The sequence below is a fragment of the Sphaerodactylus townsendi genome, linkage group LG01, assembly GCF_021028975.2.
Source record: "Sphaerodactylus townsendi isolate TG3544 linkage group LG01, MPM_Stown_v2.3, whole genome shotgun sequence".
In the NCBI taxonomy this organism is placed as follows: Eukaryota; Metazoa; Chordata; class Lepidosauria; order Squamata; family Sphaerodactylidae; genus Sphaerodactylus; species Sphaerodactylus townsendi.
In genome coordinates, this window is record NC_059425.1 from 97,790,646 (window position 1) to 97,892,689 (window position 102,044).

At 50.8% G+C, this 102,044-nt stretch overlaps 1 protein-coding gene across 1 annotated transcript; it reads left to right on the top strand.

Moving 5' to 3' along the window:
* Positions 1-8,973: 8,973 nt before the first annotated feature.
* Positions 8,974-88,586, top strand: CNKSR3 (CNKSR family member 3). The gene is made up of 13 exons (XM_048488464.1): positions 8,974-9,176; positions 50,561-50,724; positions 63,891-64,093; positions 66,186-66,273; positions 69,661-69,702; positions 72,193-72,312; positions 74,139-74,198; positions 78,431-78,499; positions 80,782-80,928; positions 82,460-82,584; positions 83,468-83,676; positions 84,378-84,467; positions 86,801-88,586. Exons 1-13 carry the CDS (start codon positions 9,125-9,127, stop codon positions 87,097-87,099), a joined length of 1,668 nt encoding a protein of 555 aa, XP_048344421.1. The 5' UTR covers positions 8,974-9,124; the 3' UTR covers positions 87,100-88,586.
* Positions 88,587-102,044: the final 13,458 nt, after the last annotated feature.

Below are 102,044 nucleotides of genomic sequence, written 5' to 3' on the forward strand. Positions count from 1 at the left end.
CAATACAGAAATTGTTTCCTTAAAACCCTCCACCCTCCCCAATTTATGGAATTCATCAGAAGCAGAATTACTTGGCATGGAGATAAGCATTATTATAAGGGTTAGGTGCAGTTGAAGATTTCTGCATGTGCAACAGCCCTTGCACAAGTAACAGTGCTAACATTATTTGCTGTCTGCTTGCACTAAGTGAAAGTGGCTGCATCTCGACTATTCTTTTCCACATGCGGAAGACAGCACAAGGATTTCTTCTGAATCTATTTCCAAACGAAACTAAATGAAACAATGCAAACTATCTGCTGAAAATTCAGTCATTCCATAAGCATGTTGTTCGGTTAAAAATTACATGAAAGCAGTTTGTCACTATAGCTGTTGTGGTACTGCTTGTGCAAACAGACCTACAGTGACTGCATTTTGCTTTCCATTCACATGACCTTGGATTCAAACCCTTTGTTCTCCAATTACAGAATGGATCCTTTCTAAATTTGTGTGCATTCTATCGTGCGACAGTAGAAGATAAGAAATGTTGATCTGGTAACCTATCTGGTTATTGTCTTTCCATTTTGTTCCAAAATGTACCACTTTTGCTTCGCATAATAGGGGACTGTCTTGGGTAACTTGAGATGTAAGGGCCAAACTAGACATTAGAGAATCCATGGGTTTGATCTGTGGACATTTTGGAGCTGAACTTGGCTATTTAAAAATGCCACAAGGCCTCATAAGATCTATTTTGGGAACAAACACAAGCCTGGGTGAAGGTCCCAGTAAACACACCATAGTCTTGATCTTTCTCTCTTCACAAGGTTAATGACCAAAGAAAAGATGGCTGTTGCGGATTTTCTGAGCTGTGTGGCCATGGTCTGGTAGATTTTGTTCATAACATTTCCCCTGCATCTGTGGCTGACATCTTCAGAGGTGTATCACAGAGGGAAGTCTGTTATACACTGTGCCCAGTGAGAAGGGGATGTTTTTAGTGGGGTATATATTGTGTAGTCTTGCCCACGAGGCCCCAAGGAAGAGACGAGACGCGGAGATTTCATCTGGTGGAGAGAGCCAGTAGCAGGAAGCGCGGGATCCCGTGATCCTGGCAACTCTGCCGTGTGCTCGCCCCTCGCACCTTTTATTAGGGTTTCACTGGGGGCTTGTAAAGGGGTCGGGGAGAGCGGGAGGTCGGGAGAACGGGAGACCATCATGTGATGCATGATCTCATCGGGCTGCTATGTGCGGGAGGAAGCATCTGCATCTGGGTCTAATCCTCACCTGAGGGCAAGAGCCCTTTTGTCCCTTTGTATGGGACACTTGGTGACCGCGAGTCAGGCAGTTCATGACCCGTGACTCACGGGGGGCCGGGTTGGGGAGCGTGTGCGCGCCAGAAGGTCAGAGCCCGGGCACCGGGCATTCCAAGCGCCTCTCACGGGTTCTGCTGGATTCGCTGGCTCACCCTACATCTCCCCGCTTCTAACGTTTTAGGAAGGAAGCGAATCAGTTGGGGTAATTTAGGGGGATGCTTGTTGCCTCCCCAGGAACTCGCCCAAGCTGGCTGAGCTGTTTAGCAACATGAGGACCTGATTTCGCTATGTAGGGGAAAGTCAAAGCGGTCTCTTTACAAACGTTAGTTGCAGGCAAAGCAGATAACACATTGAACAAGGCAAGATCCGGCCAACGAGGCATACGATTAAACCAATGAAGAATTGTACAACAGCGGCTTAATCATCCCCTGGCAGCCAACTCCAAAGGGCTGACTCACCAGTGGGAGACAACACATCATATTTCTCAGGATTAGATACAACATCTTGCAATCCTCACGCACTTTCATATGAATCAAATGGGAGTTATCAGAGAGATTAAAACAACACATATTATGTACATTTTCACAACCTTGGTGATGCAGTAACAGCAAGTAATCAATAGCAGCTTACGATTATCTAAAGTCGCTGACGAGTTCCTCGTTGCTTTCGGAGGCCAGGGCATCCAGAGAGCAGTGGAGGTGGAATTAATGGACTCTCCGCTTAAGGGCACAGGCCAGCCAGACCAATAGTCTTAGCGTGCCAGTAGGTGGCGAGTCCTGGGACTCCCACCAGGGAGGCTTTGCTGAGGGAAACATACCTCGGCTTTGAGAGAGAGCAAGCAACCGTGTGGCTCCGGCCAGGAAGGGTCGAGGAAGAGCCGGAGGCCTGGCGACGGCGCTTGGGCTCCCGGGCGGAGCCTGGAGGTGCAGGATCGATAGTAAGACGGCTAAGGCAACAAAGAGTTCCGGGCGGAGAGGGCGAGCGGGGGATGTAGTTGAAGGTTCTCCTTCCCGCAAGTCCAGAACCAACCTTTAGGGAGAAGGATGTTCCCTATATATGGGGGAATCGTCCTCTACATGTGTGCAGTTCCAAGTTGGCCGAGCCGGTGACTGGAGCTCGGGCCGGCTTTGTCCCGCCACATCAGCAATGCGGGCGCAAGTGTTTGGACTCCATGGTTGGCTAAGCTACAGTTTGGGTGATGAGAGAGAGGGCGCCAAAGCGGGAGGGTTTGTATGGAGCCCGGATCCCCAGTCGGCGCTCATGGAGTACCTGATAGACAGCAGGCATTCCTTGAAGGGGCTCAGGCCAGACTCCTCCAGTGTGAAGTCTCCAGGGGCTGCAGACGGGAAGCAGGCACAGGAGCCAGCAAACTTCCCACCCCCAGATACTGGCCCAGGCAGAAGGGGATGTGAGACGCTGGCAGCGGCAGCGAACAGCTCCCAGATATTGTTGGCTTGGTTGAGCTCCAAGAGGGGCGACCGAAAGTGTCACCGGCAGGAGAGCAGCAAAGCAGGCAGATGATGGTGACTCGCGGAATTCGCGAGTGATAATTGGCAAAGATGGCAGCACAGAGATCCCTCGGGTGTCTCCGGGGGCAGTCCCTCGGGCTGTTGCAGCAGCTCCCGAGCTTGGCTGAGTGCGTTGCCTTTGATGTTCTCCCCAGGTCATCTGGCCTAACTGGCGGACCCGTTCTGGCGCCTGGCGGCCAGCGTTCCGTCGAGGCCGCGGGGCAGGGGTCTTCCAGGGAGATCCGCCCATCTCCGGGATCGGGTTGGTTTCCTTCTGGTGCCATTCCATGGAGTTGGCCAGACATGGCGTAGACTGGAATCCACTCGAGGACCTGTAGGGAGAAGGATTGAAGCATACTCCCTTCCCAGGTTATGAGGGTGGACCGGGCCCCGGCCAAGCTTCGGATCTTGGCTTGGTGGGAGTGGATCTGGACGTGGTGGGAGGAGGGTCTGGATTATCCGGCAAGTCGCGCTCTCCATGGGGAGCAGGTTTGAATTTCAGCAAGGGGGCAGGCCAAGGGGGCCACCTATTCCCCTTTCTTTAATTTGTTTGGACATGGATGGGAGGCACGAAGGGCAGGTGACTCCTATGGAGAGTTGGCTTCAATAACGTCATCAAGATGCGTCAAAGCGAGGGTCCGAGCCCCCAGGGGGGGGCGAGTGGACGGTCAAGGAATTGTGGGTACGCGTACTTAATTTGCAGGATAAAGGGGCTTTGGGAGCGTGCTCAGAGAAGGGAATGTGTCAGAAAAACATGACGATCACACACTTGGGGGTTGGTCTTTGGGACAAAGGGCTGGGGAAGTTCCATCTTAGAGTGGGTGTACTTACCGTGACCACAAGGAGTTAAAGCAAAACATGGCTTCTAGAAATTGGGATCACTCCTGGAGTATCTTGGGAAATACCAAACAACCACTCCTTAAGGGGCGGTTTCGGTTAAGCGTCTGGCCTAGCATGTGGTACTAAGAAAGTTGGCAGTGCGCTGGACAAGCTGCCATGCACTGGGCAACCACAATCCACACAGGTTGTGAGTAAGTGCAGATGGCGGCGGCCCCCTTTTAAACTGGGGCCTGTCCTGGCAGTGCTGCGGTACCAGGACGGGCCCAGATTTTAATCCAGGGAGGGCCAGTCAGCCAATTGGCCCTCCCGCCTTTGCTGGTTGAAAAGTTAGAAAGGGAGAAGGAAGAGAGAAGGGAGCCTCTGAGCAGGGGCTGAGATGGGGAACACAGTCGGGGTTGGGAGGTGGAGATCTCAATGTGACTGGCTGCTATCTGTTCTTCTTCTGGGCAGCGGCCATCACTTTGTTCCAACGGCGGTCTTGGTGATCCATGTGTGTGGGGGGGAAAGCGGTGGGAATGGGCCTATCCATCCCAGACTAAGGTCGTCCTGACCTGGCTCATCAAATCCCTTCCCCACAAGTTAACGTGGATGTCCAAGATGATGGGACGGACTGTGAGCTGGCGCTCAAGTCCCGGGCTGCAGACCGTGAGCTGTAAAGGCCCGGATGCTTCGATCCTCGCTGGGTCTGCTTTCCCCCACCCCAGATGCTGGCAAGCCTCTGTTGGCCACTGATCAGGCTTCACCGGCGTTGCTCTGATGACGGTTACGCCAGCCGGTCAATCCCATTGAAGCTTCTCTTGAACGGACACCCTTCTATGGTGAGCTCCAGGTACGGGCGGGAGCTACCGATGGGCGTCTCCACTGCCGCCACGGTGGCGCTGGCTGCGCCTCGATGGCTACTCGGGCTCGTGGCCTTTATTGAATCGGCGGCAGGCAGCCCGTGGGGCAGGAGGATCAGCTGTGTGCAGCTGGTCCCGCTGGGCAACTCCTGCGGGATGTTTGTCCACACCTGAATGTGAATGGCTCCCTGGTGTGTGGAGTCAATGACCCCCGGAACGACATTAAAACAAACCTCTGCCCAGCTGCCGGAGGCCTTTGGGCAAGACTAACCCGACGGCCTCCGGGGAATGGGATCGCTGTACTGGGTCGGGAGCAACGAGGATCGCATGTGGGAACTTGGGGAGAGGGGTTGGGTGCAGGTGGGAGAGGAGTAATACCACGGAAGGGAGGGAGGAGTGTGGTTTGGGCGCCGGGCCTTGGTTCTTGGGACCGGTTCAGTATTCTCCTCCTTGTGGTCCTGGGCTGGGGAGAGGCCCGGTAAGAGTTTCCCGACGGGCACTGCAGCCTCCAGTGAAAGCCCTCCCAACACTGGGGCATCTGGTCCTGGGTTTCTGGGGCCTTTCGCCTCCCTGGGAGGAGGACCCTCCTCCATCAGGGTTGTAAGCCCCCCACCCAGGCAGCCTACAATCCCTCCGGAAGTGTCCCCGCTGGCCGCTTGAAGAGTTGAAGCACCTCGCCTTGGGGCTGTCCCCGGGTGGTGGAAGAGATGCCGGCTGCTAGGAGTCTGGCCTGATGGGCGGAAGATCCGATATCCTGGAAGCTCCTATCCAAGCATATCGGCCAGTCTGGGTTCTTCCCTAAACCTCGTGATCGCCTCTAAGCGACACTTGGCGGAGGCGTTCTCCTTGGCAAGGCGCATGAGGAGCTCGTGCTGGAGCTACGTCGTTGTCGACCTGCCTTCTGCAGGCCTCCTGGAGCCTGTTCAGGAATTCAGCGTATAGGCTCCTGAGGCTTCTGCCGGACGCTGGAGAAGCTTTTGGGGTTGGCTGTCCGGCAGCTGGCACTCCCTCAAAAACGCCTTTGGTAGGCGCATGTCGGAGGCGACAGCTTTAGGGTGGTCCTCCGGCAGGGACGCATCTGCAGCCGTTGGGAAGGCGCGAAAGCCTTCGCGAGCTGCTAGAGCTGCGCAGCAGTATAGAGCACCGCCAGAGGCTGTTCCTCTGCTTATGCATTGTTGGCGGTACTCGCCTCCCCAGACAACATATTGCGCAGGGTTCAAGAGCATGTGGGAAAGTGGTCTCCAGTCCTCCGAGGAACCATTACGTGGATTCCGCATAACTGCCTGCAACATGCCTCTCACAGAGGGGCGGGTGATTCCCCCGTCCCGTATTGTGCCTTGCGGAGCTCCAGTGAGAACGTTATAACCTATGGGGCGATACTTTGACAACTCGCTGGATGACGCCATCCTCCCCATGTGGTCGGTGAAGTGGGCGGGGCACACAGCAAGGAGGTCGGCATCGTCTTCCATCAGGGTTTCCTTCCTCCGCAGATCGTGGTCAAGATGCTCTGCTAGAGTTTTGAAACTCGCGCCATTACGTGGCATTGACTTCGGAGGCCCCGAATATATGGTGGCTTCGAAACGGAGGGGGAAGCGGAGCAGAAGAGCGGAGCGAAGGAGTGAAGGAGGGCCGCGAGAGTATGAGCGGGAGAGTTTGAATGAGGAGAGGAAGCGAGTGAAACGGGAGGAGGACAGGCGTCCTGTTTAGTGGATAGAGAAAATTCCGGGCTTGAAATTGTAGGTGAAAGATCAAAAGGAGGGAGATCCATGGCAAAGACACCATGGACCTGCAGGCTGATGGCGACATAACATTGTCGCCACGTCAGTAGCAGCGACACCGCTGGGGGCGTGTAAAGGGGTCAGGCAGGCGGGAGAGCGGGAGGTCGGGAGAGCGGGAGAACGGGAGACCATCATGTGATGTATGATCTCATCGGGCTGCTACGTGCGGGAGGAAGCATCCGCGTCTGGGTCTAATCCTCACCTGAGGGCAAGAGCCCTTTTGTCCCTTTGTATGGGACACCTGGTGACCGCGAGTCAGGCAGTTCATGACCCGTGACTCACGGGGGAGCGGGGGTTGGGGGAGCGTGTGCGCCCAGAAGGCCGTAGCCGGCACCGGCATTCCAAGCACTCTCTCTACGGTTCTGCTGGGTTCGCGGGCTCACCCCTACATATTGTCCACGTCCCAGGGTGGGGAACCAATCAGTAAGTGTTTGGGTGGAACTTAGTATGCAAAGGTGTGGTTGACTGCATTGTAATGTAGGTGGGGTTTTTCAGTCCAGGGAGGGATTCACATTTGCATTCCCTGCAGCAGTAACAGTCTTAGTGAATGCAAACTGAATTTCAAGGTCAAGCAACAATCACAATAGGGCCACTAACAGAAAACATAGGAGTTTTTGCATATTTGGAGAAACAGTCTGAGTATACAGGAAATGACTTTATATGTTAAACGCTCCCTTCCAAGACTTATTAGATCTGAATATGCTCCAGGACATATGGAATGCTGAGAGTGAGGAAAAGGAGGTGCAGAGGAAAACCAGCCTGTTCAAACTCCTGACAAGTAGGTGAGATTGTGTGATTTCCAAATTGTTTTCCTGTGATTCCTCACAGCCCTTCCTTCAGTTCGTTGAACTAGTAGTTGAGTACTCAAGGATTTGCAGTTCCAGTCAGGTTCTATGCCAATAAAGGCTTGCTGGTGCTGAGTTCCAGTCAGGTTGCAGACTAGGCCTAATTCTCAATGTACCTGAATACACTTCAGTTCAAAAACTATAGACTAGCTTGTCCTGGGCAGATTTTAGAGGCTAAGCAGGGTCGTCCCTGGTTGTCCTTGGATGGGAGACTTCCAAGGAATACCAGGGTCATTAAGAAGGGGGAGTCAGTGGCAAACCACCTCTGATGGATTCTGTACAGGGCAAATATAATGGGTGTACAGCGCAATACAAATCATTTGGGTGGGGGACTTTGCACAGGTCCCTCCCCAACATGAGTCTGCCCCATTTTATTTCACTCAACCCAGGATTTTTTAAAATCCCAAACCAGAGATTCTTTTGCAAAATCTCAGGTTGGAGCTGCTTCCACATGAACCACCAGGCAGAGGGTTTATTTACCTCCCTTCCACTGCACCATCCAGTCAGGGAGAATCCGTCCACCTGCCATTCCGTGCAGGTTGCGGGCAGATTCATTGAGGGCCCCACAGGGTACATAGCCCCCAAGCACGTTTTCTCCCCGTGGCAGTGAGTATGATCAATCCACAGTAATACATTCATTTTTGCCCTGCCGTTGCAGGGAGGTCCCTTTTTATTTCATTTTGCATGTTGCCGGTGTACAGCTACCCAGGTGCAGTCGATTGTACTGTGGGATGATCAACATGGCTGGGGGGGGGGGGGGGGGCTCATTTCTGTATGCCTGTGCATGTGTTGCAGGAAATAAAAAAAGAGAAGCATCTCCTTGCAAAAGCAACCTGGATTGTTTTCATGGGCTCCAATCACTGCCTGCACGGCACACATGTGAACGGAAAAAAGGAAAATGGTTTCCTTTATATTATAATGACTATAATCTGTTATATGTTTGCTGTGTGAAATCCACCCCAGTTAGTCTTGTGCTTTGAAAACCCTTGGTTCCTGTAAGTTGACTGTGACGTGAGGGAACTTTATGCACACACCTACACACACACACACAGAGAGAACTTCTGGTAGATATAAAATAATTTGGGTGATGAAACTTGTATAATTTAAACTCCTACACACAGTCTGGAGTTGTACAGGCTTGCTCACCCTGAAAGTTCCCCCCCCCCCACCCCAGTTTTTGGAAATCCCAGTTGCTTATTCACAAAAGCATTTTAAATTTTCCACAATTGTTATGTTCCCTCATGTCTCCCTCTCAGCCATCCTCTGCCAGTGACAAAAATTCTTTTTGAAGGCAGCAGTCAATTCCATTCCTAACTGGAGCATAATCGATCCTGTGCGTGCTTCTGTTTGGGAGGCGGAGGGTGGGCGGGACTGGAACAATTCATTATTAACTTTAAAAACAAACAAACACTGGCTTTTTCCTGTCCCCGCCAAACATTTCAAGAATTTTCGTGACTGCTAAAGAGAAAACAACCACCAACTCTGATCCCTGGAAAGAGCTGCAATGCATACGATTCCCTTGAACCCGCTTTCCAAAGTCAGCAGATGTGAGCCTCTGGCAACCACCAGCCCACCCCAAATCAGAAAAGAGCATAGGGGCGACGGCCGCCTGTTTTGGGCCGGGCTCTTCGCCTTTCGGAAGTTTCGCTCCAGGCCCCACAGAGCTGAAACCGAAGTAACCCGATCCAAATTCCCGGCGCTTCTTTCCCCTGCAGGGGGCACCGCGGCTGCAAAATCTCGAGCAACGGAAAGACAGCAGAGAGGCGCGCCAAGAGCAACCCAAAGGCAGCTTTCCCAGCAGGAGCTTCAAGCACGTGGAGGAGGAGCCGCGGGCGGGCTCGGGCAGAGGAGGCGGAGCGGGGCTGCCCGGGAGGGCGGGAGCTTCGGCGCTTGCCCGCCGCGATGGGAGTCTGAAAGGGGCAAAGTTGGGCTTGGGGCAGAGGGGAAAGAGCACGCTGGCGCGGGGCTGGGTTGCCTTCTGGACTGGGCAAGTCCGGGGCGCAGTGTTCAGAGCCCTGGGCCGAGGATATGGAGCCCGTGACCAAGTGGAGCCCTAAGCAAGTAGTGGAGTGGACGAAGGGTAAGAAACACAACTCCGACTTGCTCCTCTTTACTGGATCTGGGAGAGTCTTCCTGCTGCCCCCCCCCCCCCCGCAGTGCCCGCTCTTGATGTCTTCTCTTCTTTCCGTACTTTCTCTGATAACTTCAGGGTTTAGTTGGTCTTTTCTCTGCCCTCCCCCCGCTCTCCTCGTGTCCCGTTCTCTACTGAGGGCACGTTCAGCTGCCTCATCAGAAAGGATCATGCCTTCAATTAGTGATCACTCTTAATCCGAAAAGTGCCTCGCGAGATCCAGTTCCTGGGCTATTAGCTACACGCACATCTTGGGCTGGAAAATCCAGCCACTCGTGTGTAAACACACAAGCCAGCCAGCAGCGGCCCTGCGCTTGTTTTTGCAGCTTGGCGTGAAAGCCTGGGCTGTGGAGTTTGTTAGTGTCTGTGGGTTTCACATAAAGGCAAACTTTGCTCAGTATTCCTGGGCTGTTTGGGGTTCTTTGAGTGGTTAACAATTTGAATTCTTTGTATGAACCAAGGTAGGTGAGTTAGATTAAGCAAGCTACTTGGAATCTCTCTTGTGAAGAAGTGGCAGTTCTCTGTATTATCTGAATGAATTTTCATGTGGTTTTACTGGCTAGTCCTTCCTGAAACATTTGAAATCAGTACAGTTAAAACATTATCTATTCAGAGCAAGGTATCTTTTGACTTGTGTAGCTCTTTATCTGAAGTGTTTTAAACTGGAACCCATCCTCCCCCCCTCCCCCTGTCCCCTGCATTTTGTGTGTTGTGCTTATCCTTTGTTACTAACCACTGGAGTTCCTAAATAGTCTGTTCCAATTCAAGCTGCTCTTCAGACAGTAATTAAGAAATGAAGTTGGCCCAATTCTTCCCCTCTGAATGGATAAGGTTGGTTATCAAAGATGATACAATCTTTTAAGACCCATTTTTAAAATAAGCATAGGAAGATTGTACAGTATTTCAAAGTAATCCTAGGATTACTTTGACCATGAAAACTTCCTTGCATATTTTGAGAATTGCCAAAGTTTTATCTCTCTCCCCACCCCACACCATCATACAGTCTTCCATTTCACCACCCAAAGCCCACGCAAGAATTCATTCTGCTTTGAAGGTGCTTTTTTGCAAACAGAATGAAACAGCTATAAAAAGGAATCTCCACGGCTACTGAATTCTATTTTTGTAATTTAAAAAAGAGTTCAAAATCTCACACATCATCCAGAATTTTGCTGCAAATGTGTGGGCAATAGTCCATCAGCCTGGCATACCAAAGAACTGTAATAATGCATGTCCTGTTAGCTGCACACCAGCCACTGAAAGAATAGGTTGGAACAGCTTCAGTTTGTGGTATATTTTGCAATATATGGACTAGAACAGTGGTCTTCCACCTATGGACTGGTACCCTCAGATGTTTTGTGGAACCTCATGTATTGGGTTGTAAAGAGCTGTTTTTCCACTATTGTATTTTGGAAGGATCTGCTGTATGTTTGTAAAGAGAGGGGGGGAGGACACCATTCTGCCTGCTAGGAATGTGCACCTTGAAAATGTGTTTTTTTAAATCAGGGAAACAGGGAGATTAAAAATATAGGGATTCCCAGTTATTTGAATTCCAAATACTGGTTTGTTAGTTGGATCTGGGTTTTGGGGGGCAAATTCTGATATTATTTGGTGCCATTATTCCCTAGATGGGATTTTTTTGGAGGCGTGAAGGGGCTGATCAAATGGCACCAAAATGGTAGTAGAGCTGCTGATGCTTGGCCATTAAATAACCCCCAAGTTTCAAGTTAATTTTGGATTAAGAGGTTCAATATTATGAGCCCCTGAACAAGGTACCCCTTGGCCATCCATCATTGTTTGCTGTGGCGCAAAAATTCAATACTTTCTTCAGGGCAAAGAATAGCCAAAGACACAAGAGCAAGCAAAGCAACCACTGGCCCAGAGTCTCTCAGCAGGTAGTCCCACAAGCCCAAAGAACCAATATAGAACAGGGAATCCCAGCAGAAGTTCAGGACAAGGTGGCAAGTCCAACACAAACAAATGTTCAACCTGAGAGTCTAACCCAACAGCAAGGGTGAAAATCCTCCAAACCCAACAAATGTAAAATGTGAGAATCCAAGCCAATGCACAGCCCAAGAATCAACGGCAATGTCAAACTTCTTCAAACCATGCACCTGACACAAATTGACTTGAGCAAAGAACACAATATTGCAGGATGACCAAAACTAGTTTCTGAGGACAACATCGGAGCCAAACCAAAATGGCAGGCTGTTACCAAGCCTTAGGAAGATACAGGCCCAGCATAAAATTAAAGAAAAAGTAGTCCTGCAAACTTTAAAATGTTGCATCTCTACATTGGCAGTTACTCCCAAATATTTCTGAGATTTTTCTGGACCCATTTCCCAGTTTCCCAGAAAATCCTAGATATCATTCACTTATATATAGTCATCTGATAAGGGTCCCCCCCCCCCAAATATATATTCAAACTGGTTACAAACTTGCATCCCTAATGCCTGCCTCTGTTTGTATCCATGCTGAGAGGACAAGCAGGATGGTGAAGAGGATTCATTTTCAATATACAGTATTTTAGTTTTCTTCCTACCTGCAAAAATTCTTCTTATCTTTTCTTGCATCTTCTTCCCAGCAGAGGCTGGCTCAGTTCCTTCCTCACCACTCACTTCTCCAGAGTGCAGACCCTTTGGAGACCTCCAGCAGTACATCATAACTTTAGTTCTTCTTTTCTTTTCGTATTACTTTGGCATGTGTTTGCAGCTTCTGTGCTGATGCTTGAATCCCAGGTCAATCCAGTTAAAGACCATTCTTCTAAGGTGTGGAGATTCCATATATGTATGAGATTGCCAAGCCTGGGTTGGAATTCAGAGCATAAAGTAAGTGGAGTGTGCCCTAGGCCTAACCATGTTTGTTCATTACAAAAAACTTTAGGTAGAATGGTAGATAAACCATATATAACAACTTTGGAGTAGCAAAGTGTATGTTCTTGTTGAATAGATGTTAAGATAATTTTTCAAAAAGACTTTTAAAATGGAATTAAGTCAGCCTGAAGTTGTTAATCGTGAATCCTTTCAAGTGATTTTTCATTGATTGGAAAAATCCTTGCATGTAGAGTTTGTAGCTCTCTACCAGTGTGAACATCTAGCAGCTCACATGCTTTTAAATGACATCTGTGTCATTCACAAGCAATGAGATTAGCATGTACCTGTAAAGAGGCAGGATTTCCCCCCAGCTAGCTACCTTATTGTAAACCCATTAAACAGGGTGTAGCATTGGGATACTTTTGGATGTTCAGCTGTGAGGTCAGATTCACTGTTTTTTAAAAAATAAAATAAATATGATCTAGACTCCCAGAAAGACCCCCTGTCATACAAAGTGACTGCATCCAATGGAAGGGTTAAACTGCTGACTGTGACAAAGCCAAGCCTTGATTGATTATCAGAGGCCAGGCTAGAATAAATAGTACAAGAAAACAGATCAAGTATGTCTCAGAACACACTAAAACAATATGACTTCCAAATGAAAAAGGCAGGTTTGCTCTTAATTAAACATTTGGACACATGATAAAGAAAGAAACTTGCAGAAAAAGAGTAAGCAACCTGTTAAGGAAACACTTAATTTATCAAAGCCAAACCTGTTACTTGAGAACTTTCCCAAGTGAGTTTAAACCAACTGTGGCCTGCACAGCACAAATAAAATGTTTTCAGGACGAGAAAAGAGGTGTTTTGGGTGGAGTTCTGCACAGTCTCCCCCCCCCCCCCCAATGTTTGGAAAACGTTTTATTTGTGCTCAAAACAGGTTATTCTGAAAATGCTAAAACTAGTGACTTTTTTCCTGAAACCGTTTTCAAAAGTTTCCTGCTTGCCATGCGGAGAGCAGGAAATGTTTGATTTTTCCTGCTCAAATGTAAAGCTCTCATTTTCGTTTTCTCAGCTGCTCATGCTCCCCATTTTTTTGCCACTTCATTTTATTCTCCATGCCACCTGCCATTTTCTGATTCTTTCCCATGGACATTTCCTCTTCTGGATTTGTGGCTAGGCACCATTTCAGTGATTGAAGTTCACGAACAAATTCCTTTGTGCCTGCCTATTATAGCAATGAGTTGTTTTCCCCTTTTAAAAATTTTCAGTGAGATATGCTCAAAGTTATGAAGATTCAATATGAGCATCCATGCTGATTCTCAAATTGAAGCCTTGTAGGTACCTCACTAAAGCAAAAAAGTAGTGGGGGGGGGGGCACACACAACACAATGCCATAATCAGTAGGCACAACTGAGTTCGTTCGTACACGTCAATCACTGAAATGTCGCCCAGCCACAATGCCAGTGGAAGAAATGTCTGTGGGAAAGAATCAGAAAATGGTGGGTGGCAGAGAGAATCAAATTGAAGTGGCAGGAAATGGTGGACAAAAGAACCGCTTTCCTCTGAAACGTTTTGTTTTCTGCACTATGCAAAAAAACAAAGGCATGATGCTATTTTATTTGTTTTGTGCCAAATAAAGGCTAAAGAAAGAAAAGAAAAAAAGAAGGCCAAAATGGTTCTTTTTAAAATGTTTCCCAAACATTTTAAATGGTCTGTGCAGAAAGGGCCTGTGTTTCCATCTATGTGATTAAGAACTTCATTCATTCTATTTGTACATGATGGCTGTTAATCTAGTGCATGTTTACATGGAAGTGTGCATAGCATTGCATCTTATGGATGAACACAAAAAGGGTCCCATGTATCCACCAGCCCCTTATATGTGCTTAAAGTTTTTTCTGAAGCTGCAGAAGCTGCTGATTCTCCCTCATAGTGGTTAATCTGGAACATGTGTTGCTTGGACATCCATTTTTTTTGAAGGCTTGAAAAATCTCTGTGAATTCAATCACCTGGTCTGCACTGTGTGAACTAGCTCCAGTTCTGGGTATGCGATTCTTCACATTTAAAAAAACACACAATTGCCTGACTTTCTTTTGAAGGTCTTGGCAGTTAATATGAGCTGATAGTTGACAAGCAATTTATCCATGAGGTGAATGTAAACTTTAAAAGGTCTGGTTGAAACATGCCCTGGTGTTGTATGATCTGGATGTCACGTTGTCTTCTGTTTTTAATCTATCTCCATTTCTGATGGTTCATTTAATGTTATTTTGTGTGTGTGTGTGTGTGTGTGTGTGTGTGTGCTTGGTAACATTATCAGCATGGTGTAGTAGTTAAGAGCAGGTGAGTTGTAATCTGGAGAACCATGTTTGATTCCTCACTCCTCCACATGAGCAGCTTCACGTGGAACTGGATTTGGTGAATTGGATTTGTTTCCCCACTCCTACATTCTTACTGGGTGGCCATGGGTTAGTCACAGTTCTCTTCGAACTCTCTCAACCCCACCTACCTCACAAGGTGTCTGTTGTGGGGAGAGGAAGGAAAAGGAGTTTGTAAGCCCCTTTGAGTCTCCTTACAGGAGAGAAAGGTGTACATCCAAACTCTTCTTAATTCGCTACAGACAACTGCTCCAAGCTTGCAAGTGGTTTACATAAGGGTTAATAATGGTTTGAATCCCTGCCTGTGGATCTACTGTGCTAAAGAGCTGTGGATAAACTTTTTACCATAGATGGCTTAAAATGTGGGGCCTTTAGTGAACAGATGAAATTGTCTTTGGACTGGATGTAGCTTGGAGCTGCTGTTGGGTATCTCTGTTCTATAAGTATTACATTCCTTCCTTTCAGACTAAAAGCTCTGCTGTCCAGCTGAAGTGGCCTAGCAAACTGCTGGTACTTAAAGCAAAACCATACCTAGTAACAATATATATTAAAAATAAACAGCAGCTAATCATTATATCTGTTAATTTCTCTGGTGACAAGTATCAACAGTATTTCATTTTATAAAAATTAACTGTAATTCTGAAACTTAATGTAAATTTAATCCCCCTTTAAACATTTTCTTTCATTGTTCCATAATATTGTCTCCAAATATAAAGGCCCATTTTGTCATACAATCTTTCACTCCTTCTGTTTCAAATCTCAGCAAGAGCTTATGCATTTTGTCAACAACATGACTGTAATTCTAAACATAGTTCCACTTCAAATTCAGTCTTCAAAATCTTAAGATCTTTTATCTGTTTTAAATCTTTTTAATAATTGTGCATTAAAAATCAATTATACGTATGTCCTGCTGCTACTAAATCTTCTCTTGATTTCATTTTGCATTCCCGTTGAAAAAAGTTAAGTATATCACAATGTATTAACCACCTGTTTTTTCAAGAGTGATGTCTCAAGACTATTTTCTGGTAGTATCCATGTTAAATTAAGCTCCAAATTAAAACAAAAAAAGAGGGAAATCTCCAAAGCAACCAGTTCTCTGAACTGAGATTTAAAAAAGAAAAAAATCTCATACATCCAGCTCAAATCTTTCCCATAGCAGACTTCTTTCAAATGTACTTTTATCACCACATAGATGCAGAAATAGGAAAGTAGGAAAGAAGAATATACCTTCTTGCGTTTTTCCTTTAATTCACTTTTGCCAATTTATTTTAAGTCCTGTTTTTTAAAGTTCCATTCTAATTTATAGTTTCCAGAGAAAAGAATATCTCACTACAAGACTGGAAAACTTTGGCACAGACAAAATTTCTCTTTATCTGTGACATCAATTGTTCTTCAGCAGTGGAGAAATGGGGCTGGTCATGCTTGAAGTCCAGTTTATATTCAGTGTAACCATGTGCTGTCATTTTCCATCCTACTTCCCCACTCTGTACTTCAGAGCAAGCTGCAAAATCCTCCACTTTTTTGGGTTTACTTGAGAAGAGAGCTTCTTGAAGCAATGTGGATTATCTCCTGATCATTCTTTGCTCCAAAGCGATTTTCTAAGCTGGTCAGAAATCAGGCCACAAAGATTGTCTACACTTGCAGAGGCATCAGCACTCCACATCCCCTCCCCCTGGAAAACCCACCTTCTGTGTTATTTATGCAACCACTACTTTTCATCCTAAGTGAGGGCTCAAAGGAGCTTACATCATTCTCGTATTTTATCCTCACAGCAACCCCTGTGAGGTCAATTATGCTGGCAGTGTATTCGTACTTCCATGACAGAATGGAGATTCATCAGATCCTAGTCTGACATTCTATCAACTACAAATCTGTCAAGGTATATAGATAAATAATGATTTTAAAAGCAATAAAGTGAATTTTAAGTAAGTTTTGTAACATGTCAATCACATTGCACTAAAAAAAATTGTGTTAAATTGCTCCTTAGAAGTAAAATGATCCATTATGAAATTTTCATTGAATACAAGCGGACCATACTAAGGTCTGTTCAATAGCAATCTGTTAAAACTGAACCCATAACGAAGATAAATCAGTGCATTGAAGCCTGCGTCTCTGTATAAAAGAATGAAACAATTTCTGACTCTGAAGTTTATGAATTATAAATATGACATAATCAGTCATGCACATATTAATTCAAAAATTGGATATTAAGATAGCTAGCCAAAACTTTCCATCTCAGTGGATAGCATTGTTCTGAGCATGCATTTAAGTGTTCTTGATCAATGTATTTTCATGTGTACAATATAACCCAAAAGTAGATGTGTACTTTGCTATTTTCTTACCTGCCTCAAAATACTTAACAAGTGGGAATCTGCAAGGATTTGTGGGTTGAATCCCCCCCTTGTTTCCATTTCTTGAAAGCTTCCATGGGCTCTCCCCATTTGGTACCTCCTTTTCTTCCCTTCCACCAACCAATTGATCCATATTTTCTTCCTATTTTCTGTTTTTAGTTCTACTCTTACCCTGGATCCCTCTACCCAGGAAATCTGTGGCCAGTTGCATGGTGCCATTTGCCATGGCAGGCCCAGTTGCCCAGTAGGGAACCTGCAAGGATGTGGGAATTGCCCCCACTTTATCCAGCTCAACTTCATCACACTATTTTGTCTTTCTTGCGACCCTCATATCCTTAACTTTCTATGAGTTCTTCTCTCCTTCCTACTTACCCACCAACCTTTTATCTGTCCCTCCATCTTTAGCTACATGAATTATTTATTTACTTTATTAATAGCCCACCTTTCTTCACAATGGGGACCCAAAGCAGATTACATAAATCTCCTCTCCTCCATTTTATTCTCAGAAGAGTCTGGCTATCCCAGAATGGCAATAGCTATTCCAGAAGAGCCTCTCCCCCAACCCACCCTGGCCCCACCCCCAAAGGGGGAAGAGGAGAGGAAGAGTACCTGAACCTGCATTTCCCTCCCAAAGCAGGGTTGGAAGGAAGGAGAAGGATGCACCTTGCCTAACCACTTGGCCATGTGCTACTTTTTTCACCTTGGGAGGGCTAGGTGCTGCTTCCTTTGTCTCACATGGGCTGGGCAGTGCATCCTTCATCTTGGCTAGGTTGACAGGGTGGCTCCCTTACTAGACATGGGGCTCAACTGGGCAGAGCTGGCCACCACTGTCTGCCTCACCTCACAAAGAACTTGGCTGGTACAACTCTGCCTTGCCTAGTGTGGGACTCGGTTGTGCACCACTGTCTGCCCTGCCTTTCCTTAACTTGCACAGGGCTCAAGGGGCACTACCTACTGCTTTGCCTTGTGCAGGGGCAGGCACCACTACTGGCTTTCCCCATGGGCCAAACGAGGTGCACAATTCTCATATGTTGCCTCTTATGAGGGGCTCTGGTGGGTCAGGCTCTGGTGGCTCTGGCTGGCTGAATGCCATCTCTCCTGTCTTGTGTGAGGCTTCGGTGGGTCAGACCCAGCTCTTCTATCAGTGGGCTGGCTGGCTCTGGCATAGGTGGGAGCCAGTTGATCGACTGGGAGTCATCCAGGGGCTCTTAATGGTCAATCTTGATCTTGCTTGTGAGGTAAATCAGGCTGAGTAAATGAGACATTTAACTGGTCAAACTTCATCCAGTGAGTTTCCAAAACAGAATAGGCATTTGAAGTTCTTGTCTGAAACTCTGACCTTACCCCACTGTAGCTTTCATGAGGTATTATGCTGTCCTGATGCGGTATTAAGCTGTCTTGATCTTTGGCCCCCAAAAGGCCAAAACAGTCGTGAGAAGGCCCCTTTCTGCTCCCCTCACCCTTAGTGACACAAACCAAGTCTGTTGTGGTTGTCTAGCCAGGGACGCCAGGAGCTGGCCTGCACAGAGGCCGGGGAGCAGGGCTTGATGGTGGCGGACAGCCCAGGCAGGCACCATGGCTGCCTGCCACCGAGCCCTGCCCCCACCTCCCTGTAGGCTGGCTTCCATGTGACTGAAAGCATGCACCTGGGGACATGGGTGACCCCATGTCCCTACAGGGCATATGCCTCTGCTGCCCATGGAGGTATGGGGTATCCCATGTCACCAGGTGCCCGCCATTTGGTCATGTGGAGAGCGCCGGCTGGGTCATTGTGCTCGGCCTCTCCTGTGGCATGGCGACCCAGCCGGCACCCGGTGGCTCCCTGCATGCCAGGGATGAGTTGTTTGCCTCAGCCACGTGTTGCCAAGCCCTGCCCTCCCCGGCCTCCCTGCTTGCTGCCGTAAATGGAGCGCAGGGAGCTGGGGGAGGGGGGCAGGAAACCAGGCTGGGGGGGGGAGTGGGGAGCTGGTCATGCCCCGGGTGCCATTTGGATTACAATCCAAATTCAGGCAGCTACAGAGTCATGGATCCTAAGACCTTTGATTCCCAGATTTGCAACCAAGCCTATGTAGATGAAAGAAGTATTCTATGTGCTTCAGAACAAGATGTTTCCACAAAAGATGGCAGACATAACACTGAAGAAGTCACATTTATAGTGTGGAAACATCATTTTCTGCCTATACTGCATTCCAACAAGGGACTTCCCAATCGGAAGGGGAATGAGATGGAGCCAAACCAACAGAAAGAGAGACTGTAGTAACTGTAAGGAGGTCAGTAACGCAAAGGGGATGACATCAAAGAGTTACACCTACTACATGAATGTGCAAAGCCATAATGAAACCAGAAGCTGGGATGAAATGATGAGTTGCCTCCATGTGAAAAAGAAAAATGGATGATGGCAGTGAAAGAAGAGTTAGGCTGTTTACACAAGAAAATGATAGCAGACATACTGACAAAACTGCTTACCAAGATAAAATTTGAGAATCTCCATAAGAAACTATGTCTGGTTGACTTCAGAAGCTGATACTTGAAAAGGAGTTCGTTAGGATTTTACAAGTGCCTGCTTCATTCAGTTAAGCAAGAGTTAACTGTTGAAGCCACATGCCTAGAATCACATGAACCTCTGGAAGATCTCTTCCTTCTTCTTCCAACAAAAGAGGAGAGACTGACACACAGGCACAGATAGACTGCACAGATATCCAGACTGATCAATTGCATAGATAGAGTTTGATGTTCCTACATTTATTGTAAATTTATTTGTTATCTAGCAAAGTTCTATATGGCAACTCACTCTCATTTCTGCCCTATTATTTGCTCTGGTAATTCATTGCAATACATAACTGGATATTTTTGAATTATACGCCTACATACTATAAATTTATTATTGGAGTTATTCGTTGCCCTTATTTATTATTTGGCTTATTCACCACCCTATTTAATTGCATACGGATATGTTTTAATTATTATAGCAGCTTTTAGGTTTGGAAACTTGTTCAGGAAATATGTGAATCTGAACACTGGAAACTTGGCTTCATTCAGGGATTTAAATTGGACGGTAATACGTTATGATTTTGATTATGATCAATCCACTCAACTACACATGTAAAAAATTATTGTACTGAACTAGCATTGCAATCTAAAGCAGAGTTAAACCTTTCTGAGCTCACTGACTTCAACAAGAAGGGTGTAACTTGGTTTAGGATTATACTGTCAATGACCTACAAAACCTGTCAGCCTTTACTAGACATTGGGAAGCAAGGAAGGAAAAGAGTGTCCCAAAGTCTGGCTTCTACAACTGCTTCAGACCTGGTCTATACATGTGGCAGAATAAAGTGGTACAATGCTAAGGTGCCAAATGGGCTGTACCACTTTGTGTGTTTCTATGTGTGCATGAGGGGAGATTCCTTTGCATGCTTTGCTGGTTTAAAGCTTACAGGAAATTATTAATGCAGGGGAACTTTGAAAAATGTCATTCCTTTACCTGTAGCTGGAAAATGCACAACCTGTTCCCCACTCTGTTGCATGTATATGTGAGGCCTCAGTACATATGCCTCATAGAGAAGAGCCTGTGTAGGAGGCCTTGGGTCATGGATGGATGAATAGGTGTGGAGGACGTCCTACGCTATATAGTTGCTCTGTTAAATTACATAATTCACCTTTTAAATATCTTCCAACAACCTCAAAGAAACAAATCTGAATTTTCCAGGTATGTTCCTGCCCAGTCCATGTCTAGCACAGTATAGTTTCCAAGACTGAACAATGTGAGGCTAATTCTTGTGTTACCTTTGCAGCATAAGAGCTGCTGCAACATGAGGGTGTGAATAAACAATGCATTAAATGGGAATTGGGTTGAGCGAAATCCAGCCCAACTCATGTTTAGCTCGTGACCCAGCACTGACCTTAAAAATAGTGGGTGTGGACAAATGGGTTCCTGAGTATCTGCTCAGTGGCACAAGTGGCTTAATAATTCCATTCTTGTAACTTGCACACTTTTGAAAGCAAAAAAGGGCCATGGGCCTTGGCCTCCCAAGAGAAATGTGGCATCAACCATGACTCAAATATCTAAACCCCTACAGTCCTTATAGTTATTTTCTGCTTGTGAATGGGTTTGGGGTAGGAAATAATGAAGCCTTTCATACAACTATGCGTGTGTTCAGAAGTCAGTTCCCTACCTGACCCATGGCTATTTTTAAAGTGAGTGCTGGTTCACATGTTGAAGAAGAGTTAGGTAACATCAAAGGGTATGGGTCACTTGGGAGGAGCTTATGCCATAGTCCCTTCCCATTTACACACAATCTGTGGGAGAGGTAATGCTGGCAGGTTCCATAAGAAACGGGTTGGTTTCCTAATACATGCTTGTTAAGAATCCAGGTTAGTGGGAAAGAAACAAAACTGAGCTTGTTACGGCACCCACTTGATGCCATAACGGATTGAGGACAAAAGTCCTCAGTCAATCTCTATCTCATTATATCATAATGATCAGTTCAGATGATACACACAAACCAGAGTGAGTTCATGACAGACATAATCCTGGTCACCCACTTTCTCATTATGAGAATGAACTCACTCTGGTTTGTGTGTATCATCTGAACTGAGCCTATGAAAAGGACAGAAGTTCAGTCGTTCAGGACTGACATGCATGTGTGACTTACACATGAGATGTATTTGTTGTTGCTTCTTGTATGGGAAAGTTACGCTTCCCTTCGCTTGATACCTCTAGTGAATGAATTGTGAGAGCACTATAGTGAAGATGGCCTTATATTTGTTCTAAAACATTCTAGTGTTTTATTGCAACATATTTTGTGTTGTCCAAAATGGTATTCTATGCACATCACAGACACCTCCTGTCTTTCCTGTACTACAGCATAGAGAGCTCATCTTTAAAAAAACATTTCCCAAATAAAAACCCTTTGCTTTCCCCTCATGACCATTGTTAATAGTAACTGTGACAACCCTTTCATCTTAGTACGTATGACCATTTAGTATTACTGGTCTCCCATGATACAATTGCGCTTCAGCATTTTACTTAGCAAAACTGCAGAACAAAGATGGGGCACAGAAATAGTCAGTAGTGCCACATGGGGTACCAGACTGTGTTTTCCTAAGGCTTCCTTGAGAGCACTTAAATGGTGTTGCTTGGTACTAAGTAACATTAGTCTAATAATGTGGTGTTACATTCCTACTTGGGAGAGCTTTGTTCCTCTCCTCTAGTTCTGAGAGTGAGGCCTGTTAATTCTGCTGCAGAAGAATTTGCTTTGTTTCCTAGAGGTTAAAAATATATTGAAAGAGCTTTTGCGTAATAAGGCAGGAAATGCCTTTGAATGGATACTCTTTCAAGCTATCTGTTGCAGTTCTCAACAGGGCCAACCAACCCTGTCGTCAAAGGCTGAATTTTTTTTTTTGAAATTGAACTCATGGTTAGGGAAAGTCACATTTTCAATTTCTAATGTCACTTACTGGCACCATGGCTACTGAGATTTAGGGCAGTTGGGGATAAGACTGAAACAGGGATGGGTGTCTGTTTTACCACTAGTTCATGGTTTGCTTTTCGTCACAGAGTTCAGAGTTGAATGATGCATGTAGTCAACTCTGTGGGTTTGGCCTTCAAAGTTAAGATGTGTATTTTTAAAAGGTACAAATTAAATGTGTAATCCAAAGAAGGTAAGTCCAAATGAACAAAAATGTGCAGGTCTGAAGGTGGATTCCATGTCAAACGAAAAGGGGTGGCCAAGGAGGCCAGTGCCTGCCTTGAGTGAGCTACAGAAGGAGCAGCAGCCCGGCTGTGAAGGCAGGCCCAAGACTTGTATAACTCCCCATTGAGTAATAAGCGAAAGTCTACTTGGAAATGAAGTCTTACTCACAATTAGGGAAGAGACAGGCAAGGGGGTGGGTTGGAGAACTGTGTGTCTGATAAGTAACATATGAAGGGAGGGGCCCCGGAGGGAGAAGCTACTCAGCTGCTCTTAATACAGGCCTGGACAGGAAGTGGTGAATATTTGGCAACCCCTTTTATTTATTGGGAGATCTGAAGGGAGCCTGAAGAAGGCTTCTGCTGGGTTTTGGGTATGCGTGGTGGGCCCACAGGAAGATTGTTTACTTGTAGTGACTTTTTAAGGAAGATATAAACCCCTTTTTGAATCATACAGGGTTTGTTGTGCACTCCTTTGCCCACAATCCTCATTCTTTTTCCCTTAGTCCCAAAGGCTGTGGTTGGGGAATGGTTGAGTGTACAGACGCAGAAGCCCAGTCCATTGTTTCATATTTCCCCCCCTAAGGTAATGTGTATGTGAGAAAATCTATTTGCATGGTTTCTTAGGTTATACCTAGAGCCTTCTGTTCCTTTGGATATTTCATTGCGCCTACTCAGTGTTGATGTGAACTTTAGCCTTGATGATTTTCTGCTTATTCTCTAATTGGAAAACAATGGGTAGGGACTACTGCAACATCTTTAGAAAACCATATTTTGTAGGTGGGTAATACAGTAGTTCTCCCCTCCCCCCCAATCTTGTAGTATTTGACTTCTCATGACTCTAGGAACAAATGGGAGGGTATTCTACAGCACTTTGCCCCCTTCAAACAATTTCATTACTGTAGACTGATTATACTGCAAAGTACAGAGCAGCAGAGGCGTACCTAGGCAAATCTGAGCCCCCGGGCAAAACCTGAGTTTGGTGCCTCTGCCATGGGCTGACCCACCCCTCCGCCACCACGACCAAACAATGATTTTTTACACCAGGTCATTTCTAAATCATCATCATATTATAGAAGATGCCCCAACTCACAAATCGGAACACAGCAATAGTCTGCTTTTAAAATGTTTATTTACTACTGTGAAAACTGCTTTAGAAAATAACTTAGTAAATTAGGAAAACTTAGTCTTAGAACAACTTCTTAAATAATTTACTTCCTGCTTAGAAAATAACTTAACTTCTTGCAATTACTCAGAATAAAACCCACAAAGATTTTGGGAGAGAGATAAGAAGTTTGAGGAGTGAGGTCTTCCATGGTGCAAGTGGATTTGTTAAAGTGCGACAAACCTTAGTCTTAGAACAATCTCTTAAAAAATAATTTCTACTCTTTTAGAAAAATAACTTAATCTTGCAATACATCTAGAGATAAAACACAAAGATTTTGGGAGAGATAAGTTTGAGGTATGCCTCCACAACTACTAAGCATAGCTGGAAAGCATGAAGCACATGCTATTACACCAACGTGCCCCCAAAGCAGATTTGTTGGATAGTTTGCAGTCCTCACCTCCCTAAAATCAAGCCACACACAGTTCAGGGAAGAAGTGAATGCCCATTCTATAATGAGCTAGATGTCCCCACCAAGAAAATAGTTTAAGTATGACTTCCAAAAAAAAACAAGCTAGGTAAGATGACATTTATCTCTCCACTCTCCTCCTTGCTGCAAGGTTTATGGGTACAGGTACAGATCTCTCAAGTTCATGAAGAAAGTGTCCCACAGAGCACACAAAACATCTAAGCCAGTCACAAAGATCACTTTGAAGCTAATACAACAAATGCTGCTGCCATTTTCACTGGGGTCACTCTAAACTGGAGCAAGAATTAGAATCACTGTTCACTTCACATGACAAGCCAGGAAAGCATTACCTCTCAACAGAAAAGGCATGAAGTTCCTCTAATAGGCAAAGTACCTTTACTGAAGCACACGCAAAGAAAAAAGCTGGACTGGAATAATGCTCTCAGCTATCCGCCATTCTTAGCTACCACTACTATCAATTCATCCGAAGAGTTGCTGACTGCGTGAACACTGGAGGTTTCTTCTGTAGGATCAAATCATCCAGCATGGCCTGGAAGCCACAAAGCGAACCTCCCCTTCCATGAGGACTGACTTCCAATCCCCTTTGGAAACTATCTTAAGCTGAGTGATCCCCTGACATCCCCTGTGGCAGGGAGTTACACAAGCCACTCACTTCTTTACCCAGAAATGCTACGTTTGTTTGGAACATGGAGTCTTCCCAGCCCTAATCTGCCACTCTGACTGCTTCAACGATTCTAGCTTGCCCTGGTTCCAGGTTCTCAAAAAAGTGCTTACAGAACAGCCAATCCTTGTGCACTCCATCCACTCTGTCCTGAAGCATATGAGTATGCCAACCCCCATGAGTAGGCCTGAAACCTCCCAGAATTAAGTGACTCCTCTTTAGACTACAGATATCGGGGCCAGTTTTCCCTTGGGGTGGGAATTTCTGCTTAGGGGGGACTTAATTCCAGGGAATTACATCCCTATTTCATTCCCTCTCCTCTTCCTGCAAACTCCCCAAATCTCCAGGAATCCCTCTAACCTAAGGCAGACAAGGGTCATTCCATCCTATCTCTCTTTTGCATCCTTTTTGAATTGCTTCAGGTCCTCGTGCGGAAGCCCTTTCTCTCCCCACTCCCCGCCCCAAATGCAAGCAGGTCACTGATGCAAGGGGAGTGCAGGAAAGAAGCGCTTCACAGTCCAGGGGGGAATCTCAGCCCCTCTGGAACAGGTGTGAAAGCAGGCGCGCAAAGAGAAGGGGGGTGCTGCTGAGCCTTACCTGCTGATTGTTTAATAGCTTAGGTGCTGGGCGGACTGCCCCCCCCCCCGTTGCGTGACTCAAGTCGCGCCGCTCGTGCGTGACCCTCAGGCCGCTGCCGTCCCAGCGCCCAGCCTCCCTCCTCTTCTGACTGACTCCTGGCTGGCACTGGCAGGCGGCAGCTCCACAGGCCACAGCGCCAAGTCCATGCCACCGGGCAGGAGGCGGTGGAACTTGGAAGAGAGCGAATGCCTCACGGGTTTTGAGAGTGCCGCCAGCCAGCTGGTCCAACTTAGGGCCGCGCAGCAGGAGGGCAAACGGCCACTCACGGCCCCTGCCCTGGAGCAGCTGCCGCTGCCACCCCCTGGAGTCCCCCAGATCATGCCGCCGCCGCGGCTCCGGCCGGCCGGCCGGCCCGCTTCCACAAGGCCCGGCCCAGTCGCTTTGGGTGGGGGGGGGGGGGGGTGGGGGGGGGGGGGGGTGGGGGGGGGGGGGGGTGGGGGGGGGGGGGGGTGGGGGGGGGGGGGGGTGGGGGGGGGGGGGGGTGGGGGGGGGGGGGGGTGGGGGGGGGGGGGGGTGGGGGGGGGGGGGGGTGGGGGGGGGGGGGGGTGGGGGGGGGGGGGGGTGGGGGGGGGGGGGGGTGGGGGGGGGGGGGGGTGGGGGGGGGGGGGGGTGGGGGGGGGGGGGGGTGGGGGGGGGGGGGGGTGGGGGGGGGGGGGGGTGGGGGGGGGGGGGGGTGGGGGGGGGGGGGGGTGGGGGGGGGGGGGGGTGGGGGGGGGGGGGGGTGGGGGGGGGGGGGGGTGGGGGGGGGGGGGGGTGGGGGGGGGGGGGGGTGGGGGGGGGGGGGGGTGGGGGGGGGGGGGGGTGGGGGGGGGGGGGGGTGGGGGGGGGGGGGGGTGGGGGGGGGGGGGGGTGGGGGGGGGGGGGGGTGGGGGGGGGGGGGGGTGGGGGGGGGGGGGGGTGGGGGGGGGGGGGGGTGGGGGGGGGGGGGGGTGGGGGGGGGGGGGGGTGGGGGGGGGGGGGGGTGGGGGGGGGGGGGGGTGGGGGGGGGGGGGGGTGGGGGGGGGGGGGGGTGGGGGGGGGGGGGGGTGGGGGGGGGGGGGGGTGGGGGGGGGGGGGGGTGGGGGGGGGGGGGGGTGGGGGGGGGGGGGGGTGGGGGGGGGGGGGGGTGGGGGGGGGGGGGGGTGGGGGGGGGGGGGGGTGGGGGGGGGGGGGGGTGGGGGGGGGGGGGGGTGGGGGGGGGGGGGGGTGGGGGGGGGGGGGGGTGGGGGGGGGGGGGGGTGGGGGGGGGGGGGGGTGGGGGGGGGGGGGGGTGGGGGGGGGGGGGGGTGGGGGGGGGGGGGGGTGGGGGGGGGGGGGGGTGGGGGGGGGGGGGGGTGGGGGGGGGGGGGGGTGGGGGGGGGGGGGGGTGGGGGGGGGGGGGGGTGGGGGGGGGGGGGGGTGGGGGGGGGGGGGGGTGGGGGGGGGGGGGGGTGGGGGGGGGGGGGGGTGGGGGGGGGGGGGGGTGGGGGGGGGGGGGGGTGGGGGGGGGGGGGGGTGGGGGGGGGGGGGGGTGGGGGGGGGGGGGGGTGGGGGGGGGGGGGGGTGGGGGGGGGGGGGGGTGGGGGGGGGGGGGGGTGGGGGGGGGGGGGGGTGGGGGGGGGGGGGGGTGGGGGGGGGGGGGGGTGGGGGGGGGGGGGGGTGGGGGGGGGGGGGGGTGGGGGGGGGGGGGGGTGGGGGGGGGGGGGGGTGGGGGGGGGGGGGGGTGGGGGGGGGGGGGGGTGGGGGGGGGGGGGGGTGGGGGGGGGGGGGGGTGGGGGGGGGGGGGGGTGGGGGGGGGGGGGGGTGGGGGGGGGGGGGGGTGGGGGGGGGGGGGGGTGGGGGGGGGGGGGGGTGGGGGGGGGGGGGGGTGGGGGGGGGGGGGGGTGGGGGGGGGGGGGGGTGGGGGGGGGGGGGGGTGGGGGGGGGGGGGGGTGGGGGGGGGGGGGGGTGGGGGGGGGGGGGGGTGGGGGGGGGGGGGGGTGGGGGGGGGGGGGGGTGGGGGGGGGGGGGGGTGGGGGGGGGGGGGGGTGGGGGGGGGGGGGGGTGGGGGGGGGGGGGGGTGGGGGGGGGGGGGGGTGGGGGGGGGGGGGGGTGGGGGGGGGGGGGGGTGGGGGGGGGGGGGGGTGGGGGGGGGGGGGGGTGGGGGGGGGGGGGGGTGGGGGGGGGGGGGGGTGGGGGGGGGGGGGGGTGGGGGGGGGGGGGGGTGGGGGGGGGGGGGGGTGGGGGGGGGGGGGGGTGGGGGGGGGGGGGGGTGGGGGGGGGGGGGGGTGGGGGGGGGGGGGGGTGGGGGGGGGGGGGGGTGGGGGGGGGGGGGGGTGGGGGGGGGGGGGGGTGGGGGGGGGGGGGGGTGGGGGGGGGGGGGGGTGGGGGGGGGGGGGGGTGGGGGGGGGGGGGGGTGGGGGGGGGGGGGGGTGGGGGGGGGGGGGGGTGGGGGGGGGGGGGGGTGGGGGGGGGGGGGGGTGGGGGGGGGGGGGGGTGGGGGGGGGGGGGGGTGGGGGGGGGGGGGGGTGGGGGGGGGGGGGGGTGGGGGGGGGGGGGGGTGGGGGGGGGGGGGGGTGGGGGGGGGGGGGGGTGGGGGGGGGGGGGGGTGGGGGGGGGGGGGGGTGGGGGGGGGGGGGGGTGGGGGGGGGGGGGGGTGGGGGGGGGGGGGGGTGGGGGGGGGGGGGGGTGGGGGGGGGGGGGGGTGGGGGGGGGGGGGGGTGGGGGGGGGGGGGGGTGGGGGGGGGGGGGGGTGGGGGGGGGGGGGGGTGGGGGGGGGGGGGGGTGGGGGGGGGGGGGGGTGGGGGGGGGGGGGGGTGGGGGGGGGGGGGGGTGGGGGGGGGGGGGGGTGGGGGGGGGGGGGGGTGGGGGGGGGGGGGGGTGGGGGGGGGGGGGGGTGGGGGGGGGGGGGGGTGGGGGGGGGGGGGGGTGGGGGGGGGGGGGGGTGGGGGGGGGGGGGGGTGGGGGGGGGGGGGGGTGGGGGGGGGGGGGGGTGGGGGGGGGGGGGGGTGGGGGGGGGGGGGGGTGGGGGGGGGGGGGGGTGGGGGGGGGGGGGGGTGGGGGGGGGGGGGGGTGGGGGGGGGGGGGGGTGGGGGGGGGGGGGGGTGGGGGGGGGGGGGGGTGGGGGGGGGGGGGGGTGGGGGGGGGGGGGGGTGGGGGGGGGGGGGGGTGGGGGGGGGGGGGGGTGGGGGGGGGGGGGGGTGGGGGGGGGGGGGGGTGGGGGGGGGGGGGGGTGGGGGGGGGGGGGGGTGGGGGGGGGGGGGGGTGGGGGGGGGGGGGGGTGGGGGGGGGGGGGGGTGGGGGGGGGGGGGGGTGGGGGGGGGGGGGGGTGGGGGGGGGGGGGGGTGGGGGGGGGGGGGGGTGGGGGGGGGGGGGGGTGGGGGGGGGGGGGGGTGGGGGGGGGGGGGGGTGGGGGGGGGGGGGGGTGGGGGGGGGGGGGGGTGGGGGGGGGGGGGGGTGGGGGGGGGGGGGGGTGGGGGGGGGGGGGGGTGGGGGGGGGGGGGGGTGGGGGGGGGGGGGGGTGGGGGGGGGGGGGGGTGGGGGGGGGGGGGGGTGGGGGGGGGGGGGGGTGGGGGGGGGGGGGGGTGGGGGGGGGGGGGGGTGGGGGGGGGGGGGGGTGGGGGGGGGGGGGGGTGGGGGGGGGGGGGGGTGGGGGGGGGGGGGGGTGGGGGGGGGGGGGGGTGGGGGGGGGGGGGGGTGGGGGGGGGGGGGGGTGGGGGGGGGGGGGGGTGGGGGGGGGGGGGGGTGGGGGGGGGGGGGGGTGGGGGGGGGGGGGGGTGGGGGGGGGGGGGGGTGGGGGGGGGGGGGGGTGGGGGGGGGGGGGGGTGGGGGGGGGGGGGGGTGGGGGGGGGGGGGGGTGGGGGGGGGGGGGGGTGGGGGGGGGGGGGGGTGGGGGGGGGGGGGGGTGGGGGGGGGGGGGGGTGGGGGGGGGGGGGGGTGGGGGGGGGGGGGGGTGGGGGGGGGGGGGGGTGGGGGGGGGGGGGGGTGGGGGGGGGGGGGGGTGGGGGGGGGGGGGGGTGGGGGGGGGGGGGGGTGGGGGGGGGGGGGGGTGGGGGGGGGGGGGGGTGGGGGGGGGGGGGGGTGGGGGGGGGGGGGGGTGGGGGGGGGGGGGGGTGGGGGGGGGGGGGGGTGGGGGGGGGGGGGGGTGGGGGGGGGGGGGGGTGGGGGGGGGGGGGGGTGGGGGGGGGGGGGGGTGGGGGGGGGGGGGGGTGGGGGGGGGGGGGGGTGGGGGGGGGGGGGGGTGGGGGGGGGGGGGGGTGGGGGGGGGGGGGGGTGGGGGGGGGGGGGGGTGGGGGGGGGGGGGGGTGGGGGGGGGGGGGGGTGGGGGGGGGGGGGGGTGGGGGGGGGGGGGGGTGGGGGGGGGGGGGGGTGGGGGGGGGGGGGGGTGGGGGGGGGGGGGGGTGGGGGGGGGGGGGGGTGGGGGGGGGGGGGGGTGGGGGGGGGGGGGGGTGGGGGGGGGGGGGGGTGGGGGGGGGGGGGGGTGGGGGGGGGGGGGGGTGGGGGGGGGGGGGGGTGGGGGGGGGGGGGGGTGGGGGGGGGGGGGGGTGGGGGGGGGGGGGGGTGGGGGGGGGGGGGGGTGGGGGGGGGGGGGGGTGGGGGGGGGGGGGGGTGGGGGGGGGGGGGGGTGGGGGGGGGGGGGGGTGGGGGGGGGGGGGGGTGGGGGGGGGGGGGGGTGGGGGGGGGGGGGGGTGGGGGGGGGGGGGGGTGGGGGGGGGGGGGGGTGGGGGGGGGGGGGGGTGGGGGGGGGGGGGGGTGGGGGGGGGGGGGGGTGGGGGGGGGGGGGGGTGGGGGGGGGGGGGGGTGGGGGGGGGGGGGGGTGGGGGGGGGGGGGGGTGGGGGGGGGGGGGGGTGGGGGGGGGGGGGGGTGGGGGGGGGGGGGGGTGGGGGGGGGGGGGGGTGGGGGGGGGGGGGGGTGGGGGGGGGGGGGGGTGGGGGGGGGGGGGGGTGGGGGGGGGGGGGGGTGGGGGGGGGGGGGGGTGGGGGGGGGGGGGGGTGGGGGGGGGGGGGGGTGGGGGGGGGGGGGGGTGGGGGGGGGGGGGGGTGGGGGGGGGGGGGGGTGGGGGGGGGGGGGGGTGGGGGGGGGGGGGGGTGGGGGGGGGGGGGGGTGGGGGGGGGGGGGGGTGGGGGGGGGGGGGGGTGGGGGGGGGGGGGGGTGGGGGGGGGGGGGGGTGGGGGGGGGGGGGGGTGGGGGGGGGGGGGGGTGGGGGGGGGGGGGGGTGGGGGGGGGGGGGGGTGGGGGGGGGGGGGGGTGGGGGGGGGGGGGGGTGGGGGGGGGGGGGGGTGGGGGGGGGGGGGGGTGGGGGGGGGGGGGGGTGGGGGGGGGGGGGGGTGGGGGGGGGGGGGGGTGGGGGGGGGGGGGGGTGGGGGGGGGGGGGGGTGGGGGGGGGGGGGGGTGGGGGGGGGGGGGGGTGGGGGGGGGGGGGGGTGGGGGGGGGGGGGGGTGGGGGGGGGGGGGGGTGGGGGGGGGGGGGGGTGGGGGGGGGGGGGGGTGGGGGGGGGGGGGGGTGGGGGGGGGGGGGGGTGGGGGGGGGGGGGGGTGGGGGGGGGGGGGGGTGGGGGGGGGGGGGGGTGGGGGGGGGGGGGGGTGGGGGGGGGGGGGGGTGGGGGGGGGGGGGGGTGGGGGGGGGGGGGGGTGGGGGGGGGGGGGGGTGGGGGGGGGGGGGGGTGGGGGGGGGGGGGGGTGGGGGGGGGGGGGGGTGGGGGGGGGGGGGGGTGGGGGGGGGGGGGGGTGGGGGGGGGGGGGGGTGGGGGGGGGGGGGGGTGGGGGGGGGGGGGGGTGGGGGGGGGGGGGGGTGGGGGGGGGGGGGGGTGGGGGGGGGGGGGGGTGGGGGGGGGGGGGGGTGGGGGGGGGGGGGGGTGGGGGGGGGGGGGGGTGGGGGGGGGGGGGGGTGGGGGGGGGGGGGGGTGGGGGGGGGGGGGGGTGGGGGGGGGGGGGGGTGGGGGGGGGGGGGGGTGGGGGGGGGGGGGGGTGGGGGGGGGGGGGGGTGGGGGGGGGGGGGGGTGGGGGGGGGGGGGGGTGGGGGGGGGGGGGGGTGGGGGGGGGGGGGGGTGGGGGGGGGGGGGGGTGGGGGGGGGGGGGGGTGGGGGGGGGGGGGGGTGGGGGGGGGGGGGGGTGGGGGGGGGGGGGGGTGGGGGGGGGGGGGGGTGGGGGGGGGGGGGGGTGGGGGGGGGGGGGGGTGGGGGGGGGGGGGGGTGGGGGGGGGGGGGGGTGGGGGGGGGGGGGGGTGGGGGGGGGGGGGGGTGGGGGGGGGGGGGGGTGGGGGGGGGGGGGGGTGGGGGGGGGGGGGGGTGGGGGGGGGGGGGGGTGGGGGGGGGGGGGGGTGGGGGGGGGGGGGGGTGGGGGGGGGGGGGGGTGGGGGGGGGGGGGGGTGGGGGGGGGGGGGGGTGGGGGGGGGGGGGGGTGGGGGGGGGGGGGGGTGGGGGGGGGGGGGGGTGGGGGGGGGGGGGGGTGGGGGGGGGGGGGGGTGGGGGGGGGGGGGGGTGGGGGGGGGGGGGGGTGGGGGGGGGGGGGGGTGGGGGGGGGGGGGGGTGGGGGGGGGGGGGGGTGGGGGGGGGGGGGGGTGGGGGGGGGGGGGGGTGGGGGGGGGGGGGGGTGGGGGGGGGGGGGGGTGGGGGGGGGGGGGGGTGGGGGGGGGGGGGGGTGGGGGGGGGGGGGGGTGGGGGGGGGGGGGGGTGGGGGGGGGGGGGGGTGGGGGGGGGGGGGGGTGGGGGGGGGGGGGGGTGGGGGGGGGGGGGGGTGGGGGGGGGGGGGGGTGGGGGGGGGGGGGGGTGGGGGGGGGGGGGGGTGGGGGGGGGGGGGGGTGGGGGGGGGGGGGGGTGGGGGGGGGGGGGGGTGGGGGGGGGGGGGGGTGGGGGGGGGGGGGGGTGGGGGGGGGGGGGGGTGGGGGGGGGGGGGGGTGGGGGGGGGGGGGGGTGGGGGGGGGGGGGGGTGGGGGGGGGGGGGGGTGGGGGGGGGGGGGGGTGGGGGGGGGGGGGGGTGGGGGGGGGGGGGGGTGGGGGGGGGGGGGGGTGGGGGGGGGGGGGGGTGGGGGGGGGGGGGGGTGGGGGGGGGGGGGGGTGGGGGGGGGGGGGGGTGGGGGGGGGGGGGGGTGGGGGGGGGGGGGGGTGGGGGGGGGGGGGGGTGGGGGGGGGGGGGGGTGGGGGGGGGGGGGGGTGGGGGGGGGGGGGGGTGGGGGGGGGGGGGGGTGGGGGGGGGGGGGGGTGGGGGGGGGGGGGGGTGGGGGGGGGGGGGGGTGGGGGGGGGGGGGGGTGGGGGGGGGGGGGGGTGGGGGGGGGGGGGGGTGGGGGGGGGGGGGGGTGGGGGGGGGGGGGGGTGGGGGGGGGGGGGGGTGGGGGGGGGGGGGGGTGGGGGGGGGGGGGGGTGGGGGGGGGGGGGGGTGGGGGGGGGGGGGGGTGGGGGGGGGGGGGGGTGGGGGGGGGGGGGGGTGGGGGGGGGGGGGGGTGGGGGGGGGGGGGGGTGGGGGGGGGGGGGGGTGGGGGGGGGGGGGGGTGGGGGGGGGGGGGGGTGGGGGGGGGGGGGGGTGGGGGGGGGGGGGGGTGGGGGGGGGGGGGGGTGGGGGGGGGGGGGGGTGGGGGGGGGGGGGGGTGGGGGGGGGGGGGGGTGGGGGGGGGGGGGGGTGGGGGGGGGGGGGGGTGGGGGGGGGGGGGGGTGGGGGGGGGGGGGGGTGGGGGGGGGGGGGGGTGGGGGGGGGGGGGGGTGGGGGGGGGGGGGGGTGGGGGGGGGGGGGGGTGGGGGGGGGGGGGGGTGGGGGGGGGGGGGGGTGGGGGGGGGGGGGGGTGGGGGGGGGGGGGGGTGGGGGGGGGGGGGGGTGGGGGGGGGGGGGGGTGGGGGGGGGGGGGGGTGGGGGGGGGGGGGGGTGGGGGGGGGGGGGGGTGGGGGGGGGGGGGGGTGGGGGGGGGGGGGGGTGGGGGGGGGGGGGGGTGGGGGGGGGGGGGGGTGGGGGGGGGGGGGGGTGGGGGGGGGGGGGGGTGGGGGGGGGGGGGGGTGGGGGGGGGGGGGGGTGGGGGGGGGGGGGGGTGGGGGGGGGGGGGGGTGGGGGGGGGGGGGGGTGGGGGGGGGGGGGGGTGGGGGGGGGGGGGGGTGGGGGGGGGGGGGGGTGGGGGGGGGGGGGGGTGGGGGGGGGGGGGGGTGGGGGGGGGGGGGGGTGGGGGGGGGGGGGGGTGGGGGGGGGGGGGGGTGGGGGGGGGGGGGGGTGGGGGGGGGGGGGGGTGGGGGGGGGGGGGGGTGGGGGGGGGGGGGGGTGGGGGGGGGGGGGGGTGGGGGGGGGGGGGGGTGGGGGGGGGGGGGGGTGGGGGGGGGGGGGGGTGGGGGGGGGGGGGGGTGGGGGGGGGGGGGGGTGGGGGGGGGGGGGGGTGGGGGGGGGGGGGGGTGGGGGGGGGGGGGGGTGGGGGGGGGGGGGGGTGGGGGGGGGGGGGGGTGGGGGGGGGGGGGGGTGGGGGGGGGGGGGGGTGGGGGGGGGGGGGGGTGGGGGGGGGGGGGGGTGGGGGGGGGGGGGGGTGGGGGGGGGGGGGGGTGGGGGGGGGGGGGGGTGGGGGGGGGGGGGGGTGGGGGGGGGGGGGGGTGGGGGGGGGGGGGGGTGGGGGGGGGGGGGGGTGGGGGGGGGGGGGGGTGGGGGGGGGGGGGGGTGGGGGGGGGGGGGGGTGGGGGGGGGGGGGGGTGGGGGGGGGGGGGGGTGGGGGGGGGGGGGGGTGGGGGGGGGGGGGGGTGGGGGGGGGGGGGGGTGGGGGGGGGGGGGGGTGGGGGGGGGGGGGGGTGGGGGGGGGGGGGGGTGGGGGGGGGGGGGGGTGGGGGGGGGGGGGGGTGGGGGGGGGGGGGGGTGGGGGGGGGGGGGGGTGGGGGGGGGGGGGGGTGGGGGGGGGGGGGGGTGGGGGGGGGGGGGGGTGGGGGGGGGGGGGGGTGGGGGGGGGGGGGGGTGGGGGGGGGGGGGGGTGGGGGGGGGGGGGGGTGGGGGGGGGGGGGGGTGGGGGGGGGGGGGGGTGGGGGGGGGGGGGGGTGGGGGGGGGGGGGGGTGGGGGGGGGGGGGGGTGGGGGGGGGGGGGGGTGGGGGGGGGGGGGGGTGGGGGGGGGGGGGGGTGGGGGGGGGGGGGGGTGGGGGGGGGGGGGGGTGGGGGGGGGGGGGGGTGGGGGGGGGGGGGGGTGGGGGGGGGGGGGGGTGGGGGGGGGGGGGGGTGGGGGGGGGGGGGGGTGGGGGGGGGGGGGGGTGGGGGGGGGGGGGGGTGGGGGGGGGGGGGGGTGGGGGGGGGGGGGGGTGGGGGGGGGGGGGGGTGGGGGGGGGGGGGGGTGGGGGGGGGGGGGGGTGGGGGGGGGGGGGGGTGGGGGGGGGGGGGGGTGGGGGGGGGGGGGGGTGGGGGGGGGGGGGGGTGGGGGGGGGGGGGGGTGGGGGGGGGGGGGGGTGGGGGGGGGGGGGGGTGGGGGGGGGGGGGGGTGGGGGGGGGGGGGGGTGGGGGGGGGGGGGGGTGGGGGGGGGGGGGGGTGGGGGGGGGGGGGGGTGGGGGGGGGGGGGGGTGGGGGGGGGGGGGGGTGGGGGGGGGGGGGGGTGGGGGGGGGGGGGGGTGGGGGGGGGGGGGGGTGGGGGGGGGGGGGGGTGGGGGGGGGGGGGGGTGGGGGGGGGGGGGGGTGGGGGGGGGGGGGGGTGGGGGGGGGGGGGGGTGGGGGGGGGGGGGGGTGGGGGGGGGGGGGGGTGGGGGGGGGGGGGGGTGGGGGGGGGGGGGGGTGGGGGGGGGGGGGGGTGGGGGGGGGGGGGGGTGGGGGGGGGGGGGGGTGGGGGGGGGGGGGGGTGGGGGGGGGGGGGGGTGGGGGGGGGGGGGGGTGGGGGGGGGGGGGGGTGGGGGGGGGGGGGGGTGGGGGGGGGGGGGGGTGGGGGGGGGGGGGGGTGGGGGGGGGGGGGGGTGGGGGGGGGGGGGGGTGGGGGGGGGGGGGGGTGGGGGGGGGGGGGGGTGGGGGGGGGGGGGGGTGGGGGGGGGGGGGGGTGGGGGGGGGGGGGGGTGGGGGGGGGGGGGGGTGGGGGGGGGGGGGGGTGGGGGGGGGGGGGGGTGGGGGGGGGGGGGGGTGGGGGGGGGGGGGGGTGGGGGGGGGGGGGGGTGGGGGGGGGGGGGGGTGGGGGGGGGGGGGGGTGGGGGGGGGGGGGGGTGGGGGGGGGGGGGGGTGGGGGGGGGGGGGGGTGGGGGGGGGGGGGGGTGGGGGGGGGGGGGGGTGGGGGGGGGGGGGGGTGGGGGGGGGGGGGGGTGGGGGGGGGGGGGGGTGGGGGGGGGGGGGGGTGGGGGGGGGGGGGGGTGGGGGGGGGGGGGGGTGGGGGGGGGGGGGGGTGGGGGGGGGGGGGGGTGGGGGGGGGGGGGGGTGGGGGGGGGGGGGGGTGGGGGGGGGGGGGGGTGGGGGGGGGGGGGGGTGGGGGGGGGGGGGGGTGGGGGGGGGGGGGGGTGGGGGGGGGGGGGGGTGGGGGGGGGGGGGGGTGGGGGGGGGGGGGGGTGGGGGGGGGGGGGGGTGGGGGGGGGGGGGGGTGGGGGGGGGGGGGGGTGGGGGGGGGGGGGGGTGGGGGGGGGGGGGGGTGGGGGGGGGGGGGGGTGGGGGGGGGGGGGGGTGGGGGGGGGGGGGGGTGGGGGGGGGGGGGGGTGGGGGGGGGGGGGGGTGGGGGGGGGGGGGGGTGGGGGGGGGGGGGGGTGGGGGGGGGGGGGGGTGGGGGGGGGGGGGGGTGGGGGGGGGGGGGGGTGGGGGGGGGGGGGGGTGGGGGGGGGGGGGGGTGGGGGGGGGGGGGGGTGGGGGGGGGGGGGGGTGGGGGGGGGGGGGGGTGGGGGGGGGGGGGGGTGGGGGGGGGGGGGGGTGGGGGGGGGGGGGGGTGGGGGGGGGGGGGGGTGGGGGGGGGGGGGGGTGGGGGGGGGGGGGGGTGGGGGGGGGGGGGGGTGGGGGGGGGGGGGGGTGGGGGGGGGGGGGGGTGGGGGGGGGGGGGGGTGGGGGGGGGGGGGGGTGGGGGGGGGGGGGGGTGGGGGGGGGGGGGGGTGGGGGGGGGGGGGGGTGGGGGGGGGGGGGGGTGGGGGGGGGGGGGGGTGGGGGGGGGGGGGGGTGGGGGGGGGGGGGGGTGGGGGGGGGGGGGGGTGGGGGGGGGGGGGGGTGGGGGGGGGGGGGGGTGGGGGGGGGGGGGGGTGGGGGGGGGGGGGGGTGGGGGGGGGGGGGGGTGGGGGGGGGGGGGGGTGGGGGGGGGGGGGGGTGGGGGGGGGGGGGGGTGGGGGGGGGGGGGGGTGGGGGGGGGGGGGGGTGGGGGGGGGGGGGGGTGGGGGGGGGGGGGGGTGGGGGGGGGGGGGGGTGGGGGGGGGGGGGGGTGGGGGGGGGGGGGGGTGGGGGGGGGGGGGGGTGGGGGGGGGGGGGGGTGGGGGGGGGGGGGGGTGGGGGGGGGGGGGGGTGGGGGGGGGGGGGGGTGGGGGGGGGGGGGGGTGGGGGGGGGGGGGGGTGGGGGGGGGGGGGGGTGGGGGGGGGGGGGGGTGGGGGGGGGGGGGGGTGGGGGGGGGGGGGGGTGGGGGGGGGGGGGGGTGGGGGGGGGGGGGGGTGGGGGGGGGGGGGGGTGGGGGGGGGGGGGGGTGGGGGGGGGGGGGGGTGGGGGGGGGGGGGGGTGGGGGGGGGGGGGGGTGGGGGGGGGGGGGGGTGGGGGGGGGGGGGGGTGGGGGGGGGGGGGGGTGGGGGGGGGGGGGGGTGGGGGGGGGGGGGGGTGGGGGGGGGGGGGGGTGGGGGGGGGGGGGGGTGGGGGGGGGGGGGGGTGGGGGGGGGGGGGGGTGGGGGGGGGGGGGGGTGGGGGGGGGGGGGGGTGGGGGGGGGGGGGGGTGGGGGGGGGGGGGGGTGGGGGGGGGGGGGGGTGGGGGGGGGGGGGGGTGGGGGGGGGGGGGGGTGGGGGGGGGGGGGGGTGGGGGGGGGGGGGGGTGGGGGGGGGGGGGGGTGGGGGGGGGGGGGGGTGGGGGGGGGGGGGGGTGGGGGGGGGGGGGGGTGGGGGGGGGGGGGGGTGGGGGGGGGGGGGGGTGGGGGGGGGGGGGGGTGGGGGGGGGGGGGGGTGGGGGGGGGGGGGGGTGGGGGGGGGGGGGGGTGGGGGGGGGGGGGGGTGGGGGGGGGGGGGGGTGGGGGGGGGGGGGGGTGGGGGGGGGGGGGGGTGGGGGGGGGGGGGGGTGGGGGGGGGGGGGGGTGGGGGGGGGGGGGGGTGGGGGGGGGGGGGGGTGGGGGGGGGGGGGGGTGGGGGGGGGGGGGGGTGGGGGGGGGGGGGGGTGGGGGGGGGGGGGGGTGGGGGGGGGGGGGGGTGGGGGGGGGGGGGGGTGGGGGGGGGGGGGGGTGGGGGGGGGGGGGGGTGGGGGGGGGGGGGGGTGGGGGGGGGGGGGGGTGGGGGGGGGGGGGGGTGGGGGGGGGGGGGGGTGGGGGGGGGGGGGGGTGGGGGGGGGGGGGGGTGGGGGGGGGGGGGGGTGGGGGGGGGGGGGGGTGGGGGGGGGGGGGGGTGGGGGGGGGGGGGGGTGGGGGGGGGGGGGGGTGGGGGGGGGGGGGGGTGGGGGGGGGGGGGGGTGGGGGGGGGGGGGGGTGGGGGGGGGGGGGGGTGGGGGGGGGGGGGGGTGGGGGGGGGGGGGGGTGGGGGGGGGGGGGGGTGGGGGGGGGGGGGGGTGGGGGGGGGGGGGGGTGGGGGGGGGGGGGGGTGGGGGGGGGGGGGGGTGGGGGGGGGGGGGGGTGGGGGGGGGGGGGGGTGGGGGGGGGGGGGGGTGGGGGGGGGGGGGGGTGGGGGGGGGGGGGGGTGGGGGGGGGGGGGGGTGGGGGGGGGGGGGGGTGGGGGGGGGGGGGGGTGGGGGGGGGGGGGGGTGGGGGGGGGGGGGGGTGGGGGGGGGGGGGGGTGGGGGGGGGGGGGGGTGGGGGGGGGGGGGGGTGGGGGGGGGGGGGGGTGGGGGGGGGGGGGGGTGGGGGGGGGGGGGGGTGGGGGGGGGGGGGGGTGGGGGGGGGGGGGGGTGGGGGGGGGGGGGGGTGGGGGGGGGGGGGGGTGGGGGGGGGGGGGGGTGGGGGGGGGGGGGGGTGGGGGGGGGGGGGGGTGGGGGGGGGGGGGGGTGGGGGGGGGGGGGGGTGGGGGGGGGGGGGGGTGGGGGGGGGGGGGGGTGGGGGGGGGGGGGGGTGGGGGGGGGGGGGGGTGGGGGGGGGGGGGGGTGGGGGGGGGGGGGGGTGGGGGGGGGGGGGGGTGGGGGGGGGGGGGGGTGGGGGGGGGGGGGGGTGGGGGGGGGGGGGGGTGGGGGGGGGGGGGGGTGGGGGGGGGGGGGGGTGGGGGGGGGGGGGGGTGGGGGGGGGGGGGGGTGGGGGGGGGGGGGGGTGGGGGGGGGGGGGGGTGGGGGGGGGGGGGGGTGGGGGGGGGGGGGGGTGGGGGGGGGGGGGGGTGGGGGGGGGGGGGGGTGGGGGGGGGGGGGGGTGGGGGGGGGGGGGGGTGGGGGGGGGGGGGGGTGGGGGGGGGGGGGGGTGGGGGGGGGGGGGGGTGGGGGGGGGGGGGGGTGGGGGGGGGGGGGGGTGGGGGGGGGGGGGGGTGGGGGGGGGGGGGGGTGGGGGGGGGGGGGGGTGGGGGGGGGGGGGGGTGGGGGGGGGGGGGGGTGGGGGGGGGGGGGGGTGGGGGGGGGGGGGGGTGGGGGGGGGGGGGGGTGGGGGGGGGGGGGGGTGGGGGGGGGGGGGGGTGGGGGGGGGGGGGGGTGGGGGGGGGGGGGGGTGGGGGGGGGGGGGGGTGGGGGGGGGGGGGGGTGGGGGGGGGGGGGGGTGGGGGGGGGGGGGGGTGGGGGGGGGGGGGGGTGGGGGGGGGGGGGGGTGGGGGGGGGGGGGGGTGGGGGGGGGGGGGGGTGGGGGGGGGGGGGGGTGGGGGGGGGGGGGGGTGGGGGGGGGGGGGGGTGGGGGGGGGGGGGGGTGGGGGGGGGGGGGGGTGGGGGGGGGGGGGGGTGGGGGGGGGGGGGGGTGGGGGGGGGGGGGGGTGGGGGGGGGGGGGGGTGGGGGGGGGGGGGGGTGGGGGGGGGGGGGGGTGGGGGGGGGGGGGGGTGGGGGGGGGGGGGGGTGGGGGGGGGGGGGGGTGGGGGGGGGGGGGGGTGGGGGGGGGGGGGGGTGGGGGGGGGGGGGGGTGGGGGGGGGGGGGGGTGGGGGGGGGGGGGGGTGGGGGGGGGGGGGGGTGGGGGGGGGGGGGGGTGGGGGGGGGGGGGGGTGGGGGGGGGGGGGGGTGGGGGGGGGGGGGGGTGGGGGGGGGGGGGGGTGGGGGGGGGGGGGGGTGGGGGGGGGGGGGGGTGGGGGGGGGGGGGGGTGGGGGGGGGGGGGGGTGGGGGGGGGGGGGGGTGGGGGGGGGGGGGGGTGGGGGGGGGGGGGGGTGGGGGGGGGGGGGGGTGGGGGGGGGGGGGGGTGGGGGGGGGGGGGGGTGGGGGGGGGGGGGGGTGGGGGGGGGGGGGGGTGGGGGGGGGGGGGGGTGGGGGGGGGGGGGGGTGGGGGGGGGGGGGGGTGGGGGGGGGGGGGGGTGGGGGGGGGGGGGGGTGGGGGGGGGGGGGGGTGGGGGGGGGGGGGGGTGGGGGGGGGGGGGGGTGGGGGGGGGGGGGGGTGGGGGGGGGGGGGGGTGGGGGGGGGGGGGGGTGGGGGGGGGGGGGGGTGGGGGGGGGGGGGGGTGGGGGGGGGGGGGGGTGGGGGGGGGGGGGGGTGGGGGGGGGGGGGGGTGGGGGGGGGGGGGGGTGGGGGGGGGGGGGGGTGGGGGGGGGGGGGGGTGGGGGGGGGGGGGGGTGGGGGGGGGGGGGGGTGGGGGGGGGGGGGGGTGGGGGGGGGGGGGGGTGGGGGGGGGGGGGGGTGGGGGGGGGGGGGGGTGGGGGGGGGGGGGGGTGGGGGGGGGGGGGGGTGGGGGGGGGGGGGGGTGGGGGGGGGGGGGGGTGGGGGGGGGGGGGGGTGGGGGGGGGGGGGGGTGGGGGGGGGGGGGGGTGGGGGGGGGGGGGGGTGGGGGGGGGGGGGGGTGGGGGGGGGGGGGGGTGGGGGGGGGGGGGGGTGGGGGGGGGGGGGGGTGGGGGGGGGGGGGGGTGGGGGGGGGGGGGGGTGGGGGGGGGGGGGGGTGGGGGGGGGGGGGGGTGGGGGGGGGGGGGGGTGGGGGGGGGGGGGGGTGGGGGGGGGGGGGGGTGGGGGGGGGGGGGGGTGGGGGGGGGGGGGGGTGGGGGGGGGGGGGGGTGGGGGGGGGGGGGGGTGGGGGGGGGGGGGGGTGGGGGGGGGGGGGGGTGGGGGGGGGGGGGGGTGGGGGGGGGGGGGGGTGGGGGGGGGGGGGGGTGGGGGGGGGGGGGGGTGGGGGGGGGGGGGGGTGGGGGGGGGGGGGGGTGGGGGGGGGGGGGGGTGGGGGGGGGGGGGGGTGGGGGGGGGGGGGGGAGAGGGGGGGGGGGGGAAGAAGGCGGGGGGGGGGGGGTGGGGGGGGGGGGGGGTGTGGGGGGGCTGGCGTGGGGGGGGGGGGGGGTGGGCCAGCATGGCCAATTGGCCATGCTGGCAGGGGCTGATGGGATTTGTAGTCTGTGAACATCTGGAGAGCCGCAGGTTGCAGACCCCTGCTTTAGCTTGTTTTTGATGCTTACCAAGGTTCCCACACTGCAATGATTTCAAGTAGCTTGCTAAATAATATAGGAAAGCTACCATTATAATAATGGCTGTAAAGATCAATTTGAACATGGTGTTCACTTCTACATGTGGATATCCAGTAAGTACTACTGGTGAGAATTAATTGAGAGTCAATGATCCATACTATATTTTATACAGATGGTGTTTCATGGAGGAAGGGCAGGTTTAAAATGTGCTGCTGGGTTAGCCTGATCTCTTCACATCTCAGAAGCTAAGCAGGGTCGCTCCTAGCAAGTATTTGAATGGGAGACCTCCAAGGAATGGCAAATATCTTTCCTTGAAAACCCCACAACAGTTGCCATGAGTCAAATGTGGCTTGACAGCGGGAGAGAGGGGGGGGAGGGAGGGAGGGAGCGAGGGGGAGAGGGGGGGAGAGAGGGGGGGCGCTAAGTCGGATCACACAGCACATAAATTCAGGGCATGAATTCAGGCCCATTTCCCTATTAATGCATACAAAATGCATTAAGAAGAAGCAGAAGGAAGTTGAATGTTAGGGCACTGTAATCCACATTAAGAATAACATCAAAGATTTAAAAGCCTTAGATAAACTTGTGTTATTTTGCTTCTCTTTGATAGTAATTGCTTCAATTACTGTACAGCACTGGTTATGCAACCCCAACCAAACTGATGCCTACTGAACCTGTGCATTTAGAAGGGTGTAACTCTGTTTAGGATTGGACAGTACTCTTGTATCCAATTTTGCCATAATTCAGGAAATGGTCTGAAGCAAGTATTTTAACATTCAATATGACAATGAATCTAATTTTTCTTTGAATACCTGAGTAAAAATGTTGGACTCTGCTAGGAGATCTTTGCCATTTTTGACACTGATGTCCACTTTAGCATATTATAAATGCTGGAGTAGAAACTCAAATAAGCAACCAGAGTTGCTACAGAGCCTTGATGGTACAGATGGTGACAGCACAAGGTTTCCTAATGTTGGTCCACGTGGCTGAGAAAATATTGGTCCTAGCCAAAGCAAATATGTTACCTCCCTGCAAAGAAAACTGGAGATAGCAAAGTAAAGAAGATGTGAGGAGAGTAGCCAAGCGAGTGGTAAGAAGTACTGAGTAAATTTCAGTGCCATCCAAAGCAGTCACACCCTCCTAAGCCTGTTGGATTTAGATGGGTGTATCTTGATTGTCCTGTTGGAGTTCAGTTCTATATGCTCCTGACTGGAGAGATCTTTGCTGAGCCTTGAAAGTGAAGATTCAGAATTTTACATGCCACATTCCCAAGGCCTAGATTAACCCTTAATATGAACCACAGTTTAGATCATTTTGTGAAACTGACCATGGCTGATTTAAATAGTTTTATTTATGTATTGTTATTGTTGTTATTCAGAAAGCACTTTTTCTGAGCATATGCAGAGAATTTCTTTCCCCACTGAATTCTCTCCACTTGTCCTTGCCCATCTCAGAATAAAGAGAAAAGTTTACAGAACTGTTGAGTTTAGAATAGATTTTCAGTGCATTTTTACACATGTGTATATAGTTTTAAAGAGTTTAGCTTGCTTTATTAAGGCCTAATGATGTAATAAATAGGTGCTGTTACATCAGACCTTCCAATATTTTTTTAAAAAATATTGTGGAGGAAAGATAGGATATTTGGGTTACAGATATGCACAGAACGGAAAAGGATTTATCTGTTGTCCCCTCTCCCCCCCAAGCCATATCCACCTACCTAAGCAACTGCAATTAATGCATTGATTCAGTTACAATAGAAGTAATTTGAATAGAAAGCTAATGGTACATTCCAGACTCTTGAGACTTGCAAAAGATTTTCATTCCTGGTTAAATGATCTATTCTCTCTTGGCAACACAGAATTAGAAATTTGAACTACTGAAGAAGCAAGGAATCTGCACTACCAGTTTGGGTTTAACTATCACGCAAAATTCTAGCAAGTAAAAACCCTTCCATTTTAAATGGATATTGTTCTTCAAGGCAGCTTTGTGGTGGCACTAGAACTGTCTGGGCTTGCCCCAATAGGGCAGGTGTTTCTTTAGTTCCACTGATAGTGCGCCCAATTGTTGAAAGAAGCCAATCTTTGTAACAGGTTCTGTTGAAACATGAAATGCCTAGTGTCTGCAGCAAATCTCTGAAAACACTTTGTTTTTGTTTGATTTATTTAAGTCTGCATAATGGAGACCTGGCATGTGTGTAGAAATACTGTATTTCAGATGAATGTACTGGGTTATTCACATGCTCTTAGAAAGCAGCACTGCATATTGAACTTCTTCAGCCTCTCTTATCAAGTGAAACATGGATAAACTTACTGCTAAATGTTGGGAAACTCTTCCTTTTAAAGAGGGGTGGGGGATGCTTCTTTCCTCATATAACCCTCACATTTGGCAGATTTTTGAACCTAATGCATAGATAAGACTAACTATGAAATGGTATTGGCAGCATGTCAGTTCTGCAACCACAGTCCCCCTAAATGTACCAGTACTTGGCAGGCCATACACAGTAAAACACTTCTGCATGCCAGTGGATTAATACAGAATCAACATGTTTTCAGTACCATTTCATACTAGGGTTGCCAGCTCTGGGGATTCCTGGAGATTTGGGGCATGGAGCCAGGGAGAGTGGGGTTTGGGGAGAAAGGAACCTAAGTGGGCCTCCAAGTCCACCTTCTAAAATAGTCACCCCCCCTCCTCCCGAGAACTGATCTCTGAAGCCTTGTGACCAGTTGTAATTCTAGGAGATCTCCAGCCACCACCTGGAGACTGACAACCCTACTTGGTGCTGGGGTTACTAGGTTGGGTGCAGTGGTTTGTCAGTATGGAAATACTGGTACTGTTAATAACCTGGGTCTTGATGTCATGGCTTTTCATCCAGCTGCAAACAATAGTGTGTACGTTCCTGTCTACTAATTCAGTCCATTTATATGTATGTTAACTAGCGGTTCTTTTACATGAAACTCACTTCTGTTATTCACGGGAAGATTACGAGCCTGCACTATGGCCCTAGAGTCTTTGACTTTAGTTCTTGGCTTTCTTGCACTAAATCCTGATGCCGACTACCCTTCAGTGTCATTACCCTTGCAGTGTCATAGTGTCTGACTCCCTAGCCATTGTCTTATGACTCCTTTTTAATTCTTTGATTTATTTTTATTTTCTGCTCTTTCTATCTTTTACTGAAAATGCCTTGCTGATGTCAATTTTATTTATTTATTCAATTCAATTTACTATCCTGCCCTTTCCCGTCACAGGCCGGGTTCAGAGCGGCTGACAACCTTTACATGGCAATATCATATAAAATTCCATAAAATATTTAATCACAGACTTTAAAACATAACTAATAACGTTCTATAATACCCCCTAAAATATTTTAAATTCTATGGCGCCGATAGTATATTTTAAATAGATGTTTATAACCCAAGGAGTTCAGTTCTCCCCTCTTAATAACAATCTAACTTATAAGAAGAAGAAAGCGGGGTGGATTTGGGAGGCCAGCTTGTTGGAAACCGTGGCTTCCTTCATCATAGGCCTGGTGGAACATCTCTGTCTTGCAGGCCCTGTGGAAAAGTGCTATGTCCTGCAGGGCCCAGGTTGAGGCTAACTGGATATTTCAGCTGAAATGACAAACTGTCTTTCTTCCTAAACCTCTGGTTATTGTGACCCTGGGAAATGCACAAAGATTCATTCTATGGCAATGAGAAAGAGAAGTGAAGACAACGAGAAACAACTGAACTATGGGAACAATATTAGAGCAGTTTGAGAGCGTTAGTACATATTATGTGTTTTCTGGAGACATCTCTGCGTTGGGTGGAGAGGTGAGCATTTCAGTTCATATTCCTCAGGCGTGCTTAGACCCAGTTCAGACTACAGTGTTTCAAGATATAGAGGCCTTAGACCTCCACCATATTTAGGGTTGACAGCTTCAAGGTGGAAAATACAGGAGATATAGAGCTGGAGTCTCGAGAGTGCAGGGATTGGAGAGGGGAGGGGAGGGATCTCAGCAGGCTATGATGACATAGAGTTCACCCTCTAAAGGAGCCATTTTCTCAATTATCTCTGTAGCTTGGAGATCAATTGTAATAGCAGGAGATCTACAGGTGCTACCTGAGGCTGGCAACCCTAACCATTTTTACAATCTAAAACGGTCTGTGAGTAGCTGCATGTATACTGATATGTTGCATTTCCAGTGTAACATATCAATACCCCTCTAAACAAATAGCACCCCACTCCCTACCAGCCATTTTTGGTTGTGAAAAGATGTAGGGGAGAGATCTGTGATCACTTACTTGTGCTCTCTGGTCCTAATCCAAACCTGACCTGTATGCAGCTGGGAAGTACAGAATGTTAACACATGCCCTTTTCATCTGGGGAGAAGTAATATGTGGTTAGGCCCACAGTCATCTTATACATATAAAAAGCAAACCGTGACTTTGTTAGTCACTCCCTAAAGCCGAAACGGCTGGATGGATCGCCCCCAAATTTTCACATGACGTTCCTCCCTGTTGTGGGCAGGTAATCAGACCTTCAAAGAGCCAAAAGTCCATACCTGAGCCAGGTAAAACGTCTTTTTCCTGGCGCATCAGGCCATGAAGCTGACTGTGCTTAACTGTCACCTGCCTAGAATGTTAGGTGCAGCCACACTGTCTGTCTTCTGTGGCCTTGAGGGCTTGGGCCCTATGGGAACTTAGAATGTTAGTGCAGATGAGCGGAGATAAGCAATGAAAACAGTAAGTAGATAATACTGTTAGGTAATACGAGTGGAAGTGAAACACATACACACGTGTGAGACATCAGGTGGGGTCCCCCCCCCCACACACATGCAGATAACTTTCACTCTCTGTGCCTCACCCACTACTACCACACAACACACATACTCTCATCCACATCCAGCTCATCCCTCACACACCTCACTCTGCCCCTCCTCTCACATCCAACCACCACTTGCTTACCCACTTCCTCACCCATATATCCATCACCACAGCTCTCTTTTACTAAAAGTGAGCTGGAGTTTGCCTTTTCTCTTCTAAGGCTAAGAAAATCCAGCGAGGGTGGGGGCGAACCAACACTACCGGCTCCGCTTCTTTTGCACATGGCCCTTTAAGAACCCAGGGAGCTGGCCTCGATCTGAGCGCCTCACCACCCTGCCTCTGCTGCCTGACTGGGATAGCCTGCTTGCCCCAGTTCTGCCTTACCTAAGCCAGGACTGTGCGTGTCAACCAGCCTCATGGACAGCAGGATTCGCACTCTGGACAGTTCCGTTGTGGATTGGAAAGGGTAACATTATACTAAAAAACAAGACACCACCATATAACAATGTGAATTGAAAAGGGAAAGAGGGATTTCATTTGACCTCCCCAAAAGGCTATGCTGTGGATCATTGGACCTGCATGGACATCTGTGTGGGTTGCGGACTGTGATGAGAAAGACAATTGCCACAGCAACGCGTGGCTGGGCCCTGCTAGTTTTAAATATGTGTCTTGCTATGAGAAACACAGTTGAAATCCTCACTGTCCATGAGAGACATCACTCATTTGAACAAATGAAATTTGGATAAAAGAATCTGGAAAAATACTTTTTGGACACCGGTCAATCTAGGTTGAAACTGCATCTGTTACATGTATACATTGATTCAGTAGGTGATATGTAGTTGGATATGTAGATGATATGTACTTTGTGCTTTGTCCAGCATAAAGTTCAACATTTTCAAGTTCCATGGAAATCAATAAGATGTTGCTACAGCCTGTATCACATTCTTTGGTTTCCTTCCCTCATCCCCAGATATCTTGGTTCTGCCCTTCAGTGAAAGCTAAAATGAATTATGTGATAGTAATGATCAAATAGACATGTGTAGTTTTCATCAGTTGATATAAACCTATCCAAGTTAACAGTTGCTCAAAAATTGCCATATGGTAAATCAATTTTCACTTACCTTGTGAGGCACAGTAGGAAAAGAGACAGTTTCATATAATTTAAAACTTTCAGAACTAGTAAAAAAGGCAACAGAAGACAACAAATGTGTAATTTTTTACCACATGTAGTAGTGAATACTCTTAAGATAACTCTGTATACTACTTCACCTTCCTTTGTTTCAGCAGTTGTTTCTTGAAAGCTGCATTTTCTGGATTATATTTAGGAAGAAGTTATTTTATTGCTTATGCTAAGCATTTTCATACGAGGAAATTAATTCAGAATTGGCTGTCATCCTACATAATCACACCAGATAATTCCTGGTTGATAATGTGTACTGTGCAGTAGCTTCTGTGTGCTGAGTTACTTTGGATTTACATTTCTTCAACAGCAGTGCTTTCCCCCCTCCCTTCACTGGTCCCTGAACAACTAATCTTTGAAGCTCAGTGATGTTTGAAGAGCAAATTGGGGCGGGCGGGGGGGTACTTTTTCAAGAAAACTTGGTTGGGAGCAGGCTACTCTTAATACAATATGGCAGTCTGTGGAATAGAGTGAGCTCAGAAGGGGTGGAGCCCACAATCTCAGCAATTATTGATGAGCTGTAGATGAGAACTTTCTCTCACCTCATCATTTGTGGGATGTTAATTAACTAGTTTCGGGGTTTTTTAAAATCTGTTTGTATCCTACTGGAAGGTCTTCTGTGGCCTTGAGACCAGTTATCCTTGTAAGTGGAATCCAGGCTCAGACTGTTAGTTGAGGAAGATTATCTGGGGGCTGCTAGTGTTTGTTTTCGCAGTCTCTCTCCTTGCCTACTAACATACATGTTTTCCTCTTTTTGATGGCAGGCCTACTGAGCTCTTTCTCCTTCCCTGTGTCACATATCACTTCTGGCCTGGGTGGACATGTTGTGGCAGCAGTGTGGTCCCTTACCTGAACTTTATTTATTTATTTGCTTTATTAGGCTCAATTAGCCTAACTGCCCAATTAGGCTCAAGGCAGTGTACAACATTAATTATAACATCAATAAGACAATAAAATTCCATAATATATCCCTGAATCATTAATTCTGGTAAGGGATTGAACTCTATCCCTTAAATCCACATTTATGCAAATAGAAGGAAGGAAGAAAAAGAAGGAATCCAGGAGAAGGAATAGGAAAGGGAGAGAAGGGGAGTGAAGGCTGGTTAGATACCACTGCTGTTCTTAACAATAAGCCTGGCAGAACAGCGCCATCTTATAGGCCCTCCGAAATTGCACCAAGTGAACATGTCTCCTGTGATGTGATTTACATAGCCTTATTTTAGCTCATTTTAAAAAACAGGTTATAAATTTGCTTTTTGAGTTACCATGTTTCAATCAGATATAGGCATATTGGTGCCCCCCCCCCCCCCCGGTATGAGAACATCCTTAGTAAATGGTGGTGAGATGTGCTGGTGTGCGTGGAGCATGGATTTACCACATGCTTTTAGATAGAGGCAAATGAAGTTGGCATTAGCATGACTAAATGCACTTAAAATTTTGGAACTGGGATTGCTTCATGCAGGTTGGATCCATGGGTTCCTTTTCTGCTGAAGTGAAGGGAGAAATCTCTTTCAACGTTGTCTGTATGTGCAGTGTTACTCCTGGTGCCTGAAACTTATTATTAGCCTAACTCAGTTTGCAACTTGAGTTCAGTTACTCCTTTAATTTCAGTGCATATGCAAAGCTAAGCAGCATGGTTATGAATGGTTAAAGTGCCTGCTTGATTAAATTGTCTGAGAGTATAAGTGTAAAGAATGTAAGATTTATTGCAGCCCTTCTTTCTGCTTAGTTGTTAGTCAAGCTGCCTTAGTTCCTTTGTTCACAGTGAAGGAACGAAGAACTGAGGAAGGATGGATGCTTGTTTCTGTGCCTTCTGTTTTTGTTGTGTGCCCTAGTTTGATTATCTGATTGCTGTCCTGCGGAGGAATTTAGCCGAACAAAGAGGCTTTTGCAAGTTGAACTGGTGGTTTAATAACACTTGCATTGTTTTCATTAGCATCCCAGTGATTCAATGTATTCCTCCTTCTGTGGTATCTGTTTACTGGTGTACGATCCTTTTTTTAAAAAAAGCAAGAAACTGATGCATATTCTAACTTAGAAATGATAGCTACGGCTTTCACCCTAATTGATGCTGTCCTTTAAACAGGGCCCTGGATTTGTTGTTAAGAATTTCCTCCTTAATGCTTGAGAGACTGGAAGCTAGCCATCATGACCTGTCTGTTGCCAGAGTGAATGAATAAGCTTAACCATGTACACATTTTGATGCAGGAGTTACAGTAGCAATGCCACCTACCTTCATCAGTCTTTTTATTTATATGAAAATAAAATAAAAGGTTCTTTTTGTTTAACTAGAAGCTTTGTGGAACCGAAGGCAAAGTTCAGAGGCATGAGAGATCCAGGCATTGACCTCATGAAGAGTTCTGTATCATGTACTTGCATATCATACTGTGGGACCTTTTATGGGAAGAGTAGCTACAATCTTGTAACTTTACCTTATAAATTTTAGTTTTTAGTGACTAACACAAATAGAGGCTCGTGCGTCTAGAGCTGGTTTGCTCCCCTCCCCTCCCTTGCATGCCACCCCTCCCTCCTGCCCCCTTGCATACTACCCCTCCCTCTCCTTCCCTTGCATGCCACCCTTCCCCCTCCCTCCCCTCCCCTAAATTCCAGATGCCGGCCCCCTCCCCTCCCTCCCCTCCTTTGCATGCCATACAAACAAAAGTGTCCCAATCATCACCAAGTGAAGACAACAAAACATCTATGAAACTCAGGAGAAACTGAGGCTGTAGAACAGCGGTCTTCAGCCTGTGACTCACAGGTTGCAAGTTCATATGGAGCAGCCATTTTTTCATTTGCTGCCAGTTGGAAGTGCAGTTCCAGTTGTATGGAGAACCAAGGTGCCATGCATGCTGCCACTTTGCTCTCCACATGCAACAAAATAGTCAGGTCACATAGCTGTAAAGAGAATCCCTCCATGGCCCTGGGGTTTTTTTTTCTTGCTACACTATACCGGCTAGTGCTTGGATTGTGTTCCCAGTCATCAGTTCTTTTGGTCTTCATTAATCTTGACACCAGAGAGGTTGTTGCTGTTTTTCCGTCTTTCTGTCACATGACCACCTGTCATGAGCTTGCAGCTCTGTGGGATCTGAACTGAAGAACACTGTACTAGAAAGACTGCAATCATTTATACACAGCCAACTTTTCTTTCGATGATATCTGCTGATTTATTAAACATCAAGTATGAAGTCTCCTGAGATATTATTTATTTATTTGCTATTTATTACATTACATTTATACCTCACCTTTTTCTGGAAGACTCATATTGGAGATGGGTGACAAAAATATAGATGATTAGCAGATAACATAATTCATTGTCTTCATGGCAGAACTTCAAAACATATGTATATCAACAAAATATCCTCTAGACAGCCCATGCCATCATGATAGCAGTTTTTAAAGAATAATGTTATTCAGCCCTTCCTCCAAGGAGTTCAGGAGGGCATACATTGTTAGTTCTTCCTCCGTTTTATCTTTACAATTGCCCAGTTGTGATAGGTTAGGCTGAAAAGAGTTATCAGCCCAATGTCATCTGGCAAGCTTCATGACAGAGTAGAGATGTGTTGTTCTAATTTACCTGCCTTTAAAGATGATAGGGTGGGTACTGATTTGGAGTTATGTTTTCAGCCTGTTTTTAAAGCAGTAACTTACATTAACAATAGTTGTGTTGGATGCATTTTTAAATTGACAAAAATGGAAATATAATATAACTCTTTTCTTTCTTCTTTAGGATTAGATGATTGCCTTCAACAGTATATCCAAAAATTTGAGCAAGAGAAGATAAATGGGGCTCATCTGCTGCAAATTTCACACCAGGATCTTGAAGAACTGGGTATTACTCGGATTGGACATCAGGAGTTGGTGTTGGAGGCCGTGGATCTCCTCTGTGCATTGGTCAGTTAACAGAGTTAATGTAAAGATATGATGTTGAAATCTTCTCCCTTTTCTGTGTCTGCTGGGATAATTTGTCAAAAGAAGAGATAGTGTGCCCCCTGGGCTTATTCTGCAGAATGTTTCAAGGGTGAACTAAGAAGAAGTTGTGGAAACTCATGTCCTGTCTAGAAAAAGGAAGAAAAGTTGATATAGAAACAGTTTGCTGTGAAACAGGTGTTCCATGAAGTCATGCTGTTTTGTTGTTGTTACTGCTGCCGAGCATTCCCTGAGTGAGTGACTGAACGCATTTCTCTGTTGGATGATAGTGAACAATGGAAGGGGTGAGAATTGTGATACTATAGTAACCCTGGCCAGAGCTAGTGGGCTGTGGTTTTGCCCAAGATGGAGTTACCAGCCCTGAACGACAAGGTTTGCAGCTTCGAGTTGCTCTTAGAACTGTATTGCAGCTTGTGTGCCAGTGGCTTTTGCTGCTGAGCAGCCTGATTCCTGTTCTTTCATCAGGCTTTGCTATAGTCTGGGAACCTCCTAAGCCAGGGGTAGGGAACCAGCGGCTCTCCAGATGTTCAGGAACTACAATTCCCATCAGCCCCTACCAGCATGGCCAATTGGCCATGCTGACGAAACTTGATAGGGTCGCCAGTTCCCTAATTTTATCTGGAGAGCCGCAAAACTTTCCTGGAGACCCTGTCCTAAGCCTACCAAAAAGGGCACAGTGATAGTTGCCTGTGGAGTTGATTTGGAAGAGCAGTTTGTACAGAATTCTGTGGAACATTTTTCACAAGAGCAAGTCATGGACATGGCTCCATGATGATTGCTGTTCTCCCAGTTGCTCTGGAGTTCTGCCATCAGGTCTTCGTATCCATGTGACTATGAGTCAGGATCTCATGGTCAGTGCCATCCATCAGTCAGATGGTCTCAAGTCCTTTAAATTTGGGAATTAACTCTGACTGTTCTAAAATAATTTTGCTTATACTGTGCATCTCCTAGAAGCCTCTTGACCTCTCATTTGGCTTCTGGGATCAGTATTTCCAATGTGTGGGCAGTCATTTGTACTGGTGATATACTTGGTTTCTTTTTTAAAAGGAATGTAATTCTTTGTATTCAGTATTTTACAATTTTGTAATATCTACCACAATTGGGGAGTATGCCATGAGTCTTGCTGCCGTAAGTGACACATTATTCCCATCTCTGAAATGATTCCTTCGCTATGGCTTCTTCTGTAACTCTTTTTCAGCACCCTACATCTTCAGCTTAGGAGTGGGCCATTGTGAACATCTTTAAATACAGAATGTTCAGTTTCTGGATCTTCAGGAAAAAGCAGAGGTGTAGCTGGGCCGAACTGCACCTGGTGCACATTTTATATTTTCCGCCCCCCCCCCCCCCTAAAGCCCCCTGCGGCGCCCCCCTTCTCCCCTTCCCCCACTTACCTTAGTTCCTTGCCTTTTTCAGAACTTTTCTGGGCTGCAAAAGACCTCAGTAAAAACGGCCTGATGGGAACTATACTTCCCAGGAAACCTTGTGAGTCCCAAGGTCTCACAAATGTGAATTCCTCAGGCATTTTACTGAGAACCTTGCAGCCTGAAAAGTTCTCAAAAGGAAAGGAACTAAAGTAAGTGAGGAAGAAACTTATCAGGGAGCCCCATAAAGAAGGGCATGGGGAGGCGATTTCCACCTTGGGCATGCACCCGGTGCACGGCGCGCACCCCGTCCCGTTGGAGCTTCACCACTGGGTAAAAGGCTCAGATAGTAGGCTATGTGAAAAATCTGAAAATTTGGAGAGCCTCTGCCAGTCATATAGTTAATATTGACTCTGTATAAGTGTGCAGCTAGCCAGATTGATTCAACGTACCAAATTTTTCCCCTCTCAGTCTTACCAGTAGGTGGGTGGGAGTATGAATGGATGGCAGTTGTATAATTTTAGATTAGTTTGTGCCTCCCTGGTGCCAATTACTGTTGTAATTTGGCTAAAGTGTGGACTTTGGTTTTTTCTGATGTTGCTGGGCTTCTTTCACTGATGGATGTCTATGTTATGTACACTTTTTGGGCCCTCTTAAAAAGTACTTCCGGTTGGTCCCCGTTCTTCCCCCACCCACACAAAATGGGGTGCATTTATTGTGAACAAGTTTATATTCTATTTTTTAGTATTTTTAAAAAATATAGTATTATTGAGTAACAGGCTGTATTCTGTGGACATTTTACATATTACACAGTCAGACCACATTTTCCCACAGAGGCTCTTCTCTGTGCTTCTTCCTCCCTCCTGGCCTCACATCTCACCTGAAAGACAATCAAAACCCATTTTTGAGTCCCAACCAAATTGTTTGAGAACCACTGTTGAATTGCATTCTTGGTCTAGCATTAACTACAGTCGGGTAGTTCAAAGAAGATTGATGAGCCCTTTACAAACTTGCTCAATAATATTTCTTGAGACAACATGAGTTGAGCAAGTGAAGAAGTGAGGTACAAGTCCCTTCTCAGCCTTTTCTAGTGCTTTGTGTGACCTGCTTCTTGCCAGTCAGTGTAAAAATAGGTCACTTATCTGGATCTGAACTTACCCTGATCACTTAATTGCTCCCCTGCCTTAGTAGTGTGATAACTTGGGCTAGGACTTTGGTTGCTGAAGTTTGAGATGGTAATGTTTAGGAAGATTCTTTACTCCCCATTGTATTGAAGAAGCTCAATATAGCAAGGTTAATGAATTCTTGGCTTTAAAAGTTGATTTCATCTGCTGGTAGCCAGACTGTGACAAAGATCACTGTCAGGGATGGCACCTAGTTGGTTGAGATGCATTCCTAACTCCATGCCATGGCTTCATAAAATGTAGACAGTGATGGTATCTAGGTGCTTGAGGTGTATTCCTGTCTATGTAACTGCTTTGAGATATATGTACTTTGCCTACTAAATGTAACCACCTCAGTAATGGAACATTCTTTCCTTGGAACTTCTCATTTTGTATGGTTTCCTGCGCTTGGTAGATAATCAGACGTCTATACCCTTGACATCCTTTTCTGCTACTCCCATGAGGATACAGATGGTTCCAGCTGTTCCATGGAGGAAGGGAGTGCCTTTTATCTCTAACTGTTGGCTGACCTTGGGGCACCTGTAGGCTCTGTTGTAACTCCTTTCCTCACATTCTCACCATGGCCATGCAGGGGGATCTATTTTCTGGGTAAAGGGTCACAAAAGTGAGGTTCTGGCAAGTGAACTGACTTCTTTTGCAATCTAGGTGCTTTGGTTACATTTTTCTGTTTCAATAAAACACTTTCACTGATCTACAATCCAGAGCCTGTAGTGTTTTAAGGATTCCAGACCTCCAGCATTAAGCTAGGTTTGCTCCTCAGAGGAACAAGTCAGATGGTGTTTCCTCTATCTGGAGGATTCCTTCTTGCTGTCTGGGGTGTGTGAGGGCTCCCTCACCCAAGCCCTCCCTGGCAATCCTGGCAGAGTGGCCGTCCACAGCTTTGGTCCCACTGTTGCCATCCAAACCATTGCCAGTAGCTGTCCCACCTGTAGCTCCATCCATAGCTGTAAGGAGTGGTAGTTGGCTTTGAGGAATCTGTGGAGAACTCTGTTACAGAATCCAAGACCTAACAGCTCACCAATGGGCAATGGTTGGATGAGCTTCTTTTGGTACATCATGGTTGGAACTTGAAGATCCATCAGCATGGAATTAAATCCATGTGCCTGTTGTCAAGTAGATGTTCATAAATGCTATCCAATTCCAGCATCAGCCTCAAGCAGCCAGCATGGCCACCTCACAAGCCACTGGGCTTACAAGCAGGGCTGATGGGAATTGGCATGGAAATTAGTCTCATGTTCAAGGAACATCTTGGAGTCTATAGAACTCGCCACCACTGGACTAGAGGCAGTGGTAAAATGCAAGAAGGTGCCAATGTAAGTGCAATCTTTAGGGATATACACCTAATCCAGGTGGGACATAGAGAGAGATTCCTTGGAGTTATATCTTCTGTCCAGACTACAGAGATCAGTTCCCCTGGAGGAAATGCATGCTTTAGAGGGTTGAATCTATGGCAGTGTACCCCACTGAGGTAGCCCTAAGGACTCTTGCTGCTATGTTTTGTACCAATTGCAGTTTCTGGAGCAATCTCAAAGATAGGCCAGTGCAGAGTAAAGAAATCTAGACTAGAGTTGATCTCATTGTCATTGGATCCACTGCTTGCCAGATCAATCAGAGATGAGTAAGGGGCCAGCTGGGCCTGGCTCCTGCTTGAGAGGAGTGAAAAAAGGTCACTCTATTTGTATGGCCAACCTGGGCCTCCGTGGATAAGGAAGACTCCAGGAGTACCCTTAGACTATTAGAGAAGGAAACAGGAGTTAAAGCCAGTTGGTCTAACATTGATAGCTGGGAACCTCATCTAGACCCTTGATTCATCTGAACTGAACTGTCCACACCTAAAACAAGTTGGCCTGGCCTGTGTCTCCCCAGCATGCCCCCCCCCCTTTTCAATGGCAACAGCCCCCACTTGCCAATCCCAGGAAAGTGCACATAGACCCCTAGAGAGGGAAGGTTCATTACTCTGAAATCTCTGCCCCAATTAAGGATTGGTTGCCATTTCACTCCAAAATGGCAAGGGCTGATTCTGCATTCTGCTCCAATAAAGCCCTGGACATGAAGAGGAAGGCTAGTTCCTCCTCCCTCACAAGAAAAAAGATCTCTGTTAAGCTAAGTAAAAACCCTACCCTGAGGCCTAGTAGGTTTACAGAAGCAGAAACACAACAAAATGGGGAAAATGACAATGAGGCCCACAATTCATTTACAAACTAACAGACCTTCCTGTTCAGATAGAATGGATAGTTTTTAAAATAAGCAAGTGTGTCCTTAAGACTGGTGCTTTTAAGTGAAGCATTACACATAAATGGAGAATGCTAACTGAACATTTGAAAGAGAAACTTCTTCCCCCTCTCCCTATCTTGTCTGACCAGCCGTAACAATTGTGAGATCTTGATAACATTACAGAATTGAAAAGTGGAGGTTTCATGAGACTCTAGCTGATACCGAATGGCCTGTGCAGCTCATTCATAAGCTTGTTAGGATATTCATTCTCTCCTTTGCAGTAGAGATATTGTGTTGGATACAGTTTACTTTATGATAGGGACTCACTCTGTGGACTTGTTCACATTCTATGAATCGCTGCCAACAGTATATACAGTTTCATCAGTGAGAATGGTGGGAAAGAATGCTCTGTCATGCTTTTGCCTTACAGGGCTACATTCCATTCATTATGTAGCTCTTCTTGTATTTGAGTGTATTCTTCTTAAAATGGGCAGAGCTTTTGACTCCTGGTATAAAATGTGCTCTTGTTTCAAAAGGATGGAACAGAAATGGTTTATGTTTGATAAACTGGAGTTGGGGAGCGAGTGCAGCCCATAATAAACCTTGTATTTGAAACAGCTGTCCTAAATATTCCCCATATCCCAGTTTCACAATTGCAAAATAATAACACTTTTTAAAAAGTGGTGCCAACAAAGTAAGTTTTAATTTAGGGAACTTGAAATGTAATCCACCATTCTGTCATTAGCATGGTTATATCATACAAGCAAGAAGCATCTGGTAAAATGGTATGATTTACTATATGCATTGCTGTCTGGAATAATGGACATAGTAGACACCCAAGAGCATTTTCCCTTTCTGTCTCATTTAACAACAAAATTGAGAGAGCTGAATATTTGCCAAAACCTTTGTCCTATCTTCTACAATTTCCTTCTAATTTCCTTCATAGATGCACATTTTGGCCTGTTTCCTAGATCTTTCATCTGTGTGGTGCCGCTCAAGTTAATGCGTCAGAATGTTCCTATGACTTAGCTAAAATGTCTTCCCTTTTTGTTGGCGGTAGAGAACAGGAAAGGGTATGGGTGTGTTGTATCCTTTGTCACTTCTTAACATCCTTTGTGGGTGTTCAAATATGATATGGTGTATTTTAGAGGTGTTTTTGTATGACAATCCATCTTCATACTTAATTTGAAGTTAGTTGATAAAATGAACAAAATGTTGGTTCAAGAACACTGTAAGATTTTAACTTTTAAACCAGCAGCCATTTGTGTGGAGCACTTCTAATTTATCCTTTTTCCGCAGGAGACTCAGCTACGACCTTCACCTACCGGTATTTAATATCCCCTGTATCATTTTGATAAACTTGGATTTAAAAACCCTGGTGCACTTTAAGGACACTTTTTAAAAAACTTTACATTACATTCAGCAGTGCTGTTTTACATTTGGATAATTTATTACTTATACATTATGGGGGAAAATATCTCTCTACATAAAAATCTAAATGTGTGTTTGTCCCTGATGGTCTCCCTCAGAAGCTGCTGGACGGATCGCCCCAAATTTTCACAGGACATTCCTCCCTGTTGAGGGTAGGTAGTGGACCTCAAATCGCCAGTCCATACCTGAGGAGCCAGGTGAAACATCTTTTTCCCTGGCTCACCAGGCTCCCATGAAGCTGGCTGTGCTTTAACTGTCACCCATAGAATGTTAAGTGCAGCATGTCTGTGGCCTGAGGGGTTGGTATGCCCTTAGAATGTTTGCGCAGATGGCCAAAGATGAGCAGTTAAAATAGTAAATAGGTAATACTGTTAGGTAATATGAGTGGATGTCAGGTTCCCCCTCCTCACACTTAGGTAACTTTCACTCTCTGTGCCTCACCCACTGCTACCACACAACACACATACTCTCATACACATCCAGCTCATCCTCCCACACCTCACTCTACCCTCCCTCATATCCAACCACCACTTACCCACTTCCTCACCCATATTCGCCACAGCTCTCTTTTTACTAAAAGTGAGCTGGAGTTTATGCCCTCTTCTAAGAAAATCCGTAATTGGGGTGGGGAACCAACACTACCGGCTCCACTTCTTTTGCACATGGCCCTTTAAGAACCCAGGGAGCTGGCCTCGATCTGAGCGCCTCTGCTGCCTGACTGGGATAGCCTGCTTGCCCCAGTTCTGCCTTACCAAGCCAGGACTGTGTGTGTCCAGCCAGCCTCATGGACAGGTGGGATTCACCTGGACAGTTCCGCTTGAAATGGAATGGGAAGGGTTACCTTATACTAAAAAAACAAGACACCACCATATAACAATGTGCATTGAAAAGGGAAAGAGGGATTTCATTTGACCACCCCAAAAGGCTATGCTGGGGATCATTGGACCTGCATAGACATCTGTGTGGGTTGTGGACTGTGATGAGAAGGACAACTGCCACAGCAACGCGTGGCCGGGTCTGCTAGTTTTAAATAAAATAAGCATGTGAATTCTGTTGGAAAGCAGTCTATTATTAAGGTGATGGAAAGAAGGCAAATGTGGTTCAGTAACTGGAGGAGGAGGTAGCTATTATGGATCATTTTGCTAAATCTCTCTCTCCCCCCCCACCTCAGGTTTTCAAATTTGAGTAAAAAACAGGGTTCAGCACAAGTACTGTATCAGTGGTTTGAACAGGACATGCAGGAGGGCAGTGGGGCTGTGGGTAAGTTAGAAAGCTGTGATGCTTCACCTTTGAAACCTTTGCCCTTACTGGTAACTTTGTCACTGACCATGTGACTAAAGAGCCTTAGCATTATGCCTGGGAGACTTCAGGTCAGATCTGTGCCATGAACTTGCTGGATGTCTCTAGAGGCAAGTCAAGCTCCACTTCCTCCTGTAATATGAAGACCTGAAGGACTGTTGTAAAGGTGCCAAAGATAGATTGTTAAAAACAGCTGTTGTTTAAAGTGCTAAGTACATGATAAATCATATTTGGAGTGTCGATACACTGGTTTGTTGTTCGTTGTTGATCAACCATGATGCTGTATTGTGAGGCACATGCACATTATTCATGTTTCTGATATGTAGACAGTTTACAGTGTTGTGTCTGTATAAACTGGAACAAGCTCTAGGAATTTTGTGGAAAGCAATTTGATCCACAGCTAGTCAAGTTAATGATTAACAAGAAAGGAATGTTTGACCTTGGTATGTTCCTAATGCTGTGTTTCTTTCTTTTGTTGAGATGGTAGGAAAACATAGCCATTGTGGGGTGTGAGATGAAAGTCAAAATGTGCTGAATGCTTCTGAGCAGGGGCTTCTGAGATGCTGTATACAAAACTGTCCTTGCATCTAGGAAAAAAATTCTTGACTTAGTGTGGAAGTTTCACCTTACAGAATAGAATGCAGAACAGTATAAAATAGTTTTGATATTAAGCAAAAGACTTATTGGCTATAGTTGCTTAAAATGTCAGATGTTTACATGTGTGGAGTGACTGGCACATCCTCTTAACTTCTTTCTTTCCTCTGTCCTTGTTTCCTTATTTGTGAATTTGAACAAATACTTATAAAGTTGATTCAAGATATTTGATTACAGAAATATAGAAAGATTGCAGAAATATCTAAAGATGACTGGTACTCTCCATATCTTTAAATTAAAAGCAGCTCTTGATATTTTGTGTGTGTGTTTATATGCATTTGTATTTGCTGGAGCTCTGCTCACTCTGTGGAGTTCTTCCATTTTTTAATTCTCTGAAGTCATTTTTCGTGGTTGGGAAATCCTCTTGAATGGCATAGGGCAGTGGTGGCGAACCTTTGGCACTCCAGATGTTATGGACTACAATTCCCATCAGCCCCTGCCAGCCTGGCCAATTGGCCATGCTGGCAGGGGCTGATGGGAATTGTAGTCCATAACATCTGGAGTGCCAAAGGTTCGCCACCACGGGCATAGGGTGTGGTGCAGAAAGGAATAATTGGAAATTGGAGTCCCCCTTGCACAAGTGGAGGTGCTTTCTGTTTATGCGTAACATCATTTGGATTCTGTCTACGGTTGATTTTATATACAGCTGTTGCATCTTGACTGAAGCATGTTTATCAGTTTGCAGTAGAACAGATAGATTCAAGTCTTTTCGTGCTTTAGAGACCAGCAACGATTTTTGGGGTATGAACTTTCTAGAGTCAAAGTTCTCTTCAGATTCAAGTTCTAATGAAGTCCTTATATCTCAGTCTGAAGGTGGGAGGGGTGTTTCAGAGAAATGAGTCAGGATGCACAGGCACAATGTAAAAAAGCCACAGCTTGATTAGGGCAGGGGAGAAATGCGTGGGAACAGAAAAGTGTCTGTAGAGACATAGGAATCCTGCTTCTGTATTCAGCCTTGGGGTGGTGTGTGTGTGTGTGTGTTCATTGTTCTGAGTTTGTTAACGAACTCAAATTAAGCAGTCTCACATTCCTGTTCCTGAAGCTTTTCTGTTGGAGAATTGTCACTCTTAAGTCAGCTGTAGGATGAGCTGGGTGATGAGTGTTTTTCCACTCATTTTTGAATGTTGTGATTTTAATGTCAGATTTATGTTCATGTATGCTTTTGTCCATTGTAGAGAGTAGAATGGCATTGTTAATACTGTCTGGCATATATAACATTGGAAGATGAACAAGAGAATGAACCTGGCTGGTGTCGTTAGGTCTGGTGGTGGAGAGAGAATTGACATCTTGATTTTTTGCAGGCCTAGTCTCAGAGTCCCTATTAGGAAGTACATTTTTGTGAATAAGTTGTTTAAGGTTAGGAGATGGTCTGTGGGCAAGAAAGGTTTTGCCTTCCAACGTCTGGCAGATTCTGCAGGGTGAAAACAGCTGTGTGAAAACAGTGTGAACACGGTGTAAAATGGTTTAAAACAATGGCCCCTTCTGCACATGCAGAATAATGCACTTTCAAGCCACTTTCACAATTGTTTGCAAGTGGATTTTGCTATTCTGCACAGTAAAATCCAGCTGCAAAGTAGATTGAAAATGGATTGAAAGTGTATTATTCTGCATGTGCAGAAGGGGTCCTTGTAAAAGGGTTTACACCATTTTCAAAACGTTTTCACACTGCTGTTTTTCACCCATGTGCTATCCGCCTTTGTGAGAGAGCGGTATCATGGTCCAGCATAAATTGCAAGTCACTGATTCGATGAACCAGTTTGAACTGAGAGATGAATGTGACTGGTAGTATCCTGTTATTTGTTTGGACTTATCTTGAAACAGGTTATCCCTCGGTATCATTCTGGCTTTCTTGATCAGTTTCCTTACATCAGGTAGGTATTGCAGTTTCAGGTAGGTATTGCAGTTTCAGAAATATTTGTTATAGATATAGGTAAGAATCTCTTTCAAAAGGATTCAAACAGATGCAGATGTAGCACAGCGCTTGACTATAAGCAATATATTTGGTGCATTTAAGGTGGTGACTGGAGGCGTGTAGATATGTTTGGTGATCAGTGGGTTTCTGTTATAAGATAATGTTTATGTTTGCATTATATATTTCTACAGGAATGTCTAGAAAATGTAATTCTTGTGCATGGGCTGATTCATGGTCATTTTGTTGATTTGGTGGAAGTTGCTGAAGGCCTTGTGACATTTCTCCAGTGCTTCTTTCCCATGTGTCCAGAAGTTTAAAATGTCATCAATAAATTTCACCTACATTAACAAATGGAAACTGGGGAAGCATTACTCTAGATCAGCCATAAAATGATGGTATGTTGCGGTGCCATGCGGGTGCCTATAGCTGTGCTCCTGGTCTGAAGGAATACATCATCACCAAATCTGACATAGTTGTGGGTGAGGATGAAGTGGATTGATGCCTTATCATACACAGCATGCCTAGGTCTGTCCATGCAAATGTGTCACTATCAATAGCAGAATGAATTTCATCCTCTGTGGGTGAATTGTAGTATCTGCAGTGTAAATCATCATACCTTTCTATCCTCTTGAGGGCAGGGGATGGCATTGCTGGGGTGGCTACCAGCCATATGGGAGGGGAAGTGAGGAAGGAGATTTCTAAAACAGTCCCTTGTTTACCTGTCAGCGTGCAACCACTCCTTTGGGTCCTGGCTGAGGAGATGGGAATGGGGACTGGGAGAAGTCAGCCACAGAGTGGGGAAGTGCCTATCTAATAGTGCTAAGTGCCCTCTCTATGCTTTTCATGCCACCAAGGTGCCTTTCTGCTCGCATATCAGGGACCCCAAGTGCCATGCAATTGTTGTAGCTTGCTTGACCAAACTGTAGCTTATTTAAAAGTTGAGCTGTATATTGAACCCTTTGTTGGAGAACACTTTGTAAACTCCCTGACATTAGCAAGGGAATTATATTTTAAAATCGCATTTATATTTTAAAAAAACACATGTTGTTGAACTCTGTCAGCATCTTGGAGGGTGTAATGGGGAAATGGTTCCATAGTTTCTATGGAATGGAAAAACTCAAATGCAAAATCATCATTGGAATTATTTCTTGTGCTTGTGTGTGTTTGAAAGGTGGTAGGTTTATGATACTGCTACTTTAAAATGCATGATATTGTTTATTGAATAACTCAGGAAAGATGCATTAATGCTCGATGTTTAGGAAGCTACTTCTCCAGTTATGTACAGAGAAAAGTTTTAAAAACTTTTAGGCAGAATTGTAGCCTGATGTACTGCATTCATTTCTGTATGGGTGTATGACTGGGGAGGCTTTGTTATCCTGTGCTCAAATTGCACTTGCAAGTTTTCTTTGACCTTGACATAAACCCTTGGAAAAGCCTGAAGTAGCCTTAAGGAGTATGACCAGTATCACAACTCTCTGCGTGTGGTGCTCTGTGAATGCCTGTTTTGTATGTTAGATCACTAGTATTTTTAGAATAATTGTCCTTTCTTATAATTGTTCTTTAAATAGAAAGATTGTCCAGTTAATGTTCTTGAATTGAGGTTTAGCAGTGCAGGAATTTATACAGCTGGGGTTATCCCTATTATATTTGTTCCCTGGCTTCCTCTGTAAGATATATTGTAATAACTTGAATCTTTTAGAATCATAGAGTTGGAAGAAACCCCAAGTGCCATCAAATCCAACCCCTGTAATGCAGGATCCAACCCTCTGCAATGCAGGATGCATTGGTGGCCTAGCTCATTTTAATTTTCAGCTGAATTATAAAGATTACAATGAATGTTTTAATTCAAAATCCAGTGTTAATCTTACTTGTTTGATTCTCTAAAAATCATAAGTGTCACAAAAAATACCTTGTCATTTAGAATTAAGCATTGGATCCTACCAACCTTTGAATGATACAAAAGGGTAAGAGGCCAATCTTGCCCAGTTCTCCTGCTTACATCGCATAAATTTTTGTCCATGTGGGTCCCACAATTCCTGATTCAGGTTTTTGCAGAGTAAAAGATGGCCCCTTTTCCCTCTTGTACCACTAGAAATGTTAGTGGGGTTGAATACTAAATCTGAATGTAATACAAACCAGCTAAGCCCTAGATGTCTAAGAGTTTGGACTCAGCACAGCTCAAGCCGTTTTATTTGAAGGAAGCATTAAAAATATGATTGGTCATGTGTTGATTGTTGTGGGAAATCTGACTGTTTGTCAGCCTGTCAGTTTGATCATTGGGGAGGGGGTAATCTCATAGAGAACAATGTTTTGCCCAGAAATTACCAGTTTTGCTTCTGATTTTTTTCAATTTAAATGTCTCTTCCCTGATTATAAATGAAATTGAACAGGAATTTTTATATACTTGTCTTGAGTTTTTAGTTCCAATACTAGAGTTTGATTCTGGGCCTTTGCCATTCAGAAAAGTGAAAGTCCGTGTCTGAGAACTAACTGGGGATATCCTGGATGAATTTGCTTCCTTGGGGGATCATTTTTGATAAGGAGCATGCTGTGGGCTTTCACAATGCCATCAGGTCAAAACCAAAGTAATTTTTAGTTAAGCTGATCAAAAGATGAGGAAAGAAGAGATCAGAGTAATGACTCTCATTTCTGGTGCAATGCAAAAAATTGCAACTTTACCCTCTGAGTTTCAAGCATGCATTGAAGCAGTGGTGAAACTGTAACAGGGTGGTGGTGGTGGTGTCGTGCTGCGGGCGTGGACTATTAGCGTCCTGCGGGGGCAGAAAAATCACCCCATGGACCCCCCTTGCAGTGGGAGGAACATGGATAGATCAGGGTGGGGTGTGGGCAGGGTGTGGGCACTCGGGCAGGTTGTGCCCTGGGCACAGTTCCCTCTCGCTCCGTCACTGCATTGAATACATGTGGAGAAGTTGAGCTAAGCTATGAGGAACTAATGTGGCCAATGAAAGCTGTGATCACATTCATGTGGTGGCCTGGCTGATTCTTTGAGGAACCACTTTGAAAAGTTGTCATGCTTACCCCCCCCCCCTTTCTTTCTCCAAATATTTTCAATAGAATTATGGCCTCGAAACAGACAACATGAAGAACCTGGTTCTTAAGTTACGAGCTTCTTCCAACAATCTGCAAAACTATATCAGCACCCGGAGGAAAAGTTCCAATTATGATGGAAATACCTTGCGCAAGCCCCCTAATGAATTCCTTACCTCAGTGGTGGAGCTTATTGGTGCTGCTAAGGCTTTGTTGGCATGGCTGGACAGGTAATGATCCTTCTGCATGTTTTTAAAAACCAACAACATCAAGCCCTGGAAAGATTATCCCTGTATTTTAGGATGCCTAGGATGAACTCTTTTGTTCCTTCACCCTGCCAAGGCAGACTCCAGAGAGAAGCCAGTGGCTCCTTACTTCCCTCCCTTGTTTTAACATTATCTTCTGCTTTTCAGTGTATTTCCATATGCTACCCTGAGGATAGATTACATGGAAGTATTCCAGTTCACTGTCATTCTTCACCAAAATTATTTAAACAATGTAAATGTAATCAATCACGATTTACACTAAATTTTCAGTTTCCTATCTGTATGACAAAAAAGGAATTGGAAGAAGGAGTAGGAAATGAGAAATGTGCCTTCATTGTCTGACTAAAGTTTGCAGCATACTCTGTTGACAGCTCTAGTGAATGCTGACACGTATCAGAGCAGATACCACAGTTGGGGCCTTGTTTGGGGTTAAAAGATAAAACCAAATCTCCTGCATCCTGCCATCCATCCATTAGAACCAAGTGTGTAAGAAAGGAAGTGCATAGACAGTGAGAGTATAAACCAAAGAATGCATTTGCCTGCCCTAAATAAGCATTGTTTCTAGCAAGGAACTGGACCTGTTTTGTGCCTGTTTGCTACTTCCTGTTCTGTTTATATCACAAAGAATCTTTCCTACTTTTTTGCAGTTACTGATTTTCAGTGCTAATATGTGTTGTGGCCCAGCCTGGTTGCTCCCCTTGGTTGACCCTCTAAAATTAGTGGGTGAAGGAGCTCCTCAAAAAAGCTGTGTTTAGGGAAGGCAGTAATTATCCTTTTCAGTACTGAGGTAAGCTTGCAAACAGTGTTGAAAAGGTAGCTTCTAATCACCTGGCTTCCCTGTGTTAGTCAAGAATACACCATTATAGAGCGTTATTAGAGGATTTCATATGGAAATAAAAAGCACACTGAAATTTTTATTTCTGAGATACAGTTGGCTGATCTAACTCTTTAATTTGAAGGAATTTTATGATGAGAGCCTGTGGGGCACAGTGATTAAAATGACAAAGTGGGAAACCCTGGTTCAAACCTCTACTTTGCCATGGGAGCTTGTTGGGTGACCTTGGTCTGGTTGCATACACTCAGCCTTAAGCTACCTCATAGAACCATGGTGGTGAACCTATGGCACTCCAGACGTTCATGAACTATAATTCCCATCAGCCCCTGCCAGCATGGCCACTACTTGTCATAGGATTGCTGCGAGGATACAGTAGAATTGAGGAGAACAATCCAAGCTGCTTTGGGTCTCCATTGCAGTGAAACACAGGATATAAATAAATATACTAAGATTTTACTAGTGTATCTCCGCACTGATCAGTACTTTGGTGGATTTTTTGTTACTTGGGAAGAAATAACCATTAAAGGTCACTTTTCCAGTAGGCAAACAGTGCAGCATTTTGAATTCCTTTAAGCTGTATCCCTTGGTTGTGGCATGAAAATGAAAGTGTTAAATGTATCTGTAGTCTAGCAAAGTTCTCCTCAGTGTTTACTTTTCTCCCACAACTCAGTGAAGGATATTTGCTTCTTTGTGAGAATGCAAAGGGAATTGTAGTCAATGAAACCGACAAAACTTTCTCCCTACCCACCCACAATATTGGGGTCAATAATGTTTGAGACAGGTTTGTTTTCTTCCTTCCCTCTTTTCTTCTCCAGAGCCTAGCACAAACTGAGGCCTTGCTTCTCCCAAGCATTTTCTGAGATTCTTGAAATTACCATGGCTGAGTCTTGTTTTGTTCACCCAAGCCTATTGCAGAAGATTTTGCCTCTAGGCAGAGCGCAATAAGAAGTGAAGGGAATTTTATGATGTATTAAAATCTTGCTTGTATATCTATCCCCTGTTCTCTGGCAAGGAAGAAGTTGTTGCTGGTATCCACAAATAACGGTTGGCTGATAAACCATGTTAGGTATTCCAGGTTAGCATGGTTATTTTTGGAACCTTGGTGAGGTGTTGGGGCTCATCTGCCAGGGTACATACAGAAGGTCTGTGGGTTTTTACTAAGCAGGTGGATCACAGCAACTTTTGAATGGCCTCTTCTTTTGTATTTGTGTTGGACCACAGGACTCCATTTACTGGGATAGCTGATTTTTCAACAACAAAGAACAAAATCATCCAACTCTGCTTAGATCTCACCACCACTGTCCAGAAGGTAAGTTGAAGTTTGGCATATCATCCTTCCTCCTTATTCAAAGGCAGGTAGAAGTACATGTGGAGAATTAAATGTTTATTAATCTCTGTGCAGTTTGGTAACAAATATATTGGTGTTTGGGGGATTTTTAAGTCATGAGGGAAAGCTAGTACATGAAGATTGTTGCCAGGTTTTGCTGTTCTACTCCCCCATAATTGAAACGTTTTTGATACGTTTTTGTTTTATTTCTACGAAGTAGTTTGTAGAATTATTTGACCACTGTGTTAATTTTTAAACTATTAATCTTCTTTGCATTGTAGAACTTCATATTTGTCCGTCACAATTGTTCTCCCCTGAGTAGGAGGATATCTACTACAGATGGATTGTTCCCACCAGCTTGCTGGAGAGACAGGAAGTCAAAACCCGCCTCCTACTCCATCTGGGAGAACCCTCCTCCTTCTATGTTCTTTTCCTGCCTCTGAAGAAGAAGCAGTACTTTAGAGTCTGTCCTGTTCTTTCTTCACATTTCTCTTTTTCTCCGTACCCTCTCTTTTTCTCTATTTAGCTGTCTCTTCTCCAGCCCTCCTTCCATCCATTTGGTGACTTGCAGCCCTTGCAGTGCCTGCTGAGTTCGTTTTCAGCTCTTTCTTGGCCAGAGGCCAAGGAACTCGGCTGGAAGGCTTGCCGGGAGGGGGAGGGGACAGGGGAGAGAGATGGCCCAAAGTGGCTCCCAGGAAAATTTCCTCTCAGAAGAGGAGCCAGAGAGCTTTGGAACTCCCAATGAGTCACCCAGCATTTCCATCTGGGGCTTCTGAGGCGCAGGTGAACCCTCTGGCAGTGGCCATTTCCCAAAGCGTGGGAAAAGCCACAAAGGATTGTGCCGAGGGCGGGAAGAAGGTGACCACAGCAGAGGCAGCACAGAGAAGTGCGGGCAGCTCAGGCAGTGTCCCATCCAAGCTGCTGTCAGTGGTGGTAAGCCCAGGGGCATCTGTAGACACCCAAACGCAAAAATAGCCACCCTTTTTTCAACTGTTTGAAGCCCTACGAGCGGCCATGAGGAAAGACATGGTTTCTCTATTGGAGGCAAGGGGAGTTGGAGTTCCATCCCCCACAAGCCGGTTTCTGCTCCTTCTCATCCCATTGAAGAAGGTAGGGGGAGACATGAGTCCAGAGCCCCCATAGTTACCAAGGCTGCCAGGAAAAGGGGCAGGGGCAGTCCATTGACGATGGATTCATCCTCAGACGACAGTGACTCAGAATCCAGGGAAGAAGGAGAGTTCCTGTCCCAGGAACTAGAGGATATCCAGGTAGCAAAAAAGTTGCTCAGGTTTTTCCAGCAGGAGGATTTTCAACACCTCCTCAGCAGGTCTCTTTGGGCCCTACACTTAAGGCCTTCTGCCAGTGATCTACCATCAGAGTAGAACATATCCAGGGGACTCTGAATTGCCAGGTGGATTGGCTCAGTCGGCAGACGATCCCAGAAGGGTAGTGGATGCAGAGCAGGGAGGTATTTCAACTGATTTGTCACACCTTAGGGGTTCCCCAGGTGGACCTGCTTGCATCATACAACAACAGTCAACTGCCCCATTCCTTCACACATCTTCTCACACAGGACAGTGGAAGACACGAATGCTCTCACAGCCCACTGGCCCACAGTTCTCCTATATGCCTTCCTGCCAGTGCCAGTTCTACCAAAGCATCTATGCAAAATCAGCCTCCTGAGGGCAGAAATAATCGTTGTTGCTCCCTACTGGTCCAGGAGGCCATGGTCCTCAACAGAGTTGGCTGTTGATCCTACCAATGCAGGCAGACCTACCCTATGACCCTACCAGTGCAAGCAGACCTCCTACAGCAGGGATCGGTTCTCCACCCATACCCATCCTGGTTGCACTTGACCGCAAAGAAGGTTGAGCAGAACGTCTTCAACCTAGGTTACACCAAAGAGGTCACAGACATCATTTTAGCCTCCAGGCGGGGATCCACTAATAGAAATTATAATGCCACCTGGAAGGCTTTCATCAGGTGGTGTAGAAGGAAGCAGGTTAACCCACTTAAACCTTGGGTGGCTGACCTTTTAAGCTTCCTTCAAGAAGGAATCAGGTCAGGACTCCGGGCTTCTACCCTGAGACAGCAGGTGGCAGCAGTGTCTTCAGTGATTCCCTCATTCCATGGGTGGCCTACTTCGCAACATCCACATATAGTGAGGTCCCCTCCCAGGGACATCACAGCTCACTCGGTGCATGTGGCAGCAATTAGCGCTGCCTTTGTAGGGGAAGCCTCAGTCTTAGAGATCTGCAGGGCAGCCACCTGGACATCCATCTCCATCTTCACTAAGCACGACAAGGTAGACAGATACAGTGTGGCTGATGCAACATTTGGTCGCGAGGTTCTGCAGCATGTACTAGGGCAGACTTCTGACCCACCCACATAGGGACATTGCTCTGTAAGGTCCCATTTGTAGGAGATGTCCTCTTACTCAGGGGAGAACGACCATTGGTCACTTGCTGTGAAGGGTCATTCTCCTTTGAGTCCAGGAAACCTTTGATTACCAGAAACCACATATTTTACTGTGTTTGTAGGTCTAGAGTTCACCTAACCATTGTCTTGCAGGCCCCCAAAACTGTTATACAGTTTGTTTGATGATGTGGTCCCATCTTGTGTTGGATGCATATTTAAAGTTCTGTGTAAAATTAAACTAGATAGTATGCTTTGAAAACTTTGTTTAGGCATTCCTTCAGAATTCCAGGCAGCAATGTAATCTTCTAAACGAGCCTGCTTTAGATCAGTGGTTTATACTTCAACCGAGTAAATAATGCTTTGTTTGCTGTCTTGAATACTTTTAATAGTGTATTTTGGATAACATCTTATTTTTAGTATGCAAAGACACTGGGTCAGATTTCAGTGGCTAAGATTGTGAAATCTTAGAAGAAAGTAAGAGATGGTGTTGTTTTAAGAATAAGTATAAAAAGGAGTGTGACAGTTTGTTCAGTAAACCACTGTAATCTTTTGCCAATAAAGCTGTGATCAGAGGGTTATGCACACTGTGTGGTAGACCATTTACTTTTCAGTTGCACAAGAAGTGAGAAGTGGTCTGAGATATTGCAAATTAATTGTGAACAATTTTGCACATGCAAAACCCAGTTCCTTGGCTTCAGCATGAATTTCCTGGTGAAAGGTTCTTGCACAAGTCGCTTATGCAAGCAGATTATCTGCTACATATGAGCAAGTCTGTTTCTGTATGTGCTATCAGGCATTTTGAGTTCCTTTTCAAGGAAATCCAATGGAATGTAGTATCTAGGTATTTATGGTCTGGCAGCATTGCACAGATCTTTTACCGAGTAATTTCGAAGTGCCAGTTTGGTGTTGCCACACCTGGTTCTTGAAATAAATTACTATCTTTTTTTCTAGGACTGTCATGTAGCTGAAATGGAAGATAAAGTCCTTAGTGTAGTAAGTATATGTTTTTACGAATAACTGCTTGAATTTGTTTGGAGCTGTTCTTGGAAAAGTGTCTTGCTTGAAAGAAGCTTTGCATGGCTTGAGCATAGGCCAACAATGCCTTACGCTTTGCCTGCTCTCCTTCACGCTGCTGTCTTTTGCAATGGAACTTCCACGCTTACTCTAGACCAGTGGTTCTCAACCTTCCTAATGCCACGACCCTTTAATACAGTTCCTCAAGTTGTGGTGACCCCCAACCATAAAATTATTTCCGTTGCTTCTTCATAACTGTAATTTTCCGATGGTCTTAGGCGACCCCTGTGAAATGGTCGTTTGACCCCCAAAGGGTCGCGACCCACAGGTTGAGAAGTGCTGCTCTAGAAGTAAGATGTCCAAACTTGCTTTTGGATAATGTAGGGAATTCAGGAAATGTCAAATGTACAAGACCTTTTCTCGCAGGGATTTTTATTCTGCTCTGGTTGCTTAAGGAATTGCTGCCAATATACAGATTTGATAGTGCAAGGCAAAGGTGACCAACTCATACTTACGACAGATCTGGCCCTCATAATAAATAACTCATTTGGGTCATGTGTGTTATAAATTATCAAAATACAAAAGCCCCCCCCCCCCCAACAATTTTTATGAATTAGGGATGCTTGTCACGGTTGCTTAAGGCTGATCCTGCCTTGAGCTACTGGGGGGTTGGACTAGATGACCTGTATGATCCCTTCCAAATCTGATTCTAGTAATATGAATTAATTTACTAATGTGAATTAGTATTAGTGTTACTATTAATAAATTAGTAATTAGTTTAATACTCCAGCTCTGATTTGTTGTAAATTAACATGTTTTCAGGTTTAGTATGGATGTTCAGTATAACTGCAGACAGTACCAGTGCATAATACATAAATTAAATTGGAATTTTTTTCTTGGACTTCTGCATCATTCCCCTGCCAGCTGTGGAGCTTTGTTTGTCACGGGGCGGGGGGAAAGGGGAAGAAGAATGGAGAGGAAGCTTATTGGGAGGCAAACATAAGGCTCCACACTTGACTGGAGAAGGCTGGTGTTCTTCTGTGGTGTGTGATGCCTACTGCAGTAATGACTAAGGTGTGGCAGGTCAATAGTTAAACTGTCCTTGCTATCCACATGAGGATGCCTGGTAGCATATAATACTCCCCTTTGTATGGGCCTGATTCCTCCTCCTCCTGTCTTGACTCTGGGCTTTCTTTTGTGACCCTGTCAGAGTTGGCTAGTAAGTCCTCCTTAGCCTAGACTGACAGGCCTCACAGTTCTGCCCCCTGTCTTCCCCTGGAGGTATAGAGAACTGCCTGTATTTTCTTTTGTTCTTCCTGATAATTGTGCTGGTACATCTTTGTCTCCTTCAGCCCAGCAATTTCCAGGTGGTTGTCGGGGTAGTGGCCCTGGGGCTGTCACCGAGCCAGAAAGTGGGCCATCTTCCTTTCCATCTGTTTGTTGTTTGGACCAGCAGTCCCTCTGGCTGCACTCTATGTGCATTGGTTCCATTGACCACATTGGAGCTTCTCCCTCAGGTGCAGTGTGAGGGAACCTGTAACAGGTTGCCTTGGAGACTGAGGCTCATAGGCTAGGTGTTTGATACCTCTGGTAGAAGTGTCCTGATTCTAAATAGAGAAGCATGCTGCAGACACACCAAACATTAAGTACATATAACTGCATAATAGAACTATTTACATTAGAACAAATGTGACTTTACATTATAAACTGTCTGCATCAGTTATGGAGATATAACTTTTTTGTTTCTAATTGCAGTTGTTTTGAAAAAAAAAGTATTCCAAATAGTTTTGCAGCAATCTTCTAACCTCAAAAGGGATACATTGGCATGCTTTTTAAAATATTTTGTAACAGTTAATCACTGCTTCCTGCTTTTGACATGGATCAGGCTGTGGTGTTTGATAAGGTCTTCTGTCACTGAGATGCTTAGGAATTCGTTAGATAGTAGTTAAAAATATCCCTGCCTCCTCCAACACAGAACCATTTTCCCATACCCAATTCAGTATATTCTTTGTCCTGTTTGATATATTTATTTTTGCTGCTTTGCTTTGAATTCTTGTAAAATTTCAGTTCATTGTGCAGTGTTGGAAGTGTGTGTGTGTGTGTGTGGGGGGGGGGGGTGTTAGTCATTTTACTAAATGTTATGCCTACTAATTACTAGGCCATCGAGCCCAGTGCTGTCCACTGGTTATGAGCTCAAGCAGTGGTTTTTCATGGACCTATTCTATGAAATTTATTTAAAATAGAAGAACTGGGTGTAGAACATGGAACTGATACTTCCAAGAGTGTGCTAAGCTAGACAAGTGATGAAACGTAACTCTTGCCAGCTGCCTCAACCTACTAATTTGTGTACAACCAGAAGTAGCTATTAAATCTTTTCACCCCTGTTCTTTAGAAACAGCATGGGGACTGTGGAACAGGCATTGTGATTATGAAAGTAACACCATATCTCCTGTTATTCTTTTGTTGTAGTCCAAAATTTTGAATGGAATTTGTGATAAAACAATCCGGTCGACAACTGATCCACTGATGAGTCAGGGTGCTTGCCTTGAGGAAGTTCACCTAACCAATATCAAACCTGGTGAAGGCTTGGTAAGAATACCTTTGGCATAACATACATGGGTTAACCCTAGTGTCTTCGAACTGTTTTTTAAACTGGTTTAGTGTATGCCTTTTTTTTCAAACACAACATTAGTACTTAACCTACACAGTTCTGTGAAGGACCCCTGCCCTGGACTCCCAAAACTATCTTTCCTTCTCATCCCAGCTATCCAATGTCACTAAGCTTGACAACAGATGTGGAGGAAAATGTCCTGTCCTTTATGTGTAGAAATGACAATGGAAGCTTTTAATGACAATCATTTGTTTTATTGAAGTATTTATACTGCCCCTTTTTTCTTGGCTCAAGATGGCTGACAAGTATCAATTAAACATTTAAAATTAAAAACCAAATACAATTAAACAAACAGCAACCCACCCACCCCTGCCACTTTTCAAAGATGTCTGCTGTTCATATCCTATCAAAAGCCCTGGCAAACAAGCCAGGTTTGTATCAACCTTCTAAAGATCTCCAGTGAGGGCTTTCCCTCAGATCTTCAGGGAGCCCATTCTGCAGAATGTGAGCTGCAGTGGAAAAAGGGCAGGCTTTGGTTGATGCCAGACAGGCCACCTTAAACAGGGGAATAGCCAGCAAGCAGCACTCTAAACACCACAGCTGGCACACGAGGATGGAATGGCCTTCATGTCTGTGGGCCCTCGGGCATGAAGGACTTTAAAGGTCATAACTAATACCTTAAATTTGACTTGGAAACAAACTGGCAGCCAATATAGTTGTTTCAAAATCAACAGGATAATCCCTGATAATAATTCATAGAATCATAGAGTTGGAAGAGACTCCAAGGGACATCAAGTCCAACTTCCTGCAATGCAGGAACACATAACCAGAGCACTCCTGACAGATGGCCATCCAGCCTCTGTTTAAAAATCTCCAAAGAAGGAGACTCCACCCCACTGTGAGATTCCACTGTTGAACAGGCCTTACTGTCAGGAAGTTTTTCCTGATGTTTAGGTGGAATCTCCTTTTTTTCACCTTCAACCCACCTTCAACTAGAGCTCACCTGGTGCTTTCTGTCCCACTCCTCCTCTCCACTGCTACTCCTCTCCGCTGCTTCCAGAGAGTGAGCAGTAGAGCCAATAGCAAGCCCCACCTCTCAGCAAGCTCCACCTCTCAGATGCCTAGTGCTTCCTGTCCCATTCCTCCTTTCCACTGCTACTCCTCCACTGCTTTCAGAGTGTGAATTAAGCTGCCAAATTCTGGTCCAGCTGTAGTTTCAGAGTTATCTTCAAGGGTTGTTGAGCATGTTACATTGTTGAGCATGTTACATTAGTCCAACCATGAGGTTACAAAAGTGTGGCCCAAGAAAAGAGAGTGTTGGCAAACCCAATGCAACTGATAAAAGCTGCTCCTGGCACAAGGCTGGGCCCCCGGACACCAACAAGCTCTTAACTCATTCTGCAAAAGTCAACTCCACTCCATCTACGGGAAGTGGATCTAGTCCATTTAGAACATCCACCAATCAATGTTGCATCAATCTTATCTGGATTCAGCTTCAACTTGTTGGGTTGACAACCAAGATGGTCACAGCTGAAGGCTTAGATAGATGGATAGATCTACAGTGATGATTTAGTTATGCAGTGATGATTTAGAAAACTGAATAGGAATTAATAGGTTTTTCTTTCACCACTGTGAGACTTCTCCCAATTCAAGCTCCCAGTGTGGATTGGGCTTGGTGTTGTGGTAATTATGAAAGGGAAAGTTGTTCTTTACTTTAGAAATACTAGTCTACAAAGCCTTATTGTAGTTGTGGGCACGCTGTAATTAGTCATGTTTCTCTTGTCTTTTTAAATATTTACCTTAGGGAATGTACATAAAATCTACTTACGATGGATTACATGTGGTCACTGGAACAACAGAAAATGTAAGTTTCTTTTTAGTGTCTTCTTCAAAACAGAATTAATACAAGCTGTTTCTTCTGAAAGGGAATTCAAGCTACTAACTAGAGTAAAAGCAGATTCTGAAGTCATGCTGTATTTATTTGAGTTATTCTTATTAGCTTATTTTTGACTGTAGTAATTAAGAGTGTTCTTGTATGTCTGTGTCAGCCTGTTTATTATCGATCTGCTAGTTCATTTTGCACCATGCAAATAGACAAAACTGTTTCAAAACCCAATCAAGATTTAGAATGATTTGAATTGCCAGAAGTACTGTTGAGCAAAGAGCTTATAGATTTGTCTAGTAAATGCTGACTGAGCAAATATATGCTCTCATAATGTGCCCTGTCCTTATAAAAGCAACAGCAGGATGTTTAGTCTAAAGATTCTATATACTTCCTGGGACAAAGGAATTTTGCAAGATAACAAAAACTAGTCCTTTAATTGCAAAGCTTCACAAGAGATATATCAAGTGGGAAATGATCAGAAGAACTAATGCTTTAGGTGAAGCTAAGAATCTTGTTGCACCCTTCAGAGAGAACAATTCTTTTTTGTACCCTAAAATTTCATGATATATAGCAATGGTTCCCAACCTTTTCAAGGATAAGTGCTCCATAAAAAAATGTATGGGCTCACATATGATAGTAGCTGTACTGTTATTATCTGTTGACCAAGAAAATGCATCATGATAAAAAGCTACTATGAATTCAGTAATGTTTTTAAAATAGATTTTATTTTAGATTTTATTAATCAAAACACCATTTACATACATTTGAGAAACAGTAATAATACATGTTATTTATTCAGGAGGTATGTGTGCTTATTTATTACACTGAGTAATTTAATGAGATGGTTGGTTTTGTTTTGCAGCTTTCTAAGAATGAATGCCTGGCTAAAGTGTAGACAGTACAGGTTATTTGTATTGGCTGTTGGAGGTTTTCCGAGCTGTGTGGCCATTGTCTGGTAGTTTTAGCAAAAGCTGCCAGATCACAGCTATACAGCCCAGAAAACACACAACAGCCGAGCTGATTTCAGCTGTGAAAGCCTTCAACAATAAATTAATCTGTATTTCTAGGAGTTCATTTGGGTACCCTATGAACTTTCAGTCCTTAACACAACAATTGGTGGATTCTTATTTATTTTGATTGTAATCCTGCTTTTCTGTGGTCAGTTGGCTCCCAAAGGTATCAGAATATTACACAAATAATGATTAAAGTGCTTAAAAATGTTCCTTATGGAGAGAATTCTCAATAGTCCTGGATTCACGTGTAATCAAGAGATGCCTCTCTGATTCTCTTCCCCCACTCCACCCTGACCTTAGTAATGAAAGAAAGGGGGCCTCATCTTCAGAATATGTCAGATCTCTGGGCATATGTGTTGAACTGCAGATCTTTTCCAAAGCTGATCATTTAGCGATTACTAATCTAGGTCGCAAAATAAATGAGAAGCCTTGTGCTACCTTAGCAGGTGACACAGTTTATTCTAGCATAGCATTTCTTCAGTCAGAGCTCAAGTTCACATGCATGGACTGTCTGGAGGCAACCCTCCTTCCCTGCACTTAACTGGACTATCCTAGGGTGGTCAAGAGGAGGACACTGCATCCCTGATGGCTGCTTGATGCAGTCTGGGCCTTCCTGAGCTGCTGGAAATGTGGGAGATGCAGGGAATCCAAATTCAGGGCCATGAGGAAGCTGTTGGTCAAACAGGGGCTCCTCAAAGAACTATTGCACATGTGTCCATTGAAGGCATGGGCATTTTCAGGTGTCACCAGAAGGAATGGGCTGGGGAGCCGATAGGCACCAGTCAAGCCTCTTGTGAGGAATAGTTCTTCTCAGCAGTATGCAAACAGCTCTGACTGGGGTGGTACACACTTGGGGGCCTTCTGGCTGAGGATTGCCTGATACTGCCTGCCTGGATAGGGGGATTTGTAGCAGGCTGGGGAGGTGTGGCTATGCTGTACCAAGCTGGTTGGTGGATGAACACTGATGGGGAGGACGGCAGCCAGCTCGGGGAAGACACAGGTGGGGGATGGCAGAAACCTGCCCAAGTGGGTTGGATTTGTGAACCCCTTGCACACAGGTTGGGAGCCAGTGATCTAGCTCAGTTATCAGATGGTACAATTAGCTGATGGAGTGCAGACAAAAGTAAAGGGAGACCAGAAGATCAAACATTCCAAAACATAGATAGTTGCATTGTTTAATTAACAAGGGAGCCTTTCTTGCTGTACAGCAGCAACTTGAGATACCTTATGTTGGTTCTATTATTTTGCAGAGCACAGCTGAACACGAGATTTAATCAAAAGTAAATGATGCCATATCCAGCATTGCCAGAGTAACATGAGTAGTGTACATGAGCATGTGAGCAGGGAGGATTGCTCTCTGTTAGAAACCTCTTCTCTGATAAATCAAATCAGTTTTGAAAATGCATTTAAATTCTGACTCAGAAGTCACCTCACTTTTCTGATTCATCAGGAGATTAAATTGCTTATTCATTTAATGGGATGCTGTTGATATAGGGCTGCTTGACCAAAGTGTCAGAATTTTCTAACTATGTTAAATGGCTTAAGGTTGGATTTGTGGATGTTTTTCTAAGGAGAGGGTGAGGCCTCTGCGTTCTCATAATGTACAGGTTCTAAACCTTTGAATCTTCTTGGTCTCTTTTTTAGTGTACTTGAATCTGAACAAGACCGCTTCTATTCTAGGGAACCTACCGCCATGCAATAGGTTGCTGTTGGTCTGCATTCTTAGTGGCAGGGTAGAGAATATTCTTTTACTCTTCCCTATAATTTTATTCTTGTGATTGCTTGTTCTTTGCTGTTTGTCCAATAGTAAGTGTAAATGATAGCTTTAATTGGCAGTTGTTAACAGTTATTCAAGAGGAATGGTACGTGCCTGATGCTGTCAAGTGACAGGATTTCCAGGTTGTTTTTAATGACTTGTAATTTCCTGTGTTTTGTGGGAATGCTGTGACCCAAACATAAGTTTCCAGTCTTTTTTTCCAAACGATTATAGTGCAAACTTTTAAAAATTTTAAGGTGTGAGTGGGGGGTGGGTGGGGGGATGTAAGCTTTTTGAAGCAGATTCTCAATCCTGAATGAGATTTGTTGGTATGTGCAAAACATATATAGATTTATATATCCATAACTGCAAAGCCCAAGTCATCATCAGCTGGGTTTTTAAATTGGTATTTCCATTCTGAGGAAACGTGTTGCTCATTGTGGCTGGAGATTCCCGATCTTCCATAGAATCTTCCTTCCCTTTCCCAAGAACTCCATTTTATGAAGATTCTAGATATGTAGTTTGTGTTTCACAATTCTGACTCAGTCTGAGGAGAGTGTGTTAGACCTGTCAGCTGCTGATCCGTGAGCATAGCTTTCCTAAGCAGTCTCCAGTGTGCAGGTAGCTCAAGGGGATTATCCTGCCTTCCATTGTTCCAGATAAGGGAACAGAGGAAATGAGGCATTTGGCTCAGTACTATGAGTCACATGAATCAGCTTAGTATCCATGTTTTCCACCTTCTTTGACATGTATTGCTGGTGTGTCATTGGACTTGATTACGTATAACGGAGCGGAGATGTTTTACATAAAGTCTGCCGTAGTGTCTTCTGTGCTGGATAGATCATAGAACAAAAATACTGAGCTGTCTTTAACTGCTGCCTACTAATATGTACCTGAGTGTGTCATCTGTTTAGTTGCAAAATCTCTGCTGCAGAGTTTTAAATACCTTTTGGCTTCCAATGCACAAGTGAACAGGTGGTATGTTCCTCTGACTTCAAACAACTATGCTACACATTTATGGTTAAACTTGCAGGTTTTAATAGATGAATGAGCAATAAAGAACAGGTGAACTTCAGAGTTCTTGGAAAAATCTGATAGAAACTCACTATATTGACATGAAATAAAATAGTAATCATGTGAATAGCAGCAGAAATGCCTTGATATTAAATATTAATACTGTGAATGCTAAAATCTGTAACCACTTCACCATACTACTTTCCTTCTCTTTCTCTTCCTCTCTTAGTGAAGGCAAGAATTTTGCTATTTATTTAAACTATAGCTGTGCTATCCAGTCATGGCAGCTGTAACTTTCACACAGATGGCATTCTGTTTATGTTTTGCCAAGATTAGCGTTGCATAGGGAAAGGGGTTACATTTTTTTTAAAAAAAGTTTTCAATGGGAAAGTGTGTGAAAAATGAATGCTTCTGTTTCACTTCCGCAGTCTCCAGCTGATAGGTCTCAAAAAATTCATGCTGGTGATGAAGTGATTCAGGTGAATCGCCAGACTGTGGTAAGTAAAAGCGGCTTTTGCTGATCCTTGTTTTTGGTTAAGTAGATTTCAGAGTGTGAGTAGTTCACAAGATAGATTTGTTGTTTTCACCTGTGATTGGCCTCGTAGTAGAGAAGAACAAGGAATGTCAGAGCACTGAGTGCCCCTTCATACGTCCCTCAGTAAAATAACTGTAGACAGCAATTTCATTTGCAAAAGGTTGGTCATCAAGCATGCCTTTTTCTGGATAAAAATGTCTCAGGCATATGTTCATATCAGATCTTTAGGCCCTAATTTTTTAAGAGAAAATATTACTATTAAAGAAGAAATGTTTGTGGGAAATATAGCCAGATTTTTAAAATGGAACAAGTATTTGCTGGTGGTTGAAGTACTGGTTGGGGTACTGGAAGAAAGGATGTTTTGTCTCTCCTTTTGCAATGCCCCCACCCCACAGCTTGCTTCTGCCAATTTCTTCCATGAAGGTACGTTTTAAAGGAATCCAGCCACTGTGGTAGAGATGGGGCCTAACCAGAGAAAACACTCGCACATATATGCACAAATGGCCTGCCTATCTGATTAAACCTAGATCCATTGCTACCGTGATCATGTATTTACTAATGTCTTCACAAAGTATGTCTTCTTTCCCCCCTCTCTTCTCAGTGTGTAGCAAATCTGCCACACCAGATTTGGCTGGGCTTGGTGGGAGGAGGAAAGGAAGTGTGTGGGTTGCTTCCTTTCCACAGCCACCTTATAGAAAGGGAGATGGGAGAGATAAGAGGAGTACTGACCATCAGTTGAGGATACACTTACTGACAATGAAAATGGTGGTGGCATTTCACTCCTTTGGCAAGCATATAGTCTTCCATTCCTATGCATCACTTATCCCTCCAAGCAGCCTCTGTGCTTCCTTTCTCTCCTCATCCAGCCTAAAGAACCCTTGTGTGGCAGTATCATCTGGGCTGCTTGTCAGGAGGGGAGTGGCTGGGGAGATACCAGGACAATATCAGCAAAATAAGGAAGATGCTTGAATTTTACTGCAGGGATGCTATAATTTCCACAGTGATGGGTATGGGATAGGAACTGATTAACGTTTTTGACAGTGCCCCGCACATCATTCTGTTACGGCCTTAACAGGGGAAGGGGATTTGGGAAAGGAATTGTCCACCAGCTGTTAAGAGTGTAACAGCACACATTTAGAATTTTAAGTAGCACAGGGGAATAAAAACAACTCACTTTTGGCTGCGAGAGGTTTGGCCGTGGGATCTTTGGGCCTATGTCTACGGGGAAGGAATTCAGGCAAAGAATATTCCACAGAGGAGCACAAGAGTCCAAATTGAGTTTAAACGTTTTATATAAATTTGGTTCAAAAATACATACAGTAAGGCACAAGAGCACATACATTCAAGTTCCTAGTATATAAGCAGGTTTGAAAGATAGATTTGGAAGATAGAGAAGGGAATGGGGTTTTTTGCAGGGTAATACGTTACCTAACGATTCTTAGAAGTAGACAAAGTAGAAGGCAGAGATTCCACGCCAGCACAGAAACCCAGTGAAGACGATATCGTGTCTCAACATCAACAAGACCAAGGGAGGAACATGTGGCAATGAGCAATGTGCTCCAGGTGAACTGAACTTTTATAGGGTAGATCGTTCCTTGGCGGGAAAAGGAACCAATCAGAGCAAGTTTTACTTCTGTAGCATCTGTGCTGGATTTGGGGTGCTGACTTCGATGAGTCAGCTCACTTATTGCTAACCCCGTGACAATAGGGCCAAATTAAATTATCAAGCTAAATGAGGGAGGGCTGCAATGCTCCCATGCAGGTTAACCCTGTAGGGTCACTGCCCAAGATATTCAGATTTTGGCTGAGACCTTTAGACTTGGGAGAGGTAAAGGCTTTTAGGAGAACCATCACAAAAGGAGGGGAAAATGCAGAGCAGTAAGTATTTGCTGCTGACCTGTGTTTCCAATGCAAACTAAAGAATACAGTATCTGCTGGCAGGGTGACTTTCCATATCCTTTGTCTTTAACAGTTTCTATAGCAAGGTGTGGTAATCAAGCATGCTAGTGACTCAAATGAGACCTCCAGGTTACCAGGAGTAACTCATTATCTTAATTCAGCTTTTGTTAAAGTAGTTTTGACCTTTAGCTTGTGGTCATGTGATCATGCGGCTACCTACACCCAGAGGAGTGCTTTTTGGCAACTGGCTTTTGCCAATATGATTTTAAAGCAGAAATATATATAAATAATATTCTGGGGGTATCAGGGGCCATAACACTTTTCTTACTCATTTGACATTTGAAGGTGGGATGGCAACTGAAGAACCTTGTGAAGAAACTACGAGAGAACCCTTCTGGAGTTACTTTACTAGTAAAGAAACGTCATACAGGCTCTTTTAATTTTACTCCTGCTCCCCTTAAAAACCTAAGATGGAAACCACCACTTGTACAGGTAACATACAATTATACAGGAAGGGTTTTTTGTTTTTGGCCTTTCACTAATTATACTTATTTTTTTTCCTGCGTTGTATGTGGTAGTCTTTCTGAACTTGGACAATCTGATGCCAGTACAATTAAAACATTTCTGTCTCATTCTCATTTTAAAATGACCCATAATCCATTAACTGTTCCTAACTTATAAAACTTCACTCCTTATTTTTGGCCACACAATTTCTCTAAGCTGACTGAATGAGAAGCACTTCATCTCTTTAAGTTGCAGTAGACTTTATCTCTTTAAGCTGCAGGCAATTTTGCATCAACAACAATTAAAAATATTTGTTGCCATTACTATGCAACATCAAAAGGAACAATTGCTTTACAGAATTTGTAACATCCATTTTATAAAATAACCCCCTCTTTTAATATATCAAAAGAACAAGAGGTTTTATTTTACCCCTGTAGTGCATGGTTGTTCAGGACAGATATCCTAGAGTGAGGTCATTTGGGGCCGACTTGCTTATAATCTTGTGGACTGATGAATTCTGGAAGTAAACAGTACATACTTCCTGCATTGTAAGACTAACAATAAGAGATTACATTTGTGAAACAAAGCAGCATTATCTAGGGTGGTGTTTGTAGTGTAGGTGATTGTGATTTTTGCTTGCCAACTTTCAGCACCAGCAGAACTGGGATATTGCAATGTGCAGAAGATGTAGTGTAGGAAAAGAAGTGAGGGTAATTTCAAGCTAGAGAAAATAATGCAAGAAAGTACATGGTTCTACATCTAATTTAACAACTAAGTTAATTACGTATAACTGCAACTATATTTATAAATTTCTCCCCTTCTTCCTTTGGAACCAGGTGCAAACAGGTTTTAGTGTAGTCCTTTGCATTATGTATGCTTGATTAGGTCGGAATGCCTGTATTTTTATTAGATAGAAGTAGTTATAGAATATCCATATGATTACGCCTAGAAGAGGTGTCCGAAGAAGTCACTCCATTAAAAAAAAAAGCCAATAGATGAACTCAAACACTATGAACTAGATCTTGCCTAAAATTTCCATGGATGGAAAGACTTCTATGGAAGCAAAGCTTCCCTATATTTTCTGTCCTTCTGCAGCCCAGCATTCCCCCTGAAATGCTGCTTCTATAGGCTTGGGTCATGGCTCCATGGTAGAAAATCTGCTTTGCATGCAGAAAGTATGAGGCTTAATCCCCGGAGCCCCCAAGAAGCAGGTAATGTGAAAGATCTCTGTTCAAGACCTGCTGCAGTCAGCATAGGCAGTACTGACCTTGATAGGCAAATGGTCTGACTCAGTATAATTCATGTGTGTTCACGCGAACTCTCCGAAATACCTCAGTGGAGGGGGAAGCTGGAGATCACGCCAAGTCCCTCCCCCACAGCTTGTTCTTTGGGGCAGTCCAGAAAGAAAATCCAGGAAGTGGTGGCGGATTGATCCTCAATTGCCCTTGTGTCTTTTGCTGAGACAGGGTATAGTAGGTATATGATTTGTAAGAGAATATTCCATTTCTTTTACTTGCAGACCAGCCCTCCCCCAACTACAACTCAATCACCTGAAAGCACCATGGAAACTTCATTGAAGAAGGAGAAACCAGCCATTTTGGACCTTTACATACCTCCACCCCCAACTGTTCCCTATGCTCCTCGGTATGTCAATAGTGCCTGTTGTGTGCAACTCCTTTTAAACTTCTTTGTGCTGGCTGGATTGCAAAATTGTGCAAATTAACCTGAGATTGTACTGATTGTCTTTTTAACTAAATAACGGAGCTACTACGTATTTAACTTTACTATTGCTTGTTGGGTAAAACAGTCAAGCATGGGACATGGTCAAAGAAGCAACACTTCAAATTCTTTGTTTTTACTAGCTTAGAACTTAGTGGCTTGGAAAAAAAGAAAAAGAAAAAAAGGCTAGTAACGCAAAGTTCTACTTTCACGTGGGTGCAAGTCTGGTCAACATGTTAAAACTTAACCCCCCTCTCTTCCCTGCCTTTGTGCTTCATAGAAACCCAAATCTGGCACCAGCAAAAGCAATGTTTGAAAGTGTGTATATATTATGCAAATGGAACAGAAATGCAAATTGTCTTCCATGATCAATTGGGAACCAGGCAATGTTTTTGCTTACGTTATTGAATTGCTGATAATCACAGGGAGCAGAAAGGGTGCAATGCAGGGTATGCAAGTACCTCACATCCTGGTCACTGAAATCTTAGCCACTCCCTCATGTACCAGAGGTTGCTCGCTCCTCCCTCCCTCCCTCTCTCCCTCCCTTCTATTTTCTTTAATGGCTATAATGCCCTTTTAAAAATAGTTGGTTCTCAGCGGTCCTATACATATTGTGCTTTTTCCGTACTTGTGTGGCATTGCAGCCTACACACGATGCTGACACATGCCTTTCACCTTTACACATATTTTGCTTTCTACTACACATCTGTGGAAACTGAGAAGTGCCAAAATACTATAAGGATTTTGAGAGCGAAAAAGTTCATCCGCTTTATACTTGCATTTCTAATCCAATTAAATGTCCTTCCAGGGATGAGAAAGTGAGCTTTGTTTACGGAGGAGGCAATAAACCAAGGTTGCCTTTACCTGGTTCCAAAGGTGCAGAATCTCCTAATTCTTTCTTGGATCAAGAATGCAGGAGGCGAAGGTTTACTCTTACTGATTCTGATCCCTTGACTCGTTGTCCCATAGAAGCAAATATTCTGCCTGCAAAGATGCGAGAAAAAACTCCTTCTTATGGTGAGTAAATCCCCATTGCTTTCTCTGTTCTTGTTCTTCAAAGCTTTAAAGCTATTTTTTGTTTGTTTTAAGTTGAATTTGGCAGGCTAAGAAATGAAGTTTGAAACCGCTTATTAGAATTTGTCAAAGTGAAAGCTTGCTGAGCCATCACTTTTTAAATGCTTTGTAGCTTTGAAAAATGAACAAAAACAGTTGGCCAACTTTAGATGTCAGAGTTGGTAGGGAGGAAGCTTCTAAAGAAAACCACTAACAATAGAAAGTTGTCTGTCTGATTTGTAGTTTTCATTAGAATTTAAGTTGAGAATTAATGTGTTTCACGTGTCCTCATTCTTGAAGTTTACATGTTCAGAGATCATTTAGATCTTAATGCATGGTCTTGGTGATAAACAGAAATGTTCTCCCCTTCTGACCTTGCTTTTGACCATACGGGCAGGATTTTGTCTAGAAGTTGTTGGAAAAGTCTGGGCCAGGAAGTCCTTGTTCTGATTCCACAAGGCAGCTCTTCTTCTGCGGTTTACTGTAGCTTTCTACTGTAATAATCAATGCATCTTGGAATAATTAGCTGCTTTCTACTATAATGGTTGGTTTTAACTGTTCTCGTAATTCCACTGTTACAAAGCCGAGTTAATTAATGTTCAGTCAGTGTTCAACTCTCAGTGGCAGCGCTGCATTCTTCTTGGATACTTTTCTGTTTTCCTCAGGGAAGCCTCGCCCGCTGTCTATGCCTGCAGATGGAAACTGGCTGGGAGTTGTAGAACCTTTCTGCAAGCCCCGAGCAATGGGGAGAAAAGGTAAGTCATGGAAACAAGCTGTGTCGAAGGACAACACACTACTTGATGTGGATTCCTGACTGTGCCAAGGGAATACTGTGCCTGTTATGTACCTGGCTCTAGTGAGAGGTTTGCAGTAAGAGTTTAGTTAGCTTTGCAGAGCATCAAATATCCATCATGAATTTGTCAGGTGTTAATATTGCATTTTCTTCTTCATAGTGTTGTTGTTCCACCATAGGATTTAAGCTGACATACGACCTCCTTAGAGGTCTTCCATCCTAGCAGTGATCAGACCTAGACCTTCTTCAGCAACGTTGCTGGATCACGTGGCCTTATACTTGGGATGGGGGCAGGGTCTGGATCCTGTGTTCTGAAGGACCTATCTTTGGCCTTTTACTCATGTAAACTGGCAGCTAGGGGGTCAATGGACTAATTCTCATTCTGAGTATTATCCTAATATTAATATGACATTCCCTTATTGGTTTCAAAAGCGAGTAGAAAGCTTGGATGCTAAATGGCTCTTCGCTGTATTATGGAGAACTCATACAAACCTTTGGGACTAAGAAATGTTCCAGGCCAAAGACTGCTTCGCCAGAGCTTAATGAACTGTTCCAAGATACTGTTTGTGATTTTATCCCATCTTCTTCTGAATCACAATATCACTGTTGCATCTTTATCTCTGTTAGTGTTCTGTTTAAGGCCGTAAATATACTCAGAGTCTGGTTTAATTTTAAACATGAGCTGAGTGGAAACTCTGAGGTACTTGCTTGAAATGTAATTGTATCTGCGGGGTAACTTGATCGAGATGCAGCTGCAGCATAGAAACTCTAGACCTTTCTACCTGTCCTGAGGAACATCGGATAATGTCTGACTGTGCAAAAACCTATGAATAGCTTTCAGAATACTGCAGATAGACATGGTTGTAAGCCAGGTTTGTATTGCTCAATGCATGTCTCAACAGACAAATAATTGATTTCCAAACGGCGCACTGTTCTTTGGCAATGTAATATGTGATGCCGCCTCAAGATGAATTTTATAACCCTTATGAAACACTAACTAAATGGTCTAATCACAGAGATCTCTATTCATTATCTCAATATTGCCAACCTGACCTATTCCCTGTTCTACAGCAGCAGTTGTCATAATTTGTGCTGCACTAGCAATCATGGAAAACACCACAGGGCACAGTGGTGGAAGGTTTATTAGTCATGACTTCAAATGCCAGGTCTGAGGAGCTGGCACTAGCAAGTAACAATGGCATTCCAAAATAAATTAGGCTTAATCACAAACTCATGGGTATAATGTAGATTAACAGCCCATTGATTGCTAGGAACAGAGCTGTGGTGGCGAACCTATGGCACTTCAGATGTTGGCCATGCTGGCTGGAGCTGATGGGAATTATAGTCCACGAACATCTGGAGTGCCATAGGCTCGCCACCACTGGTATAGAGGAACAAGTTTGAGGAGAAATGGTGAACCCCCCGACTCTCCCACCAAAACCTTCCCCTACAAGAATTTCAGATATGTGTTTGTGAGGGTGACCATGTCTACAACCCACAAGAGGAGAAGCATATGAAGAGAATAGTTCAGCATCCTCTTTGTGTAATGGTTCCTAGTCTAGACAGTTTTAAAGGGAAATTAATGAATTCATGGAGGCAGCTTGGTGTAGTTAGTGCTAGGCTAATATCTGGGAGAGTGGTTCAAATCCAAATCTCCAGTCCACCATGACTCTATTTGGGTGAGCTGTTGAGACTCGTTCAAGCCTACAGCTGTTTCTGTGAGAGTAAAATGACTGAAAGAGATACAGTTGTATGCTGCTTCATACTTGCTGGAGGACAGGTGGGATAAGAATGTACCTAATTAAATAAATACAGACGCCCATCAATGGCTATAAGCTATGAGGATTTAATGCATATACCTCTGAATTGTTGGGGGCTAGGGTTTGAACTACAAATGGGAGTCTTGCGTCCTGTTTGTTGGCTTTTCAGGAGTGTGTGATTTTGACTTCGTCAGACACCTCATTTGTCCAGTTCTGTAGAGCTCATCCTCTGTTCTTTATGTCAGAATTTCCTCCCAGCTGCCTTCCCCCCCCCACCCCCAAGAAAGAACCCCCAAATTGGGGACTGCTTTTAATGAGCTTGCTTGTACGTAACATGTAGTTTGGTCCTGAAGGCAGAACACAAATCCTCAGTCACAAAAGCAGAGGACAAAAACAAAGCTGTAAAATATTTATTGCAGGGATACAGGAGATATCTGAAGATCAATATGTGTGGCTACATATGAGGAATCTGCATGTCATATTTCACCCTCCACAGGAATACATAAAAGTGATGATGGATGTTGTTCTGTCATAGGTGAAAATGTCCTGTGTCGGTACTTCAGCAACGAAAGGATCCCTCCCATTATTGAGGAAAGTTCTCCCTCGCAGCATCGTTTCTCCAGGCCTGTGGCTGAAAGGCAACTAGTGAGAGGTGCAGACTACATCAGGGGGAGCAGGTACTTCGTCAACATAGATCTTCATAACAGCGCAACAATACCTTTCCAGGAGGAAGGGGCCAAAAAGCCACCTGTAACCACCTCCCCAAAATCTTCCTCTACAGAACCTTCACTGCTGGTCAGCTGGCTCCAAAGGCTGAAGCTGTTGACTCACTGAATCACGGGTTGGATTATAATTTTTAAGATATGTTGTCAAGTGCCTTTTCCTCCTATCCCCACTCAGTCAAACAGCAAAACTATTTAATGGTTGAAAGTTTTTTTTTATTTTTCATTCTCTCCTGGAGAATTCAACTCTTCTGAGATTGCTGTATCAAATTCACTGGAATTGGAGAGCGATCATAAGATGTCACCTTTCCTGCCTGCCTGCGATCAGAGGGGCATTTGGTTCTTTGGAAAAACAGTTCAAGCTTGAGTGATCTTGCAAGTTACTGTGGACCTGAAATCGACACAACCTGGGCCGGGCCAAGCAGTGAAACCTTGTAGCACGTTCATTTGCTATGATGCTGTGCAACCTACTGCTTGTGCAGACTGTGTAGCACGCAGCAGAAAATAAATTCCCAAGATGCTGTCCTGGCCAAGCGGGACAACAAATGGGGGAGATAACTCCCATCTGCTTTGAACAGCATTGTGGTACTGCAAGTGTCTGCAGACTGAAATCCATAAGGAATGAAAGGCAGGGTTTTTTTCCTTTTCATTCTGATTAGTCAGAAATGGGAACCTATCCTGGTGGATACTCTAGTCACTAAAATCTCAGAGGTCAAAACTCTTTCCTGAATTGCTGCAGCGTACGTCCAGTTAAGGCATGGATTGCTACAACGTGCCACAGAAATGCCTCTGTAGTGGTGATGGTGAAAAGAACAATCTCCTTGCAATTTTTTTTCTTTTATAATGTTAGAACTGAATAGCTGTTAACCAAAGTATTCTTCTGACAACAAAACCCTACAGGTTTCTGGAGCACCACACTAATTCAAGGTTGGACTGGTTTGATGCTGTTAGTTCTTTAAGACTTTTTGTTCATTTAAAGACGTTGCTGGAAAACTCATTTGGCCTCCATTGATTTAGTAGCAGTGCAAGAGAAGTGGGCTGCTTTGGGGGGGAAAGAAATTGCAGTTAGGATATTGAGAAGAACCTGCAGATTCTGAGAAGGAACTTAACAGTGAGGACAATGAGAAACTGTTTTTCTAAAAAACAAATGTACAGAAGAGTTTTGTCAAAAATCCACAAAGCGCATTCTGTTTCAACATAATTTAAAAGTGTTAAATAGAGTTGTATATATATATATATATTTTACTCTTAACCCTAGGAAATTTGTACATTCCTCTCTACAGTACTGTGCACTAATTAGCCATTGCAAAAAGTTATTGTTTCCAATTAAATTAACAGCCAAATATTTTACTTGGATGGTCTTAGTTTGGTTGATTGGCTTTCATAAATCACTTACACTAAAGCAAGGAATTCAGCAGATTTTATATTACTGTCTAATGTTATCATTTTGACTTCAGCAAGCTTATGATATTTTTGTATGCTGGTTTTTTAGTTTGAAAGGTAGACTTTCTTATAACTATGTGGGAAACAGATACAACTTTATTAAGCTCTGTGGATTTGCACTAATTTTTACCATTAAAAATTGATATGGGTATAAAAGCCAGTTTGATGCAGTCTTCAGACAAAAGTCAGTGATAATATAACACACTCTCTCTTTTTTCTTTTCTTTTCTTGCTAAAACAGACTGGGGTTCAGCACCAGCTGGATAAATGTCATTAATACTGATACAACCCAGCTGGATCTTGATGTTTTTCTCATCGTTATCTGAAATGTTGCTTTGATTTAAAAGTAAGGGGAAATTGGCATGCCAGGTCTGTTTCCCTTCTCACCATGGATTGCATGTTAGAACCCTGTTTAGAATTGCACAGTGAAGGACTCAGCTTAGATGCATGATGCCCCTTTCAGATTTTCTAAGTTCATAAAACTGGTGGTCTTAGAAGGGTGCAGCTCTGTTTTGGATTGCACCATCAGTCTTGTGGATGACTGAAGAAGGTGCAGCTCTAATTAAGGAAGCCCAGTTCTTGGACAGTAAAGAATATGAAGCTTGTTTTGAAGTTCCCACATTTCTCTGTCTGTTTAGTCAATAATCACTTCAGGGTTGAGGGTTTTGTTTTTTTTGTAACTTGCCTTTCACTGTTTGTTAGCTAATCTGGAAAACATCATGTTAAGTGTTTGATTCCATATGATATGAGAAGTGGTTGCATTAGTGGTTGAGACTCTGAGACTGAGCCAGGGTTACTGACCTGCAGGTTGTGGCTGAAGATGTCCTGCTGTTACAAATGAACTCCAGGCGACAGAGATCAGTTCACCTGGAGAAAATGGCTGCTTCAGAGGGTGGACTGTATGGCATTATGCCCTGCTGAAGACCCTCCCCTCTCTAATCCCTGCCCTCTTCTGGCTCCACCTCCAAAATCTCTAAATATTTCCCAAACTAGAGTTGACAACCCTACACTGAACTCCTGGTTTAAATCATATTGCCCATTTTTGCAATATGTAGCCCTTCAGTAAAGTTTTATTTTCACAATTTTATCTCACCCTTCCCCCTTTGAAGATCAAGTCTCCCCTCTTGCCTTCTGTTCCATACAACAACCCTGAGGGACAGATCAGACTGAAAGATTGCAACTGGCCCAAAATGATTGAGTAAGCTTTATGACTGGGCTCAGTCCCTGGTTAAAGTCCAATGTGATAGCTGTTAGACCGCACTGGTGCTCGACCTTGCTTCCCCCTTTCCTCAAAATGGGGATAATACTGCATGTAGCCACTGCTGTAAGGCCAAAGACCCAGAAGAGGGTCCAATCTTGGTTGTGTGGTATTTTAGATGAACTCAAATATTCTTGTCTCTTTCCCTGTTGCAATTTCTGCCATCATTTTGCTTCCTCCAGGGCCCTTGGAAAACCAGACACTTTTGTAATTATAATAAGTAAACTAAGTAGCTTCTCCTTCTAATTCAGCTTTTGGTTATTTTGACTTTTGAAGTTACTGAATATAGCACTTTTATCAGTGTATGGAGAGGGTTAAGTCTTCATCACAGTATGTTGAAGTGTAGGTTTCTGCAGATCACACATCTACAAATTGTTGTAGGCATCAAAAAGGATTTAGGTGGGTAGTATTTAAACTGAGTGGTTAATAAAATTGTGCAGTTAATAAAAATATCACAATGCATAGTCAAAACAACAGTGTGAAAGCATAAAGTCTCATGAAACCAAATGAAAGGCCAAACTATGAGAGGCTTCCTGGGGCAAGGATGGCCAGAAACTGAGTCCTAGTTGAGAGAGTTTTCTTCTACATGCCAGCCTTCCACACAGAAATGGACAGAACCTCTAGGTTTAGGCAATGGTGCATTTTCTGTCTACAAGGTCTCAAATTCAATTTAGCAAGGTCTCTGGGAAGAAGACTTTATACTTGCTGCCTTGCTACCACTTTTGAATGATGCAGTTCCATGTGTCCACAGGTCCATATATGTACTATGAATCTGTGACAGTTCAGAAAAACTGGAACGTTGGGGTATCCTGATTATAGCAAGTATTTTAGTCCTTTCAACTGACAAAGTGTGTTTAAAAGTACAGTAATGTCTGCTGAGTCTCAGAAACCAGCAGAGTGGCTGGATGATTCTTCCAGTGACTGAAAGTGGGCCTTTGTTGATCGGCATTCCTATCTTTTTGTCTTTCCTCCATTACTAGCAAATCTAGCATGGGAGAGTCATGTAAATTCACCAGTTTTTATCATGTGTGCAGGTTGTCCAATTTAGCTTCGGGGAACATGTGCATAAATATTAGGGAAACTTGTGTATATGTTTGTCCTCAGAGGCTTTGAAGCTAAAATTGCTCTTGGGTTGTAGAATTTGGATTAGGGTTTGTATAATTAAAATTGGGGAGAAATCCAAATATGTGGACAAGTTAATGCAATTTGCAGCTTTTTTTATTTATATATTTTTATATTTTTGACATATCTCACCTGTTCTGTTCTGTTCTCCAAGCAAACTAAAAATCAGGTGCCTTGCACTTGGCCAGAACAGAGTATAAGACCCAAAGAAAAATAAGTAACAGTAGTTCAAAAACAGTTTAATAATATTGAAAGTTTAGGACTCTGACTCCTCCCATGAAGTCTACATAATAAAAAAATAGTTGTGAAGCTGGAAACGTTTGGAGATGGTTGGAAGAATTTGCAGACACCAACTCTTTCCTTAATTATTTCTAAGGAAGTCTGTGCTGCTGGCTGCTTCTTCTGAGTACTCCCAGTGTTCTCTAACTAGACTCTGTTTCCTTGCAATTCCTTGCAATTGGAACTGGATTATTAAAGTATCATGGATCTTTTACACCTTAAACGTCTGAGGTATTGCTGTCTCCAGCCTTTTGCAGACATCTGAACTAAAACAAACTGTAAAGCAGGAACTGCTAACTTTGCAGAGTGCCATATGCCTGGTAAACATCTCCACCTTGCATGCCTGGTAGAACTGAGAAAGATATCCTCAGATAGAATTCCACCAGGCTGGGACATAGCTGGTCAAGGACAAACTGACTGTTCTTGGACCAGGCAGGTCCAGTAGATTTTGAGAACTAGAGTGTAGCGTCCTTGGGGGGACATAATCAGAGAGGTGATCCTGCGGTTATGAAAGTCCCAGACAGTTTTCCGATTTTTAAACTTGGCCATGTCCTAGTATATTTAACAGCTTGTGAGGTAGTTCTGGTGGAAAGCCTTTTGAAAAGATAGTTTAGCTTGGCCACACAGTAATCTCTTTCTTATTCCTTCTCCTGGGGAGATTGTCTTCATGCCAATCTTTTGAGGAGTAAATGATCTCAAGTGTCTATGAATTTCTCTTGAGCTTTTTTCCATCATCTGCTGTAGTAGATGTAAAGAAAGCATGTTTTTTGAAGAGCTCTGTCTTTTAAGAAAGGCATCAAGAATGGACACTGGTGTTAGGCAGGTGTATCTGGGCCCATGTTGTCTAAAGGCTTCTTTGAGCCCTTGCAAAGCAACTACAGTAGAAGGGCACAGACTTTCAAAGGGCAACAAAAAACAGTTTAAGGAAGGAAGAGTTTTCCTGAACAAAGCTTACCACAAGCAGCAGTTTATATAAATGTATTCTTCAGAGTCAAGAAAACAAATTAATGTTCTGTTTCCTCTTTCCAGCGAAGATTTAAAGCCTTGTGTGTCTCTGCAGGTTGGTGTAGGAAAACACTAAGCCAAAATGCAGCCAAATGAGGAAACAGATGGCAGAAAGGGAAAGCTGTACTTTTAAAAGAAGGAAATGTAACACTTTCCTCCACTGTGGATATCTCCCCTGCCCCCTCCAGTAGCTAAACTGTTCAGTGATGGTGTAGAAGGGAGGCACCTGCTTGTGTCATTGGTCTCCAAAGCTAATACGGGTACAAAGCCATGGAGTTCATGTCAAAACCTCCCTGAGAGTCTGGTCCCTGATTAAATACTAATGTGTGTTCTTTAAAGCATGTAGCTTTGCTCAGTGGATTCTTTCCTCTTATTTGCTATTCATATTTAGCTAAATACCTCTCCCTCTCTTCTGCCTAGTTAGGGAACAATGATACCATTCTCTCCACATTGACAAAATCTGCTTTATGTGGGTCCAAATTATTGGTTAAGTTTCTGGAATGGAACTGAATTCTGATGTCTTGTGCCCATTTCAGCTGTATACAGGAGCGCATCTAACAGAGGGACATGGGGGGGTCAATTCTCAGGGAGGGGCGTGTTATCGGGCCCGCGACTTGGGTAAGTGGGGTGCCAGGAGTGGGGCGCTGGAGAAAGTGTTGCCCTGGAAGGCATTCCCTCCCCTTGGTATGCCTCTGGCTGTATTGCCTGCAGTTTTTGAATTCTGTGCAGGGGAGGTCGAGAATTTTTAAGAAACTTGTCAGTTGTTCTTCAATTGGAAGACTTGGAATTGCAAGCAAACTTGGGAATGAGGTAGCTTGGCTATGACTGTTTCCTAACAAAATACAACCACACGCTATGTACATGCATGTGAAATGATGGTGACCTTCCATGCTACGTCTTAGAATGTGCCCCAAATCCTTAGCACCACAAGTCTTTACAGTGTGACATAGGCCTGTGCAGTGAACATGTTTAGAATACTGGGACTGCTGTACTAGCCCCACTTCAACTTTTGTTCATTTTCCATTGCCCACGTGTATCTGTGCTCAGGAATTGTGCATGGTTTTGAACTGCTGAAACTCCACGGACTCTATGCTGATTCTGTGATGAAAAAGCATGGGGAGGGGTCTTCTGCAACAATCCTGCTCCTTTCCCTTTTCTATGTGCCTTCACTGTAAACAATTAGGTCACAGGTACAGGGCAATGCTGGGCTTTCCTATCAAATTCTGATGGATTGAGAAGTCAATATGGAAAGGATTCTCTTGCAGATTCTCTTGGAGATTACTTCCACACGCTCAGCTCATAATGTTGCTCCCATTCCACCTCTGCTCTCTTTTGGGAGTGACAGCTGTTAGGAAAAACTGGTTGTAATCCCAAGGTATCTAAAGCAAGAGTACATATCTGCTTGGATTTCATAACAGGTACTCAAGAGACCAGTGGATCAGTTGTCTATCCTATGCATCATGAAGCTTCTTGATTGCTGTGGGATTTTCAGTGTCTGCACTGGGAACTGTCTGCCTCATCATTCTGGGTCTAGCTGGAAGCACAGTGCACATCTCAACCACGCTGCCTAAGAGCAAGTTCAGGAAGAACAACAGTATTCATTTTAAAAGTCACAGCAGTTAGGGGAGATAATAAATGTGTGTGTGCCTCTCAGAAAGTAGGCTTTGGCTTGTAGCCCAGTACAGTTTCTGTGGAAAGCCTCCCCCAGTTTTGCAAAGAAAGCCATTTTTGGTGTGATTTCTTCTGTAGAATAACTATTTCAGTAACATGATCGCAATGAGACAAGTGGCAGAAGCCATGTCCTAATATTGAATCTAATTAGACTGCACGGCCACCTACAGTGCTGCGCCTTTGGCTTTAAAAATAGAAAGCTGCTGGGTGCAGAGAGAGTTGAGCACTTCTCTTTGAAAGGAGTGTAGTGAACACTCATTCTTTTGTGTTTTGGGTAGTAGAGTTGGAGGAAAATAAAGCTTAAGTCAGGCCAGACTCAATGCCTACAGTAAAGGAGATGTGGACTCTGCACATTTTGAACTTTTCAGCGAGGTCCAAGCATCATGCATTTAATTGAAACATTTGGATGGTTAGTATCTAAAGTTGAAGCTTCATTCCTCACTGGGTGCCAAACAGCAGTTGGCATTATTTTTTGCATGTTAGTTGCTGTGTGTGTATGTCTATGAATGTATGTATGAACCTTTTGGGCATTTAAAAAAATGTTCTACTTTAAGATGGGACTGTAAGGGCCTTCATCTCGGGGAAAAATTAGTCATTTGCAAAACAAATCACTTGGTGAATATTATCAATATTTTTTCTAAGTATTTTTCTAGAAAATGAAAACTTTGCTTTAGAATATGTTCCATTTTCCTTTGGGTAGTTCATTACTTATTTCATTACTTATTTTGTTCATATTCTTATTTCATAACTGTGAGTGCTTTGTCTAGAGCAATGTCCACTGGAACTCCTATCTTTCACATTGCATCTATGCTGCTTTCATTCTGGGTCAGCATCTTGGACTAATTCTCTGTCCTGAATAATCCCACATGGCTATCTGCCCAGATTAACAAAAGAGTCTATGGAATGCTGCTGCTTTAGAGACATTTCTGCTTCCCTATTTCAGTTTCACTCACTTCTGTCTTAGGTACAGGGGAAATTCAGACCAATGATTCTAGTATGATGATCACTTTAAAACTTTGCTTGCCACTATTGCTGCTTGTAGAACTGGCCCTCTTCTATAGGCGAAGCTACAAGGGAGCCAGGGGGTGCGTGTTGCACCGGGTGCTCGCCGGGGTGTGTGTAAAAATTCAGGTTTGTGTTTTTTGTATTTTTAGTGTTTTTTCCGTTTTTGGCCTGCAGGGGGCACTGTTTTTAGGCTAGCAGCACCAAAATTTCAGGGTATCTTCAGGAGACTCTCCTGATAATACTAGCCAGGTTTGGTGTGGATTGGTTTAGGGGGTCCAAAGTTATGAACTCCCAAAAGGAGTGCCCCATCCCCCATTGTTTCCAATGGGATCTAATAAGAGATGTGGGCTACACCTTTGAGGGTCCATAACTTTGGACCCCATGGACCAAACTTTACCAAACCTGGGTGGTATGATCAGGAGAGTCTCCTAGAGATACCTTGAAATGTTGGTGCTGCTAGCCCAGGGGCCATGCTGGCAGGGGCTGATGGAACTTGTAGTCCATGAACATCTGGAGAGCCACAGGTTGCAGACCCCTGTGCTAGCCTAAAACCTGTGCCCCCTGCAGGCCAAAACCGGAAAAAACACTAAAAAATACAAAAAACACAAACGAACATGGCACAGTGTATACTTGATTTTTCTGTATGTGTGTTGAGTGGGTCTTGTATTATGATCAATGCATGTGCAAATGTGAATCACTCCCTGGACTGAAAAACCCCACCTGCAATACTGTACTATCAACCACATCTTTGCATAGCAAGTTCCACCCAAACACTTACTGATTGGTTCCCCAACTGGGGACATGACAATTTATACCCCACTAAAACATTCCCTTCACACTGGACACAGTGTGTAACAGACTTCCCTCTGTGATGCACCTCTGAAGATGCCAGCCACAGATACAGGGAAAAAGTTAGGTACAAGATCCACCAGACTACGGCCACACAGCCCAGAAAACCCACCACAACCAGTTGAATCTGGCCGTGAAAGCCTTCGACAATACAATGCATGTACAGTTCATCATGTGCTTTATGCTGCACATTTATCCATTTACTGGTCCCCTGGTTTCATTTGAAAAGTGAATATGCACTGACTTTTCCCCCATAGAGATATACACACATATATGTAGGATTTACATTCATTTACTGTAATGTAAACAAGACTCACATGCATTGCTTGATGTGAAGGAAATTAAAAGTTCATATTCAGTGGTAGAAAGTGTCACATTATTTCTATGTGTTTAGTTGCTATTAGAGAAATCCAAGTTAAGCATCTGTTTACATCTTTGGTTACCCACAGTTATTATCAAAGAAGAAAATGGAAACCACTAGTGAGAGTCTAGTAGAATAATTGACACAACATCAAATTTCTTTGCATATTATGATTTGAGGTAAAAAATCACAGGTTTTCCAAAGTGGCTGGCAGAACATTTTGGTGAGGGGTTGTGTTCAGGAAGTAACACTCCATGTGTTATTACCAAGTGTGCTGGGAATGAATTGATGCTTTCTGGTCCCTTATGGAAATGAGAAACAAGGTAACGGGGTCAGCCATGTGAGAGGTCTCTTTAAGGTTGAGTTGCAGGTTATACTTGCTGGCATTTGTTTAACTTGGCAAGAGATTATAATGAGTTAGCAAAAGCAGTTTCTCCTTTTGTCAGCGTTATTCTGAACTGCTGGTGTTTGGGGACTGATAAAACATTCAGATGTTAATTCTTTTAATGCAAAGTAGTGCCCTGGCCTGAAAAAAAGAAGAGAATTCCATGGATGTTATGTGTACACCAATGTAAACCACTAGTGTTTATGCAGTTTCCACAGATTAGTGTGCTGATGCCATGCTACGTCAAGCCCTGGATCTGGACCAATATCAGTGATTATGATCAGAAATCTTTACTGGCAGACAGCAGCATGGCCTAGAAGAAGCCAGTTCTAAAAACTGGCTCTTCTAGCACCTCTTTTACTGCTCCAAAGGTGTCTCCCTCCCTTCCATCCCAAGGAACATCAAAGTAAAGCATTACAAAGCAAGAAGGTGACAAATGTTCATTCTCAAGCCAACAGAGAGGGTTCTCAGCCCAACTGGTGCTTGGATGCAATCTACATACTACAGGTTTCAAAGTACAAAGGTGGCAGGAAGCTGCAAGTCTAGGAAGCACATTATCATTGCAGAAACCCTAGCCCCGTTTGATGTCAGGGGCGCTTTGATGCCAGGGGCGCTACCTGACATGCTAAACCCACAGTTTAATAACATTGGTTCTTACAACACTCATACATAAATGAGAAGTAAAAGTAAGAAGCACTTTTTATAGAAAACAGGCTCAGTTTCCTTAAACCAGATCATATGCAGCTACCTAGTGTAGAAAATCAAACGTGTGTGACTGGGTTGAATGGTTTGTAATGTCTCAAAATTTCAAAAGTTGGCATAATTTCTGAACAGACCATGAGTATCTGATTTGTTTCCTTAAAATGGTAGTAATGTTTACACCTGTAGTGCAGATGAAATGCAAAAATGGGACTGGATGGCTACTAGTTTGGTTTGCTTTAGTCAATGAATTAGGAAAATTTATAAGCTGTCTCTTCAGAGATCTGTTAAAGGAATTTAGACAAATTCATAGAAGGCAGTTCTTTCAATGACCATTTTCAGTCACAATGAATAAATAGAACTCAAGGGGCGATTTCACACTCACCATGTGAACTCAAGTTCGACCTATGTTCAACCGAAGTGCTCTCCACATCCGGTGTGTCCAACATGGGTTCGTCCTGCTCTGCTCCATTCTGCCATTAAATTCTCGACTCCACCTCCTAGGTGGGGTAAACCGGAGAAGCTAGGTTGAACTCAAAAGAAGCTGACGGGAGTGGGGAATCTTCGTTGGGTCGATTCGCCCGTTCAGCCAACTACAGACGAATGTTTTGGGCATGCGCAGAATGCAAGACTCGTGCTGGCAAAAAGCGCGCCTTTCCACCCCGCTTCCATATAACACTGACGACCACGCACAGTAACGAAGGGCAGATTGCACGCCACTCTTAGCAACGAAACGGCAACATTTTTCTTTCACAGCACCGTTTCGCCCAATCAATTGTACCTCATCCCACTCTCCTTTCAGGTGGCATGTTATAAACGTTTGTCATTTTGGATGGGACGTCAACGCTACGTAGCTGTAACGTAAAAAAAATTGGAAAAAAGGGACACACATTCACATTCCTTCCCGGATGCAGCAGCCAATCAGACACGATGAGTGAATGACGCACTGAGGTGTTCCCGCCCTCTGAACTAGGCTCTGGCAGGACAATCTCGGCTGCTGTGGGAAGTTACGAGGGGATTGACATAGGTTGACTCTTTCAGCCTGATGAGTCGACCCTATGTCAGTTCTCAAGTGCAAAATCGCCCAAGGAAGGGGGGAGTTCTTGGGTTCAAACCCCCCGCATGACATGTCTGAAGTCCTGACCCCCATTTGTGGGTTTTTTGTATTTTCATTTTTTTGTTTTTGGCCTGCAGGGGGTGCAGTTTTTAGGCTACCAGCACCAAAATTTCAGGGATTTGTTGGGAGGCTCTCCTGATGATACCACCTAGATTTGGTGAGGTTTGGTTCAGGGGGTCCAAAGTTATGGATTCCCAAAGGGGGTGTCCCATCCCCATTGTTTCCAATGGGAGCTAATAGAAGATGTGGGCTACATCTATGAGGGTCCATAACTTTGGACCCCCTGAACCAAACTTCACTAAACCTGGGTGGTATCATCAGGAGCGTCTCCTAAAGATACCCTGAAAGTTTGGTGGTGCAAGCTTAACAATTGCACCCCTGACAGCAGGCACCCCCAAGTTTCCCCAGATTCTCCTTTTAAATCCACCCCCTTCGGCATGGATTTAAAGGAAGAATCTGAGGTCCCCAGTTTAAACATTGAAAGTGATGCTGTTTCAGAGTGGGGAGAATCCACCCCAAAACAACATCACTTTCAATGCTTTTTTAACTGAGGACCCCAGATACTCCCTTTAGGGTGGATTTAAAAGGAGAATCTGGGCTCCCTAGTTTAAACACCATTGAAAGTGATGCTGTTTGGGGATGGATTCCAGCGTCACAGTGGCCGCCCATTGGGGGGAGGGCGCAAAACTCAGATTTTTCATTGGGTTCCATTTTCCCTAGCTATGCCTCTGCCCAGAGGGGAGGGCAGAAGGGACTGGGGGTGGGGCGGGGCAGAAGAGTCCACCTTGGACAGCTGCTTTTATAAGCACTGAGGGCGGGGGTGGGGTTTGGGGAGACATATATAGAATAAGAAAGTCCCATCTAAGGCTTGGAGACTGTGCAAAAATGTCTAGTGTTAAGCAACCCCCCAACTCTTAATATAACCTACGCCTGTGTTATAAATTGTGGTGAGTAAAGTTCAGTGCCTTCAGAAGTCCACTAAGGAGCTGAATTCTTCTCGTTCACTTCCTTCCAAGAGTGTCAGTTGCAACAAAACGGACAACACAATAACAAGGTGGTTGTTTGCAGTTTGAAAGATACAGTACTAACTATATAATTACAATAATAATACTAGTTATTATTTAGTTATACTAAATTTAACCCTGCCCCCTTGAGACCTGCTTGAAGTAACTCGTTACTAAAACAATTAAAAAACCTAAATAAGCCATTAAAAACAAGCCTGGGCATAAACCAAGTACTGCTCATCCTGAAATGAAATGTATAAAACAGTCCTCAGGCTAGAAGCAGACCATTAAACTTAAGAAGATGAAACTCCACGGTTAAAAACAATCTCTTTATTGTGTGTGTTAAAAACAATGTCTTTCTCATGTGTGTATCTGCTGATTCTGTTTCTTCTCACTTCTTCAGCCCCTCCTGAAAAACAAAGCAAGTCCACAAAATGTTTGAATAACTGTCAGACTGGAAAGCTTCTGGTCACTTCTGAATCACTTCTGAATCTTGGAAACAATTTTGTTCAGTTTGAAGCCCTTCTGATTTTTATGAATAGAGTATGAATAGGGTTGGTTGTGATCAAAGGAGTTTTGGCTACAGAGGCCTATCAGTTTCTAAAAGTTCTGGAGATGGGAGTGAAATAGGAAGAATTCTAATACACTTGTGTGCAGATGACGATGATGACAGCATTCAACCATGACCCCAAAGGACAATATAAGACAGTGTTTGCCTAGGGAAAGATATCTGAAAATATCCTAAGTAAATCGACATAAAACACCAGAAAATTCAATTATTTGTAAAACAGCAAAACAAAACTTGTTCATAAAAGCAGATGAGCAGAGAAGACAAGAAAACAAAGCAACAGAAGCAATAATGGAACCAAAGTAGCAGCAGGCCATATCCCATATTTTTATAATGCTGACCAATCATCCAGTGAATTACTCCTCCAATATTCATCTATTTCCCTGTATTGGTGTCTTTTGCCAGCAGGTAAAGACTTCTTTGTTTTGTTTGCCCTGCCCCGCCCTGCAACAGCTACTTGTCTCTTTCCTGCTTCTGGTGTTGAATATTTATGCGGTTTTGTCTGAATTATTTTGTAACTTTAACAATGCAATGGGACAAAGTGGGGGTTGCAGGAGTTGTGGAGGGGGCACAAGGGGGCACCAATGTGAGTGCCTTGTACACTGGTGTAAAGAACAAATACGCAACTGGGAAGGCACTAATGCTGTCAGTGGGGTGCTGCATGGCTCTGTGGTACTTGAATATGGAAGCTGCTGCTGTGCTGGTACTCCTTCACTGCAGGAGCCTGTGTTGTCACTTGTGATGATGTTCCGCTTCCAGGGGCATTCTTGAGGATGGAGCAGACTGTAATTGGCTTCCTGTAACCTTTTGGCCCAGGAACACGCTCTTTGGCCGGCATAAACTTATGCCAGCTAAAGGTGTGGTGCAGCTCATTGGGCTGTACAAGGGGTTTCACAGCTTTCATGGATTTCTACACTTTTTCATGCTTCCTGTGTTGCCCGAAACCCCATTGCAGGCATATGGCTGTACTGCAGCAGCACCATCCTTGACTTTCATGAAACTACCAGCCTCGGTGGACTGTCTATTTTTTATTGGGACCCTGATAGGGTAGACAGACAGAATAAAAATGTTTTAAATAAATATCTTTGAGCAACACAGTGATTAGCCTCCATGTTAGAAAAGTCTCCAGGGTGGTAAACCTAGCTTCACTCCCAGTTCCTTGTTTCTCATTAGCCCTTTTCAGTCATATACTACCCATTTGGGGACAGAATGTTAACACGAGATCCCCCCACTACACATGACTACCATTTTCTCTCAAAGGGACGACACACATATTTTCAGCCTTGGTATTTTCAGCCTTTCAGATTAAATGGCAATTGAACATATCAGGATGATATGTTCCCTCATACATTTCTCTCATACATGTGGTGAAATGTAAGAACTGAAACTATTCTGTAGCTTTATGTGTATCAGTCTTCCATCCTTTCATTTCTTTTTAATCCCTAAATCTCTTGCACTTTTAAAAACCTGCAAGTGGGGAAAATGGTGTGAAATATTGGTACTGTTTATAGAAAGACAGCAGCCATGGCAGTAGCGAAAACTTTTGAGGACTTGGATGAAGCTGTTTGCAAGCTTTAACTCTTGCCCATCCACTCAGTCTTTCAGTGGTGCTGCAGAAGAGGAGTCACTGGGGCTGTTTTAAGAACTGTGGCCTGGGTGGAATCGCCCCGCCACATACCATCATCTGTGTCTGAGATTGCTGGGTTGCTATCTCTCAAAGGGATAGCAACCATGGCAGGAGGTGAGTATTTCTTCTCCCTCACAACTTCAGCAAAGCCCTGTTTTTCATCTTTCAAAAAGCAAATATAGTACTTCTATTTCAAACTTTTTTTAGCATTCTAATCCTATTGGCTGAAAGTAGGGATGCCAGGTACCCCTGAAAATCAGCAGGAGAGAGGGTGGGGTCTTACCAGGCAGCCAGTGTGGTGTAGTGGTTTAGAGCAGTGAACTCTAATCTGGAGAACTGAGCAGCAGACTCTAATCTGGCAAACCAGGTTTGTTTCCTCACTCCCACACATGAAGCCTGACTGGTGACCTTGGGCTAATCATAGTTCTCCCTGAACTCTCTCATGGCCACTTACCTCACAAGGTGTCTGATGTGGGGAGGGGAAGGGAAGGAGTTTATAAGCTACTAGGAGACTCCTCATAGGAGAGAAAAGTGGGGTATAAATCAAAATTCTTCCCTCCTTCTAAGCCTCAATGTTGGCAGCAGGATGGTATCATTTCTGGATGTGATGTCATTATATTACTGACATTGGAGGAGATGCTCTGGTGTTTGAACAAGAATTATGT

Excerpts from the sequence above, each read along its gene's own strand:
- CNKSR3 (XM_048488464.1), top strand. The coding sequence starts at position 9,125 with ATGGAGCCCGTGACCAAGTGGAGCCCTAAGCAAGTAGTGGAGTGGACG. Across the intron at positions 64,094-66,185 it reads TTGTTGGCATGGCTGGACAG|GACTCCATTTACTGGGATAG; the intron begins GTAATGATCCTT and ends GTTGGACCACAG. Across the intron at positions 84,468-86,800 it reads CCGAGCAATGGGGAGAAAAG|GTGAAAATGTCCTGTGTCGG; the intron begins GTAAGTCATGGA and ends GTTCTGTCATAG.